The sequence below is a fragment of the Erythrolamprus reginae genome, chromosome 5, assembly GCF_031021105.1.
Source record: "Erythrolamprus reginae isolate rEryReg1 chromosome 5, rEryReg1.hap1, whole genome shotgun sequence".
Classification (NCBI taxonomy): domain Eukaryota; kingdom Metazoa; phylum Chordata; class Lepidosauria; order Squamata; family Dipsadidae; genus Erythrolamprus; species Erythrolamprus reginae.
Window position 1 is genome coordinate 3,670,716 of NC_091954.1, and position 118,462 is coordinate 3,789,177.

The following is a 118,462-nucleotide window of genomic DNA, read 5'->3' on the forward strand; positions in this document are numbered from 1 at the left end:
GTATTTTTTGGAGTACAGTGATCCCTCGATTTTCGCGGGGGTTGCGTTCCCAGACTGCCCGCGAAAGTCGAATTTCCGCGAAATAGAGATGCGGAAGTAAAAACACCATTTTTGGCTATGGACAGCCAAAAACTACCCCCGCGCACCCTTTTCCAAGGCCGCGCAAGGAGCTGGGCTTGAAGTTGGGGGCGGGGAGCGACGAAAGTGCAGAGGCTGGCAAAGTTTGTTTTGAATGTCGGCTGCCCCCGCCCCCCCCAGCGCCTCCGGCCCTCTCGCCACTACCCCCCCGCTCGCTGATCCTCCCCTCTCACCGGCTTTCTTGGGGCATGGGTCCTCCTGCAGCAGCGCTGGCGGCTATGGCTTCTCGTACTCATTTGTCCGCTAGCCGCTCTGAGCGCTTTGAGAATGACCGCCCCGCCCCTCTCGCAGTCCCTTAGCTGAGAGCGCTTTCGTCCCAGCTGTCAGCGAGGGGGCTGCAGGAGAGGCAGAGCAGGCATTCTCACAAAGAGAGCAACAGACAGAGCAAGATAGAAAGGAGAAGGAGAAAGAGAGAGAGAGAGAGAGAGCAAGAGGGGGGAGAGTGGAAGGTAGACAGAGAGAAAAAAATGATAGAGAAAAAAGAGAAATGAGAAAATGATTGAAGCAGAGAATGACAGGAAAGAGAAAGAGAAGTGACTCTTGGTGATGACGTATGATGTCATCGGGTGGGAAAAACCGTGGTATAGGAAAAAAAACGCGGAGTATTTTTTAATTAATATTTTTTGAAAAACCGTGGTGTAGCCATTTTGGGAAGTTTGAACCCACGAAAATCGCGGGATCACTGTATAAGACGCACCTTTTTCCTCCCTAAAAGAGGCTGATAATTTGGATGTGCCTTATACTCTGAATGTAGCTTTTTTTGTCAGTCCTAACTAGCTGCTAACAATCTTCCCAGTTCTTACCTTGCAGGCTCTATCATTGTTTCTCTCTGCAAAGAATATTTTCCAAGCCCTAAGTCTTTGCAGGGTTTTTTTCCATTGGTCTAACTTGCTCCAAATGTTTCTTTCCAGGTACTACAGTGATCCCTCGATTTGCGCGTTCTCGATTAGCGCGAAACGCTGCAACGCGGTTTTTCAAAAAATATTAATTAAAAAATAAGTCCGCGTTTTTTTTTCCTACACCACGGTTTTTCCCGCCCGATGACGTCATACTGATTGCTGATTGGCCAAAATCTCGACCAATCGTTGCAAACGCAAAAAAAAGCTTTGCAACTGTTGGAACTTTGCCGCCAGCGCTGCCCCAAGAAAGCCGGTGAGAGGAAGGAAGGAGGGAAGGAGGGAGGGAGAGAAGGGAAGGAGGGAAGGAGGGTTGCCATTGCCATTGCCGCCAGCGCTGCCCTGTGGGTAGCGGCGAGGAGCCCGGAAAAATCACCATTGCATTGCCAGCCTCCGAACTTGCGTCGCTCCACCTTCTGCGCATGTGCGGCCATGGAACAAAGGGCGCGCATGCGCAGATGGTGTTTTTACTTCCGCATCCAGTATAACGCGGAAATCGGTTAGCGCGGGAGGTCTTGGAACGTAACCCCCGCGCTAACCGAGGGATCACTGTAATGATGTTCCCAACTCTTACTGGCTTGCAAGCTCTTTCATTGTTACTCTGTCCCAATAATTTTTTTTAAAGCCCTAACCAGGGGATAAAATAATGTGCTGAAGCTGACCAGGTTAAGGACGCTAGCCAGATGAATGCCTGGTAAGCAGATTCTTTTCCCTATTTTCCTAGTAGTTTGTAGTTTTAACTCCAGGGTTTTGCTGACCACTCCCAGCAGGTATATAAGCCAGGCCTTCTGGGTAATTCGGGTTGGAGTTTCAACATTGCTTTCATGGACGATGTGGTAGATCTGGGGTTCCAGAAATGTTCCCTGAAATGCTTGATTTCTGCTCTTCAAAACTCAACTCCTAGAAGCTCTCTATCCTACCAGAATTTGGTGAGCTGCTTGTATTAACTATGGCTCACGCCTGGTTTATCTTGCTAGAATGCAATTAGCCCTCCAAGGTCCCTTCCAACTCTGTTATTTTGTTAAGACAAGAAAAGTCTCTGACTTCAAATCTCCACTGATCGATTGAACTTGTTCTAGATAAGGGCCCCCCACATTTTGGGCACCAAGCACCAGTTCTTTGGAGTTTTTTTTCATGGTTCGGGGGGGGGGGGGCATTATTTTATGGGCTGCCTGTATATCCCACAGATGGGCCTTCACTTGTTTTTGTGGCCAGTTTCTGGCACACAACAGACTGGTGTCAGTCCATTGGCCATAGTTTGGGGACCCCTGTTCTAGATAAATGACCGAGACCTTTGAGAGCAAGTGATCATTGCTCTGGAACCGAGTGTCCAATTTACCTTCTCTAAGTCTCTAGAAAGAGTGCAGAGAAGAGGATCAGAGGATTAGGGGACCGGAGGCTAAAACATTTAAATAATGGTTGCAGGAAGTGGGCATGGCTAATCTAGAGAAAAGCAGGACTAAGGATGACATGATAGCAGTCTTCCAATATATTCGGGGCAAGCTATTTTCCAAAGCACCCAAAAGGCCAGAGAAGGAATAATGGATGGAAATTGAACAAGGAGAGATTCAACCTAGAAAACAGGAGACATTTTCTGTTGGTGAGAACAATCAACCCATGGAACAGCTGGCTTTCAGAAGTTATGAGAGCTTCATCCCTGGAAACTTTCAAGAGTGCTTTTATCTTTCACTCGTTTATTTCCTCGGAGTGGGGCGGCATACAAATCTAAATAATAAATAAATAAATAAATTTCCATGGTTTGTGTTATGGTTCGCTCTGGCCCTGCTCCTGCCCCAAGGACTGTGGATGTGGGGGAGACATCCACATGCTGCAGGCCTGTTTTGTCCCCGGTGGAATCTGCTGATGAAGGCTCCTCTGACCCAGAAGACATGAGTGACAGGGAGGAGGAGAGTGGGGCAGACAGCTCAGAAGGAGATCAATTCTCTAGCTCCTCCTTGGATTTGGAACAAGAGTTAATGATACAGCCACGCATGCGGAGAGCGATGCATAGGCAGCAACAACTGAGAGATTATTATCAAAGAAAATGAGGCCACCTGTGGTTGGGTGGGGCTGTGGTCATTAGGGAGGCTGCTATAACTACCGGTAAAACCTGTGGGTTTGGCCATTGTGGAGGATTATCTGATCGTCATGTTTCGTGCCTGCCTTGCTGACTTTGACCTTGGTGTGTTGCTTTTCCCCTGCTTTGAAACTAAACTAGAGCAAAGGGTGTTTCACTTTGTGAAAGAAGAAGGACTGTGAATTGCCTCACAGCTGCAAGCTAAGTATCACAGAACTGATAAGGGGACTTGTACAAATTACCAGTTTGTTTGGAGACCAAAAGAGGGCTTGGTTTAAGTGAATTTTCATGATAAAGAACATTGTTTTGAATTTCAAACGTGTGTGTGTGAAATTTGTATCTGTGAAATGACCTTCTAATCTGTCAACCGGTTTAACTTTCAACGAGTTGAGTTTTCAAGCAACAATATTAGCATAGCTGAAGCATTTCATGTTCACCAGAAACAAGCAAAAACACCCTTTCAGATTGTCCGCAAAAAAAAACCCCATACACCAAGTTCACTTTCTCAAATAAAATATAAAATATATTTATGATTATTTCAGCATGGTACCAAATAAGCATCATCGAAGACCATTTAAACCAGATAGCTCTTTTCTGATACGATCAATTGCCTTTCCAAGTCCAGAAACCAAGCTGGAATATTGTTTAGATCTTTGTTCATTAATCCGGTTTGACCGTCACGTTACAGGAGAGCAGCCTCCAAGGAGCTCTCGGGTTAGGGTTAGGGTTTGATATGAAGGCAGTAACTGCTAAAATCGTGGTCTAGTGGAAGATATGGACTGTGTTTTGACAAGAGTAGAGGGAATTGGAAGAAGAGCCCTTGTTGCTACAAGATAGGGATAATCTGGGACAATCTATTTGAAATTTTGAGGTTTTTCACAGCGGCCATTGCCTAATGCTAAACGCGGTGGAAGGGTTGTACTGGCGGTATCGGAGCTTGGGATTGGAGCTCAGCGTTAGGAAATAGACCATAGACCCTTTCCTCTTAATCATCCAAGAATTAAGCGCCTCAGTCCTTACTGGCAGAAGTTAGACATTGGCAGATAGGTGGGAAACACTCTTGGGCTGTTGAAGGAATCTTTGAAGGCTCCGTTCCTCCTCCAGAGTAGACCCATCTTCCTCAGAGTAGACCCCCCCATTCCTCCTCCAGAGTAGACCCATCCTCCTCCAGAGTAGACCCCCCGTTCCTCCTCCAGAGTAGACCCATCCTCCTCCAGAGTAGACCCCCCGTTCCTCCTCCAGAGTAGACCCATCCTCCTCCAGAGTAGACCCCCCCGTTCCTCCTCCAGAGTAGACCCATCTCGGAGCAATGGCTGCAGCCCCACCACTTCCCCAGAGTGTCATCCTCCAAACCAGAACAGCTTGGGTATCCTGGAGGCACGTGTTTGGAAGGCCGCTTCTCATTTTGGCTTCTGCTTGTTACTCTTTTTCAGCAGAGCCCTTCAGGCTCGACTTCTGCCTCTTCTTCGCCTTCTGTCCGATGATACGGAAAAGTTTCTTCCTGGCTTCCTTCTGCCTCTTCAGCTTCGCTTCCTCCTCTTTCTCTCTCTCCTTCTGGTGCGCTTTGACCTGCTGGCGGTGCTGCACCTTGTTCTTGTGCGCCTTGTGGTTGTGTACGGTGGCCAGAGCGGAGAGGAGAGCTGCGACCTTAAAACACAAGAAGGTACATAAATTTAACTGAGCCCAAGGTGGAAAAAAACCACACAACCCAAAATGAATCCAAGACGCAACATGACCACGGGCTGGGGGTTTAAATTGTAGGAAACATAGAAACATAGAAGACTGACGGTAGAAAAAGACCTCATGGTCCATCTAGTCTGCCCTTATACTATTTCCTTTATTTTATCTTAGGATGGATCTATGTTTATCCCAGGCGTATTTCAACCTAGGAGATATTTCTTATCAATGATGCTTCATGCATGATAGAAACATGGAAGATTGACAGCAGAAAAAGACCTCATGGTCCATCTAGTCTACCCTTACACTATTTCCTGTATATTTTTTAAAATTATTTTTTAAATTAATTTTTAACAAATTTATATACACACACAACATAAAACAGTGCATAGTGAAATGTGCCCACCACCCCGACACACACACATACCCCACCACCAAATCGGGGGTGTTTCTTGTATAGTCCACTTGACCCAAGAGCAATATATCTATTTACATATTGTAGAGTGATTCCAATTTATTTCTCGTAGCTTGGTCTCGGATTCTGCTCATCATATATCGTCTTACCTTGTCCCACCATCCCATCAGCTGTCCCAACTCAGTTTCATTATCCGAATTTATCCTTTTATCCATAATTTCAAATGGAATATGGTCCACCATGTACCTATACCAATTTTGCATTGTCCATTTTGTCGCATCCTTCCAAACTATTACTGCCTGAGTGCTTTCTATTGCTGCTTTTTTTATTTCTCTAAATTCTCCCATCGCATTGCTTTTAACTAGTACTGCCATTTCCTTAGTGATTGTCCATTGTATATTTAGCATTCTGTTGATGTCCTCTTTCACTTTTTGCCAAAATTCCTGCACTATTTCCTGTATTTTTATCTTAGGATGGATCTATGTTTATCCCAGGCATGTTTCAACCTAGGAGATATTTCTTATCAATGATGCTTCATGCGTGATAGAAACATGGAAGATTGACAGCAGAAAAAGACCTCATGGTCCATCTAGTCTGCCCTTATACTACTGCCTGTATTTTATCTTAGGATGGATCTATGTTTATCCCAGGCATGTATACATTCAGTGACTGTGGATTGACCAACCACGTCTGCTGGAAGTTTGTTCCAAGCATCTACTACTCTTTCAGTCAAATAATATTTTCTCACGTTGCTTCTGATCTTCCCCCCCAACTAACTTCAGATTGTGTCCCCTTGTTCTTGTGTTCACTTTCCTATTGAAAACACTTCCCTCCTGGACTTTATTTAACCCTTTAATATATTTAAATGTTTCGATCATGTCCCCTCTTTCCCTTCTGTCCTCCAGTGTTTCCCAACATTGGCAACTTGAAGATATTTGGACTTCAACTCCCAGAATTCCCCAGCCAGCAAATGCTGGCTGGGGAATTCTGGGAATTGAAGTCCAGATATCTTCAAGCTGCCAAGGTTGGGAAACACTGCTCCAGACTCTACAGATGGAGTTCATGAAGTCTTTCCTGATACGTTTTATGCTTAAGACCTTCCACCATTTTTGTAGCCCGTCTTTGGACCCCTTCAATTTTATCAATCTCTTTTTGTAGGTCAGGTCTCCAGAACTGAAGACAGTATTATTCCAAATGGGGTCTCACCAGCGCTCTATACAGCGGGATCACAATCTCCCTCTTCCTGCTTGTTATACCTCTAGCTATGCAGCCAAGCATTCTACTCGCTTTCCCTACAGCCTGACTACACCGTTCACCCATTTTGAGACTGTCAGAAATCACTACCCCTAAATCCTTCCCTTCTGAAGTTTTTACTAACACAGAACTGCCAATGCAACACTCAGATTGAGGAATGATCAACTTCGCGTCCTTAGCGTCTAACCTAAGGAGGAAGCTTTCTACACCTCTTTTAAAGAGCCTTCTCTGTGCCGGCCCCGGCCCTCTGGAACCAACTCCCCTCGGAGATTAGAATTGCCCCCATCCTCCTTGCCTTTCGTAAGCTGCTTAAAACCCACCTCTGCCATCAGGCATGGGGGAATTGAGACCCTCTTTCCCCCTAGGCCTTTACAATTCTATGCATGGTATGTATGTATGTTTGGTTTTTTATATTAATGGGTTTTTAATTGTTTCTAACATCAGACTACTATTGTACACTGCTTTATTGTTGCTGTTAGCCATCCCGAGTCTGTGGAGAGGGGCGGCATACAAATCCAATGAATGAATAAATGAATGAATGAATGAATGAAGAAAGAAGGAAAGAAAGAAAGAAAGAAAGGAAGGAAGGAAGAAAGGAAGAAAGGAAGAAAGGAAGAAAGGAAGAAAGGAAGAAAGGAAGAAAGGAAGAAAGGAAGAAAGAAAGAAAGAAAGAAGGAAAGGAAGAAAGGAAGAAAGGAAGAAAGGAAGAAAGGAAGAAAGGAAGAAAGGAAGAAAGAAAGAAAGGAAGAAAGAAAGAAGGAAGGAAGGAAGGAAGGAAGAAGGAAAGAAAGAAAGGAAGAAAGGAAGAAAGAAAGAAGGAAAGAAAAGAAGGAGGGAAGAAAGGAAGAAAGAAAGAAAGAAAGAAAGAAAGAAAGAAAGAAAGAAAGAAAGAAAGAAAGAAAGGTCTCAGGGAAGCTGGCTTATTTCCTTTTATTGTACCACAATCAACAAGGTAATTGCTATTATTAACTCAGGCTGTTAAAATACTTTTTTCTTTCTCGATCCTTGGATCAGGAAACTATTAAAAGGTAACACGAACAATGCCCGTTGGCGGCTGCTAAATCTGTCTTTAACTGCCTACCATTCTGTCTGATAAAAAGTCATTTCAACCGACATTGGAAAGCTACTCAAAGTAATAAACCTTGTGGCTGTATTTACTACCTGTAAACACTGATAAAGAGTTCATCACCGCTGGCAGGATACCTGGGGCATATTGCACGGATTTTTTTAAAAAGCTTTTAGAGCTAGGGCAGAGTTTACAACCAGAGTAGAACACAACTGGGGAGTTGGTGTAGTTGCTATTTCAAGTGGGGAAGCTGCTTAAGAAGAAAACCTCCCCTGAAGTTTGAAGCATTGCGTAAATACAATAATCCTGGAAGTACGGCCACAATTCAGCCTAAATTTCATGTCGCTAAACGAGACCCTTGTTAAGTGAGTTGTGCGCTATTTTACAACTTTTTCTGACCACAGTGCTTACCGTATTTTTAAGACGATAAGACACACTAAATTGTCTCCCAAGAGGGGATAAAAATGTCCGTGTGTCTTATTCTTATTGCCAAATATTGTCGAAGCCCCACCAACCCACTGGCATTTTTTTTTACTCTACACGCTCCGTTTTTGGGCCTTTTTCCAACCTTTTTCAGGGTTTTTTTTGGGGGGAGGCCTTTATTTAGGGGAAAAGCATTTTGAAATTTCCCCGATATTTCCCCGACATTTCCCTGTAACTTGCGATCTAGTTAGGCGCGGTTGTAGATGACGTCATACCAAATGGCTAAGCTATAGAGAAATATCGGTAGCTCATTTTTGCTTGACTCTGCCAGGCAGCGCGATCTGTTTTGGTCTTTTTAAATAATTTTTTCCTGACTTCTAAACATTTTGGTTGTGACCTATAAAGCCCTTCATGGCACCGGACCAGAATATCTCTGGGACCGCCTTCTGCCGCACGAATCCCAGCGACCAGTTAGGTCCCACAGAGTTGACCTTCTCCGGGTCCCGTTGATTAAACAATGTCGTTTGGCGGGACCCAGGGGAAGAGCCTTCTCTGTGGCGGCCCCAACCCTTTGGAACCAACTCCCCCCAGATATCAGAGTTGCCCCCACCCTCCTAGCCTTTCGTAACCTCCTTAAAACCCACCTCTGTCATCAGGCATGGGGGAATTGAGACTTTCCCTCCCCCTAGGCTTATAAAATTTATGCATGGTATGTCAGTATGTATGATTGGTTTCTAAATTGGGGTTTTAAATTAACTTAAATATTAGATTTCTTCACATTGTATTATTATTGCTGTGAGCCGCCCCGAGCCTGCGGAGAGGGGCGGCATACAAATCTGATTAATAAATAAATAAATAAATAAATTTTAAAACAGGTTTTTCCCCCCTGATTTATTCAGTTTTTTTCACGAATTCCCTGATAATTCCCTGTTTTCCAGATTTTCTGGACCCCCTGATCATTGTATTACAGCATTTTTATTATTGTATTACCGTAACAATAAGTCAGTGAAACTGGAGACTCTTTATCTCATAAAGGAATTCGCAATTAGCTTTGATCTTCGCCTAGCTGCTGGACTGTTCTCTTTTAACTCCTCTCGCTGAGAAGCTGCCAAGATGAAATTGCTTTACAGCCCATCCTGGATGTGAATCAAAATGAAGCTGCGCAGGATCAAATCCCCCTCCAAAAGGAGCCCATAGCTGTTGTGAGTGGTTTTCCACCAATTCTGGTAATGATAGATTCCCAGGAGGATGAGCCAGGCCCATCTTGGTACCATAGAAACATAGAAACATAGAAGACTGACAGCAGAAAAAGACCTCCTGGTCCATCTAGTCTGCCCTTATACTATTTCCTGTATTTTATCTTAGGATGGATATATGTTTATCCCAGGCATGTTTAAATTCAGTTACTGTGGATTGACTAACCACGTCGGCTGGAAGTTTGTTCCAAGCATTTACTACTCTTTCAGTAAAATAATATTTTCTCATGTTGCTTTTGATCTTTCCCCCAACTAACTTCAGATTGTGTCCCCTTGTTCTTGTGTTCACTTTCCTATTAAAAACACTTCCCTCCTGGACCTTATTTAACCCTTTAACATATTTCAATGTTTCGATCATGTCCCCCCCTTTTCCTTCTGTCCTCCAGACTATACAGATTGAGTTCATGAAGTCTTTCCTGATACGTTTTATGCTTAAGACCTTCCACCATTCTTGTAGCCCGTCTTTGGACCCGTTCAATTTTGTCAATATCTTTTTGTAGGCGAGGTCTCCAGAACTGAACACAGTATTATTCCAAATGTGGTCTCACCAGCGCTCTATATAAGGGGATCACAATCTCCCTCTTCCTGCTTGTGATACCTCTAGCTATGCAGCCAACCATCCCACTTGCTTTTCCTACCGCCCGACCACACTGCTCACCCATTTTGAGACTGTCAGAAATCACTACCCCTAAATCCTTCTCTTCTGAACTTTTTGCTAACACAGAACTGCCAATGCAATACTCAGATTGAGGATTCCTTTTCCCCAAGTGCATTATTTTACATTTGGAAAGGGGCCAGGGGTTTTGCCAGCTGATGTAGAGAGCGAGAGTGATTGAGAAATAGACCTGGATGAACCTGATTGGTCAACAGAAGTGGCAGATATGCCATTGACAGTAGGGTCTGACTTAGAGGAGGAGGAAGACCATGAGCCTTTGTTAGATGCCCACTTGTGAAGACTAAGAAAAAGACAAGAATACTTGTATGGGAAAAGTCTGTAGTTTGTTAACTCTAGTTGACCACTCCCCACAGGTATTTAAGGGTGGCCGATGGGAAATTCGGGATGGGGTTTCAACGTTTGATAATGGAGTCGGTTGATGTTTGAGGTTTCAGCCAGGTTACGCTAGCCAACTGTTATTTCCCGGCTAAAATCCTTGGAGTAAAAGTGCCCTGTCTGTGGAGATGATGGGAAGCTATTAATTGTAAGTCAGTGAAACCGAAGAGTCTTTATCTCATAAAGGAATGCGCAAGTAGCTTTGATCCTCAGCAGCAGCCTAGCTGCTAGACCAGGGGGTCCCCAAACTTTTTACACAGGGGGCCAGTTCACTGTCCCTCAGGCTGTTGGAGGGCCGGACTATAAAAAAACCCCTATGAATAAATCCCTATGCACACTGCACATACCTTACCTTAAAGTAAAAAACAAAATGGGAGCGTACTATTTAGAGGGAGGGAAGAAGTCTGAAATTCATATATGTTTATGTTTTGTTTTTAATTTTCTTTTGTTAACACCTGATTGGCTATACAAGGTTTTCTTGGCTTATAGAAAAATGTCTAAAGAAAGAAGGAAGCACTTTGGCATAATGGCTAATAAGTTAGAAATATAATTGGTGTTGTACTTTTTGAAGGAACATTAAGGAGGGGATTTAATTTTAAAAAATGAATGTAACTGGATGACAAAATTAGAAAAAAAAACTTTGCAACTTTTTTGATGATTGATATTAGTTACGAACAAAATACCGCATTTTATTCACGGAAAATTAGATGTTATACTGTATTGTTTGAATGTATGTTAAGAGAAAAATAAAAAAAATTAAACCCCCCTCCAAACAGTCCTTCCTTCCTCTGTCCCTCCATTTCTCCTTCCTTCCTTCCTTCCTTCCTCCCTCCCTCCCTTCTTTCCCTCCTTCATTCCTCTCCACTTCTCTTTCCCTTTTCTTTCTTTCCTTGCTCTCTTTTCCCTGGGCTCCTGTCAATCACCGGCGGGCCGGATAAATGGCCTCAGAGGGCCGCATGCGGCCCACGGGCCGTAGTTTGGGGACCACTGCGCTCGACTGTTATCCTTTAACTCCTCTCACTGAGAAGGTGCCAAGATGAAATCGCACGCATGAACTTGGCTTGTATAAATGACGCTTGCTATATGAAAAGATTGATTTGAAATATCAGTGTGTGGATTCCTCCTTTGTTTTCAAGCTGCCTAGGCCCGGGATAGAACAATGGCAAACAGTTTTAATGGGAAAACATCTTTATAACCTTTATAACCTTTTCTTTATCAAGAAAACATCTTTATAACCTTTTCCCCAAGTGCATTATTTTGCAGTTTAATGTTTCCAAATGTAAAATGATGCACTGGGGGAAAAGGAATCCTCAATCTGAGTATTGTATTGGCAGTTCTGTGTTAGCAAAAACTTCAGAAGAGAAGGATTTAGGGGCGGTGATTTCTGACAGTCTCCAAATGGGTGAACAGTGCGGTCAGGCGGTAGGGAAAGCAAGTAGGATGCTTGGCTGCATAGCTAGAGGTATAACAAGCAGGAAGAGGGAGATTGTGATCCCCTTATATAGAGTGCTGGTGAGACCACATTTGGAATAATACTGTGTTCAGTTCTGGAGACCTCACCTACAAAAAGATATTGACAAAATTGAACGGGTCCAAAGACGGGCTACAAGAATGGTGGAAGGTCTTAAGCATCAAACGTATCAGGCAAGACTTCATGAACTCCATCTGTAGAGTCTGGAGGACAGAAGGAAAAGGGGGGACACGATCGAAACATTTAAATATGTCAAAGGGTTAAATAAGGTCCAGGAGGGAAGTGTTTTTAATAGGAAACTGAACCCAAGAACAAGGGGACACAATCTGAAGTTAGTTGGGGGAAAGATCAGAAGCAACATGAGAAAATATTATTTTACTGAAAGAGTAGTAGATCCTTGGAACAAACTTCCAGCAGACGTGGTAGATAAATCCACAATAACTGAATTTAAACATGCCTGGGATAAACATATATCCATCCTAAGATAAAATACAGGAAATAGTATAAGGGCAGACTAGATGGACCAGGAGGTCTTTTTCTGCCGTCAGTCTTCTATGTTTCTATAACACCCACCGAGATGCTTACAACTATTCTGGGTGAAACTGACGGAGAGGAGGAGAGCTGCTCCGAAGGCCCAAAAAGATCTCACCTTCCTTTCATGAGGTTCCCTGATGACCGCTGGTCTCCACTGATCCTTGGTGACTTTCTGTTTCTTTTCCTGGAACTTGGGCTTATTCTTAAACGGCAAGGATTTCTGGAGGTTTTTGGGAATATGCAGCTTGTTGAAATGTTTCTTCACCCGGATTATCGGCTAAGGAGAAAAAGGGGGTGGGGGGGAGAAAGGAAAGGGTCAATCCTGTTTTTCTGGACCGCGCAAAGCATTTTATTTGGAATTGTTTCGGGCACAATATTTGGCGGACGGTCGTACTTTGAGCCAGCTGCAAATGCTTTCTGGAACGATGCAAATGGAATATTTCATATTTGAAATAATAATAATAATAATAATAATAATAATAATAATAATGAAACAGATGAAACAATTGATCTCATACTCAGCTGCTGCAAAAAGATCGCACAGACTGACTACAAGCATAGACAGAGTCGGCCTTCTCCGGGTCCCGTCAACTAAACAATGTCGGTTGGCGGGCCCCAGGGGAAGAGCCTTCTCTGTGGCAGCCCCGACTCTCTAGAACCAACTCCCCCCAGAGATTAGAACTGCCCCTACCCTCCTTGCCTTTCGTAAGCTCCTTAAAACCCACCTTTGTTGTCAGGCATGGGGGAACTGAAACATCTCCCCCGGGCATGTACAATTTGTGCATGGTATGTTTGTTTAGTAAATGGGGTTTTTTAAATCAAACCGGGTTTTTAAAAAATATCTTAAAATTATATTTGGATTTGTTATAAATTGTTTTTATTCTGTTGTGAGCCGCCCCGAGTCTGCGGAGAGGGGCGGCATACAAATCTAAATAATAAAATAAAATAAATAAATAAATAGACATGATGCTGTGGCACAGATGATCCACTGGAACTTGTGCCAGAACTACCATCTACCAGTGGCAAAGAACTGGTGGGATCATAAGCTTGAAAAAGTGGTGGAAAATGAGCAAGCAAAGCTACTGTGGGACTCCTGACTTCCGACTGACCGAATTCTGAAGCATAACACACCAGACATTGTGATCGTGGAGAAAAAGAAAGTATGGATCATCGACATCGCAATCCCAGGAGACAGCAGAATTGAGGAGAAGCAGCTAGAGAAATTAGTGAAATAGGAAGATCTAAAAATCGAGCTGCAACGACTCTGGCATAAGCCTGTGAAAGTGGTCCCAGTGGTACTTGGCACGCTGGGCGCAGTGCCAAAGGATCTCAGCAGACATTTGAAAACCATCGGAATTGACCAAATCTCCATCTGTCAATTGCAAAAGGCCGCTTTGCTGGGATCGGCAAACATAATTCGCCCCTACATCACATAGTCCTAGATGCTTGGGAAGCGCCCGACTGGGGATGAAATACGAAATCCAGCATAGTGATCTCGTTTGCTGTGTTGTACTGACATAATAATAATAATAATAATAATAATAATAATAATAATAATAATAATAATAATAATAATAATAATAATATTAAAAATATTATTATTATTATTATTATTATTATTATTATTATTATTATTAATTAGATTTGTCGGGGCGGCTCACAACAATAATAAAACAATGTTAAAATGAAACAAATCTAATATTAAAAACAAATAGTGGCACAATTCCACCCACACATGCAAACACACAAAACCCAGTTTAATGCATTCCCATTTTTGTAGTCCACTACTTCTGGTGAACTCACTTCATTTTGCATTGAAAAAATTGACTGCCAATCCCAGTATTAATCCACTGCCCGTCAATCTGCAGCCGACAAGCAGTCTCTAAAATAATTTCTGCGGGCCCCAGTCAATTCAAACCCTTCCACCAAAATTTAAACAAAAAAACCAGAACCGCCATGCAAACCCATCACCCAGACGGCCCTACCTTATAGAGGGAATCCTTGTTTTGCTTCAGCCTGACACCCTTCTCGTGTCTCAACTGGCCCGTAGTTTTCATTCCTATCCAAGAGGATTTCTCCCCCGGTGGCTTCAATAAAGAAGTGACCGGGTTATAGAAGGCAGGGGTGGACACAGGGTACCACGTTCGCATGAATACGATGTCTGAAAAAAGAGAAAACGGGTGTATATATGTATGAAGGTCTTGGCATATTCGATCCTTCCCTTTTTTCTCTCTCTTTCCCCCTTCTTTCCTTCCTTCTCTTGCTTTCTCTCTCTCTCCCTCCCTCCCTTCCCTTCTCTCTCTCTCTTTCTTTCCTTTCTTTCTTTCTCTCTCCTTCCCTTTCTTCTCTCTCTCCCTTCTTTCCTTCCTTCTCTTTTTTCCCCTCCCTCCCTCCCTTCCCTTCTCTTTCTTTCTTTCCTTCTTTCTCTTTCTCTCTCCTACCCTTTCTTCTATCTCTCTATCCTTTCCTTCCTCTCTCCCTCCCTCCCTTCCTTCTCTTCTCTCTCTCCGTTCCTTCCTTCTCTTCTGTTCTTTCTCTCTCCTTCCCTTTCTTCTCTCTCTCCCTTCTTTCCTTCCTTCTCTTTCTTTTCCTCCCTCCCTCCCTTCCCTTCTTTCTCTCTCTCTTTCTTTCCTTCTTTCTCTTTCTCTCCTACCCTTTCTTCTCTCTCTCTCTCCTTTCCTTCCTCTTTCTCTCCCTCCCTCCCTCCCTTCCTTCTCTTTTCTTCTTTCTCTCGCCTTCCCTTTCTTCTCTCTCTCTCTCTTCTTTCCTTCCTCTTTCTCTTTCTCCCTCCCTGCCTTCCCTTCTTTCTCTCTCTCCCTTTCTTTCTTTCCTTCTTTCTCTTTCTCTCTCCTACCCTTTCTTCTCTCTTTCTCTCTTCTTTCCTTCCTTTCTCTTTTGCCCTCCCTGCCTTCCCTTCTTTCCTTCTTTCTCTCTCCTTCCCTTTCTTCTCTCTCTCTCTCTTCTTTCCTTCCTCTTTCTCTTTCTCCCTCCCTGCCTTCCCTTCTTTCTCTCTCCCTTTCTTTCTTTCCTTCTTTCTCTCTCTCTCCTTCCATTTCTTCTCTCTCTCTCTCTTCTTTCCTTCCTCTTCCTCTTTCTCCCTCCCTGCCTTCCCTTCTTTCTCTCTCTCCCTTTCTTTCCTTCTTTCTCTTTCTCTCTCTCTCCTACCCTTTCTTCTCTCTTTCTCTCTTCTTTCCTTCCTTTCTCTTTCTCCCTCCCTTCCTTCTCTTCTTTCCTTCTTTCTCTCTCCTTCCCTTTCTTCTCTCTCTCTCTCCCCCTTCCTTCTTTCCTCCCTCTATTCCCTCCCTCCTTCTCTCTCCAGCCAAAAACTAATTCAGCTCCCCATTTGGAGATCTGGAACCTCAGCTGTGCAGTTCTTGTTTTCTCAGACTGGTGAAGGAGGCCTCGTCACAGCCGCTGACTCTCCATCTTCCCAATTCCTCCATCGCAGATGCCTCCCAACCCCAGAACTCATCTTTCTCCCTGACGCCCATAAGTCAGTTTCAGATATGCAAAAGTGGAAAAGCCACCTTACCGCTCATCAGCAACTTGTCTTCAAAGGTTGCTCGGAAGGCCCCCTCGGGGGTCCTGAGGGCTTTCTTAATCTGTCCTCGGATGCCGCTCACGGTACGGAGGGCTGCTCCCTCGAACCTCGCTACTTCCAGCACGGAGTTAAACATCCCCTGCATGATATGGAAGAACATTTCTACTTATGGTGCATCAGGATTAACAATAGATAGCTGTTAGTACAGGGTACATGGTTGTTAGGGATTGCCATTGTAAACTGCATATTGTACACTTGTACAAAACTTGTACTTAAAGGGTTAATGTGCACTTAAAGAGTTAACTTGTACTTGAAGAGTTAATATTCAAGGCTGTTTCATCACTTCCTCATTGAAGCTATAAAAGCTCATTATTTTGCTCAGTCACTTCCTTTTTACTTTTGCCTGAGAGAAGGGGGAGTTATGTTTACGCTTCGTGCTTGTATAAGCTTCGTGCTTATTATCTATATTGTATTTTAGCTTCGTGCTTATTATCTGTTGTGGTTAGCTCTGGCTCAGCTCCTGCCCCAAGGACTGTGGATGTGGGGGAGACATCCACATGCTGCAGGCCTGTTTTGCCCCCGGTGGAATCTGATGATGAAGGCTCCTCTGACCAAGAAGACAGGAGTGACAGGGGGGAGGAGAGTGGGGCAGACAGCTCAGAAGGAGATCAATTCTCTAGCTCCTCCTTTACTGACTTTGAACTTTTGTGTGCTGATGGATGGATGGATGGATGGATGGATGGATAGATAGATAGATAGATAGATAGATAGATAGATAGATAGATAGATAGATAGATGATTGATAGATATAGACAGACATAAAGACAGACAGACAGACAGACAGACACCTAAAGAACAATTTTCTGAAATAGAGGATCATTGTTTACAAAAAAGGAAATAGGGTCACTATATAGGAAACTCAACAAGAGAGGAATAAAACTAATAGCAACAGCATAAGCACTTAGGACTCGTATAGACAGCCCTCTCTAAGCGGTTTACAGAGTGCGTCTATTGCCCACCACAATCTGGGTCCTCATTTCACCCACCTCGAAAAGATGGAAGGCTGAGCCAAGCTTGAGCCTGATGAGATTCGATCTGCGAAACGGCAGTCAGCAGACGTAGCCTGCAGTACTGCTCTCTAACCACTGCGCCCCCGTGGCGCAACGTCATAGAACGAATGTATCAAACACACTTTCCTCTGTTATTTAGCAACAGCATCTAGATTTATATACTGGTTCATAGTGCTTTTTACAGCCCTCCCTAAGCAAGTTGGCCTTCTCCGGGTCCCGTCAACTAAACAATGTCGTTTGGCGGGACCCAGGGGAAGAGCCTTCTCTGTGGCGGCCCCCGACCCTCTGGAACCAACTCCCCCCAGAGATTAGAATAGCCCCCCACCCTCCTTGCCTTTCGTAAGCTTCTTAAAACCCACCTCTGCCATCAGGCCTGGGAGAACTGAGATATTCTTTCCCCCTAGGCATTACAATTTACGCATGGTATGTCTGTATGTATGTTTGGTTTTATAACAAGGTTTTTTTCAGTTGTTTAGTATTGGATTGTTACATGCTGGGGGGTTTTTTGTCACTGTTGTTAGCCGCCCCGAGTCTGCGGAGAGGGGCGGCATACAAATCCAATAAATAAATAAATAAATAAATTTACAGAATCAGCCTATTGCCCCCAACAATCCGGGTCCTCGTTTGACCCACCTGGGAAGGATGGAAGGCTGAGTCAACCTTGAGCCGGTGGTGAGATTTGAACTCCTGAACTACAGCTAGCAGTTAGCCGAAGGAGCCTGCAGTGCTGCACTCTAACTACCGTGTAACGCCGGCTCTTCTACCGTGTTTCCCCGAAAGTAAGACAGTGTCTTACTTTCTTTTTACCCCCAAAAGCCCCACTACGTCTTACTTTCGGGGTATGTCTTACATTGGAAAAAAATTGAAAGGGTCGCGTTCCCGAAGGCATCTCCCCAGAGTCCAGAAGGGCAGCCGCGGGACAGGAGCCTCGTGAGCCCTTTTCCAAGTTCAACCTCAGGGCTCCAAGCTGCGTGCACGCGTGGAGCCACAGACGCGTGTCGGGGAAGCGTGTGTCTGGAGGGGAGGAGCCGCTCTGCGCAGTTGGGCAGCCCCACCTGCCTGCCGGAAAGGAGGCGGGCGAAGGAGGGCGCAGCTCCGGCCGCTCGCCTCGGAGCTGGTCGGCCTCGCTGGCCGCTTGCAGCCGAGCCTCGGCAGGACTCGGTTGCTGGGACGAGCGCCTTCGCTGCAAGCCGCCGCCCGCTCGGCTCGCTTCGGACCAGCGCCGTCCTTCGCTTTGCCAAGCCGGGGAAGAGGCGGTGGCGCCACGGCGAGGCGAAGGCGAGGGGCGCGCGGGGAGCTTGGAAGCGACATCATCGGGCTCCCCCCCCCGGCAATACCCCCGTGTTTCCCCGAAAGTAAGACATATGTCTTACTTTCGGGGTACGGCTTATATTAGCCGACCCCCCTGAAACCCCCGATACGTCTTACAATCGGGGGTGTCTTACTATTGGGGAAACAGGGTATTTATTAAGTGTACTTGTTTATTTTTTAAATCAACAGAGGTATCTTTGAGAGAGCTCTTTCTGCCACAAATGAAGAAAGGAATCTCTCTAATAAATCACAAAAATTTACTTTGGTCTTTTTAAAATCCTTTGCATTAAACACCCCACCAAGATTAATTTTAACTTCGAACTCATACCCAGAGTCTCCTCAGGTGGGTAGCCGTGATAAATTAGCTCTACTAGATAAATGGTCAAAGCAATGGAAACTGCAGTTTAATGTTTCCAAATGTAAAATAATGCACTTGGGGAAAAGGAATCCTCAATCTGAGTATTGCATTGGCAGTTCTGTGTTAGCAAAAAGTTCAGAAGAGAAGGATTTAGGGGTAGTGATTTCTGACAGTCTCAAAATGGGTGAACAGTGTGGTCGGGCGGTAGGAAAAGCAAGTAGGATGCTTGGCTGCATAGCTAGAGGTATAACAAGCAGGAAGAGGGAGATTATGATTCCGCTATATAGAGCGCTGGTGAGACCACATTTGGAATACTGTGTTCAGTTCTGGAGACCTCACCTACAAAAAGATATTGACAAAATTGAACGGGTCCAAAGACGGGCTACAAGAATGGTGGAAGGTCTTAAGCATAAAACGTATCAGGAAAGACTTCATGAACTCAATCTGTAGAGTCTGGAGGACAGAAGGGAAAGGGAGGACATGATCGAAACATTTAAATATATTAAAGGGTTAAATAAGGTCCAGGAGGGAAGTGTTTTTAATAGGAAAGTGAACCCAAGAACAAGGGGCCACAATCTGAAGTTAGTTGGGGGAAAGATCAAAAGCAACATGAGAAAATATTATTTGACTGAAAGAGTAGTAGATCCTTGGAACAAACTTCCAGCAGACGTGGTTGGTAAATCCACAGTAACTGAATTTAAACATGCCTGGGATAAACATATATCCATCCTAAGATAAAATACAGAAAATAGTATAAGGGCAGACTAGATGGACCATGAGGTCTTTTTCTGCCGTCAGACTTCTATGTTTCTATGTTTCTAAATTTAAATATATAAAGCTGAATAAGACGTGACTTGGAAAGACCAAATAGGCAAAAATGTTCTGCTCAAACTCGTACCTTAACGAAAGCCGTATTCTTGAAAATTTTGAAAGGAAAACCAATCAGCTTTAATTTCTTCACAATCCTTATGGATTTATCCAAGTCCAGCACAACGCCGGTGGCAGCTATCCGAAAATCAGCCTGAAATAAAATAACAAAAGTCCATTTATGATGTATGAAGTTGTTTTTATGAAAAGTAAGGGTTTTTTTAAAAATTTAGTTCTATTTTCCCTGCATCTGGATACCTCCGGGACCGCCTGCTGCCGCACGAATCCCAGGGACCGATTAGGTCCCACAGAGTTTTCCTCCCAAAACTAATGTTTGTCTTACACTCTGTTGCAGCTTATACTCCAAAAAGTATGGTACTTACTGTTGAACCACTCACAGATTGGACTGCCAAACATCCGGTCCCTTGTGGAGTGATGGGTCCTAAAAAAGAAAGTTGAATGGAATCATCGACCAATTATTTAACAGTCTGTCTTTAGCGGTTTGTTTATAATGTTCATGCCTTCCCTTTGTTGTGGTTAGCTCTGGCCCAGCTCCTGCCCCAAGGACTGTGGATGTGGGGGAGACATCCACATGCTGCAGGCCTGTTTTGCCCCCGGTGGAATCTGATGATGAAGGCTCCTCTGACCAAGAAGACATGAGTGACAGGGAGGAGGAGAGTGGGGCAGACAGCTCAGAAGGAGATCAATTATCTAGCTCCTCCTTGGATTCAGAACAAGAGTTAATGATACAGCCACACATGCGGAGAGCGATGCATAGGCAGCAACAACTGAGAGATTATTATCAGCACCCGAGGGAAAAAAGTTTCGCCATCACTGGTACAGGATCTCCTGCTTGAGTAGAGGGTTGGCTAGAAGACCTCTGAGGTCCCCTTCCAGCTCTGTTCCGATTGGAAGTCCTACGCAGCGTCCCCTCCCACATTTGAAAGTTGTGACGTCAGCGCTTACCCCAGAACGTCACTCCGCAGTGCATGTGTTGTGGCGTATACTTTAGCAGCCTGTGACGACCGTTGTGGTCTTCTATGTAATACATGGGGATGGTCTGGAACCGCCTCCAGCCGAGAGACAGAATCAGGGGGTCGCGGGTCTTAAGGATCTTCTTGTACCAGCGATGCTTCTTCAACCGCATCTTTTAAAAAAAGGAATAATTTCATTCCGGAAGCCATTTCAACAACCCTACTTCCCCCAGGCTTATTATATTTCATGTTTGATGTGTATGTGCTGTATGGTTTTTAATTTTAACGGAGTGGCTGTGGGTCTTGCCTCCCAAGGACAATTCTATCTGTCCATCCATCACCCTGGGGGGGGGAATCATTGACCCCCCTCAGAGAGGGTCCCCAACTTGGGCGTCCTCCTTGATCCACAGCTCACATTAGAGAACCATCTTTCAGCTGTGGCGAGGGGGGGCGTTCGCCCAGGTTCGCCTGGTGCACCAGTTGCAGCCCTATTTGGACCGGGAGTCATTGCTCACAGTCACTCATGCCCTCATCACCTCGAGGCTCGACTACTGTAACGCTCTCTACATGGGGCTACCTTTGAAGAGTGTTCGGAAACTTCAGATCGTGCAGAATGCAGCTGCGAGAGCAGTCATGGGCTTCCCTAAATATGCCCATGTTACACCAACACTCTGCAGTCTGTATTGGTTGCCGATCAGTTCCCGGTCACAATTCAAAGTGTTGGTTATGACCTATAAAGCCCTTCACGGCACCGGACCAGAATATCTCCGGGACCGCCTTCTGCCGCATGAATCCCAGCGACCGGTTAGGTCCCACAGAGTCGGCCTTCTTTGGGTCCCGTCGACTAAACAATGTCGTCTGGCGGGACCCAGGGAAAGAGCCTTCTTTGTGGTGGCTCCGACCCTCTGGAACCAGCTCCCCCCTGAGATTAGGATTGCCCCCACCCTCCTTGCCTTTTGGAAAATCCTTAAAACCCACCTCTGCCGTCAGGCATGGGGGAACTGAAACATCTCCCCCTTGCCCATGTTGTTCTGGTGTTTGATTGATTGTGTGCTTGTTTTTATATATTCTAGGGTTGTTTTTATGAATTTTTTAGCTTAAAATTGAAATTGGATTGGTGGGTATTGGATTTGTCACTATGTACTGTTTTGCCATTGTTGTGAGGTGCCCCGAGAGGGGCGGCATACAAATCCAATAAATCTAATCTAATCTAATCTAATTGTTGAGGTTTTTATATATTTTATTATTAGATTTGTTCCATTGTTATACTGTTTTTATTACTGTTGTGAGCTGCCCCGAGTCTTCGGAGAGGGGCGGCATACAAATCTAATAAATTGAATTTATTTATTTATTATTTATTTATTAATCAAATTTGTATGCCGCCCCTCTCCGCAGACTCGGGGCGGCTAACAGCAGCAACAAAACAATATAAACAAATCTAATATTTAAGTTAATTTTAAAAAGAAACCCCATTTTAAGAGACCAATCATACATACAGACATACCATGCATAATTTTTTTTGTAAGCTTAGGGGAAGGGATTGAATTGAATTCTTCCGACAGATAACATAGATGCAGCAGTGTTTCGAAATGGCGCCTGTAAGGGATGTACGTTACAAGCAGCGTGTCGTCATTGAATTTCTCACTGCGGAGAAAGAAACTCTTGGGAACATTCACAAACGTTTGTGTACAGTTTATGGAGAATCTACAATCGACAGAAGTACGGTTAGTCGCAGGGCACAGAGGGGGAGGCCATTAGAGGTGATTCGTACAGGGCACAAATGGCTTCGTGACCAGAACAAGGAGTGGTACCGACAGGGTATACACACCCTTGTGTCTCCTCCTTGCCTATTGTAAGAATTTTAAGACGCACCTGTGCCAAGAGGTTTGGGGACACTAATCATCAGCCCCACCTGTGAATGAATGTATGTTCATACTCCTCAAAACCCACCTTTGCCGTCAGGCATGGGGAAACTAAACATCTTCCCCTGGGCACGTTGAATTTATATATGGTATGCTTGTGTGTGTGTGTATGTTAGTATAGGGGTTTTTCTTAAATTTATAATATTTTAATTAATTGGATTAATGTATTGGATTGTCTTTTCACTTGTTGTGAGCCGCCCCGAGTTTTCGGAGAGGGGCGGCATACAAATCCAAATAATAATAATAATAATAATAATAATAATAATGTTGAATGGGAAGTAGGTTGGTGGATTGAATATGACTGTTTTTAGATTAAACTGGGGTTTTTGACTGCTTGTTTTTAGTTTTAATGGATTTCAGAATTGGTTTTTTTTTTTGTGCATGTTATAAGCCACTGAGTCCTCGGAGAAGGGCGGGATAAAAATCCAATCAATCAATCAATCAATCAATCAATCACATACCTGAACATAGCCCACGTTTCCTTCTGTGTTTCCCAGGCCGCCCAGGACAATTGGATAATGGGGATCAAAATGCAGGACCAGTTCACACGGGACGTTCTCCAGTTCTATCCGAACATACATGCCCGGTCGAAACCCCTCGTACTGAATTCGGGTTTCATCGTCTTGGTCTTCAAACTCAAGTCTGTTAAGCTGCATTGCAAAAGGAAGGAAGAACACAACGTCTTTTGTCACAACGAGATGCGTCAAGACAATATTGTGAGCCGCCCCGAGTCCTCGGACAAAGGGAGCATACAAATCTAATTAATAATAATAATAATAATAATGATAATGATAATGATAATAACAACAATAATAACGATAATAACGATAATGATAATAATGATGATGATGATGATAATAATAATAATAATAATCCCAGAAAAGTGGTCGAAAATGAGCAAGCAAAACTACTGTGGGACTTCCGACTTCAGACTGACCGAATTCTGAAGCATAACACACCAGACATTGTGATTGTGGAGAAAAAGAAAGTGTGGATCATTGACATCGCAATCCCAGGAGACAACAGAATTGAGGAGAAGCAGCTAGAGAAATTAGTGAAATACGAAGATCTAAAAATGGAGCTGCAACGACTCTGGCATAAGCCCGTGAAAGTGGTCCCAGTGGTCCTTGGCACGCTGGGCGCAGGGCCAAAGGATCTCAGTGGACATTTGAAAACCATAGGAATTGACAAAACCTCCATCTGTCAATTGCAAAAGGCCGCTTGACTGGGATCGGCAAACATAATTCGCCGCTACATTATGCAGTCCTAGGTGCTTGGGAAGCGCCCGACTGGTGATGAAATACGAAATCCAGCATAGTGATCTCGTTTGTTGAGTTGTATTGAAATAATAATAATAACAACAACAACAACAACAATAATAATAGTAGTAGTAGTAATTCCACAGCAGAGCCAATTCTGCTGAGCTACGAAAGGAGAAGCTGCGCTTCCACCATAGGCTAAAGTTCTGGTTTGGGGTTCGCCTTGTTAAAAGTTGTGTCCATTTTTACTGTACTGTTTGTCTACCTTGTGAACCAACGCTTCGTGACAATCCAGACGTTAATGACGTACAATTTACACGTTATGCCAATCACATTTTCTTTATCTGATGGCACCGGAAGAATGGACGTGTTAATAGTCCCACCACGTCCTTGCACGTTTCACTGAGGAATTGTGGGGAAGGGAGAGTTTGTCCCTTCCAGGTCAAGAAAGAGAGTCCACAAGAATTATTGGAACTCCACTCATATGTATTAGAATAATTTCCTTTCCTCTTCTCACCCCCCCCCCTCCTTTCCTTCTTTCCTTTCCCTCCCACCCTGTTTTTCCTTCTTTCCTTTCCTTTCCTTTCTTTTTTCCTCCTCTCCTTTTTTCTTTTCCTTTCTTTTTTCCTGTCCTTTCCTTTCTTTCCCCTTCCCCCCACCCTCTTAGCCTTCTTTCCTTTCCTTTCCTTTTTCCTTTCCTTCTTTTCCTTTCCTTTCTTTACCCTTCCCCCTCACTCTCTTTTCCTCCTTTCCTCCTTTCCTTTCCTTTTTTTCCTTTTATCCTTTCCTTTTCTTTCTATTTTTCCTTTCCTTCATTCCTTTCCTCCTTTCCTTTCCTTTTTTCTTTCTTTTTTCCTCCTCTCCTTTTTTCTTTTCCTTTCTTTTTTCCTGTCCTTTCCTTTCTTTCCCATTCCCCCCACCCTCTTATCCTTCTTCCCTTTCCTTTCCTTTTTCCTTTCCTTCTTTTCCTTTCCCCTTCCCCCTCACTCTCTTTTCCTCCTTTCCTCCTTTCCTTTCCTTTTTTTCCTTTTATCCTTTCCTTTTCTTTCCATTTTTCCTTTCCTTCATTCCTTTCCTCCTTTCCTTTCCTTTTTCCTTTCTTTTTTCCTCCTCTCCTTTTTTCTTTTCCTTTCTTTTTTCCTGTCCTTTCCTTTCTTTCCCCTTCCCCCACCTTCCTTTCCTTTCCTTCTTTCCTTTCCCCTGACGCCCCACCCTCTGCAAATAGCAATGAGTGAACTCTGCAAGACCGGAAGGAGAAACATGGCGGGGCCTCAGCCGAGCCGATGGGTCTACCTGAGCCTGCTTCTGAAATTCCTCTTTCAGGTCGTCAAAATAGGTGGCGTTCCCGTCATACTCCGCATCAAACATCTCTTTCAGTTTACGTTTCTTCGCAATTCGCTTCTTCTGTTCCTCCTCTTCCTCCACAGCTGTTTCGGGGGTCTTCCCCTCCATGTCCTCTTCCTCTTCGCTCGCTGCCTAATGGAGAAAATAATAACAACAACCACCACCATTGTCATCAGAGCACTTGGTACCTTCTTACATCTTAGGAAGATACTTGGTTGATACCTAGGAGGCTTCAGTACCAATATGATGTATTCAACAAAGTTTTACTTTTGGGAGTTCAAATCTCCCGAGAGTATTTCCTTGTTTCGGGTTCGCTAATCGGACATTTGACCCCTAGTCCAGTGATTTTCAACCTTTTTTGAGCCGCGGCACATTTTTTACATTTACAAAACCCTGGGGCACATGGAGCGGGGGGGGGGGGGGCTGAAAAAAGTTTGGACAAAAAAATTCTCTCTCCCTCTTCCTCCCCTTCGCTCTATTTCTTTCTCCCTCCCTCTTTCTCTCCCTTCCTTCCTCTTTCTTTCTCTCTCCATCCCTCTTTCTTTCTCTTCCTTCTTTCCTCTCTTTTTTGCTCTCTTTCTCTCCCTCCCTACGTCCCTCTATGTCTTTCTCTCTCTCTCCTTCCCTCCCTCTTTCTCTCTCTTTCTCTCTCTTTCTCTCTCTTGCTTTATTTCTCTTGTTCTCTCTCTTGCTTTCTTTCTCTCTTGTTCTCTTTCTCTCTCACTCTTTCTCTCTTGCTTCCTTTCTCTCTCTCTGTCTTGCTTTCTCTCTCTCTTGCTTTCTTTCTCTCTGAGCTTCGCGGCACACCTGACCATGTCTGGCGGCACACTAGTGTGCCATGGCACACTGGTTGAAAAACACTGCCCTAGTCAACTTTTAGATCTTCCCCCTGACCCCTCAATGCGTTAAGTATGATAGTTGAATGATTGGCCGATAGGTTTTTCATTTAATTGTTTTTAAATGTAGCATTAATTGGATTATATTATGGTTCTGTTTTTACATATGTTGTGAGCCGCCCCGAGTCCTCGGAGAGAGGACTGTATGTGGGTTTGTATATGTATTGAGAATATTGATTGCTGTATTTGTGAATGGCTAGGACTGTTACTGACTACTATACTTGCCTAATGTAAATAATATTTATACAGTTAACGTATGCACGAATCACAGCGACCAGTTAGGTCCCACAGAGTTGGCCTTCTCCAGGTCCTGTCGACTAAACAATGCCGTCTGGCGGGACCCAGGGGAAGAGCCTTTTCTGTGGCGGCCCCGACCCTCTGGAACCACTCCCCCCAGAGATCAGAGCTGCCCCCACCCTCCTTTCGTAAGCTCCTTAAAACCCACCTCTGTCGTCAGGCATGGGGGAATTGAGATATTCCCTTCCCCCTAGGCTTATAAAATTTATGCTTGGTATATATGTATGTATGATTGGTTTTTCTTAAATTAGGGTTTTTAAAATTTAACTTAAACTTAAATATTAGATTTGTTTATATTGTCTTATTATTGTTGTTAGCCGCCCCGAGTCTATGGAGAGGGGAAGCATACAAATCTAATTAATAGATAGATAGATAGATAGATAGATAGATAGATAGATAGATAGATAGATAGATAGATAGATAGATAGATAGGCAGGCAGGCAGGCAGGCAGGCAGGCAGGCAGGCAGGCAGGCAGGCAGGCAGGCAGGCAGGCAGGCAGGCAGGCAGGCAGGCAGGCAAGCAAGCAAATAAATAAACAAATAAGTGAATGAATGAATGAATGAATGAATGAATGAATGAATGAATGAATGTGGTCTGGTTATTTGAAGTACTGTACTGCTCACATCTCTGGAATATTAGCTGGATATCTGCTAATATCTGTGTAACTTAGGGGTATAGCACAGTTTATTCTTTAACACCTAACAATCTCAGAGTCAGACTCCAACAGGGGCAAGACAGCATCTATCACTTAAATCAGACATAGATAATCGGACCATCCCAAACCTTGTCTCCAGGATCAGCTGATTTGCCTTTATACGTGGTCCCTGTCTCGAGGTCTTCGAAATCGCCGTATATTTCTTCTGGAAAGAAATAAAATAAAAAGCAAACATCAGAACCATGGTTCATCTTTCCAGGGTCCATGCAGGTAGTCCTCAATGTACGAACCCCAGATTTCTGCTGCTAAGTGAGACGTTTATTTAAAAGGTATTGATCAAATTGAACGGGTCCAAAGACGGGCTACAAGAATGGTGGAAGGTCTTAAGCATAAAACGTATCAGGAAAGACTTCCTGAACTCAATCTGTAGAGTCTGGAGGACAGAAGGAAAAGGGGGGACATGATCGAAACATTTAAATATGTTAAAGGGTTAAATAAGGTTCAGGAGGGAAGTGTTTTCAATAGGAAAGTGAACACAAGAACAAGGGGACACAATCTGAGGTTAGCAGGGGTAAAGATCAAAATATTATTTTACTGAAAGAGTAGGAGATGCTTGGAACAAACTTCCAGCAGACGTGGTTGGTAAATCCACAGTAACTGAATTTAAACATGCCTGAGATAATCCTGCTGGACAATACTACTGGGTCTCTTGTGTGGATGTTGGATGGTTCAGGTGGGAAATTGTGGCGGGTTGTTCTTTCGGATTGTTATGTACGTTGAGATCAGTCTTTGGTGACATACAAATTTCGTTGGATGGATTATACTGTGTCGTGACAATACAGTATTTATTTGTTTGTAATTGAGCCTGGTCATTATGGTCGTTAAGTCTTTGTGGTTCTAAAGAAGGTCGCCACGTGAGTGGACCTGATCTTGTAATAATAATAGTAATAATTTATTGGATTTGTATGCCGACCCTCACCGTAGACTAGGGGCAGCTAACAACAGTGATAAAAACAGCATGTGACAATCCAATAATAAAACAACTAAAAACCCTTATTATAAAACCAAACATACACACAGACATACCATTTATTTATTTATTATTTATTTATTCAATTTTTATGCCGCCCTTCTCCTTAGACTCAGGGCGGCTTACAACATGTTAGCAATAGCACTTTTTAACAGAGCCAACCTATTGCCCCCACAATCTGGGTCCTCATGCATAACTTGTAATGGCCTAGGGGGAAGGAATATCTCAACTCCCCCATGCCTGGCGGTATAAATGAGTCTTGAGTAGTTTACGAAAGACAGGGAGGGTGGGGGCAATTCTAATCTCCGGGGGGGAGTTGGTTCCAGAGGTCCGGGGCCGTCACAGAGAAGGCTCTTCCCCTGGGGTCCGCCAAACGACATTGTTTAGTCGACGGGACCCGGAGAAGGCCAACTCTGTGGGACCTTATCAGTCGCTGGGATTCATGCGGTAGCAGGCAGTTCCAGAGGTAGTCTGGTCCAAAGCCATGTAGGGCTTTAAAGGTAACCTTTTAAATGCTGGTTTCCAGCAAGCCATCACAAATCGCAGTCACGTTAACTATGAGATATTGGGCCGGTATCAAAGCTGGATTGTAAGGAGATGTTGAGGGAGATGGGGGTCCATCATTACTTCAAACCATTGTTAAGAAACCGGTCGTAAGTCAAGGACTACCTTATATGAAGACGCCATACTTTTTTCCCCCCCAGATGGCTTCCCAAAAAATAATAATAATAATTAAGGAAGACACTCTCTAATTTACCATCTTCCTTCAAGAGTTTTTCTGCATCTTTATCTGCTTCCCACTTTCCGGTCACGAAACAGTCTCGGATACTCTCCATCACCTGCAAAATAGAATAGAATAGAATAGAATGGAATGGAATGGAATGGAAGCGACTGCGAAAGAGACCTCGGAGTCTTGGTGGATAATCAACTAAACATGAGCCAACAATGTGCAGCAGCAGCCAAAAAAGCCAATACAATCCTAAGCTGCATCAACAGGGGAATACACTGCAAGACCAGGGAGGTCTTAATACCACTCTACTACGCCCTGGTCAGACCACACCTGGAGTACTGTGTCCAGTTCTGGTCACCACACTTCAAAAGAGACATTGAAACTCTGGAGAAGGTGCAGAAAAGAGCAACCAAGATGATTAAGGGACTGGAAACCAAGACTTACGAAGAGAGACTGAGGGAACTGGGCATGGATAGCCTAGAGAAAAGGAGGGCCAGAGCGGACATGATAGCAGTCTACAGGTATACGAGGGGTTGCCACAGAGAGGAGGGGATCACTTTATTCTCCAGGGCACCGGAGGGCCAGACGAGGAACAACGGCTGGAAGCTGACCAAGGAGAGATTCAACCTGGAAATAAGGAAGAACTTCCTGACGGTCAGAACGATCAACCAGTGGAACAACCTACCAGCGGACATTGTGAACTCCAATACTCTGGACATTTTTAAGAGGAAATTGGACTGCCATTTGGCTGGGATGCTATAGGGTTCCTGCTTAGGCAGGGGGTTGGACTTGGTGACCCGCATGGTCCCTTCCAACTCTAACAATAAATAAATAAAATAAAAAGAATAGAATAGAATAGAATAGAATAAAGAGAGTTGGAAGGGACCTTGTAGGTCATCTAGTCCAGGGGTAGGCAAAGCCGGCTTTCTATGACATGTGGACTTCAACTCCCAGAATTCCTGAGCTGGCATGATTGGCTCAGGAATTCTGGGAGTTGAAGTCCACACACCTCGTAGAAGAACCAGCTTTGCCTACCCCTGATCTAGCCCAACCCCCTGCCCAAGAAGGAGACCCTGCACCATTTCTGACAGATGGCAGTTCAGTCTCTTCTCGAAAGTCTCCAGTGATCTTCCCCTGCCCCTCCCCCCCCCCCGGAGGCTATCTGGAGGCTGGAAATGGCCTGTTTCCCAACTTATGGTGGGCCCAGTAGGCTTGTGTTTCGCCCTCCCTAGGCTCCAAAGGCTTCCCTGCAGCCTGGGGAGGGTAAAAATGCCTTCCCCCATCCCCCTGGAGGCTCCCTGGAAGCCAAAAACGCCCTCCCAGAGCCTCTGTGCGAGCCAAAAATCATCTGGTCGACACACACATGCACAATGAACCTGCTTCAATTAACTTCGCAGGGTCACTAAATGAACTGTTGTAAGTCGGGAATTACCTATGCTTGAGAAAAAGGGAGAAAGGACCATAGGTATGTTTGGACAGGCAGTGAGGGATGTAGAAACATAGAAGACTGACGGCAGAAAAAGACCTCATTGTCCATCTAGTCTGCCCTTATACTATTTTCTGTATTTTATGTTAGGATGGATATATGTTTATCCCAGGCATGTTTAAATTTAGTTACTGTGGATTTACCAACCACGTCTGCTGGAAGTTTGTTCCAAGGATCTACTACTCTTTCAGTAAAATAATATTTTCTCATGTTGCTTTTGATCTTTCCCCCAACTAACTTCAGATTGTGTCCCCTTGTTCTTGTGTTCACTTTCCTATTAAAAACACTTCCCTCCTGAACCTTATTTAACCCTTTGACATATTTAAATGTTTCGATCATGTCCCCCCTTTTCCTTCTGTCCTCCAGACTCTACAGATTGAGTTCATGAAGTCTTTCCTGATACGTTTTATGCTTAAGACCTTCCACCATTCTTGTAGCCCGTCTTTGGACCCGTTCAATTTTGTCAATATCTTTTTGTAGGTGAGGTCTCCAGAACTGAACACAGTATTATTCCAAATGGGGTCTCACCAGCACTCTATATAGCGGGATCATAATCTCCCTCTTCCTGCTTGTGATACCTCTAGCTATGCAGCCAAGCATCCTACTTGCTTTCCCTACCGCCCGACCACACTGCTCACCCATTTTGAGACTGTCAGAAATCACCGCCCCTAAATCCTTCTCTTCTGAAGTTTTTGCTAACACAGAACTGCCAATGCAATACTCAGATGGAGGATTCCTTTTCCCCAGGATATCTCCAAGTTGCCAAGGTTGGGAAACACGGCTCTAGAGTATCAATTAACCTGTGTGTTTTACAGGTTCACAGCAACCGGCCATCCTTTTCTCAGATTAGTCCATCAGGAGTGAAGGGAAGCTCACTGCAAACATTAACCTTCAGCCTCCAGCTGTTTTGACGTGTTTATGTCAGGAGGAAACTGAAATTAAGATGATTACATTTGCTAAGAGTGCACCGAGCCATCATTGATAAAAGGGTGACAACATAGTTTCAGATTTTCATTATTTTTTGGGGCTCCATTACATCCCTCACTGCCTGTCCAAACATACCTATGGTCCTTTCTCCCTTTTTCTCAAGCATAGGTAATTCCCGACTTACAACAGGTCATTTACCCATCGGTTTCCGGTCACAATTCAAAGGGTTGGTCATGACCTTTAAAGCCCTACATAGCATTGGGCCAGAATACATCCGGAACCGCCTTCTACCGCACGAATCCCAGCGGCCGATAAGGTCCCACAGAGTTGGCCTTCTCCCGGTCCTGTCGACCAAACAACGTCGTTTGGCAGGCCCCAGGGGAAGAGCCTTCTCTGTGGTGGCCCCGTCCCCCCAGAGATCAGAACGGCCCCCACCCTCCTTGTCTTTTGCAAATTACTCAAGACCCACCTTTGTCGCCAGGCATGGGGGAGTTAGGATATTCCTTCCCCTAGGCCATGACAAGTTATGCATGGTATGTTTGTGTGTATGTTTGGTTTTTATAATAAGGGTTTTTAGTTGTTTTATTAAATTGGATTGTTACATGTTGTTTTTACCATTGTTGTTAGCCGCCCCGAGTCTGCGGAGAGGGGCGGCATACAAATCCAATAAATAATAATAATAATAATAATAATAATAATAATAATAATAATAATAATTTAGTGACCCTGTGAAGTTAATTGAAGCAGGTTCTTGCATGACATTTTCAAAGAAGAAAGGGGAAAGAAGAAGAGGAGGAGGAGGAAGAAGAAGAGAGGAGGAGGGGGAGGAGGAAGGGCAAGCTGTACCTCGTCCGAGTCCCAGTCCTGTGGGGCTTCCGTGAGAAATTTGGAGCAATCCAGAGCATCAACCTTTCGTTTCGATTCTTTGTCGGGACGGCTGACACGGAACAACCCACCGAGTTCCACGTCTCCTTCCTCCTCCTCCTCATCCTCGGCCACTAAGGAAGAATCAAGGCAGCACTTGGGCTACAATTAAAGCTTTCACAGATGCATTACAGGCAGTCCTCAGCTTCCAAATTACTCAACTAATAATTATTCAATTAATTAATCAATTATTCAATTTAAAAAGGGAGTTTTTTTCTGCTTTTCTGTTGATAAAGACTTTTGGTTTTCCTTCTATTGTGTGGTGTGTGTCTTTCTGGACTAATTACCCTGTAATTACGGGCGGTTGGGACAGCATTTGCCTAAGGTCCTTCCTTCTCCCTACCTTCCTTCCTCTCTCCCTTCCTTGGCCTTCCTTCTCCTTCCCTTGCTTCCTTGAGCTTCCTCCATCCCTTCCTCCTTCCTTCCTTCCTCCCTCCCTCGACCTTCCTTCATTCCTTTCTCCTTCCCTTCCTTTCCTAAAGTTCCTTCGTTAACCATCCTTCCTTCCTTTCTCCTCCCTCCCTTGACCTTCGTTCTTTAACCTCCCTCCCTCCCTTGGCATTCCTCCCTTCCTTCCATGACCTCCTTCCCTTCTTCTGAGCCTACTTTCCTTCCTCCTTCTGTTCCTACCATCCTCCCTTCCTTCCCTCCTTCCTCTCTAATACAGACAGACACCTCTCCCTGCCTTCTGTAAACATTTAAAGACTCACCTCTGCCCTTAGGCCTGGGGCCATTTTAACCCTTTGCCCCAATGAACGAATGTGTGATGGTTGATGTATGAATCTGTTAACTTTTTAATAATATAATAATAATAATCTGTAAATGTTATTTAGATTTCATACCCTATACAACAACATAGAAACATAGAAACATAGAAGACTGACGGCAGAAAAAGACCTCCTGGTCCATCTAGTCTGCCCTTATACTATTTTCTGTATTTTATCTTAGGATGGATCTATATTTATCCCAGGCATGTTTAAATTCAGTGTCTGTGGATTTACCAACCACGTCTGCTGGAAGTTTGTTCCAAGGATCTACTACTCTTTCAGTAAAATAATATTTTCTCATGTTGCTCTTGATCTTTCCCCCAAATAACTTCAGATTGTGTCCCCTTGTTCTTGTGTCTACTTTCCTATTAAAAACACTTCCCTCCTGGACCTTATTTAACCCTTTAACATATTTAAATGTTTCGATCATGTCCCCCTTTTCCTTCTGTCCTCCAGACTATACAGGTTGAGTTCATTAAGTCTTTCCTGATACGTTTTATGCTTAAGACCTTCCACCATTCTTGTAGCCCATCTTTGGACCCCTTCAATTTTGTCAATATCTTTTTGTAGGTGAGGTCTCCAGAACTGGACACAGTATTGTTCCAAATGGGGTCTCACCAGCACTCTATACAGCGGGATCACAATCTCCCTCTTCCTGCTTGTGATACCTCTAGCTATGCTACCTACATTTCTACATGTTGTGAGTCGCCCCGAGTCTCGGGAGAAGGACAGCGTAGAAACCAAATTAATACATAAATTAATAAATAAATATATATTCTTACCTGCTCCATAAACGAGTTTGCGGAGATTCGGAGCAGCCTGTTGCCGTCTCAAAAAAGTTTCGGCTGCCTTCTGGGCGAGGCCTTCTTTCCATTTCAGAGCCCCTGAAAGGAAGGAGGAGAAATAAGACTGTCCCTTTATCTAAATCAGATTAAACAGCCAAAGATTTTCCCTACTTCTTTTAATGCCACTTACATAAATACGTTGCCCAGGCATAACAACTTAATTGGTGAATGTTTATGCATACAGGTCTTCTTAATTTGAGCTGCAAAGAACATGTGTGTAGTTATTCCCACTGCGTTCACTGGGCTTAACACCAAAGTTACTGTGCACTTTCCTTGCTAGGAAAGCAACCTCTGTTCTGCCTGGCTATTGCAATTAGCCACCCACGAGCCCAGAATTAAGTCAAACACACGACAGGAGAGCAGTTGAATCCAGAAAGTCTCTTTTTATGTACAAAGGCTAAACACCTGCTTGAATGCAAGACACATGCGCATAAGCAAAATATTGCATGGGGGTTGTTGTGGTTAGCTCTGGCCCAGCTCCTGCCCCAAGGACTGTGGATGTGGGGGAGACATCCACATGCTGCAGGCCTGTTTTGGCGCCCGTGGAATCTGCTGATGAAGGCTCCTCTGACCAAGAAGACATGAGTGACAGGGAGGAGGAGAGTGGGGCAGACAGCTCAGAAGGAGATCAATTATCTAGCTCCTCCTTGGATTCGGAACAAGAGTTAATGATACAGCCACGCATGCGGAGAGCGATGCATAGGCAGCAACAACTGAGAGATTATTATCAAAGAAAATGAGGCCACCTGTGGTTGGGTGGGGCTGTGGTCAATAGTGAGGCTGCTATAAAGAGCAGCCTGTGGGTTTGGCCATTGTGGAGGATTATCTGATCGTTGTGTTTCGTGACTGCTTTACTGACTTTGACTTTTTGTGTGCTGATTTTTCCCCACTTTGAAACTAAACCAGAGCCAAGTGTGTTTCACTTTGTGAAAGAAGAAGGACTGTGAATTGCCTCCCAGCTGCAAGCTAAGTATCACATAACTGATAAGGGACTTGTACAAATTACCAGTTTGTTTGGAGACGAGGGCTCTTTGCTATACCAAAAGAGGGCTTAGGTTAAGTGACTTTTCATTATAAAGAACATTGTTTTGAGTTTTCAAACGTGTGTGTGTCTGAAATTTGTACCTGTGAATTTTTGGGAGGATTCTACCAGAGAGCCCGACAGAACAGGGGTGGGCGCACACATGTTGGGTGTGTACGTGGCCAGGCCATGAAAAGGTGCTAACAGATCGCCGATCCCATCCGTACCGGTTGGGGCCCATCACTGGAATAACCGCCATAAAAACATCATGGCCAAAATTTTGTGAGATTCAGAGGTACATACCAATTGTTTCCGAAGAAAAATCGGTCTCTTTATAGTCTTCGTCCTCTTTCAAGAGATCTTCCACATCACCTTCGTTCTTCATCGACCCACAGCCTTGTATCTTGACGTCAGCACTTTGTAGTTGAGCCTCTTCCTGGTCCGACCCTTTGAGGTCATCATCCTCCTCCTCCTCTTCCTCCTCCGAGGGGCCTTCCTCTTCCGAAGAGGAAAGTCCACCTAAATCTTGTATTGATGCTCCTTCAGGAGTCACATTTTCAGTCACTACAATGGGGGCTGTTTTTTTAACTACTTGCTTTCCCCCGTTTCTGAACTTGTGGTCCGTTTCGCACAATAAAGGTTTATGAAGTCGAGTTGGGTTTCTGGCGGTAGATCCGGAAGGGGTTGCCTCCTCTTCCTCTTCACTTCCGTCCGTCTCTTCGAGGTCTTCTTCTTCTTCTTCTTCCTCCCCTGAACTTGCCTCAAGATCATCGTCACTGTCAGCAAAGGCCGGGCACTCTGATGGGGGCACAGGACCCGATTCAGTCCTCCTTCGTTCGGGAGAGCTGGAAACCGGATTCTGGTGTAGGAAATTGCCGTCTTCTCCTTCCTCATTATTGTCACTCTCTCCCATGTCCCCCTCCACGGACATCCCTTCTTCTTCCTCCTCCTCCTCTTCATCACCATCATCATCACTTCGGTCTTCATTTTCGAAGACTGCCTTCCGGCGCGTCCTCCCACTTGGCAGATCCATCTCCTTTTCTTCTTTCGGCATGGCAAAAACGCTGAAAATTTTAAAAATGGGTTAGGCATCTAGCAAAATTTCACAGACCTCTCAAGAATAAAGCCCTTGAGAATACAGGCAGTCCATACCGTACAGTTGGGGGGAAACTATATAATTGGATAGAAAAAATATATAAAAGTATATAATTGGATAGACCAGATTATCTCTGGGACCGCCTTCTGCTGCATGAATCCCAGCGACCGATTAGGTCCCACAGAGTGGGCCTTCTCCGGGTCCCGTCAACTAAACAATGTCGTTTGGCGGGACCCAGGGGAAGAGCCTTCTCTGTGGCGGCCCCAGCCCTTTGGAACCAACTCCCCCCAGAGATTAGAATTGCCCCCACCCTCCTCGCCTTTCGTAAGCTCCTTAAAACCCACCTCTGCGGTCAGGCATGGGGGAACTGAGATGTTCTTTCCCCCTGGGCCTCTACAGTTTATGCACGGTATGTCAGTATGTATGTCTGGTTTTTATAATAAGGGTTTTTAGTTGTTTTATTACTGGATTGCTACATATTGTTTTTATCACTGTTGTTAGCTGCCCCGAGTCCATGGAGAGGGGCGGCATACAAATCCAATCAATCAATCAATCAATCAATCAATAAATATAATAATAAAAAATTGAACTAATATTTAAGGGAAGGAAATGAACGAATAAAAACAGAATTGTAAAGTATTAAACATTAAGCTATTCCATCTGTATATGTAAAAATGTTTATATATCTTGTTTTGTTTGTTTGTATTATAATCAAAATTTTAAAAAAAGATAATACAGGCAGTCCAAATAGTGAATAATATTAGAATTTTCAGTAGAAGGAATTGTGGAAAATATTGGTGAAATACAGGGAGTGGACAAAAAAATGGAAACAGTTGACTTTTTGGCATCATGTTTTGAACATGTTCAAATGAATCAAAACTTGGCATATTTTAATGTTTTTTTAAAAATTCTGTTATTTGATATGTTTTTTTAAACTACCTTTTTTTTTTTACAGAAATTTAAGGAAATTGGTTATAACCTTCTAGACTTTCAAAGAGGCCCAATTGTTGGTGCTCGAATGGCAGGCGCTCGTGTAACAGAAAGTGCCCGAATGTTTGGCGTTTCAAGAGGCCATGTCTCAAAAGTCATGACTGCTTTTGAAAGAGAAGGGAAAACGTCCTCAGCCAAGCACAGGTCTGGTCGAAAGTCGAAGTGGTCTGAGAGAGACCGTCGGACTTCTAAAGTGAATTGTTAGAGCGGATCGCGAGACCACAGCTCCTAAAATCACTGCAGAGCTCAATAGACACATACAGAACCCAGTTTCCACAAAAACTGTTCGAAGGGAGCTTCACAAATCTGGATTCCACGGAAGAGCTGCAGGTGTTTCCATTTTTCTGTCCACCCCCCTGTATATGATAGATTATGAAGTATCAACATATATTGCTCAGGTATAGAAACATAGAAGTCTGACGGCAGAAAAAGACCTCATGATCCAACTAGTCTGCCCTTATACTATTTTCTGTATTTTATCTTAGGATGGACATATGTTTATCCCAGGCATGTTTAAATTCAGTTACTGTGGATTTATCAACCACGTCTGCTGGAAGTTTGTTCCAAACATCTACTACTCTTTCAGTCAAATACTATGTTCTCACGTTGCTTCTGATCTTTCCCCCACCTAACTTCAGATTGTGTCCCCTTGTTCTTGTGTTCACTTTCCTATTAAAAACACTTCCCTCCTGAACCTTATTTAACCCTTTCACATATTTAAATGTTTCGATCATGTCCCCCCTTTTCCTTCTGTCCTCCAGACTATACAGATTGAGTTCATGAAGTCTTTCCTGATACGTTTTATGCTTAAGACCTTCCACCATTCTTGTAGCCCGTCTTTGGACCCGTTCAATTTTGTCAATATCTTTTTGTAGGTGAGGTCTCCAGAACTGAACACAGTATTATTCCAAATGGGGTCTCACCAGTGCTCTATACAGCGGGATCATAATCTCCCTCTTCCTGCTTGTGATACCTCTAGCTATGCAGCCAAGCATCCTAGTTGCTTTTCCTACCGCCTGACTGCACTGTTCACCCATTTTGAGACTGTCAACGTTCCTGCTTGTTATTATTTGAGATAAGTGTCTGTCCAGCCTATTCTTAAAATCCTCCAGTAACTAGAGGTATAACAAGCAGGAAGAGGGAGATTATGATCCCGCTATATAGAATGCTGGTGAGACCACATTTGGAATACTGTGTTCAGTTCTGGAGACCTCACCTACAAAAAGATATTGACAAAATTGAACGGGTCCAAAGACGGGCTACAAGAATGGTGGAAGGTCTTAAGCATAAAACGTATCAGGAAAGACTTCATGGACTCAATCTGTAGAGTCTGGAGGACAGAAGGAAAAGGGGGGACATGATCGAAACATTTAAATATGTTAAAGGGTTAAATAAGGTCCAGGAGGGAAGTGTTTTTAATAGGAAAGTGAACACAAGAACAAGGGGACACAATCTGAAGTTAGTTGGGGGAAAGATCAAAAGCAACATGAGAAAATATTATTTTACTGAAAGAGTAGTAGATCCTTGGAACAAACTTCCAGCAGACGTGGTAGATAAATCCACAGTAACTGAATTTAAACATGCCTGGGATAAACATAGATCCATTGTAAGATAAAATACAGAAAATAGTATAAGGGCAGACTAGATGGACCAGGAGGTCTTTTTCTGCCATCAGACTTCTATGTTTCTATGTTTCTATGATGTGCCCACGACCTCTGAAGAATTGTCCGTGAACCTACTGCTTACCTCTCGTTTTCCATATCCTCTGCGTCTAAAGGCTCGGAATCCATGAAGAGAGAAACTTTGCTGGAAGCCATCTTGGCATCGATGGTGGAATGTGCCGAGATGAGACTCTGGACGAGTTCGTGGTTCGGTCTTTCTTCCTGAGGAGGAATCAACAGCGCCTCAGTGCCCCTTTTCTAAGGTCTGTTTAATTAAGGTATTTATCACAGCGGCCTGCCAACAATCACGGAATATTTCACGGAATATTTGCTCAGAGAGACAAAGTGATGCGTGGTGCGATTGGATTGTATAATTGTGCATTACATAGGGTTTTTAGTCGTACTTTTTAATATGTTAGATTTGTGCTATATGCTTGTTTTGTATCTATTCTGTGAGCCGCCCAGAGTCTTCGGAGAAGGGCGGCATACAAATCTAATTAATAATAATAATAATAATAATAATAATAATAATAATAATAATAACAACAACAACAACAACAACAATAATAATAATAATAAACTGACTACAAGCATAGACATGATGCTGTGGCACAGATGATCCACTGGAACTTGTGCCGGAACTACCATTTACCAGTGGCAAAGAACTGGTGGGATCATAAGCCCGAAAAAGTGGTGGAAAATGAGCAAGCAAAGCTACTGTGGGACTTCCGACTTCAGACTGACCGAATTCTGAAGCATAACACACCAGGCATCCTGATTGTGGAGAAAAAGAAAGTATGGATCATCGACATCGCAATCCCAGGAGACAGCAGAATTGAGGAGAAGCAGCTAGAGAAATTAGTGAAATACGAAGATCTGAAAATTGAGCTGCAACAACTCTGGCATAAGCCAGTGAAAGTGGTCCCAGTGGTCCTTGGCACACTGGGCACAGTGACAAAGGATCTCAGCGGACATTTGAAAACCATCGGAATTGACAAAATCTCCACCTGTCAATTGCAAAAGGCCGCTTTACTGGGATCGGCAAACATAATATGCCGCTACATCACGCAGTCCTAGGTGCTTGGGAAGTGCCCGACTGGTGATGAAATACGAAATCCAGCATAGTGATCTCGTTTGCTGTGTTGTATTGACATAATAATAATAATAATAATAATAATAATAATAATAATAATAATAATAACAACAACAACAACAACAACAACAATAATAATAATAATAATAATAGAAACATAGAAGACTGATAGCAGAAAAAGACCTCATGGTCCATCTAGTCTGCCCTTATACTATTTCGTGTATTTTATCTTAGGATGGATATATGTTTATCCCAGGCATGTTTAAATTCAGTGACTGTGGATTGACCTACCACGTCTGCTGGAAGTTTATTCCAAGGATCTACTACTCTTTCAGTAAAATAATATTTTCTCACGTTGCTTTTTATCTTTCCCCCAATTAACTTCAGATTGTGTCCCCTTGTTCTTGGGTTCACTTTCCTATTAAATAATAATAATAAAACAATAATAAAAATGGCATTCCCACTTTATTTAGCCTTCCATCCCACAGGCCAACCAGACTGTAAAAGAAAAAAAACTTCTTTTCAACCAATTGACAAAGTCCTACATTAGACAAATGCTATGGAGGCTCTTGTGAGTGGTCCTCATCCAATTCTGGTAATGATAAGATTCTGGGGAGGATGAACCAGGCCCATCTTGATACTCTGGACCAGTGGTTTTGCCAGCTGATGGAGAGAGTGAGAGTGAAGGAGGAATAGACATGGATGAATCTGAAAGAACCCCAGAGGTGGCAGATATGCCAATGACAGTAGGGTCTGACATGGAGGAGGAGGAGGAGGAGGAAGAGGAAGAGGAGGAGGAAGAGGAAGAGGAAGAGGAGGAGGAAGAGGAGGAGGAAGACCACGAGCCTTTGTTAGATGCTTGCTTTAGAAGACTAAGACTAAGACAAGAATACTTGTATGGGAAAAGGAAGTAGTCTATAGTTTGTTAACTCTAGGGAATTGTTGACCACTCCCCATAGGTATTTAAGGGTGGGGTGATGAGAAATTCGGGGTGGAGTTTCAACGTTTTGTAATGGAGTTAGTTGGTGTTTGGGGTTCCATCTGTGTTACGCTAGCCAACTGTTATTTCTCTGCTAAAATGCCCAGTGTGGAATGCTAACACAAGGTACTTAGAGGTATTCAGTTCTCATCCTCTTGTGGCTAAGTATTCACTCCAGGCAAAGAAATGCTTTTACAATTATCAGCAATTCATAAGCAGAAAAATTAAGTGTCGAGCCTTAAGTCGTACCTCTCTCTCCCGATGGGAGTGGCTTCCCCCCAGGTCAATATACACAGCGTCTTTGTCATACACCAAGCCCCCAACCCCCGAGAGTGGGGCGTAAATCAGTTTCTCCTTCTCATTTAAGCCTCGTTTCTTTTGATGGTCAGGAAGAGCGCAAGGATCTGGCAGGAAGCTGACATCGCTGACAGCGAAGTCCCCAACACCTAGCGGGGAAGAGATCACACCGGCGTCAAAACAACAAGGACCGAGGTTACATCCACACAATCTTATATGGATTCAAAGATGAGAGGTCACGCGTTAGATTGATGTCTGAAGTGAAGAAAGCTATCGGACCTTTATTGCTGGTCAAAAGGAGTTTAATACTAAGCTTTGGCTTCCTGCTACCAACATTTCTCTATCCTGCCTCGCAATAGAAATAATCAGTTGAGATATAGAAAACACACACACACATACACACGGACTTATAAAACTTGTTGTGGTTGGCTCTGGCCCAGCCCCTGCCCCAAGGACTGTGGATGTGGGGGAGACATCCACATGCTGCAGGCCTGTTTTGCCCCCGGTGGAATCTGCTGATGAAGGCTCCTCTGACCAAGAAGACATGAGTGACAGGGAGGAGGAGAGTGGGGCAGACAGCTCAGAAGGAGATCAATTCTCTAGCTCCTCCTTGGATTCAGAACAAGAGTTAATGATACAGCCACGCATGCGGAGAGCGATGCATAGGCAGCAACAACTGAGAGATTATTATCAAAGACAATGAGGCCACCTGTGCTTGGGTGGGGCTGTTGTCATTAGTGAGGCTGCTATAAAGAGCAGCCTGTGGGTTTGGCCATTGTGGAGGATTATCTGATCATTGTGTTTCGTGACTGCTTTACTGACTTTGACCTTTTGTGTGCTGATTTTTCCCCGCTTTGAAACTAAACCAGAGCAAAGTGTGTTTCACTTTGTGAAAGAAGAAGGACTGTGAATTGCCTCACAGCTGCAAGCTAAGTATCACAGAACTGATAAGGGACTTGTACAAATTACCAGTTTGTTTGGAGACCAGTGCTCTTTGCTATACCAAAAGAGGGCTTGGTTTAATTAAGTGAATTTTCATTATAAAGAACATTCTTTTGAATTTTCAAACATGTGTGTGTCTGAAATTTGTACCTGTGCATTTTGGGGAGGATTCTGCCAGAGACCCTGACAGAACAATACAGTAATACCTCATGATACGAACTTAATTGGTGCAAGGAGAAGGTTCGTAAGACGAAAGGTTTGTAAGACGAAAGATTGTTTCCCATAGGAAACAATGTAAAGTCAAGTAATCCGTGCAACCAAAAAAACGGCTTTCGGCGACTGCTGGGAAGCCACGCGGCTGTTTTAAAAGGTGACAGCCGGCCTGGGGGGCTTCCCAGCACCCCCCCGAACCCGTGTTTGGGGTTCGGGGGGGTGCTGGCAAGCCCCCCAGGCCGGCTGCGACCTTTTAAAACACCCGCGCCGCTTCGCAGCTGTCTCCTGAAGCCGAACGCCAAAGCCGAACTTCCGCGTTCGGCTTCGGGAGACAGCTGCGAAGCGGCGCGGCTGTTTTAAAAGGTCGCAGCCGGCCTGGGGGGCTTCCCAGCAACCTCCCGAACCGAACCCGGGGTTCAGCAAAATTTTGCCTCTTCTTACGAACTTTGTTCGAGTTACGAACCGGCGTTCGGGAGGCTTCTGGGAAGCCCCGCCGCCCGGCTGTCACCTTTTAAAACAGCCGCGCGGCTTCCCAGCAGTCTCCGAACGCCGGTTCGTAACTCAAAAAAAGTTCGTAAGAAGAGGCAAAATTTTTCTGAACCCCAGGTTCGTATCATGAGTTGTTCGTAAGACGAGGGGTTCGTATCTTGAGGTACCACTGTACTAAGCTTTGGCTTCCTGCTACCAACATTTCTCTATCCTGCCTCACAATAGAAATAATCAGTTGAGATATAGAAAACACACACACACACACACACGGACTTATAAAACCGTTACCGTATTCCCCCGAAAATAAGACCCAATCGGAAAATGAGCCCTAATGTTTGTTTTGGAGCAAAAATTAACATGAGAGCCAGTCTTATTTTCAGGGAAACACAAATATTATCGTAATTTGGTTTGCATTTCATACACAAATAACTGACATGGAGATCTAAAAATTGCAAATCAAATTTACTGATTCATGTAAATAATTATCCTGGCCATCCATCTCGTAACGGTGACACTGTTTCATTGGCAAAAACGCTACAAACATAAAACTAAACTGTATACCTAAACAAAATGTAAGCCATCTTGTTACTCCTTTCGTTTAGTAGATATACAAAATAAAATAAAAAAACCTGTAGCCTAGCAATTAACTTTGGACAATTGAAACGACTTCACTGTCATTTGATGACAAAATATAGCAGCGAAGAAAAAAACAAAGCCTTCCCATTCTATCCGACCTGCTATGTGAATTTGGCTTTTGTTTTTCAAGTGAGATCCTCTTAGATAACCGTACAGGGAGACTTTCCGATCGCACTTTGGGTTAACCCGGATCGCCTCCGGGTTTGTCAAATCTTCCATCCTGCAGATTGTAAGAATGTCAGGGTTAGAAGGAGATGGAAAACATTATGTGTACTCTAAACCAGTGATTTTCAACCTTTTTTGAGCCGCGGCACATTTTTTACATTTACGAAACCCTGGGGCACATTGAGTGGGGCGGGGGGGGCTAAAAAAAGTTTGGACAAAATTTTTCTCTTCCTCCCTTTCGCTCTCTATTTCTCTCTCCCTCTTTCTCTCCCTTCCTTCCTCTTTCTTTTTCTCTCTCCATCCCTCTTTCTTTCTCTTCCTTCCTTCCTCTCTTTTTTGCTCTCTTTCTCTCTCCCTCCCTCCCTCCCTCTATGTCTTTCTCTCTCTCTCTCCTTCCCTCCCTCTCTTTCTCTCTCTCTCTTGCTTTCTTTCTCTCTCTCTCTCTTGCTTTCTTTCTCTCTCTGAGCTTCGCGGCACACCTGACCATGTCTCACGGCACACTAGTGTGCCACGGCACACTGGTTGAAAAACACTGCTCTAAACTAGCCCAATAGTAGTCATGTTGGTGGGGAAGGGTCTGGAAGGAGTTGGGCCGCTTATAAATCCAATGAATGAATGAATGAATGAATGAATGAATGAATGAATGAATGAATGAATGAATGAATGAATGAATGAACGAACGAACGAACGAACGAATGAAGGGTGGCATATAAGTAGCAATAGCAATTAGACTTATATGCTGCTTCGTAGTGCTTTTACAGCCCTCTCTAAGCAGTTTTATAGTCATCATATTGCCCCAACAATCTGGGTCCTGGGTAAATAAAAACAACAACAACAACAACAACAATAATAATAATAATAATAATAATAAATAATAATAATAATAATTAATAATAATAATAATAATAATAAATATCATTTCTGATGTTTAGCCTCCCTTTAACTAGATGAAACTTTGAATACTTTGCTATAGAATAATTTAAAGTGAATTTTTCTTCAAGCTCAGCAACGTTTGCCAAACTCCTCCCAAGTTGCTAGACCCTGGGATGGGGTTCATTTTTAATCTATTTTCATGCTATTAGCAAAAGAGGGAAGGAGGGAGGGAGGCCAAAGAAGGAAAACCAAGGAACCAAGGGTGGGACATGAAGAAAGTGAGAGAGTCAGGGAAGGTCAAGGTAGGTCAAGGTCAGTCAAGGGAGGGAGGGAGGGAGGAAGGAAGGAAGGACAAGAAAAGAAAAAAGGAAGGAAGGACAAGAAAAGAAGGAAGGAAGGACAAGAAAAGAAGGAAGGAAGGAAGGAAGGACAAGAAAAGAAGGAAGGAAGGACAAGAAAAGAAAAGAAGGAAGGAAGGACAAGAAAAGAAGGAAGGAAAGAAGGAAGGAAGGAAGGACAAGAAAAGGAAGGAAGGAAAGAAGGAAGGAAGGACAAGAAAAGAAGGAAGGAAAGAAGGAAGGATGGAAGGACAAGAAAAGAAGGAAGGAAGGAAGAAAGGAAAAAGAAAGAAGGAAGGAAGGACAAGAAAAGAAGGAAGGAAGGAAGGAAGGAAGGAAGGAAGGACAAGAAAGGAAGGAAGGAGGGAAGGACAAGAAAGGAAGGAAGGAAGGACAAGGAAGGAAGGAAGGAAAAAGAAAGAAGGAAGGAAGGACAAGAAAAGAAGGAAGGAAGGAAGGAAGGACAAGAAAAGAAGGAAGGTAGGTAGAGGAAAGAAAGTCAAGTGGAATAAAAGAAATTACCTGTCCACCAAGACATAGGGATGAGTTGTTTGCCAAGTGAGTGGACGGAATTTCATCACGGAGATAAAGCGCCCTAGATTGTGGATTTCCTGTTTTTGATAGTCTCCATGGACCATCCCGGAGAGGTAGAACAATTTGGCACCCTAAATGTAATAATTAAATACATTCATAGAACGCACGTATGTTTAAGTTGCAAATTAGGCAATTCACTGCCTTTAACTGTTGTTGTTTTTTTATCTAGAAATGGTATTTCTTTCTCTGAACGCTGAAGTAGTTTAATTACCTGCTAAAAACTTGGTTGGGTTAACAGGAAAATTCGAAACTCAATGCAAACTGAGCGAATGGCACATATGGACACCATGGTATTGCCACAAATAAAGAAAAGTCACATTGTTAGGTCAGAGGCATAAATGATGCTAGTTTCGCAGGACATTTTATCCTATACGAGCGGTCCTTGTTTAGCAACTGACTCGTTTAGTGACTGATCAGGGTTACACCGGTGAGGTTTAAATAACTTTTTGACCGACGTTTCTATTTACAACTTTTGCATGTCCTAATGTCTTTTTTATTTATAATAGAAACATAGAAACATAGAAGTCTGACGGCAGAAAAAGACCTCAGGGTCCATCTAGTCTGCCCTTATACTATTTCCTGTATTTTATCTTAGGATGGATATATGTTTATCCCAGGCATGTTTAAATTCAGTTACTGTGGATTTATCTACCACGTATCCTGGAAGTTTGTTCCAAGGATCTACTCCTCTTTCAGTAAAATAATATTTTCTCATGTTGCTTTTGATCTTTCCCCCAACTAACTTCAGATTGTGTCCCCTTGTTCTTGTGTTCACTTTCCTATTATTTTATTTTATTTATTTATTTATTTATTCGATTTTTATGCCGCCCTTCTCCTCAGAATCAGGGCCGCCCCGAGTCTACGGAGAGGGGCGACATACAAATGTAATAAATAATAATAATAATAATAATAATAATAATAATAACAACAACAACAACATGTTAGCAATAGAAGTTTTTAACAGAGCCAGCATATTGCCCCCACAATCCAGGTCCTTTTTTATCTTTTCTATCTCTACTTTATACTTATATTATGTTAAACATACTACAATACAATACTATATTTGTATGACAAATAAAATAAATAAATAAAAATAAATAGAAGATTGACAGCAGAAGTAGCTATAGAAAGTGCCCAAGCGGTTAATAGTTTTAGGTTGGAAGGATTCAACAAAATGGACAAGACCAAACTGGTATCGGTACATGGAACACATTCAATTTGAAATTATGGAAATTAAAATGAATACGGTCGATGAAAATAAAGTGGAAAAACTGATGGGAAGATGGAACAGGGTCAGATGTTTTATGGCTAGCAGAATTCGAAACCGAGCCATAAATGGGGGGACAGGATCGAAACATTTAAATAGGTTAAAGGGTTAAATAAGGTTCAGGAGGGAAGTGTTTTTAACAGGAAAGTGAACACAAGAACAAGGGGACACAATCTGAAGTTAGTTGGGGGAAAGATCAGAAGCAACGTGAGAAAATATTATTTCACTGAAAGAGTAGTAGATCCTTGGTACAAACTCCCAGCAGACGTGGTTGGTAAATCCACAGTAACTGAATTTAAACATGCCTGGGATAAACACAGATCCACCCTAAGATAAAAATACAGGAAATAGTATAAGGGCAGACTAGATGGACCCTGAGGTCTTTTTCTGCCGTCAGTCTTCTATGTTTCTAAGAACAAATTGGAATCACTCCACACTTTGTAAATACGCTGATGTTCCTGGTTTTAAACAAAATTATAAATTAGTACATCCTCATTTGGTGGAGAGACTGAATGAAGGTTGTTGGGTGTCGGGAACACATTTCACTGTTCTGTGCTGTGTGTATTCTTTTATATTATAAAAAAAGAAAATTGACGGCAGAAAAAGACCTCATGGTCCATCTAGTCTGCTTTCAAACCTGCTCTGCTTAAATCAAACTGAGATGAAAACCAGGGGGGAACGGGATCTGCCAATCAGTGATTTTAAAATGGAATTCTAAAGTTACGACACTCTTGTAATCATAGGTTTTTAAGCACTGGAATTTGGAAATAAAATATTGCTGGAGAGTGATGTTTTAAGCCTAAATTATGTGCTGAATAAAATCTTAATTCTTCCTCTATGGAAAGGCAGCCCAGGCTGAGCAAGCATTCTGCAGAATCCATGACCACAAAGCAATTAAACCTATAGAACTTCCATATAAGGTATGCATTACTGACATTCCTTTGCAATCACACAATCAAGGGAAAAGGCAAGGAATGTAGCTTCTGAGAAGCTTGCCTTATAAGGTACAACAGTAAATAGTTGCTGGAGAATGGTTTAATGTATGTGGCGTTCGCAATTGGTTATTCTGTATCACATGTCAGAACTGTGAAAACACAATACAGTGATCCCTCGATTTTCGCGATCTCGATCTTCGCGAAACACTATATCGCGATTTTTCAAAAAATATTAATTAAAAATATTTTCCCACCCGATGACGTCACTCTCTTCCTTTCTCATCTTTCTTTCTCTCTCTCTTTCTCTATCTTGCTTCTTCCTCTCTCACACTCTCTTCCTCCCTCTCTCATCTCTTTCTTTCCTTCTCTCTCTTTCTCTATCTCTCCCCCTCTTGCTCTCGAGCGGCGGGCGGCGGGCGGGCGGGCGAGCGGCGGGCGGGCAGCAGCGAGGAGCCGAAGATCGGGGTTTCCCCTTTGCGTGGGCGGCGGGGAAGACCCAGGGAAGGTTCCTTCGGCCGCCCAGCAGCTGATCTGCTCCGCAGCGCCGCAGCAGCGAGGAGCCGAAGACCGGGGTTTCCCCTTTGCGTGGGCGGCGGGGAAACCCTGATCTTCGGCTCCTCACTGCTGCGGCGCTGCGGAGCGGAACAGCTGCTGGGCGGCCGAAGGAACCTTCCCTGGGTCTTCCCCGCCGCCCACGCAAACTCCACCATCTGCGCATGCGCGGCCATGGAAAAAAGGGCGCGCATGCGCAGATGGTGTTTTTACTTCCGCACCACTACATCGCGAAAAATCGATTATCGCAAGGGGTCTTGGAACGGAACCCTCGCGATAATCGAGGGATCACTGTAAATAGGAGAGACCTGGATCCATTCAAGGTCGTCCTCCTATCGAGAAAACTTTCTCTCTGTCATTTCATTCTGATGTGACAATCATGGCATGCAGTGCCTTCCTAGAGGGCGACCCACTGAAGGAGTGCTGCATGCTTTCACTACACCTCTTGGGTTTTGGTTTTTTTTTCATTTTTGAGACATTTTCTCAGTTGTTCAAGGCAAGTTGACACATGTCGTACCTGATAGACCTCAGTCCAGAACCGATGCTTTAACCTCTTTTTGGTCTTCTTGAGCTGTTTGTTATTTTTGAAGCTGTCCAGATGGGTGAGGACACCCATGATCTTGGGGAAGCCATGGACCTGGCAAATGTTCAGGAACTCAAACGTTTCCATTTCAAATCCAAAACTGGCGTCGATCAGCATCAAAGCCTGAGAGGGAAATTGAAAAAAATATATATTATACTTTGGTGGGGAGGGAAAAAACAACCACTTGCACTTTTATTTTAATCTAACTCAAAACATGCCAACACTAAGTAAATACAGTGGTACCTCTACTTATGAACTTAATTGTTCCGTGACCAGGTTCTTAAGTAGAAAAGTTTATAAGAAGAAGCAATTTTTCCCATAGGAATCAATGTAAAAGCAAATAATGTGTGAGATTGGGGAAACCACAGGGAGGGGGGAGGCCCTGTTTCCTCCCAGGAGATTCCTAGAGAGGCCCCATGGAGGCTTATCCCTGTCTTTTCCGCTTCTGCTTCTTCCCAGGAGATTCCTAGAGAGGCCCCAGAGAGGCTTCTTTCCACCTTTTCCGGTCCTCTTTCCTCCCAGGAGATTCCTAGAGAGGCCCCACAGAGGCTTCTCTCCACCTTTTCTGGCCCTATTTCCTCCAAGGAGATTCCTAGAGAGACCCCACGGAGGCTTCTCTCTGCCTTTTCTAGCCCTTTTTCCTCCCAGGAGATTCCTAGAGAGGCCCCACGGAGGCTTCTCCCTGCCTTTTCTGGTCGTTTCCTCCCAGGAGATTCCTAGAGAGGCCCCACGGAGGCTTCTCTCTGCCTTTTCTAGCCCTGTTTCCTCCCAGGAGATTCCTAGAGAGGCCCCACGGAGGCTTCTCTCTGCCTTTTCTAGCCCTGTTTCATCCCAAGAAGATCTCCTTTCTCCAAAAGGAAAAGTCACTTAAGATCTGGAGTCTCCAGTCTTGGCAACGTTGCGACTCGTGAACTTCCAATTTCCAGAATTCTTCATCTGCCTGAGGGATTCTGGGAGTTGAAGTCCACAAAAGATTGCAAGGTTGGAGACCATTACCTTAAGTAATGACCTGGCCTTATTCTACTCCTAGTTATTAAACCAAATTGTTGTGTCCTAGCTTCAACATACATCTCATCATTAATGAAATTATGCGACTAAAATAAAACTGGTATTTATTATGGCAAATCAATCGTTCCAACTGCTAGAAGAAGGTGGAAGTAAACAAAGGAGAACATACAATTGGGGTTCACAATTCACTGTTGTGGACTTTAAAAAAAACATATCGGATTTTCCTTCCTAGGAAAAAATGTTAGGATGCAAACCAATTCTTTCTTTCTTTCTTTCTTTCTTTCTTTCTTTCTTTCTTTCTTTCTTTCTTTCTTTCTTTCTTATTGAAGCTTAGATTCTTAGCCTTACAATCATCCTCCTGTGTCCTAAAGTTTGTAATCCTTTTATTCCCTCACACCATGTAGGAAAGATCAACAAAAGTAGACTTGCTTGACTTATTAGCATGACAGAACTGACTCAAGGTCACCCAGCTGGGTTCCATGTCTAAATCAGCATCAAAACTCATTGCCTCCTGATTTCTAATTGGATGCCTTAACTCCTACTAGACCAAATTGGTCTCTGTATTGTCTGCATGCGAATTAGAAGGTTGAACTTAGAGCTTTAATCTTACAGGTAATTATTATGCATGTGAGAATCCAGATTGTTTTCTTAGTTTATTTGAGCAAAATGTAGGTACATCTGTCATGTTATGGTGCCATGATGATCTCAGCATTCTACCCATAGATATTTAAGAGGTATAGCTTATATATATAGTTGTATGAGATGGTGCGAGAGATTCTGGTTCATGCATAAGTACATCCCTGCTGTGTACAGGTAATCCTCAACGTATGACCATAACGGAGCCCAAATTTTCTGTTGTTAGGTGAGACATTTTTTAAGTGAGCTTTGCCCCATTTTATGACTTTCCTTGCCACAGTTGTTAAGTGAGTTTATAAGTTAGTAACCTGATTGTTGTGAATCTGGCTTCTACATTGAGTTTACTTGTCAGGAGTTTCACAAAAGGGGATTACATGACTTTGGGACACAGCAAAGGTCATAAATATGAACCAATTGCAAATTTGGTCAATTTTGATCACATTCATTCATTCATTCATTCATTCATTCATTCATTCATTTATTAGATTTGTATGCCGCCCCTCTCCGTAGACCCGGGGCGGCTAACAACAGCAATAAAACAACATATAACAAATCTAATATTTAAAATAACTAAAAACCCTTATTAAGAACCAAACATAAACACACAAATATACCATGCATAAATTGTATAAGCCTAGGGGGATATATCAATAAAACTTACCAGATCGGCAACTTTGGCAAGATCAATCATCGCATTAATATCACACCCACATTCAATTATGGTGAGACGGCGTTTTTTACCTGGCCGCCAAAGGCAAGAAAGAGAACAAGGAAGATTGTTATAACTTGGTTTAAAAATACAAAGATGTGCGGGTTTTTTAAAAAAAAATGCAATCTAACATTAAAAAAAAAACTGGTTATATGCAAGATGATATACAGTGTTCCCTCGATTTTCGCGAGTTCGAACTTCGCGGAACGTCTATACCACGGTTTTTCAAAAATATTAATTAAAAAATACTTTGCGGATTTTCCCCCTATACCACGTTTTTTCCCGCCCAATGACGTCATATATCATTGCCAAATTTTCGTCTGCCTTTAAAAAACATTTTTTAAAATAAACTTTAATAAATAAACATGGTGAGTAATAATCTAAATGGTTGCTAAGGGAATGAGAAATTGCAATTTAGGGGTTGAAAGTGTTAAGGGAAGGCTTGGGATACTGTTCATAGCCAAAAATATTGTATTTACTTCCGCATCTCTACTTCGCGGAAATTCGACTTTCGCGGGCGGGCTCAGAACGCATCCCCCGCGGAAATCGAGGGAACACTGTATATCCAGATAAAGGGAGCCAGTTAGAGAAATAGTTTGGTTTAACGGTTAAGGTACCAGGCTATAAAGCTGGTAGCCCTGAGTTCAAATCAATCAATCAATCAATCTCTCCCTCCCTCCCTCTCTCCAACCTACCTCTTAGGATTGTTGTTAAAAGATGGATGATAGAAAGAATACAAAATTCAATTCAATTCAATTTCTTAGATTTGTATGCCACCCCTCTCCGAAGACTCAGGGCGGCTCACAACAATAATAAAAACAGTATAACAATGGAACAAATCTAATAAAATTATGTTAAAAACCCCCAACAATTTAAAAACCATACAACACATACATACCAAACATAAAATATAAGAAAGCCTGCGGGAGATGTCTTAATTCCCCCATGCCTGGAGATATAGGTGGGTCTTGAGTAACTTGCGAAAGACAAGGAGGGTGGGGGCCGTTCTAATCTCCGGGGGGAGTTGATTCCAGAGGGCCGGGGCCGCCACAAAGAAGGCTCTTCCCCTGGGGCCCGCCAAACGACATTGTTTGGTCGACGGGACCCGGAGAAGGCCAACTCTGTGTATACAATGTACAAATATATAATGTACTGTATTTATATAAATATGAAGGATGTCGACTTACCTAATATTAAGATGTAAATATTTTTTTAAAAACCAATAAAAAGAATATATTTTTTTTTAAAAAAAGAGAGAGCACCAGTGAGTGTCTCTTTCTTTTTACCTGATACGATGGTCACAGGGCCTTGAATTTCAACCAACTTCTGCCTTGTGAAATTCTTAATGAGGCATCTTATCAAGGTGCTTTTCCCAACCTTTGGGGGGCCCACCACCACTACGACCACGGGAGGAGGTTCCAAGGGAGTGCGATCCACCACCGGAATATGGTGCTTTTTGGTTTTCAAATCCTGGGTCCTGTTTTAAGGATGAAGAGTTGCAGTCGAGTTAAAAACAAAAGCATTTGGACTACGCTCCGGTGTAAACAGAGATAGTCCTCCACTTACAGCTGAGGCTTTTTTAAAAAAAGTCCTTAACCAGGGGATAAAATAATGGGCTAAAGCTGACCAGACTAAGGATGCTAGCCAGATGAATATCTAATGAGAAGATTCTTTCCCCTATTTTGGTGCATCTTATATGTCTGTTTGTGTGTGTGTGTGTATACCATTTGTGGTCAGCTTTTAAGTGCCTAATACACCTTAGCTAATTTATACGACAAATGTAGCAACCTTGTTTATTATTGATAATAGTATCAAGCTGACTATAGACCTCACAGTTTATGGATTGTAATTTTAGTAGTACAGTGGTACCTCTACTTACAAACTTTTCTACTTACGAACTTAATTCGTTCCGTGACCAGGCTCTTAAGTAGAAAAGTTTGTAAGAAGAAGCAATTTTTCCCATAGGAATCAATGTAAAAGCAAAGAATGCATTAGGAAAGGAATAAAAGCTCGGAATTTGGGTGGGAGGAAGAGGAGGAAGAAGAGGAGGAGGACAGTCACTGCCCAGAGCAAAGGGAGCGTTACTTTTTTCTGGACGCTGGCAGAGTTTATTCCCTCTCCAAGCGCCCAGAGAATGGAAAATGCTTCGTTCGCTCTGGATTGCCAAAGCCTCCTTAAGAGCCACCGAAAGGCTCCTCTGGCAGCCCAGAAAAGCCCGAGATGTCCGGGATTAAAGGGGGAATGGCAGGAAACTGGCTGGGCCTTCGTGCTGCCCTGAAATATCTTGGGAAATTTTTCCAGGCTCAGGTTCTTAAGTAGAAAATGGTTCTTGAGAAGAGGCAAAAAAATCTTGAATACCCAGTTCTTATCTATAAAAGTTCTTAAGTAGAAGCGTTCTTAGGTAGAGATACCACTGTATTGACTTTGCGTAATTGATAGACTGGATTTTATTAAGGATTTTATCTGTTATTTATCATTTTATCCTACAACTTTTGGCTGTGTATTTACTAAGTGTTTTTTATTTGTTTTGACTGTAATAATAAATTTGATTTGATTTGAAGGTGCGTCTTATGCTCCGGTGCATCTTATACTCAGAAAAAATACAGTAAATTAAACAAATAAATAAATAAAACCAGAACAACGCCCCCCCCCCCCCCCCCCCGGTTCAATTCTCGAGCCAACCGAACGTCCGGTCCCTCCACCATGGTCTCTCCCAATGTGCCGTCCTTTTTCCTCTACGTGTCCTAACTGAAAGCCCTATCAACTGTGGAGCCGACCGGCGACAGGGAGCTGCAGCAGAGGGATGAAAGACCCACATGCGGCTCCAGAGTCATGGGTTGCCGACCCCTGCCCTAGACATTGATTTACAATCATTCGTATCCTCCTGCCTTTATTTTTTTGCAAACAACCCGAACAGATTTATTTATTTATTTATTTATTTGTTTGTTTATTTGTTTATTATTTGTTTGTTTGTTTGTTTATTATTTATTTCTTTATTTCTTTATTTCTTTATTAGATTTGTATGCCGCCCCTCTTCGTAGACAGATCTTATTGGCTGTTACACAATTTGCCATCCCACCCCCATAGAAGACTCTGGAGCCAATAATGGCAGTAGGCAATGGTGGGCAACAATCGGTGCTAAGTGCGCAGCTCCGATAGTAAAATCCTGGATGCGTGTGCAGCTGTGCGCCCCCGACGCGCCCCCTGAGATTTGGCTTCTGCACATGCACAGCAAACCAAATCTGATGTGAGGACACACGCGAGAACGAGGTTTGGCTATTTTCACCAGTTTTTTGCTTCTGCGCATACGTGGAAGTAAAAGTATTGGCGAAAATAGCCAAAATCTTGCTCTAAGGGACGTCCTTGCACGAGATTTGGCTTGCTGGGCATGCAAAGAAGCCAAATCATGTGCTGATGGGCACACACGCGCCCTCAACGGCCACCAAGGGTAAGAAGAGCGGCCCTTTGCTTGCAGTAGGGTTAGCAGAGCAAATCTAGTCAGAGAGAGAGAGAGAAAGACCTGTGGAAGGATCTGGCCATGCGGACTGCAGACTGGACCGCAAAGGCCTTGGGGTTCCTCTTCCTGGCATCCTCTTCATCTTCGATACCTAGATCTTTCAAATGGCGCTTCTTTTTCTTGCCAGCCTTGGGACCGCTGTGTTTCTTGCGATGTTGTTTCTGGTTGCTCTCCTCCATCTTTCTCCCTTGGGTCCAGCAACCATGTGAGGCAAAAGACTTCCTTTTTCACCAAGGAACTGATGTAAAGTTAGGAAAAGGAAAAAAAAACTATTATACAATTGATACAGGCCATCATGGAATCTCTAGGCATGTCGTTTATACACAACAGCTAATGGAACTCCAAATCTCTTCTTCCTTTGTGGAAAAGATCTTCTCTTGTTCTGTACATTGTATAAATCAACAGATGACCGGTGAGAATTATCTATAGAATCTAGGCATCTAAGGCCTAGATAGATACAAAACACACTCTTATTAGAGTACTGGACTTCCGACCTTTTGGACAGCAGGCCTTGCCAGAAAATGCAAAAGAAAACAAAAACATGCTTACATCCTGTATCAGATATGAAGAAATCCTATTTTTCAGGCCAAGAAACATTCATAAAGGAAAAACAACAACTTGATGGATTAATTTAGAGAGTTCCGAGGAACTATGATGAAATTAGAAGCAAGACAAACCCATATATCTGCTGCACGAATCCCAGTGACCAGTTAGGTCCCACAGAGTGGGTCTTCTCCGGGTCCCATCAACTAAACAATGTCGCTTGGCGGGACCCAGGGGAAGAGCCTTCTCTGTGGCGGCCCAGGCCCTCTGGAACCAACTCCCCCCGGAGATTAGAATAGTCCCCACCCTCCTCGCCTTTCGTGAGCTCATTAAAACCCACCTCTGCCGTCAGGCATGGGGGAACTGAGATATTCTTTCCCCCTAGGCCTTTACAATTTATGCATGGTATGTTTGCTTGTAGGGATGTTTGGTTTTACAATAAGGGTTTTTTAGTTGTTGTAGTATTGGATTTACATGCTGTTTTTATTATTGTTGTTAGCCGCCCCGAGTCTACGGAGAGGGGCAGCATACAAATCCAATCAATCAATCAATAAATAAATATATGGACAAATAATGGACAGGACGAAGGGGTGTAAACAAGACATAAAATCCTATATGATTCTTGTAATTAGGTACTTTACCTTCTGAGGTTTATGGGTATTCTTCCCGTGACTTTTCTAGGTCCCTGTATGATACTGTATGATCATACCAGACATTATGTTATGTTATGTTATGTTTGCTATATGTTTCTATGTTTTATATCATGTTGGTAATAAAGACTTTTAGCTTTTATTCTCTTGGTCTGGGGAATTTTTCTGACATGACCCTACACCAAGATCAACGCAGCAGAGAGTTTTATTCAAACGTTTCCCAAAGCCACTTCCCCAGTCATGCAGTTTTACAAATTCAATATATAACTTGGGAGAGAGAACCTGTGAAAGCTCAGAAAGAAACAAGGAACATAAAGTAGCAACTTACACTACTCCTTTTACAGTATCCTTTCCCAATTCAGTATGTTACACAGTCCCAGTTTGCATGCTGGGGTTGAGGAGGGGGGGGAAACATTTCCTCACTTAGGTGAGGAAAGACATGCAAAGGGTCAGGGTTTTCTACTGTGTATCAAATTACATTCCTATCTGCATACATATAAATACATACATGCATACATACATGCACCCACACACATAGAATGTGCCCCCAAAAGACCAAATTTTTGATGTGTATCTCAGAGAGAGAGAGAGAGAGAGAGAGAGAGACCTATAGCCCAATGCAAGATATTTATTCCCCCCTCCCAATGTTATTTAGGAACATTCAAAGATGGGTTGGGTGGGTGGGTGGGAGTCTAAGGAGTAAGACGATGTTCAGAAGAAAATGGCAACCAACTGGAATATGTCATCTACATTATATAATAAATTCTGTATGGACTTTGACTTTTGATACATATTGGACACAGAAATAAAACTATGCACAAATTATACTGTATAAAATTGTAAACAAAATGATAGATATAGATAGCAGATAGAGATATACAAACAGATAGAGATACAGTAGACAGAAATGGATGGATGGACGGATACAAAACCCAACAGATATAGGAAGATAATAGAGATACAGTAGACAGAGATTAGACAGACAGACAGACAGACAGACAGACAGATAGATAGAAGATAGATAGATAGACATATAGATAGAAAGAAGGTAGATAGATAGATAGATAGATAGATAGATAGATAGATAGATAGATATAGACAGACAGACAGACAGACATATAGATAGAAAGAAGGTAGATAGATAGATAGATAGATAGATAGATAGATAGATAGATAGATAGATGGTAGATAGATGGTAGATGAAAGATAGATACAGAGATAAAGAGAATAGATACAGTATACAGACACAGAATAGAGAGATACACAGAGAGAGATTAGAAATAAATGATAGAGAAATACACTAGACAAAGACAGATTGATGGAGAGAGAAGGGAATGGATAGATGGGTGGATGGATAGGGGGAGAGAGAGAGAGAGAGAGAGAGAGAGAGAGAGATGATGGGTTAGACAGAACAGGGGAGGGAGGGAGAGGCAAAGACTGATATTTAAAGGCTCCACCCTGTCTAGCATGCCCCACCTTGCGTTCCCCACAGCACCTTCTTGTTTGCAGGGCAACCGTCGGGGCCCAGTCCGTCTACCACCCCCCGCCAAGCCAACGGACTTCTCAAAAGGCCCCTGAGTCTGGTCAAACTTACCCCGCATGGAAGCCCGGCCGGAAACTCCTCGTTCGGTCCGTCCCTTGGAAAGCGTCCCATCCAGAAACCAGCGGCTCGCGTTTTTGCGTTCCGCGGCAGGGGGAAGATTATCTCAGTGACACTAGGGGCGGGGAGGGTGAGAGGGGTGGAAACCATAGCAACCGGTAAAGCGCGGACTGAACTTCCCCTTGATCGCTGGCAGCTTACGCTCTGCAGCCCCCTCCTGGTTGGAGTTGGTATTACAGAAAGATCCGTTTAGAATAGGAGAGAAGAGACTATAGAGTAGGTAGAGTAGAGTAGAAAGCAGAGTAGAGTAGAGCAGAAGAGAATTATAATGGAATGTAGAGTAGAGTAGGATAGAGCAGTGTTTCCCAACCTTGGCAGCTTGAAGATATCTGGACTTCAACTCCCAGAATTCCCCAGCCAGCATTCGCTGGCTGGGGAATTCTGGGAGTTGAAGTCCAGATATCTTCAAGTTGCCAAAGTTGGGAAACACTGGGATAGAGTACAGTACAGAAGGGAATAGGGAATAATAGGGAATAGGGAATAGTATAGAATAATATATATATAGAATAGAATTCTTTATTGGCCAAATGTGATGGGACACACAAGGAATTAGTCTTTGGTGCATATACTCTCAGTGTACATAACAGAAAATATACATTTGTCAAGAATCATAAGGTACAACACAATTATTGTCATAGGGGTCAAATAAGCAATGAGGAAAAAATCAATATTAATAAAAATCTTAAAGATATAAACAACAAGTTACAGTCCTACAGTCCTAAGTGGGAAGAAAAGGGTGATGGGAATGATGGGAAAAAACGAGTAGTAATAGTAGTGCAAACTCAGTAAAATGTTTGACAGTGTTGAGGGAATTATTTGTTTAGCAGAGTGATGGCGTTCGGGGGAAAAACTGTTCTTGTGTCTTGTTGTCTTGGTGTGCAGTGCTCTGTAGCGGCGTTTTGAGGGCAGGAGTTGCAACAGTTTGTGTCCAGGATGTGAGGGGTCAGTAAATATTTTCCCGGCCCTCTTTTTGACTCAGTCTACAGGTCCTCAATGGAAGGCAGGTTGGCAGCCATTGTTTTTTTAGCTTATATATGGAATATGGGATATGGGATGTTTATTTATTAGATTAGTATGCCGCCCCTCTCTGGAGACATGGGATATGGAATGGAGGTCTTCTAGCCCAACCCCATACTCAAGCAGGAGAACCTATACTAGTGATGGCGAACCTTGTTTCCCTCGGATGCAAAAAGTGTGCCCACACACATAATGCAATGCCCCTGCTGCACCTCCTGCCCCCTGCACAGGCGCACGGGACCTACCACGCCTACACGTGCAACCCCCCCCCCCCCATTTTGACCTCCCTTCCCAAAACCAGCAATTTTCGCCGCATACGCGGAAGCAAAAATATCCATGAAAATTGCCGAAATCTTGCTCGTGAGGTGCGTCCTCACACGAGATTTTGCTTACCGCGCATGTGCTGATGTCAAATCTCGCGTGCGCCCACTACGGCCTCGGAGGGCACACCGGTAGGGTAGGAGGAAAGACCAGCGGCCCTCCACTGCCTACATGGCATAGGACCAAATTACTTACAGGACCGTCTCCTGCCTCACATATCCCAGCGGCCGGTCAAATCCCACAGAGCCAACCTTCTCTGGGTCCCGTCAGCTAAGCAATGTCGCCTGGCAGGGCCTAGGGGAAGGGCCTTTTCTGTGGTAGCTCCGGATCTTTGGAATTAACTCCCCCCAGAGATTCGCACTTTGCATCGATTTTATCTTGTAAGCCGCCCTGAGTCTGCTGGAGAAGAGGGGCCTAGAAATCCAAATAAATAAATAAATAAATATAAATAAAAGAATTCATGGGGGCAAAAGGGACGCAAATTTTGCAGCTCTGTGGGGCTCTTTTCTTTTCCTCTCTTATTTTTGTATTATTTTCCATTTTTTTGCATTTTATATTTTGATAAATTAATAAAAAAGTTTAAAAAGTCATTTCTATGTTAGTCGATTGCTTCTCCTCCTTTATTGCTCCATGGATCCCAACTCATCCTGCCTTTAGAAAAACTATAAAACACAGTTGTAAGTGTCCATTATATATAATAATAATAATTTTATTGACCTTTTATACCACTCAACTTCCAACAACTCAAGTTGGCTTGTAAAAGGCAGAATGAAAAGGCACAATGAAAACGCTAAAAGATATTTGTGTTTCAATTTGCTGTTTTTTTATTATTTTATTTTAATAATAACATTTATTTATTTTACTATTATAGGGAAAAATGGTACAGAAATGGAAGTAAATTTACTTCCTTTTTCTAAAAAAAATATCTTAGTGAAAGACAAATGACAAAAAAAAGATGTATCCATTCCATACATGGCAAAAAGCACTGTTTAATCTAAATTAAAACATTCTCCTACAGACATTACCATGACTAAAGAAAAACAAGAGGAGAAAAATAAGATCAATAAACATAATATGCTTAAAAGAGTAATTAAAAGATTTAAATTCCTAATGCAATCTAAACGTACAGATAAGTCACATTCTTCTTCTCGTTTGTGATATGTTTATTTTCTGGTTTGCAGAAATGGAAAAATATTTCAGAAATTAAATAGATACCTCAGCATCAGAAGGATAAACGGCTCTCCCTACATAAAATCATTCCCCTAGATAAGTTCCATACTTAGGTTGGCAACATGCTCCATAATATATTAACCATTCTATATTTGAGAAAGATAATTCAATATCTCTTTTACAGCTTTTAAATTCCAATAGGAAAAGAAGGATTTGCCAAGAGAAACTCAATTGCGGTCATACTAGAAACTTTTCACACAGAGAGAAAAAAACACTGGCACATTGTTATATACAAATTAAATATATACAGTGATATCTTGTCTTAGAAACTTAATTGGTTCTGGGATGAGGTTCTTAAGGTGAAAAGTTTGTAAGACAAAACAATGTTTCCCATAGGAATCAATGGAAAAGCGATTAATGCGTGCAAGCCCAAAATTCACCCCTTTTGCCAGCCGAAGCGCCCGTTTTTGCGCTGCTGGGATTACCCTGAGACTCCCCTCCATGGGAAACCCCACCTCTGGACTTCTGTGTTTTTGCGATGCTGCAGGGGAATCCCAGCATCGCAAAAACAAGCTCGCTGGCAACAGAAGTCCAGAGGTGGGGTTTCCCAGCGAAGGGAGCATCAGTGAAATCGCAGCATCGCAAAAACATTGAAGTCCTCGAAACCCCACCTCTGGACCTGTGTTTTTTCAATGCTGGGATTCCCCTGAGGCTCCCCTCGCTGGGAAATCCCACCTCTGGACTTCTGTTGCAGCATCACAAAAACACGGAACACGGAGGTCCGGAGGTGGGGTTTCCCATGGAGGGGAGCCTCAGGGGAATCCCAGCAGCACAAAAATGGGTGCTTCACTGGCAATGGAAGTCTGGAGGCGGGGGCATCCCAGTGGCGGCGGTGGGTTTGTAAGGTAAAAATAGTTTGTAAGAAGAGGCAAAAAAATCTTAAACCCCGAGTTTGTATCTCGAAAAGTTTGTATGACGAGGCGTTTGTAAGACGAGGTATCACTGTAGTTTATATATTTGACTGTTTTGCTTCTTAATCTCAGGGACTGGGCCAAGAAAAAAAACCAGAAATAAAACCAGGGTTGGATTGGGACTTCATTAATTGAACTGTGGGGAGGGGGATACAGAAACAGGGAATAATGCCCTTGCTTATGCTCTAATGATTAAAAGCAATGAATGGTTTTGCCCCTCAGGCGCCCTTCTATTATCTACATTTTGCAAATATGCAGGAGGCAGAGTTAAAACAATAGCTTATCAACATCCATTGTAGGGTTACAGTCCACACCAATTCATGTTTCTTCTGCTATGTTTAATTGTGCTCGCTGGGGAGGGGGCAGGATGTTTAATCTTGCAACATTGATGTAGGATTACTCACCCATTTACCTGACTTATAGCTGAGTTTAAAATGGATTTGCAAACAACCCCGACTGCCCAAAAAAGCATGGTTGTCTAATGATTGCTGTAAGACAGAACACATGATCCATTTTCAAAGTAAATGCAACAAAATAAGAGAGATTTAAAGGGTCCTTTTTTATTTTAAAGGGCAAGCTATGTGTCTTTGTTCAGTGCAGAACTTAGGTAAAATATTCATCTGGTCATATGAACACCAGATGAATATTTTACCTAAATAGTTCTGCACTGAACAAAGTTCTGCATTGAACAAAGACACATGTTCTTTCTGATGAAAGACATACTAGGCAATCTTGTAATAAAGGAAAAAGGAATGAATTAGCCAAAGGAATAGAGTAGAGTATAGAGTAGTGTAGAGCAGTGTTTCCCAACCTTGGCAACTTGAAGATATTTGGACTTCAACTCCCAGAATTCCCCAACCAGCATTCGCTGGCTGGGGAATTCTGGGAGTTGAAGTCCAAAGTATCTTCAAGTTGCCAAGGTTGGGAAACACTGGTGTAGAGTATAGAGTGGAGTGGAATGGAACGGAATGGAATAGAATTCTTTATTGGCCAAGCGTGATTGGACACACAAGAAATTTTTTGTGTGTGCAAGTGCTCTTCAGTGTAGATAAAAAGACAATATACATTTGGCAATCATTTTTATTTTTTTAGAATAGAATTCTTTATTGGCCAAGCGTGATTGGACACACAAATAATTTGTCTTTGGTGCAGATGCTCTCAGTGTACATAAAAGAAAAAGAGACATTAGAATATAATAGAATTAGACAATGGAATGGAATTCTTTATTGGCCAAGTATGATTGGACACACAAGGAATTTATCTTTGGTGCAGATGTTCTCAGTGTACATAAAAGAAAAAGAGACATTAGAATAGAATAGAATTAGACAATGGAATGGAATTCTTTATTGGCCAAGTATGATTGGACACACAAGGAATTTATCTTTGGTGCAGATGTTCTCAGTGTACATAAAAGAAAAGGAGACATTAGAATAGAATAGAATAGAATTAGACAATGGAATGGAATTCTTTATTGGCCAAGTATGATTGGACACACAAGGAATTTATCTTTGGTGCAGATGTTCTCAGTGTACATAAAAGAAAAGGAGACATTAGAATAGAATAGAATTAGACAATGGAATGGAATTCTTTATTGGCCAAGTATGATTGGACACACAAGGAATTTATCTTTGGTGCAGATGCTCTCAGTGTACATAAAAGAAAAAGAGACATTAGAATAGAATAGAATTAGACAATGGAATGGAATTCTTTATTGGCCAAGTATGATTGGACACACAAGGAATTTATCTTTGGTGCAGATGTTCTCAGTGTACATAAAAGAAAAAGAGACATTAGAATAGAATAGAATAGAATTAGACAATGGAATGGAATTCTTTATTGGCCAAGTATGATTGGACACACAAGGAATTTATCTTTGGTGCAGATGCTCTCAGTGTACATAAAAGAAAAAGAGACATTAGAATAGAATAGAATTAGACAATGGAATGGAATTCTTTATTGGCCAAGTATGATTGGACACACAAGGAATTTATCTTTGGTGCAGATGTTCTCAGTGTACATAAAAGAAAAGGAGACATTAGAATAGAATAGAATAGAATTAGACAATGGAATGGAATTCTTTATTGGCCAAGTATGATTGGACACACAAGGAATTTATCTTTGGTGCAGATGTTCTCAGTGTACATAAAAGAAAAAGAGACATTAGAATAGAATAGAATTAGACAATGGAATGGAATTCTTTATTGGCCAAGTATGATTGGACACACAAGGAATTTATCTTTGGTGCAGATGTTCTCAGTGTACATAAAAGAAAAAGAGACATTAGAATAGAATAGAATTAGACAATGGAATGGAATTCTTTATTGGCCAAGTATGATTGGACACACAAGGAATTTATCTTTGGTGCAGATGTTCTCAGTGTACATAAAAGAAAAGGAGACATTAGAATAGAATAGAATAGAATAGAATTAGACAATGGAATGGAATTCTTTATTGGCCAAGTATGATTTGACACACAAGGAATTTATCTTTGGTGCAGATGCTCTCAGTGTACATAAAAGAAAAAGAGACATTAGAATAGAATAGAATTAGACAATGGAATGGAATTCTTTATTGGCCAAGTATGATTGGACACACAAGGAATTTATCTTTGGTGCAGATGTTCTCAGTGTACATAAAAGAAAAGGAGACATTAGAATAGAATAGAATAGAATTAGACAATGGAATGGAATTCTTTATTGGCCAAGTATGATTGGACACACAAGGAATTTATCTTTGGTGCAGATGTTCTCAGTGTACATAAAAGAAAAAGAGACATTAGAATAGAATAGAATTAGACAATGGAATGGAATTCTTTATTGGCCAAGTATGATTGGACACACAAGGAATTTATCTTTGGTGCAGATGTTCTCAGTGTACATAAAAGAAAAGGAGACATTAGAATAGAATAGAATAGAATTAGACAATGGAATGGAATTCTTTATTGGCCAAGTATGATTTGACACACAAGGAATTTATCTTTGGTGCAGATGCTCTCAGTGTACATAAAAGAAAAAGATACGTTTGTGAAGAATCATGAGGGACAACACTTAATGATTGTCATAGGAGTCAAATATATTTTATTTATTTGTTTGTCAAACATGTACAAGATAGCAGGCATAGGTATAAACATAAACATAAGCAAAGTAAGTATAGATAAATGAGGGCAATAGGACAGTAAGACATAATCATAATCATAAGGTACAACATAAAAGTACTGTATAGTAAGGTATCATAATCATAAGGTACAACCCTTAATGATAGTCATAGGTTACAAAGGAGGAGGAGGAGAAATCATGGTGCTAAAACATTGTCTCTATATGACCAAGCCAACATAATGTAGTTATTTATCCTGGCTACTCACTTTTCTGTTCCAATGCACATTTGCTGAGTAGCCAACCCCTCTCCCCAGGTTTTCCCAGGGCCTTTCTTAAATGCCCCATTCTCTTCAACTTGCCCTTCCTGCTTGACCTGAAAATGTGACCTCTCACTTCTTTATGTAGCAGTTATGAGTACATAATGAGTCTTCTTATTATAGTGTGAGGGGAGAGGTTTAGGATAGTTAGTGGGACATCAAAAGGCAGCTGGTGGCACGCTTTCCAATTAACCAATGCTACCACCATAAAAGTATAAATTTTCATCGGCTGCAAACTTGTCTGGTCTTTTGTTCTGGTCAGAAAAGATGCTACCAGACTATTTCTGGGTTGGTTTTTTAAAAAAACTCTTCCTATACTGTTAGCTACTGTGAAAAACCATTCATTTCTTGCAGTGTCATGTTTTTTTACATTGATTTCTGGGGAAGAAAAAGAAGAGGAAGAGGAAAAGGAGGAAGAGGAAGAAGAAGGAGAAGGAGAACAACAACAACAACAACAGGAGGAGGAAGAGGAAGAGGAACAGGAAGAAGAAGAAGAAGAAGAAGAAGAAGAAGAAGAAGAAGAGGAGAAAAGAAGAAGATGATGATGATGAGAAAGAAGAGGAAGAAGAGGAAGAAGAAGATGAGAAAGAAGAAGATGAGAAAGAAGAAGATGAGAAAGAAGAAGAAGAAGAAGAAGAAGAAGAAGAAGAAGAAGAAGAAGGGAAAGAAGTAGAAGAAGAGAAAGAAGAAGAAGAAGAGAAAGAAGAAGAAGAAGAAGAGAAAGAAGAAGAAGAGAAAGAAGAAGAGAAAGAAGAGGAAGAGGAAGAAGAAGAAGAAGAAGAAGAAGAAGAAGAAGAAGGGAAAGAAGTAGAAGAAGAGAAAGAAGAAGAGAAAGAAGAGAAAGAAGAAGAGAAAGAAGAAGAGAAAGAAGAAGAGAAAGAAGAGGAAGAGGAAGAAGAAGAGGAAGAGGAAGAAGAAGAAGAAGAAGGGAAAGAAGTAAAAGAAGAGAAAGAAGAAGAAGAGAAAGAAGAAGAAGAAGAAGAGAAAGAAGAAGAGGAAGAAGAAGAGGAAGAGGAAGAGGAAGAAGAAGAAGAAGAAGAAGAAGAAGAAGAAGAAGAAGAAGAAGAAGAAGAAGAAAGAGGAGACTCAAATGTTCTGCCACATAGAGAAAACAGCCTATGAGTAGAGATGATTTAGGCTAAGAAAATAATAGAGGGTATATGTGTGTGTGAAATTTATTTCTTTATTTGTTTCAATTTGCATGCCGCCCAATTCCCTAGGGTCTCTTTTAACAAAACTTAGCGCTAGAGCAGAAATCTTCAACCTTGGCAACTTTAAGACTTGTGGACTTCAGCAACCAGAATTCCCCAGCAAAGTTGGCTGGGGAGTTGAAGTCCCACATGTCTTAAAGTTGCGAGGTTGGAGGAGCCCCCTGCTCTAGATGATGGGAATAATAATTTAACATGGAGAGAAGGGGGAAAAAACATCTCTAATGCAGATTTTTCAGGTCTTTGTGGAATAGATTTTGGATTATTTTCTTAAAGAAGGAAACGTAGCCTGGCTTTGTTTTATTCAGTGCAAAAAAAATTGCAGGAAGTGTCCATTTTGCACAAAGTTGTCTTGATGGCTTGTGGCTTCCCTTTTCAGCCCCTTCTGCTACAACAACTTCTTTCTAAATGTACACATTCGCTGAATATTTTGCATCAAAGATGCCCTTGTTGGGCCAATCATGGCCATGGTTCGTTTTTGTTAACACAGAACTTTGGAATTAAACTATTTAATCTCAACCTTCGCTTACTCTCTCCATCAACTCTTCCTTTGAAGTTCCCTGGTTTCTTTTTCTCATCACTGGTCATTTTGCAACACTCTGTTCCTAAATCTCAGGTTTTTTTCAAATGAAAGAGATAGAAATCTTCCAACTCCGGCTGGATCTCACTTTTTAGTTCTCCAGATAGCGTTTTTCTTTTTTATTTATTCATTTGTCAAACATGTACAGGATAGTAACAGTTTGTACAAACAGAAGTAAAAAGTAACGATAAAAGGGGACAATGGGACAGTGGGACTTTTGCCCATTATCCTCCAGAAAAAAAAGATATCGAGAGATAAAGCCGCTGAAGATAAGCAAAGTAGCAGCAGTTAATTAACTAACAATACAAATTTGGAGCAAATAACGCACTTTATTAGCAAATCAGAAAGGGGAAAAAAGACCACGATACACTATGAAGAAGATTACAGGAGCCACCCAAAACAATTATATCTAGCTTACAGAAAAGCCAGATTACTTTGTAATGCCACTAAAGATAAGGTAGTTCAACATTACCCAGCATGAGAACTACTGTTTACAGGCAGTCCTCAACTTAAGCCCAAATTTCTGTTGCTAAGCGGGGCAGTTGATCCCTTGATTATAGAGATACTGCAATGGTAGTTGAAAAACAGTCACGATCCATTTTTTCTCTCTCCAGTGTTCTTGTAACTTTATTTATTTTTATTTATTTTAATATTTTTTATTGATTTTTCATAAAATAGACAAACAGACATACAAACATTAAACACAAAGTGGGGATACATTTTCCCCGCTTATCTAGATTCAAATACAGAAAAAGAATAGATAATTAGATATATGTTATATATTGAAAATTTTGCTAAATTTTAAATTGAAGTTTTTCAAATTTACTCTAATACACATATAAAACTAAAATTCTTACCATATTACTTATGTATGGTCTAATGCTACTATAATTCTTAAAGAAAATTAGTTTAACTAATACTAATATAACCCAAGGCAAAAATGAGTACCTTATGCTTACTAAAAATATATCTTATTTTTTCTTATCTATCCATGTATAAACTTTGTTCCATGTTTCATAAAATTTCGTATCTTCTTGATCATTCAAACGTCTTGTCATCATATCCATTTCAGCGCAATCTAATATTTTCACAATAACTTCTTCTTCTTTGGGGACGTCCTCCCCTTTCCAACTCTGCGCATAAATAATTCTAGCCGCAGTTAAAATGTGTATAATTAAATATAGAATTTCTTTCTTATAATTCTGATTAGTAACTCCTAATAGATAAAATTCCGGGGTAATTTCTAAACTTTAAAAAGGAAACCAGATAGCAGGATGTCAACAAAACATTATAAAGGTCCGAAAGAGCCATTATAAAAACAGCTGGAAAGGGAAGGGCCATTTCAAGAGAAACTATATCAAGAGGTCAACTTGAAGTCAAGCCAATATCAATTTCAAGTCAAGTTGTCTTACAGAGTGGAGAGGAGTGGAGTGGAGAGGAGAGGAGAGGAGTGGAGAGGAGTAGAGTAGAGTAGAGTAGAGTAGAGTAGAGTAGAGTAGAGTAGAGTAGAGTAGAGTAGAGTAGAGTAAATTCTTTATTGGTGAAGAGTGATTGGACACACAAGAAATTTGTCTTTGGTACATACACAGAGTTGGAAGGGACCTTGGAGGTCTTCTATCTAGTCCAACCCCCCTGCTTAGGCAGGAAACCCTACACTACTTCAGACAGCTTCTGCTTAAAAACTTCCAGTGTTGGGGCATTTACAACTTCTGGAGGCAAGCTGTTTGTTCCACTGATCGACCATTCGGACTGTCAAGAAATTTCTCCTTAGTTCTAAATCATTTCTCTCCTTGTTTGCTTCTTGTTCTAACCTCAGGTGCTTTGGAGAATAGGTTGACTCCTTCTTTTTTGTGGCAACCCCTGAGATATTGGAACACTGCTATCATGTCTCCCCTGGTCCCTCTTTTCATTAAACTAGCCATGCCCAGTTCCTGCAAGGGTTCTTCATATGTTTTTGACTCCAGTCAGTCCCCTAATCCTCTTTGTCACTCTTCTCTGCACTTTTTCTAGAGTCTCAACATCCTTTTTGCATCGTGATCAAAGCTGAATGCCTATTCCAAGTGTGGCCTTACCAAGGCCTTATAAAGTGGTATTAACACTTCAGCTGATCTTGATTCTATCCCTCTGTTAATATGCTCTCCATGAATACAAAAGAAAAGATACGTTTGTCAATAATCATAAGGTGCAACACTTAAGGATAGTCTGGGTACAAATGAGCAATCAAATCATATTAGGAACTGGTCGATATAAATTGTAAGGATACAAGCAACCAAGTTACATAGTCATTAGTGGGAGGAGATGGTTGATGGGACCGATGAGAAGGTTAAATAGTAGTTCAGACTTAGTAAATCGTTTGACAAGTGTTGAGGGAATAATTTGTTTGCACGGAGCGATGGAGCACGATTTGATGGCTTATTAGTAACCTAAGACTATCACTAAGTATCGTATCTTAGGATTCTTGATGAATGTATTTTATTTTTCATTATGAACGCTGAGAGCATTTGCACCAAAGACAAATTCCTTCTATGTCCAATCACACTTGGCCAATAAAGGATTCTATTCCTTATTTTGGAATTGTTTGACTCTGTTTTCGGGTTAATTAACCATCAACCCAGCTGCAAAAAATTGAAAAAGCTCCAACTCACTCTTCAGTTCAAGACCAATACTTAGAACAGTGTTCTAGATGTTACAAAGAGACCCAACTTATCAATTCATCAACTTCAGGGAAAGGTGCCATAAGAATAGACACTGCTCAAAAAAATAAAGGGAACACTCAAAGAACACATCTTAAAACTGAATGAAGAAAATATTCTCATTGAATACGGTACTTTGTTCTGTACAAAGTTGAATGTGCTGACAACATGTGAAATTCATTGTTAATCAGTGTTGCTTCCTAAGTGGATGGTTTGATTTCACAGAAGTTTGATTGACTTGGAGTTATATTGTGTTGTTTTAAGTGTTCCTTTTATTGTTTTGAGCAGTATATTTTTATCTGTAAGCCCATATCAGGAAAATAAATGATGATTTGAGTTTTGCAAAAGTCTTTTACCATGCCAGTTAAAGTAAACTACTGTCCCAGAGGAGAATGAGAAGTGAAATTAAGAGCTCCTGGGATAGATGGAATTATTTTTTATTATTTATTTTGTTTATTAGATTTGTATGCCGCCCCTCTCCGTAGACTCGGGGCGGCTCACAACAATAACAAGAACAATGTAAGAACAAATCTAATAATTTAAAAAACTAAAAACCCCATTATTAAAAGCAAACAAACACACAAACATACCATGTATAAACTGTATAGGCCCGGGGGAGATGTCTCAGTTCCCCCATGCCTGATGGCAGAGATGGGTCTTAAGAACTTTACGAAAGGCAAGGAGGGTGGGGGCAGTTATAATCTCCGGGGGGGGGGAGCTGGTTCCAGAGGGCTGGGGCCGCCGCAGAGAAGGCTCTTCTCCTGGGTCCTGCCAAACGACATTGTTTAGTCGAGGGGACCCGGAGAAGGCCGACTCTGCGGGACCTAACCAGTCGCTGGGATTATCCAAGTGAGTTGTTTTAATTTTAACACATTTGAAAGAAATGCCTTGGTTGATTGATTGATCCTTATTTGCACTTAGCCGCCTTCCTAGGTTGGGCCTTAATTCAAGGGCCTTCTCTCTCGCCATGAAGACAGCTTATCTTCTGATATGGAAGAAACAAATCTCTTTGACATATACTTGGCTTCCAATGACTCAGCCATCGACACTCAAACATCCTCTCTAACCTCAGTCGAAAATCACGATAGAAACAATCAAGCACCAGGCAACTGATTTTGGGGGTCAACGTTTATTGAAAACCATCCCCACCAAAAAAGCAGTTCCAGGTACTCATTCACTTCTTTTATTTAAACCACGTCCCCCTTTAACAACATTAAGAGCTCAGGTACCAGTTTAATTAGTCATGGTGAATTTCGGCTGTGGCAAGGAGGGCGTTTGTCCAGGTTTGCCTGGTGCACCAGTTGCGGCCCTACTTGGACAGGGAGTCATTGCTCACAGTCGCTCATGCCCTCATCACCTCGAGGTTCGATTACTGCAACGCTCTCTACATGGGGCTGCCTTTGAAAAGTGTTCGGAAACTTCAGATCGTGCAGAATGCGGCCGCAAGAGTTATCGTGGGGCTTCCTAGATTCGCCCACGTTTCTACAACACTCCATGGCCTGCATTGGCTGCATTGATTGCTTTCCGGTCACAATTCAAAGTGTTGGTAATGACCTTTAAAGCCCTTCATGGCATTGGACCAGAATATCTCCGGAACCGTTTTCTACCGCACGAATCACAGCGGCCGATAAGGTCCCACAGAGTTGGCCCCGGCCCTCTGGAATCAACTTCCCCCCCCCCCCCGAGATTAGAACTTTATCTTAGCACCCATGCCAACAAATACCTTTAACATTCTGCTGAAAATATGCGAGTTGAACTGGTGTGTAATATCACTTATGTAATATTTTCCTTCCCATTTCCCTAACTCTTGTATTCTTAATTTTCCTTATATTCTCTACTGTATTTTTCATCTCTTGCGCCTCTACTTGTATCTCATTTTGCCACCATTTAGTCAATCCTTGGATCACATCCCTGTCTGACTGCACTATCTATCTATCTATCTATCTATCTATCTATCTATCTATCTATCTATCTATCAATCATCTATCTATCTATCTATCTATCTATCTATCTATCTATCTATCTATCTATCTATTTATTGGATTTGTATGCCGCCCCTCTCCGGAGACTCCTTATTATATCTTATCCATTTGTCTTTACCAAAAGCCCTCCAAAACAGTACTCATTTGTAGAGTTTTCCTAAACCACCATTATAGTTCTCATATTCATCTTCATTATTTTACTGACCGTTATTTAAGTATTTTAGTATATTTTACTTATGAGATTTGTATGCCACCCTTCTCCGCAGACTCGGGGCAGCTCACTGGAAGGCCCCTGGGTTCAAACTCTTTCCCTCCCCATCCCCACCAGCCAATCGGAGGAGAGGGGGTCAGGACATTTGCGTTTTAAAATAACCTTTGCTGTTGGTCCCTGTACTTAGGGTATTTTCACAATGGAAATATCTGTGGGGACGCGCGCGGGGCCATCCCGAACTTATGTGAATCCGCGCCTCCGGGATGCCAAGCTGGCGCGCCAAGCTCTGACGGGGCCTGGTAGCCTGGATACGGGTGCGCCTGGAAACCCTCGGGGAGCCTCGCCACTTGACCCTTCGAGTAAATGGTCCTCTTCCTTCTCTCACCCCTGGCACTCCCGAATTTGGGTCTCGGGAAGAGCGTAAGGTGAAGCGCCATTTGGAGAGGGTGCGCGCCTCCCGCTAGGGCTCGTGTGAACGCGGTCCAAGACTTGCTGCTTGGAATAAATGGTCCTCGTCCTTCTCTCACCCCTGGCAGTCCCAATTTGGGGCCATTTTCCTGAAAAGAAGAGCGTAAGTTGAAGCGCAATTTGGAGAGGACCCGCGCGGTCAAGACTTGCTCCTTCGAATAAACGGTCCTCTTCCTTCTCTCCCCCCTCGCAGTCCGTATTTTGGCCCATTTTCTTGAAGGGAAGGGAGAAGAGGAGGGTGGGGACCCTAAGAGCGTTGTAAAGTTGCAAACGATACAAAGAAATACAAAAGCCAGAAGAAGAAAAGAGGGCTCTTTAAAATGTTTCAGTCCGCTCTTTTATAATGAACTGTTATCTCCCCTCCTACTTCTCATGCGCAGTGTTACAAGATGAAGTAACTTATAATAAGCGGGTGTAAGGACAAAGCTTTAGAGTTTATAGAAAGCATTGACAGCACATAAGAAACTATGGTACCATTGGTTAAAAAAAAGAAATTACTTAAAAATTATACATCAAGAAAAATGTCCAACTAAAACAGCATGTAAAACCAGTAAATAACGACACGAATCATAATACTAAATGGAAACGATAAAATGTAAACATCGATCGACACAAATTTTGAACCACAAAGAAACTGAATGAATAAATGTATAAATCGCTGATAAATGATGACACTAGCAACTACGTCAAATACATATGGATAAAACTTCAGGAAAACATATACCACCTATATGCTTAAACTACAGGCCGCAAAACAGAAGCTCCAGCTCTAACGCTGCCCCCCCCCCAGTCTTCTTACTACTCTTTTTTTTTTACTTTATTTTTCTATTCGTCCTCCTCTTGTACTTCTTTCCTTCTTTCTAAATCCCTTTTCCTTTCTTTCCCTCTCCTTCCCCAATCACGCATGCTATATAACAGTGTTTTTCAACCAGTGTGCCTCGAGACATGGTCAGGTGTGCCGCGAAGCTCAGGAAGAGAGAGAAAGAGAAAGAGAGAGAAAGAAAGCAAGAGAGAGAGAGAAAGAAAGCAAGAGAGAGAAAGTGAGAGAGAAAGAAAGCAAGAGAGAGAGAAAGATAGGCAGGGAAGGAGGGAGAGATAGAAAGAGCAAAAAAGAGGAAGGAAGAGAGAGAGAAAGAAAGGGATGGAGAGAGAGAGGAAGGAAGGAAGAGAGAGAAAGAGGGAGAGAAATAGAGCGAAAGGGAGGAAGAGAGAGAGAGATTTTTTTTGTCCAAACTTTTTTTAGGCCCCCCCCCACTCAATGTGCCCCATGATTTTGTATATGTAAAAAATGTGCCACAGCTCAAAAAAGGTTGAAAATCACTGCTATATAAGTAAACTATAATTGCTAGAGTGTACACTATATATATTCCCTTTACTTTTCTGTACCCTGTTTTTAATGTAATAAAAATTTATTTAAAAAAAAAGAAAAAGAAACTATGTTTGAATGCTACAGCTAGAACAGATGGTGTCAATCAGCGCCTCCTCCTTAGAGCAATTTGCCCCAAGGTTGAAGTTTCCAAGGTCTACTCAAAACTCCCTGACAGCAAAGCTGAAACAAACAAAAAAATTGCTAAATCCTGCTAACTGTTTGAAATGAGCTGAGTATTCATGTGTAGGCCTTGGGTCACACCTGTTGGTGCCCATCCATGCCACCTCTGAGCCACCCAAAGAATACTACAGAGCCTAAGCGCAATTTGGAGAGGATTTGCGCATCTCGATAGGGCTTTGTGTGAACGCGGTCAGGGCGCTGGGGTTGGGAATCGGCCCCGGGTTCACCCCTCGGGAAAACAAACACCCACCCTCATCCCCCAATCGAGTAAATGGTCCTCTTCCTTCTCTCGCCCCTGGCCGTCCCGATTTTGAGCCATTTTCCTGGAGGTAAGAGCGTAAAGTGAAGGGCAAACCCAGCAGTTAATAAATTCGTTCTTGTCTCTGGTTTTTTTATTTTCCATTTCTGAAAATGATATTATTTTTTTCCATAGCATATTATTTTTTCCTGGGTATTGTTTCGTTTTTCCAATACTGTAATCGTGACTTAATGCCCGTAACCTCCCTCCCTGACAAGTTGTTTATTATTATTATTATTATTATTATTATTATTATTATTATTATTATTATTATTAATTAGATTTGTATGCTGCCCCTCTCCAGAGACTCGGAGCGGCTTATAACAATAATACATAGTACAAATCTAATGGTTAAAAAAGAACAGTTTAAATCCCTTATTATAAAAAGTCATGCATCCCAAACAAACCATACATTAAATGAAACGGCGGGGGGGGGGGGGATCAATTTAACCATGCCTGATGGCAGAGATGGGTTTTTAGGAGTTTGCGAAAGGCAAGGAGGGTGGGGGCAGTTCTGATTTCCGGAGGGAGTTGGTTCCAGAGGGTCGGGGCCGCCACAGAGAAGGCTCTTTCCCTGGGTCTTGCCAGACGACATTATTTCGTCGATGGGACCCGGAGAAAGCCAATTCTGTGGTGGCCCCAACCCTCTGGAACCAACTCCCTCCGGAGATCAGAACTGCCCCCACCCTCCTTGCCTTTCGCAAACTCCTAAAAACCCATCTCGTGAGGCAGAAGGCGGTCTCGGAGATATTCTGGTCCGATGCCATGAAGGGCTTTATAGGTCACAACCAACACTTTGAATTGTGATTGGAAACTGATCGGCAACCAGTGCAGACTGCATTATTTATTTATTTATTGGATTTATAAAAATTGTTAATGTTTTCAACTTGGCCTCGTGGTTGGAATTAAGAAAGCAAATGCGGATCGCCAGAATCGAACAAGTACTTTATTACATAAATAATAAAAATATAAATTTAATAAATAATGCATTGCAGACAGTCCGTTCCTGAGCAGCGTCTTCCGACGCGCGTTCTTCTCAAGTCCTTTTCAGAGACGCGTCTCCCCAGCGAACCGCTCCGAGGAATAAACGAAACGGACGCTTTGACGGGCCTGGGAATGCGCAAACGGAGAGATCGGGAGACCGGCTACCTCCAGTTCTCCCAGTTCACCGCTTCGTTCCCGTAAAACGGAGGCTGGGGCGCCTCTCCGTGGGGAGCCGACCCCTGCGCCAAGCCCAAACCGAAGGGCCCTAGCAGGTCCGCGGCTCCGTGGACACCCAAGGCTGGGTCGGGAGAGGAGGACGAACAGGGCTGGCTGGGGTAGAAAGGATCCCCCGCCAGCTGCGGGTGGTAGGCGGGATAAGAGAAGGCGCCTTGGGGAGATTGCAGGAGGGGGTGCTGTTGCGGAGGTGAAGGAAGAGTGGGGACGAGTTCGGATCCCGAAGGCGCCCTGGCATCCCAGAAGCCCTGCAGGGCCGAGAAAGCGGGCTCGACGGGGGCGCAATATTGCGCCGTCGGAGGAGCTACTTCCTGGCTCACTTCCATGGGTTGGAAGGCTTGAGACTGTCCCAGGAAGGTCCAGTTTCCTCCCTGGGGCCACGGGTCAGCCCAAGTAAGTCCATCTGTGAAGGACAAACAGTCAACATCGTCGGGTGAGAGCCTGGACTCCGATGGGTCACTACTTGGCCGGCTGCTTTCTTTGGCGTGCTGGGGTGAAGGCCGGGCCCTTTTGTTTTGGAACCAGACCTGGGGGAAAAAGAAGGCAGGGGTTTAGTTTGGGGGGGGGAGAGAGAGAGCGAGGGAAAGAGAAGGGAGGAAGAGGAGCGAGGGAGGGAAAGAGAAGGGAGGAAGAGGAGAGAGGGAGGGAAAGAGAAGGGAGGAAGAGGAGAGAGGGAGGGAAAGAGAAGGGAGGAAGAGGAGAGAGGGAGGGAAAGGGGGAGGGGGAAGAGGAGAGAGGGAGGGAAAGAGAAGGGAGAAAGAGGAGAGAGGGAGAGAAAGAGAAGGGGGAAGGGGAAGAGGAGAGAGGGAGAGAAAGAGAAGGGGGAAGGGGAAGGGGAGAGAGGGAGGGAAAGAGAAGGGAGGAAGAGGAAGAGGAGAAAGGGAGGGAAAGAGAAGGGAGGAAGAGGAAGAGGGAGGGAAAGTAAGAAAGAGGGAGAGGAGGAGAAAGAGAAACAATAATAATAATTTATTAGATTTGTATGCCGCCCCTCTCCGAGGACTCGGAGCTGCTCACAACAGTAATACAACATGTAGAAATCTAATGATAAAAAGCAATTTAAAACCCATTATTATAAAAAAGAAAACAATCACACAACCTAACAAACCATCCATAAAACCGCGGTAGCTGGGGGTATATTAATTTCCTCTGCCTGGCGACATAGGTGGGTCTTCAGAGGCTTTTGAAAGGCAAGGAGGGTGGGGGCAGTCCTAATCTCTGGGGGGAGTTGATTCCAGAGGGCCAGAGCCGCCACAGAGAAGGCTCTTCCCCTGGGTCCTGCCAGACGTCAATAGGACCGGAGAAGGCCAACTCTATGGGACTTAATCTGTCACTGGGATTCGTGCTGCAGAAGGCAGTCCCGGAGGTATTCTGGTCCGATGCCATGTAGGGCTTTATAGGTCATAACCAATAGGCTGGCTCTGTTTTAAAAAGTGCTATTGCTAACATGTTGTAAGCCACCCTGAGTCTAAGGAGAAGGGCGGCATAAAAATTGAATGAATGAATGAATGAATAAAATAAATAAATAAATAGAAGGGGGAGGGAAAGAGAGAGAGGAAGAGGAAGAGTGGGAAAGAGAGGGAGTGGGAAAGAAGGGAGGAAGAAGAAGAGGAGAGAGGGAGGGAAATAGCAAGGGAAAGAGAAGAGAGGGAGTGGGAAAGAGAGGGAGTGTGAGAGAGAAGGGAGGGAGGGAAGGAGAAGGGAGGAAGAGGCAGTGAAAGAGGAGAGAGGGAGGGAAAGAGGGAGACAGGAAGAGGAAGAGAAAGAAAGGAGGGAGGGAAAGAGAAGGGAGAGGAAAAGAGAGGAAGAGAAAGTCAAAGAGCAGAGGGGGAGGGAAAGAGGCAGAGGAGGGAGGGAGGAAAAGAAAGGGAGAGATGGACAAGACAGACAGACAAAATACTTCTTTAAAAAAATTCCCAAACGGGAGAAACCACATCTAGGTTGCAGAGGACACTTTAGGTCTCTCTCTCTTAGCACAAAGCCAAGATCTTTTATTTCATTTCAACCGTTCGGGGTCTTCCAGTCACCCCCTTTTACTCCGGGAACTGTGGGACGCGCGCGGGGGGAGTGGGGGGCATCCCGAACTAACCTGGACCCGCGCCTCCGGGATCCTGAGCTCTTGCGCCAAGCTCTCGCGCTCCTCGTAGCCCGGATAGGGGTTGATCTTGTAAGCCTCGTTGAGCCTGGCCACTTGCTCCTTGGTGAAAATGGTCCTTTTCCTTCTCTCCCCCCTGGCAGCGCGGATTTTGGGCCATTTTCCTGCAGGGAAGAAGAGCGCAAGGTGAAGCGCAATTTAAGAGAGGATGCGCGCGTTTCGATAGGGCCTTTCGGTCAAGGCGCTCGGGTTGGGAATCGACCCCGCGTTCATGTCTCCAAACCTGCACAAATAGAGAACACACACACAAATACACAAACACACCAATGGAGCAACACGCATCCCGAGTCGGAGGTTTCAAACGAGCCGGTGAGCCCGGTTGTATTAACTTTTAGGGTTTGGCACAAGCCGGCCTGAGTTCCGTTCACACGACGCCGCCTTTAACAGTGTCCAGGACGCACGCAAGCCTCCCTTTTCGCGTCGCCTCCACAAAAGTTTAAACCCGGGTTTAAGCTTAGGATACCGCGCAGTTCGTGCGCCTTCCGCGGCCGCGTTTGAATTGGCGAGGATTTCTCGGGAGTCGCCCCAAACCCAAAGAAATGACCCCTCCTCGCGTTTTCTCCCCTGTCAAACCGGGCCTGGAACGAATTCGAGGCTTTTCTCCCTCCGCCCGACTTTGGCTCTCTCCGAACCGCTCAAAAGGGGTTCGATTCCCGGCTGCAAGCGATCTAGAAACCGGGTTTTGTCTCGGCTAGCCGACATCCCCTCCTCCCGCTTTGCCATGTAAAGGGAGGGGAAAATCGGGGAGAAATAACCCACCCCCAAAAAAAGGTGATTTCTTACTTGAATTTCTGCGGTTCATTGTGGATGGTGAAGGAAAAAAAATCCCGTTGCAGACGAAACCCCACGGGATTCGATCACCAGGCGCGGCGGCTAGTGTAGTAGGATGGGGCTTTTATAATGCTCGCTCCTGGGTTCAATCTCTGACCCTTCCCCCAGCTGGATCTCTTTATTGGCCAATTGGCCGGAATAGGGTAGGGGCGGAGGAGGCCAGGGTACTTGCTTTTTGAAATGACCCTTACTCTTGGCCCCTGTTCTTGTTTACACAACGGAAGGAGGAAAAGTTGCGTAAGGGGGCAGGATCGGACCCCCACGAATGGAGGTTTGGGGCCTTCAGAACCTCCAATGGCCTTTCCACGGTCTCTGCTCTTAATTGGGTTGCAAAAGGTCCATTTCATCTGGTTTCTGGTGTTTGAGAGAAGTTGGGGTCTGAAGGCTTCGGAGGTAGCCTTCTGAGATGAGCAATTGGAAGACCCCAAAGTCTACCCATGTAGGCTTCTGGGTTAAGAGTCGTAGGAGACCAGCTGTTGAAGATTCCAAGACTTTTGTTGAAGGTCCGTTGGGTTCTTTAAGTGTAATGGCCATGCCGGCTGGGGAAGATGGGTTTGGAAGTTAGCACTGTCCTATCACCCGCTCCAGAAAATAGATAAACCTGAGCCTTGAATTGCAATAGGTTCATTGAATTAATTAAGTAGCTGTGTTTAACCGCAGTATGGTTTTCTTTAATGTTCTCATACCCTTAAAGGAAAAGTGGTCAACGTTACGTTTTAGCAGAATGGTTTAAATCAGGGAATCCCAAACCTCTTTTCAGCCCAACCCAAGAGGCAGCTCAGGCATAAACCCAGAACATGGTCAGGGCAACCAAAGAGGGCAATAAAATCTCTCTCTCTTTATTGAAGGTCCCTTTGGTTCCTTAATTGTAATGGCCATGCTGGCTGGGGAAGATGGGTTCTGCAGTTAGCACTGCCCTAACACCCAGTTCCAGAAAGTAGATAAATCTGAGCCTTGAATTGCAATAGGTTCATTGAATTAATTAAGTAGCTTGCTAAACTGTGTTTAACCGCGTTACGCGTTACGTTTTAGCAGAATGGTTTAAATCAGGGAATCCCAAACCTCTTTTCAGCCCAACCCAAGAGGCAATTCAGGCATAAACCCAGAACATGGTCAGGGCAACCAAAGAGGGCAATAAAATATCTCTCTCCCCATACCCATATGTGCCTCGACTTGCAGGACGTTCTTTGTCAAACGGTGTTTAATCGAAGTATGTTTTCCTTTAACAGTTAAAGGAAACCACTCCATTCTTGGGGTCCAAACCTGCTTCCTTAAAGTTGCCAAGCTTTGCAAAAAAAAAAAAGCAAAGCTGGCTGGAGAATTCTGGGAGTTGAGGTCCACAAGCCTTAAAGTTGCCAAGTTTGAAGACCTCTGCTCCAAAGGCTTCCCTGGAGCCAGGGGAGGGTAAAAATGCCCCCTCCTATCCCTCTGGAGGGTCTCTGGAAGCCAAAAACGCCCTTCCAGAGCCTCTGTGTGAGCCAAAAATCAGCTGGCCGGCACACACATGCATGTTGGAGCTGAGCTAGGGCAATGGTTCGTGTGCCAGCAGATATGGCTCTGCGTGCCACCTATGCCACGTGTACCATAGCTTCGACATCACTTGTTTGTTTGTTTGTTTGTTTGTTTATTGTTAGAGTTGAAAGGGACCATGAAGGCCATCGGGTTCAACCCCCTGCCCAAGCAGGAACTATAGTACACCAGTCAAGTGGCAGTTCAATCTTCTCTTAAAAATGTCCAGAGTGTTGGAGTTCACAACGTCCGCTGGTAGGTTGTTCCATTGGTTGATCGCTCTGACCGTCAGGAAGTTTCTCCTTATCTCCATGTTGAATCTCTCCTTGGTCAGCTTCCAGCCGTTGTTCCTCGTCCAGCCCTCTGGTGCCCTGAAGAATAAAGTGATCCCCTCCTCTCTGTGACATCCCCTCCTATACTTGTAGCCTGCTATCATGTCTGCTCTGGCCCTCCTTTTCTCTAGGCTATCCATGCCCAGTTCCCTCAGTCTCTCTTCGTAAGTCTTGGATTCCAGTCCCTTAATCATCTTGGTTGCTCTTTTTTGCACCTTCTCCAGAGTTTCAATGTCTCTTTTGAAGTGTGGCGACCAGAACTGAATACAGTACTCCAGGTGTGGTCGGACCAGGGCGTAGTAGAGTGGTATTAAGACTTCCCTGGTCTTGGAGTGTATTCCCCTGTTGATGCAGCTTAGGATTGTGTTGGCTTTTTTAGCTGCTGCTGCACATTGGTGGCTCATGTTTAGTTGATTGTCCACCAAGACTCCGAGGTCTCTTTCGCAGTCGCTACTACTAAGAGGGGTTTTTAAGATAGAGTCCCCTGCTTGAGTAAGGGGTTGGTCTAGACCAGGGGTCTCCAACCTTGGGAACTTTAAGCCTAGAGGACTTCAACTCCCAAAATTCTCCAGCCAGCTTTTCTGGGAGTTGAAGCCCTCCAGGCTTAAAGTTCCCAAGTTTGGAGACCCCTGGTCTAGACCACCTCCAAAGTCCCTTTCATTCTGTGGCCATTTCCCCTTTGGCCCAGCGCTGACCTCAATTTCTCCCTGCCTTAAACCTGATTTTTATAACACCCCTTCCACCACCACCCAAAACCCCAACCATTGAGTTTTCTGACTTTATTAATTGGCATTCCTGGTTCAGCAAATTTATTTATTTGTTTTTGCTCTTACTAAAAGGAAAGGAACTAGCTTGATAGATTAGCAATAAATAAAGCCAAACAGTTGCTCTTAATACAATTTGGATGTTGGGGTTACACCTCGAAGTGGTAATTTCTTAAGTAGCCAAATTTGCTGGGATTGCAGTCAAGCCTGAAATAAATGGCATTTGTTTTGTGAGCAAACATGACTAACTCCACACAGCCTTCCTGACAACTTCTCCTTTTTTTCTTAAAAGTGAAATCACAGTTTATCTAAGCACGACCTTGCCTTCTCAGAGGCGAGGTTCACTTTTATTTGCAAAAGTAGACTTCCCTTTTGCAAATAAATTCAAACCCTTGAGTTGGATACTCTGCACTCCATCAAAGCCTGCCCTTTGATTGTGCTTTCCTAAGGGGACACAAATTTTGGGTTAGGAGGACCGTAAAAGGTTTGGCTCAAACACAACATGGTACATGGATTAACGATATGCATGCCATCCAAAAAAATATTGGGAAAAAAGTAAACAATTGGTTGTGTCAAATAACAAACATAAAAATAGAATATAAACCAGAGTTTTTTCTACTGGGTATTATGAGAGGGTCTTACTCTAAAAATGTAAAATACTTAATCTTGCATATAACAACAGCTGCAAGGATTGTATTCACGCAGACTTGGAAAAACCCACAAATACCTGAAGACAAGGAGATCATCAAGAAAATATACGACTGCGCAGAGATGGACAGATTGACAATGGAATTAAATAATCAAAAAGATTCGGATTACTATGAAATCAGGACAAAATGGTATCAATGGACAAAAAAAGAAACTCAAACTAAATACAGAAATAAAATATCAAGAAGTTCAAAAACAATTAAAAGACAATGTTGATAAAAATGTGTATATGATGTTGATTCACCTGTAAATATGATTATGTATTGTTTTTAAAATGGGGAAAAATTAATAAATATATTGTTTAAAAAACAATATGCATGTCATCAACCATATATGTTGTTGTATATGTTGTTAATGACATGCATATTAATTTTGCAAAATGTTAGGAAAATTTAAAAAAGTAAAATTACTTCTTCCAGATTCTGCACGATTCCCTATTTACAGATTAGAAGACAGGTCAACAATCTTGGCAACTTTTAAGACTTTTTTTAAAATTAGTCTTAAAAGTTGCCAAGATTGTATACCTCTCTTCTAATCTGTAAATAGGAAATCGTGCAGAATCTGGAAGAAGTAATTTTCCCTTTTTTATTTTATTTAAATTACAAAATGTTTTATTTCTACACATATGTACGTAACACGCAAAACAAAAGACATTTAAAATATTGTGTAGCAAATCTGTGTTACATTTCTTTTTTTAATTTTTTAAAATTATTTTTCAAAAGAAAAACAAAACATCACAAACCTAAAACCCAAACAAAGCACATAACATAAAAAAGGAGCTACAATCTCAAAATAGAAGTCTTCATAATACAGAAAGGAAAAACTGTTGTTAATTAGATCAATTCAGAGGAATAAAAAATTATCTATTACATTTCTCTATTTGAAAACATTTTAGAATAGTAAATTCAACTATTTTTATAATTCATTAAGCATTTTTTTGTTCAACCATGTATAAACCCTTTCCCAAATTTTATAAAATTCTGATTCTTCTTGATTTTTCATTTGATTGTTACAGTTCTTATTGTGCTCACAACCTATTACATAATAATAATAATAATAATAATTTATTATATTGTATGCCACCCCTCTTTAGCATATTGTTATAAACAAATCAACATTGATCTTTCTTCTGTGTCTAATCCTATAGCTGTTTTCCCTTAACTCATTTGTCACTAAGAAATATCATTTTTAAAAAACTTTTCATTCTAGTTAATAATGTTATTACTATGTATACATTTATTACTTTTTCCTTTTCTCCAGCCAGCCCTAGAACTTGCCCCAACTTTCATAATATTCTGAATCTTCCTTATTTTTAAATTCCAATGTTCATTTATTCATCTCCGCACATGCTATGATTTTTTTCTATTATATCTTCCTCTGTCGGTACATTTTCATTTTTCCAATATTGGTGCAAATATTATTCTTGCCGTGGTTGTTATGTGAAAAATTAAATATATCTGGCATTTTTCCAAATTTTACACGCATTATTCCCAATAAAAAGAGCTCCGGGTTTTTTTCTATTTTTCTTCCTAAAATTGCTTCTAACCAATTTCTATTTTCTTCCCTGTAGCCATAGTTCCCTCTAAGCTGAGCAGTGAGCAATCGCTCACTTAAAAATCATCATCAACTCAGAGTTTTCCAAACCTGCCCAGAAGCCGAGAGGGAAAGAGTGAGAGGGAAGGAGAGAGAGAGGAAGAGAGGAAGAGAGAGAAACAGATAGAAAACAGAGAGGAAGGAAAAGAGAAAGAAAAAGAATGGGAGTAAGTAAGAGAGAAAGAAAATCAAAATCTAGTTTGAAACTAGATCAACTATTTAAGTGGCATTTTGATATTGATAGAGTTGCCCTATTATGAGCTCAGTTATAGACACACAGTACAGTATTTTATTTTGAAATTCTCTGAGGTAAAACAGGGTGGGTTTTTTGTTTGCTTGTTTGTTTATTTAATATTTCTGTGCCACCCAGTCCCGAAGGGACTGCCGCTCAGACACTATACTTTTCCGCCCACCCCCCAAAAATATTAGAGAGAACACTGCCTGTAGCTCTTTGTTTTTTCACATGGCCACCATAAGTGATAATAAGCACCAAATTCTGTTTTATCCTTCCAACATCTGGATGTAAACTTTTTGTCTATTTTGGCTAAATCTCTGGAATTCTGGGAGTTGAAGTCCACAAGTCTTAAAAGTTGCCAAGTTTGGGGAGCCCTGGGTTAGGAGACAGGAAGGTACAGGAAAACCCACTTCCAGTTCTGTATTAGGCCCCAAAAAATTCTGTCGAACAATAAATGTGTAAATTGTTACATGCACACATGCAAACGCACACATGAAAGATGTTATAAAGCTCATTAGATGGACCATGCCTCAGAATTCCAGATAACTAAAAACTGCCAGTGTATTCAAAACAATTGGTGGCTGAATGCTGTTTGCTTGCTTCTCTCCTTTTTGTAATGATAATTTCCATTATAACAGAGCAATCCTTTTCCATCCCTTAATTTGCAAGGGAGGGAAGGGAGGCATTGGCAGGAAATGATAAGGGGCATAGATTCCTTACTTCCCTATTCAGAGGGAAGGGGAGAAAAATATGTCTTAATACATCAAGGTGAGCCCCAAAGCTTCCTTTTGCAAGAAAGTTAAGTTGCTTTTTGGAAAAGCACTTTTGGGACAACTTGATGGCATGGGTGATGAAAGGAACAAGCTATTTAAAGCAAATAGCCTCTGGCTGGCAACTCTGATTTTATAAAAGGAATTTTTTTTTGAATATATCATATATAGCTGGAATATGTGACCCAGTTTTAAATACTTCCAAGAATGTTTATCTTACTGATTGTGTGTTTTGTTGCCTAATTTCTGTTTTTTTGCAATTTGCTTGTGGAAATCTTTGTGTAAAATAGAAGACAGGGGCATGGTATATTTGTGTGTATGTTTGGTTTTTAATAAGGGTTTCTTAATTATTTTAATATTAGATTTGTCATATACTATTTTATTATTGTTGTTAGCCGCCCCTAGTCTACGGAGAGGGGCGGCATACAAATCGAATGAATGAATGAATGAATGAATGGATGGATGGATGGTTGAGAACCTCAATCTTTCCATCTTTCATTCCTTCTTTTTTCTTTTTTGCTTCCTTCCTTCTCTTTCTTTCTCTCTCTCTTTCTCTCCCTCCTTCTTTTTATTTCCTCTCTCCTTCACTCTCCCCCTTCCTTCCTTCCCATTTCCTTCCTCTCCATTTCCTTCCTCCGTCTCCTTTCTTCCTCCTTTCTCTTTCTTCTTCCTTCCTTCCTTTTCATTTCCTTCCTCCCTCCCTCCCTCATCCCTATTTTCCTCCCATCCTTTCATTTCCTTACTCCTTCTCACTCCCCTCCCTTTCTTCTCATGCTCACTGCAGAAGAAGAAGGAGAAGGAGGAGGAGGAGGAGGAGGAGGAGGAGGAGGAGGAGGAAGGAAGGAAGGAAGGAAAGACAGACAGACAGAAAGAAAGAAAGAAAGAAAGAAAGAAAGAAAATAATGATCGAAACATTTAAATATGTTAAATGGTTAAATAAGGTTCAGGAGGGAAGTGTTTTTAATAGGAAAGTGAACACAAAACAAGGGGACACAATCTGAAGTTAGTTGGGGGAAAGATCAAAAGCAACGTGAGAAAATATTATTTTAGTGAAAGAGTAGTAGATCCTTGGAACAAACTTCCAGCAGACGTGGTTGGTAAATCCACAGTAACTGAATTGAAACATGCCTGGGATAAACATATATACAGTACATCCTAAGTTAAAATACAGGAAATAGTATAAGGGCAGACTAGATGGACCAACAACAACAACAGAGTTGGAAGGGACCTTGGGGGTCTTCTAGTCCAACCCCCTGCTTAGGCAGGAAGCCCTACACTACTTCAGACAGATGGTTATCCAACATCTTCTTAAAAACTTCCAGTGTTGGAGCATTCACAACTTTTGGAGGCAGGCTGTTCCACTGATTAATTGTTCTGACTGTCAGGAAATTCCTCCTTAGTTCTAAGTTGCTTCTCTCCTTGTTTCGTTTCCACCCATTGCTTCTTGTTCTACCCTCAGGTGCTTTGGAGAAATTCTTTTCTCTATCACACAATACGCAGAGGGTCCTTGGTTTATGGAATTCACTTCCAGAAGAGATCGTGACAGCTGTCAGCCTTGATAGCTTCAAGGCAGGATTAGAGAGATTCATGGATGCCAAGTGTGTCATAGGTGGTTATTGAAACGGATGTCCAAGTGCCGCCTCTATGTTGGTTGAGGCAGGCAGGGTTCCCTTGAGTACCACTTGTTGAGGGTCAAGGGAAAGGGAGGGTCATGCCTTCTCTTTCTGCTCAAGATCCCCATGGACAATTGGTGGGCCACTGTGTGAATAATAATAATAATAATAATAATAATAATAATAATAATAATTATTATTATTATTATTATTATTATTATTATTATTATTATTATTATTATTATTTATTGGATTTGTATGCCGCCCCTCTCCACAGACTCGGGGCGGCTAACAACAATGATAAAAACAGCATGTAAAAATCCAATAATAAAACAACTAAAAACCCTTATTATAAACCCAAACATACACAGAATGCTGGAGTCAAGGGCCTTTGGCCTGATTCAGCAGGGCTCTTCTTATGTTCTTATAGTGGGAAAGGACCTTATTCTACCCCAGCACCCAGCCCCAAATAATTACGCAATAAGTTGTCTTGGGTGACATCTGTGAAAAAAAATTAGGCGCTCAGGCATGATTTTTTTTTAAAATTTATTATTTTATTTTATTTTATTATTATTTTATTATTATTATTATTTTATTTTAGTTATTTTATTTTTTATTTTTTTATTTATTATATTATTTTATTATTATTTTCATTTTATTTCATTTTATTTTATTTATTATTTTATTTATTTATTTATTTTTATTTATTTATTTTATTTTATTTATTATTTTATCTTATTTTAGTTATTTTATTTTATTATTTTATTATTATTTCTTAATTTTAGTTATTTTATTTTATTTTAGTTATTTATTTTATCTTATCTTATCTTATCTTATCATTTTATTTTAGTTATTATTTTATTTTATTATTTTATTATTATTATTTTATTTTATTTTTATTTTATTTATTTTATTATATTATCTTATTTTATTATTATTTTTATTTTATTTTATTTTATTTTATTTATTATTTTATTTTATTTTATTTATTTTATTATTTTATTTATTTTATTTATTATTTTATTTTATTTTAGTATTTTATTTTATCTTATTTTAATATTTTATTTTAGTATTTTATTTTATTTTATTTTATTTTAGTTAGTTAGTTAGTTAGACTTCTATATGTCACCCAGTCCGGAAGGGACTGCCACTCAGACACTATACTTTTCCGCCCACACTGAAAAAAAACTAGAGGGAACATTGTAGCCCACCCGTTTCTTACCTTTTATAGGCAGGCAATGGGATCTTATTGAAGCTTAGATTCTTAGCCTTACAATCATCCTCCTGTGTCCTAAAGTTTGTAATCCTTTTATTCCCTCACACCAGGTAGGAAAGATCAACAAAAGTAGACTTGCTTGACTTATTAGCATGACAGAACTGACTCAAGGTCACCCAGCTGGGTTCCATGTCTAAATCAGCATCAAAACTCATTGCCTCCTGATTTCTAATTGGATGCCTTAACTCCTACTAGACCAAATTGGTCTCTGTATTGTCTTGCATGTGAATTAGAAGGTTGAACTTAGAGCTTTAATCTTACAGGTAATTATTATGCATGTGAGAATCCAGATTGTTTTCTTAGTTTATTTGAGCAAAATGTAGGTACATCTGTCATGTTATGGTGCCATGATGATCTCAGCATTCTACCCATAGATATTTAAGAGGTATAGCTTTTTTATGTATTTATGTATTTATGTATTTACTTACTTACTTACTTACTTACTTACTTACTTACTTACTTACTTACTTACTTACTTACTTACTTAACTTACTTACTTACTTATTTGATTTGTATGCCGCCCCTCTCCGAAGACTCGGGGCAGCTAACAACAATAAAGAAGACAATGTAAACAAATCTAATATTAAAAATAATCTAAAAAACCCCAATTTAAGAAACCAATCATAAAAACAAGCATACCATGTATAAATTCTATAAGCCTAGGGGGAAGGGAAAAAATTTCAATTCCCCCATGCCTGACGACAGAGGTGGGTTTTAAGGAGCTTGCGAAAGGCAAGGAGGGTGGGGGCAACTCTGATATCTGGGGGGAGCTGGTTCCAGAGGGTCGGGGCCGCCACAGAGAAGGCTCTTCTCCTGGGTCCCGTCAAATGACATTGCTTAGTCGACGGGACCCAGAGAAGGCCAACTCTGTGGGACGTAACCGGTCGCTGGGATTCGTGCAGCAGAAGGCGGTCCCGGAGATATTCTGGTTCGATGCCATGAAGGGCTTTATAGGTCATAACCAACACTTTGAATTGTGACCGGAAATTGATCGGCAGCCAATGCAGACTGCAGAGTGTTGATGTATAAAAAGTACAGTGCGAGAAACCACTTTAAACAATGTCTAGGGTTTAATGAGAGGCCATGAGAAAAATGAATGAACACTATATTTTGCTCACTGAACTAGCATTGAGCCATTTTAGAATAGAATAGAATTGTTTATTGGCCAAGTGGGATTGGACACACAAGGAATTTGTCTTTGGTGCAGATGCTCTCCGTAGTACATAAAAGAAAGGATGCATTTGTCAAGAATCACTAGGTACAACACTTAATGAGTTCGCGGAGAGGGGCGGCATACAAATCTAAATAATAAATAATAAATAAATAAATAATGATTGTCATACCATGGAATTTAATGGCTTTACTCTCTGCCTACAATTGCTACTTAATTGTAGTGCTTAAGGCAGCGGTCCCCAAACTACAGCCCGCGGGCCAGATGCGGCCCGCTGAGGTCTTTTAACCGGCCCGCGGCAGCACACGAGATTTTACCGATCGATATAATAAGAGAGAGAAAGAGGGAGAAATAGAGAGGGAGAGAGAAATGAAGAGGAGAGATAGAAAGGGAGAGAGAGAAAGGGAGAAATAGAGAGAGGGGGAGAGAGAGAAAGTGTGAGAGATACAAAGAGGGAGAGTTAGAGAGTGAGAGAAAGAGAATAGAGAGAGAGAGAAAGAGAGGGAGAGAGAAAAAAGAAAGAGAAAGAGGGAGAGAAAGAAGGAGAGAGAAAGGAAGAGGGAGAGATGGAAAGAGAGAGAGAGAGAAATGAGAAAGTGATGGAGGGAAAGAACGAGGGAGAGGAAAATGAAACAAATGAGAGGAAAGGAAGAGGGAAGAGAGAAGTGGAGAGGGAAGAGGGAAGGAAGGAAGGAAAAATTGAGTTTGTTGATTTAAGTTTAAATTTACTTGTTAATAAAGAAGTATAAGTTACTTTATTACTTAATTATTAATTACTTAATTAGTTATTACTTCTTTATTTTAAATATTGTATTTGTTCCCATTTTGTTTTTTACTTTAAATAAGGTATGTGCAGTGTGCACAGGGATTTGTTCATAGGTTTTTTTTTATAGTCCAGCCCTTCAACAGTCAGAGGGACAGTGAACTGGCCCCTTGTGTAAAAAGTTTGGGGACCCTTGGCTTAAGGCATCAGGGTAGAAACTAGGTGGCTGTGAGTTCTAGCCCCATTTTAAGTTCAAAACGACTGCTTTCTTTCACTCTTTCTCAGCCTTAGGAAGGAGTCAACGTCAAACCACATCTGAAAATCTTTGCCAATAAACCTGTAAGGATTTGTCTTACAGAATTGACAATGGACCCTAATAATATGGACATTCTCTAACTAACCATCTGCATGGAGAACTAACGGATTGCAGTCTCTAATTATTCTTTTTTAAAAAAATCAAAGAAAAGCAACAAAGGAGACAATTTTTAGGAAAAGGGAAAAACAATTAAGATTCTAATTTCCAAAGACAAAACAAGAAACAGACTTTAAAACTTCTAACATAGTTGGCCGTACGTGGCCCCTGCCGGCTACATTTTTACCATTTTGGAAATATTTATCTATGAGGATTTTAATATTTTAATGCTGTAGGCTGCCCAGAATCCTTTCGCTATGAAATGGGTGGCAAATATACTGCTCAAAAAAAAAAAAGAGAACCCTGGAATAACACATCCTAGATCTGAATGAATGAAATATTCTCATTTTTTCCAAACGCCATCACTCTACTAAAGAAATAATTCCCTCAACACTGTCAGACTTTCTACTAAATCTGCACTTCTATTCTACTAGTTTTTCTCATCATTCCTTTCACCCATTTCCTCCCATGTTGACTGTATGACTGTAACCTGTTGCTTATATCCTAAGATTTTTATTAATATTGCTTCTTCATTGCTTATTTGACCCCTGTGACAATCATTAAGTGTCGTACCACATGATTCTTGACAAATGTATACTGTATTTTATTTTATGTACGCTGAGAGCATATGCACCAAGACAAATTCCTTGTGTGTCCAATCACACTTGGCCAATAAAATTCTATTCTATTCTATTCTATTGAATACGTTGTTGTACAAAGTTGAATGTGCACAACAGCATGTGAAATTGATTGTCAATCAGTTTTGCTCCTTAAGTGGACAGTTTGATTTCACAGAAGTTTTGATTTACTTGGAGTTATATTGTGTTGTTTAAGTGTTCCCTTTATTATTTTTTTAGCAGTGTACATTGAATAAATTGATTCCAAACCTCGAGCAAAGTTATTTCAGAAACAATATTGCGTTAATATCTTTATTTCTTCCATGGGTTCAGTACAGTATTAAGCTAACCTTCCTTAACAAGGTAAAGACCTTTGATTTTTTTAAATATCAGTATCCTGAGGGCAAGTGGCATAACTTGTCAGTTGCTGAAAAGTAAAAGTAACTTAGAATGGTTGGTTTTAGAGAACCAAACAGCAGCAATTTAAAGCATCCTTTTATCTTTTGAAAACAACTTAATGGCACTTTAGGATTTAATTGTGGGTCATTTAGCTGTAAAGTACTTTTGGGAAGATGTTATTTTAAAGTTAGAAGGAAGAGCTTGGAGGGATGCCCAAGGTCTACTCACTTGGGGTTTCTAAACAAAATAAACTTTTTTTAAAAAAAAAAGCTATTGCATGTTTGCAATTTCCAGTGTGAGAAATATTTTATAGCTCCTGGTAAATATTTAACAATTTATGAACTTACAGTAGGATTGGCAGAAAATAAACCAGAGAAACTCTGGTGCCTTTGACAATTGGCGAGTATTTCTAATTTTTACCTTTTAGCCCAGAATTCAACTGGTCTTCATGTCATATTGTTTACAGTTTAAATAGTATCAAATTAATCTTATTTACTTTTAAGCAAGACAGCTGGTATCAAAAATGTAAAAAAAGCAGGAAGTGACAAAATTCACATATCCTGATAACATTCCCCCTTCCTTATAGATGAAAGGATATTGTTTTTTTTAATGGAGATACGGCAGATATCAAAAATAATTATCATGCTACTCTACTGTCTACATGTTTAAAGAGGCTGTTCAGGGGAATTGCCTCCTGAGTTAGCGCATTAGCATTTAGGGGCTTTTGATTGATTGATTTTTAATTGATATATCAAACTTCTTAATCATCCATCACCCTCCCACTTTAGTTCAGTCTTTTGCAAGCTGAAGCCCTCCAAGTAAATAATAATAATAATAATTAATAATAATTTATTGGATTTGTATGCCGCCCCTCTCCGTAGACTCAGGGCAGCATACAAATAACAGTAAGAAGAAAAAGGAATTTTAAAAAAACAAACTTTGAAATGTAAAATCTTTAGGCAAGTGGCTGAACTAAAGATTTTCCATCACTGTTTTTCTTCCCTAAGCAATATTTGGGGAAAAAAAAATTAAAAGTCTGGAAGTTGTTTTGTTGCCTGATTTAAGCTGGATTTTATCTCAAAAAGCCACATAGCCTGATTATTAAAAGTCTTCATTTTTGGTTAAGCAGGAGGTAAGGAAGAATTAAAGTTTATTTATTTATTTATTTATTTATTGGATTTGTATGCCGCCCCTCTCCGCAGACTCGGGGCGGCTAACAACAGTAATAAAACATTATACTGTATAACAAAATCCAATACTAAAAACAGTTTAAAACCCATTATATAAAAACCAATCATACATACAGACATACCATGCATAAATTGTAAAGGCCTAGGGGGAAGTCTATCTCAGTTCCCCTATGCCTGGCAGCAGAGGTGGGTTTTAAGCAGCTTTCGAAAGGCAAGGAGGGTGGGGGCAATTCTAATATCTGGGGGGAGTTGGTTCCAGAGGGCTGGGGCCACCACAGAGAAGGCTCTTCCTCTGGGTCCCGCCAAGCGACATTGTTTGGTTGACGGGACCCGGAGAAGACCCACTCTGTGGGACCTAACTGGTCGCTGGGATTCATGCGGCAGAAGGCGGTCCCTAAGGTAATCTGGTCTGGTGCCATGAAGGGCTTTATAGGTCATAACCAACACTTTGAATTGTGACCGGAAATTGATCGGCAATCAATGCAGACTGCGGAGTGTTGGTGTAACATGGGCATATTTGGGAAAGCCCATGATTGCTCTCGCAGCTGCATTCTGCACGAAGTTTCCGAACACTTTTCAAAGGTAGCCCCATATAGAGAGCGTTACAGTAGTCGAGCCTCGAGGTGATGAGGCCAGGAGTGACTGTGAGCAGTGACTCCCGGTCCAAATAGGGCCGCAACTGGTGCACCAGGCGAACCTGGGGGAACGCCCCCCTCGCCACAGCTGAAAGGTGTTTCTCTAATGTGAGCTGTGGATCAAGGAGGATGCCCAAGTTGCGGACCCTCTCTGAGGGGGTCAATGATTCCCCCCCCAGGGTGATGGACGGACAGATGGAATTGTCCTTGGGAGGCAAGACCCACAGCCACTCCGTCTTGTCTGGGTTTAGTTTGAGTTTGTTGACACCCATCCAGGCCCCCACAGCCTCCAGGCACCGGCACTTCACTTCCACTGCTCCGTTGACTGGACATGGGGTGGAGATGTATAACTGTATAAGTTGTCTAATTTAATATGTCAGGGGAAAATAAAAAGGCTACCACACTCCTGATTTTTTAAAAAATCCCCATAGACGAACATGCTCCCACCCCAAGATTTTATCTCAGTGACGGTGATGATTAATCTATTAATTTAATTTATATAGCCACCCAACGCGCGTAGAGGCAGCTTAAAACAAAGATGACGAATCTATTTACATGGTATTATCATGGAATCTGTTTTTGACAGTGGCCCCACTCTTCAGGAACCATAGTGGTGGCTGATGAAGAAACGTTTTTAGCATAAATAAGCAACATAAAGGAGTTCTTAATCTTCTTTCTCGCAAGGGCTGGGAAAGAATGATATCAGCAGTTCCCAGGAGACCCAGCTCCTAGCACGGGACCCGATCTCATAATCTCTCAACGCTGAATTTATCAAGGCCAGCGAGCAAGCTCACCCGTCTCCTTGCCTATTGCTTAACAGAGTTGGAAGGAACCTTGGAGGTCATCTACTCCAACCCCGACCCCACCCCCATCCAAGTAGGAGACCCTACACCGGGGGTGCAATTCAGTAGGTTCTGACAGGTTCTGGAGAACCGGTGGCGGAAATTTTGAGAATTGGCAAATACAGAGAAACATAGAAGATTGATGGCAGAAAAAGACCTCATGGTCAATCTAGTCTGCCCTTATATTATTTCCTGTATTTGGTAAATCCACAGTCACTGAATTTAAACATGCCTGGGATAAACCTAGATCCATTGTAAGATAAAATACAGGAAATAGTATAAGGGCAGACTAGATGGACCATGAGGTCTTTTTCTGCCGTCAGTCTTCTATGTTTCTATGAATGAAGAAGGAAGGAAATAAAGGGAAGGAAGGGAAGGAAGGGAAGGAAGGAAAGAAAGGGAAGGAAGGAAGGAAGGAAGGAAGGAAGGAAGGAAGGAAGGAAGGAAGAATCTGCAGTCACTGAATTTAAACATGCCTGGGATAAACCTAGATCCATTGTAAGATAAAACACAGGAAATAGTATAAGGGCAGACTAGATGGACCATGAGGTCTTTTTCTGCCATCAGACTTCTATGTTTCTATGTTTCTATTTATGACGTCAGAGTGTCCTGGATGCTTTGATTCCCCCTTTTGTGACAAATAAGTCAATTTAACTAACTAATTTAATAACGGTAGTGACTCACTTAACAACTGAGGCAGCCAAGGTGGTCATAAAATGGGGACAGAATTCGCTGAACCAACGTTTCTCTTAACAACAGAAATGTTGGCCTCAGTTGCAGCGGTAAGGTTTTGCTGTGGTTTTCACATATTTTAATATCAACCTGGAAAATGAATATCTTAATCACTGTATGATTCAAGGGGCCAAAAGAAATTGGTTATAATAGTGGAACGAGGGATTGAAATCCATATTTCGCTTGAAGCAACCATTGAGCCTACTGAGATCGAATCAGATTGTTGGGAGCAATATGCTGACTCCTTCTACATATAAAAATAGAAAGAAAAGAAGAACAATTTAAACAAACAGAACATAGAAAGAAAGGAAGGAAGGAAGGAAGGAAGGAAGGAAGGAAGGAAGGAAAAAAATGGACAGACAAATGAGCATATAAACTTAAACAACATATAAAACATGTTCAGTGGTGTTCTATATATTCACATAGTTATTTGCTTATATCAATTAATATTTTCTTCCACTACATCCATATATTTATTTGTTATATAGAAGACATAATTTGTCAACCTTATTGTTGACTATCGCTGTCAAACGACCTAATATTATTTATATCTAGTGTGTGGAATTGTGTGTCTGTTTTCCTTAGTTCTGTATATTATATTGTATTCATTTTGGATATTTCTGAAGAAGATACAGATTCGTTTTTAGGGGTTTTATGTTCCATCAATTTATGGGGCAGTGTTTCTATATTTTCATTTTATTTGGGTATGGAAGGAGTGTCGAATTTTGCTTTCCCTTTAAATTTTTAAAGATTCTGTACATTTATTGTTCTCCACTCTTTATGCTCTTTTTACAAGTTCCCTCTTGTTTTATTTATTTATTTGTTTGTTTTGTCAAGTACGTATTGGTGGTATACAAATATATATATACACAAGTATTTGTTTTTGTAGATTTTCACGGGTATATGTATGTAGATCATCAGGCTGAAGTTGTTAGCTTCGTGTTGCTTTAAATATATTCATAATAAATATAATATTAATATTAATAATAAATATTCATAATAAATAAATAAATATTCATATAAACTATATTCAAAGCAGCACAAAGCTAACAACTTCAGCCTGATGATGGTGAATGTGATTTCACTGAAACGTCGCATAGACACTCAAAATATTATATGGGGTAAAACCCAAACTCAGAACAATCTACATATACTGTACACATACATACATTTTACCCTGCTGAATGAATTGAAATATTCTCATTGAATACTTTGTTCAGTACAAAGTTGATTGTGCACAACAGCCTGTGAAATTGATTGTCAATCAGAGTTGCTTCTTAAGTGGACAGTTTGATTTCACAGAAGTTTGATCTACTTGGAGTTATATTGTGTTGTTTAAGTGTTCCCTTAATTTTTTTCCAGGTGTATTTATATATGTGATAGTAGTAAAAGAGAAACATTAGGACAGGGGATGGAAGGCACTCTGGCAAGGCTTCTTCATTTTTTGAATCTTTATTCACCTCTTTAATCCAAGTTGCATTCGTAGCCTCTACCATTATCATTCCTAGCGCCAAGGTTTAGAGTTGAATTATAAATTTCCATTTAGACACACAGAGAGGAGTGCACAGACTGCCTAAACACACAAACCCTCCCCAATAAAACACAAGTCTCACTGATAAGGGATCAATAGAGATAATAGTCATTGAAGTGGAGGGCGGAGAGGATGAAAGATCATTTTCACACCTTTTAATTTGATTGTTCTAAGTGTCTGCAGACCTGACTGGTCATCTTACCTTGCTATCAGCTTTTCAAAGGGTCTCTCAGCAACTTTGAAAGGGGAAGTGGGGTGGGGGGATGGGTGGGGGGATAGGTTCTTTGGAAAGAAATCACTTTTTTTTTTGGTTTAGTTGGAAAGCTTTTTCTAACACTTTAATATCAGGAATATAATAATAATAATAATAATAATAATAATAATAATAATTATTATTATTATTATTATTTATTAGATTTGTATGCTGCCCCTCTCCGAAGAGTCGGGGCGGAAACACAGAAGATTGACAGCAGAAAAAGACCTCCTGGTCCATCTATTCTGCCCTTATACTATTTTCTGTATCTTATTTTAGGATGGATATATATTTTATCCCAGGCATGTTTAAATTCAGTGACTGTGGATTTACCCACCAGATCTGCTGGACCTTTGTTCCAAGCTTCTACTACTCTTTCGGTTAAATAATATTTTCTCACATTGCTTCTGGTCTTTCCAACAACTAACCTCAGATTGTGCTCCCTTGTTCTTGTGTTCACTTTCCTATTAAAAACACTTCCCTCCTGGACCTTATTTAACCCTTTAACATATTTAAATGTTTCGATCATGTCCCCCCTTTTCCTTCTGTCCTCCAGACTAGACAGATGGAGTTCATGAAGTCTTTCCTGATAAGTTTTGTGCTTAAGACCTTCCACCATTCTTGTAGCCCGTCTTTGGACCCGTTCAATTTGATCCATCTCTTTTTGTAGGTGAGGTCTCCCCATTCTTCTCTGTTGAAAGCTGTTCACTGAAAACAACAACAGCACCATCGCACCCCTTTTCCTTTGGAAATGCATACGCCCTGGAGAAAAGGCTGCAGATAGTCCTTACATATGACTGCCATGGCACCCAAAATAGATGTTGTTAAGTGAGAAGGTGGTTATGTGGGTTTCTGCTCCAATGTCAGCGTTCCAAAGAGCATGTGAGAATCACGCTCTTACTGTGTGGAAGGATGGAAGGAAGGATGGAAGGAAAGAAGGAAGGAAGAAAAGAAGGAAAGAAGGAAGGAAAGACGGAAGGGAGGGAGGGAGGGAAGGGAAGGAAGGATGGAAGGAAGGGAAGGAAGGATGGAAGGAAAGAAGGAAGGAAGGAAGGATGGATCAGATTAATAATGGCCCTAGCCCTCTGGAATCAGCCCCCCCCTCCCGAGATTCGCACTGTCCCTACTCTCCTTGCCTTCCGCAAGAGTCTGTATGCTGTCAGGCTTGGGGCCATTAGATCTCAGCCCCCCCCCCCCCCTTCCCTGGCCGACTAAATATTTGTATGGTTGTTGTTTGAATGGGTACTACTGATTTTTAACACAACTGGGGATTTTAGATTGTTTCTATACTTTTAATTTAATTGGATTTGCTCTTGCATTTGTTGAGGGGGTGGCATATTAATCCGATAGTTGGATGGATGGATGGATAAAAGATAGATAGACAGACAGACAGATAGATGATGGTAGATAGGTAGATAGGTAAATAGATAGATGATGGTAGATAGATAGATAGATAGATAGATAGATAGATAGAAGATAGGTAGGAAGGTAGGTAGGTAGGTACGGTAAATAGATAGAAGAAAGATAGATAGATAGATATGGATAGATGGATGGATGGATAGATAGAGATGGATAGATAGATAGATAGATAGATAGATAGATGGATGATAGGTACTGTAGGTAGGCAGACAGACAGACAGACAGACAGACAGACAGTGGGTTTTTATAATGTAGTTTTATTAGATTTCTAAACATGTTGTAAGTTTCTCTGAGTCTCAGGAGAAGAGAGGCATAGAAATTGAATGAATGAATGAACCTTCTTCTTTCTTGAACCCCCTCAAGTATTGTAAGACTACTATCACATCATAGATTGGTCACCCCTTAGTCCTTCTTGATTTGACCTACTCGGGTCCTTCTCAAAGATTGAAAGAAGACCTTGGTTGCCCTTTACAAACCGCATCAGGTTTACAGGCGGTGGGATTGCTCCATCCGAAGCCAGATTAATCTTCCATTTGCCTTTAAAGACAATGGGGCTCAAAGGGGATTTTATTTCATTTCAGGCCCTGGGAAAGTGCTAAACAGGAATAATTCAGCAAACAAGAGATTATCAGCCGATAGAGGGTGACAATCATAGCGCTCACGATCAGAGGGCCCAGTTGCCGGATTCCTCTCCTTTGGGGAGGGAAATAATCAAATAAAAACCTTGAGATCGAGACTGTCTCCTCTGCGGCGGCTCAGGTCACCTGGTATGAGACAAAGACACAAAAAGCAGATAAATTAAATTTCCTCAGGTCATTTCCTTCCAGGATTCCTCAGCAGTTATGCTACTGTAGAGCAGTGTTTCCCAACCTTGGCAACTTGAAGATATTTGGACTTCAACTCCCAGAATTCCCCAGCCAGCAAATGCTCTAGAGCATCGTTTCCATAAAAGAGAATTCTTTATCATAGAATAGAATAGAATAGAATAGAATTTTTTATTGGCCAAGTGTGATTGGACACACAAAGAATTTGTCTTGGTGCAGATGCTCTCAGCGTACATAAAATAAAATATACATTTGTCAAAAGTCATGTGGTACAACACTTAATGATTGTCATAGGGGTCAAATAAGCAATGAAGAAGCAATATTAATAAAAATCTTAGGATATAAGCAACAAGTTACAGTCATACAGTCAACATGGGAGGAAATGGGTGATAGGAATGATGAGAAAAACTAGTAGAATAGAAGTGCAGATTTAGTAGAAAGTCTGACAGTGTTGAGGGAATTATTTGTTTAGCAGAGTGATGGCGTTCGGAAAAAAACTGTTCTTGTGTCTAGTTGTCTTGGTGTGCAGTGCTCTGTAGCGACGTTTTGAGGGTAGGAGTTGAAACAATTTGTGTCCAGGATGTGAGGGGTCAGTAAATATTTTCCCCGCCCTCTTTTTGATTCATGCAGTATACAGGTCCTCAATGGAAGGCAGGTTGGCAGCAATTGCTTTTTCTGCAGCTCTGATTCTCCTCTGAAGTCTGTGTCGGTCCTGTTGGGTTGCAGCACCAAACCGGACAGTTATAGAGGTGCAGATGACAGACTCAGTGATTCCTCTGTAGAACTGGATCAGCAGCTCCTTGGGCAGTTTGAGCTTCCTGAGCTGGCGCAGAAAGAACATTCTTTGTTGTGCTTTTTTGATGATGTTTTTGATGTTAGGTGACCATTTTATGTCTTGAGATATGATAGAAGCTAGAAATTTGAAGGTCTCTACTGTTGATACTGTGTTGTCTAGTATTGTCCAAGTGTGATTGGACACACCAGGAATTTGTCTTTGGTGCAAATGCTCTCAGCGTACATAAAAGAAAAAGACACATTTGTCAAGACTCATGCGGTACAACACTTAATGATTGTCATAGGGGTCAAATAAGCAATGAAGAAACCATCAATATTAATAAAAATCTTACACTGCTTAATGCAAATTATCCTGAGGTGGAATTCAGGGGGTGAGTGACAAAAGCATGGGGGAAAAAAAGAGTCAACCCAAACAATGTTTAGAAAAGAGAGCTAAATTTATTCTCACTTTTAACCCTCTCAGATGTTTTCTGGAGTTATTTCTCAATGATTTTGTGAGTTGGGGTCAGTGATGGGCTCCTACCGGTACGGTCAGGTACGCAGAACTGGTAGAAAAAGTTTGGTCAGGTTCTCAGAACTGGTAGAAAAAAAAATGATTTTTTTTTCTTTTTTTCCCTTCTGGGTATGTTTTTCCTACTGCAGTAAATGAGGTGGAATGTGTATAATTTTAGAAGAGCTGTGCGTGTGTGTACATACACATACAGTTTATATAGTAGATAATGTACATTTTTGCGTGCCTGTAATATGTATGTACACATGTGGCATATATACATAGAATTAAAGAGTCATATATACATAGAATTAAAGAGTCATATATACATAGAATTAAAGAGTATATTTTGGATGCTCAGTGATAGTAAATAGATAAAGGAATTGTAGCTGTTTGGGGCGAGGAGAGGCCAGGCACCTTAACCCAAACCCTTAACATGAATGATGTCAGTTTGGTCATCTATAAGCCAGACGGCTTGACCTTTAAGCCACCCCCGGTCACATGATTGTCAAGCCACTCCCACCTGGTCACATGGCGGGCAAGCCACACCCAGAAAATAAGCCACACCCACAGTATGGTAGTAAAAAAATGTACAGCCCTACAAGGTCTCTAATTTATTTATTTATTTATTTATTGGATTTGTATGCCACCCCTCTCTGCAGACTCGGGGCGGCTAACAACAGTAACAAAACAGTATAATCCAATACTAAAAACAGTTAAAACCCATTATATAAAAACCAATCATACATACAGACATACCATGCATAAAATTTTAAAGGCCTAGGGGGAAAGTGTATCTCAGTTCCCCCATGCCTGGCAGCAGAGGTGGGTTTTAAGTAGCTTACGAAAGGCAAGGAGGGTGGGGGCAATTCTAATCTCTGGGGGGAGTTGGTTCCAGAGGCCCAGGGCCGCCACAGAGAAGGCTCTTCCCCTGGGTCTCGCCAAGTGACATTGTTTGGTTGACGGGACCCGGAGAAGACCCACTCTGCGGGACCTAACTGGTCGCTGGGATTCGTGCAGCAGAAGGCGGTCCCTGAGGTAATCTGGTCTAAGGTGACAAAAATGGCGTAAGTATAGTTTACTTTTCTCACTACTCCTCTTATCTACCACGATCCAGGTGCCCCACCTCAAACCCGATAGATGCCTTTTGCAATCTTTCAAGAAATAAAAAAAAAATGACGCGTTTTTCCAGCCTAGGAATTTATCCCAAAAGGCGTTGACCAAGATGGGTTTATATCCTGACCTGCATTAATAATATGCTCTGTTGGATGGTTATAATTAAATGAAAGATGTGAGTTTGTGAGTTGGGGCGGGTGCACTTTGTGGACTTGAGGACACAATACAAGGCCTCCAATTTTGGTAGATCCAGGTGATAAAAATTGGAGGTAAGGAGGCAGCATTAGATACGGTAATTGTAGGTATGCCTAGAAGAATATATTATATATTTAAAACTGGATAAAGGGAAGCTGTAAATTTAAGAATAGCACCAACGGTGGAATAAATTTAGGGTTCTGGAAAGCTCATCTGTCAACCGCATAACAGATTTAGATTGGAAGTACTTAAGGAAGAATAAGGAGGAATAAAAGGAAGTAGGAAGGAAGGGTATTAACTTGTTATTAAGTGGTTTCTTTGAAATGTATATAAATTTAATAATTATTTTTTAAAAGCAAAATATAGAAGGAAAAGAGACGGGAGATAGAAGTATAAAAAGGGACAAATGGCATTTTGAATAAATGTATAAGTATATAATGTTTTTCCTATTGTGGCATATGTAGAGATGTTAAAGTTTATGGAATTATTTTTTTTTTAAAAAAAGGCCTCCAATTTAAAACTCAGTTATTGATGGCTTTATAAATTTTTTTATTCTATTTATATGCCGCTCAATCCAAAGTGGACTCAATGATGGTTTAATCTTAGAAGCCTGGTGCACCAGTTGCGGCCCTATTTGGACAGGGAGTCACTGCTCACAGTCGCTCATGCTCTCATCACCTCGAGGTTCGATTACTGCAACGCTCTCTACATGGGGCTGCCTTTGAAAAGTGTTCGGAAACTTCAGATCGTGCAGAACGCGGCCGCGAGAGACATCGTGGGGCTTCCTAGATTCGCCCATGTCTCTGCAACACTCCGTGGCCTGCATTGGCTGCCGATCAATTTCCGGTCACAATTCAAAGTGTTGGTTATAACCTTTAAAGCCCTGCATGGCATTGGACGAGAGTACCTCCGGAACCGCCTGCTACCGCACGAATCCCAGCGACCGATAAGGTCCCAGAGTTGGCCTTCTCCGGGTCCGGTCGACCAAACAATATTGTTTGGCGGGCCCCAGGGGAAGAGCCTTCTCTGTGGCAGCCCCGGCCCTCTGGAATCAACTCCCCCCGGAGATTAGAACGGCCCCCACCCTTCTTGTCTTTCGTAAATTATTCAAGACCCATCTATACCGCCAGGCATGGGGGAGTTGAGACACCTTTCCCCCCAGGCTTTTTTATATTTATGTTTGGGTATGTATATGTTGTTTGCTTTTTAAAATATGATAGGGTTTTATGTGCTTTTTAATATTAGATTTGTTTTCGCTGGAATATTTTTTTTATTATTGTTGTGAGCCGCCCCGAGTCTTCGGAGAGGGGCGGCATACAAATCTAATAAATTGAATTGAATTGAATTGAATTAAACCTTCAGGATTCTGGTTAACTTCTGGGCAACCCTCTGGGTGAGAGCTCAATTAAGAGCTAGTCATTGTATCCTTAGGTGTTGTTTTTTTCCCCGACCAGGATTATGGAAAATTTTCACCATGTGTTCCGGCTTAAACCTAAAGAAGAACAGCTGCCTAATTTGCAACTCTTTCTGCAAGAGCACAACTTTGAGAACTTAAAGATGTTTTACAAAAGATTCTACTTTAGTTATGACTCACCTTGTAAAATTGATAAGCATCTATTTAAGGAACACCCCGATTGACAGGCAGAACAAACAAAACAAAATTTCAGAAAAAAATTGAAGAAAAAAGTACAATGGAAATAAATGAAACATTTATGTCATGATGAAGAAACAAAATTAATAATTAAAACAAAAACTTTAATAACAAAAACGATAAAACTTTACTAAATCTATAATTAAATTATTTTACACTTGATATTGATAAAATTGAAGGGGTCCAAAGACGGGCTACAAAAATAGTGGAAGGTCTTAAGCATCAAACTGATCAGGAAAGACTTCATGAACTCAATCTGTAGAGTCTGGAGCAGTGTTTCCCAACCTTGGCAACTTGAAGATATTTGGACTGCAACTCCCAGAATTCCCCAGCCAGCGAATGCAGCTGGTGAATTCTGGGAGTTGAAGTCCAGATATCTTCAAGTTGCCAAGGTTGGGAAACACTGGTCTGGAAGACAGAAAGGAAAGGGGGGATATGATCGAAATATTTAAATATCTTAAAGGGTTAAATAAGGTTCAGGAGGGGAGTGTTTTTAATAGGAAAGTGAACACAAGAACAAGGGGCCAAGTCTGAGGTTAGTTGGGGAAAAGATCAGAAGCAACAGGAGAAAATATTATTTGACTGAAAGAGTAGATGCTTGGAGCAAACTACCAGCAGACATGGTTGGTAAATCCACAGGAACTGAATTTAAACATGCCTGGGATAAACATATATCCATCGTAAGATAAAATACAGGAAATACTATAAGGGCAGACTAGATGGACCAGGAGGTCTTTTTCTGCAGTCAATCGTCTATGTTTTTATGTTTCTAAAACAGGGTTAAATTAATGAATTAATAAAACATGAATTGTACTTACATGAGTATAATATTCACTGAGAAAGAAATAATTTCAATACGAGACACATGAAGTTCTCCAGTGCCCAGCGCATGCGTTTTCAGTAACCAAGTAGTTGAAGCCTGGAATTCACTTCCTGACTCTGTAGGATCATCACTTAACCCCCAAAACTTTATCCTTAGACTGTCCACTATTGACCTCTCCCAATTCCTAAGAGGTCAGGAAGGGGCGTGCATAAGTGCACCAGGGTGCCTTCCGTCCCCTGTCCTAATGTTTCTCTCTTACTAGTACAGTGATACCTTGTCTTACAAACTTAATTGGTTCCGGGATGAGGTTCTTAAGGTGAAAAGTTTGTAAGACCAAACAATGTTTTCCATAGGAATCAATGGAAAAGCGATTAATGCGTGCAAACCCAAAATTCACCCCTTTTGCCAGCCGAAGGGGAATCCAAGCATCGCAAAAATGGGCGCTTCGCTGGCAACGGAAGTCCGGAGGTGGGGTTTCCCAGCGAAGGGAGCATCAGTGAAATCGCAGCATCGCAAAAACACCGAAGTCCTCAAAACCCCACCTACAGACCTCTGTGTTTTTGCAATGCTGCGATTTCACTGAGGCTCCCTTCGCTGGGAAACCCCACCTCCAGACTTCCTGCTGGGATTCCCCTGCAGCATCACAAAAACACGGAAGTCCAGAGGTGGGGTTTCCCATGGAGGGGAGCCTCAGGGGAATCCCAGCAGCACAAAAACAGACGCTTCGCTGGCAATGGAAGTCCAGAGGTGGGGCATCTCAGCAGCGGCGGTGGGTTTGTAAGGTGAAAATAGTTTGTAAGAAGAGGCAAAAAAATCTTAAACCCCGGGTTTGTATCTCGAAAAGTTTGTATGACGAGGTGTTTGTAAGACGAGGTATCGCTGTATCATGTACAGTATTTAAATATTTTATATCTTTGTAAACTACCAATACATAGTTGACAAAACAAATAAAATAAAAAGTATAGGCCATTTACTTTTCTCATTACTCATGTTACCTACCACAACCCGGGTGCTCCACCTCAAACCTGATAGATGCCTTTTGCAATCTTTCAAGAAATCACAAACTACCTGTTTTTCCAGCCTGGGAATTTATCCCAAAAGGCGTTGTCTAAGATGGGTCTGTATCATGACCTACATTAATAATATACTCTGTAGGATGTTATCATCAAATCAAAGATGGGAATGTGATGCTGCATCATCCAGATAAGAGGGAACAGGAGGAGTGTTCAAATCTGGACATTTATCTCATGAGCAGAAAGGCCTCCAACAAGGAGAGGCTATATTCTCTAGTGGTTGAGGTTGGAAACCAGGCGATTCCGAGTTCAAGTCCCACCATAGGTTTGAAAATCAGTTGGGCCAGTCATCTTCTCTTTTGGCCCAACTCACCTCGCAGAGTTGGGTTGCTGCGGGGAAAATAGAAGGGAGAAGGACACACTGTTCAAAAAAATAAAAAATAAAGGGAACACTTAAATAACACAATAGAACTCCAAGTCAATCAAACTTCTGTGAAATCAAACTGTCTACTTGGGAAGCAACACCGATTGACAATCAATTTCACCTGCTGTTGTGCACTTTCAACTTTGTACATAACACAGTATTCAATGAGAATATTTCATTCATTCAGATCTAGGATGTGTTCTTTGAGTGTTCCCTTTATTTTTTTTGAACAGTATATATTAGATATCTTCACCACTTTGTTGTTTATAAAAATAGTACTGGTGGGATGCAAATAGAGAAGTTTAATCAAAATAGCTTGAGAATCCCTGTTTCTTATCCTCCATTGAAGACTTTATTTCAATTTTTTTCTTTCATTTTTTAAATATATTTCATCTGTCCAAGGTTAAAGCCCTTCATGGCACCGGGCCAGTTTATCTCAGGGACCGCCTTCTGCCGCACGAATCCCAGCGACCAGTTAGGTCCCACAGAGTTGGCCTTCTCCGGATACCGTCAACTAAACAATGTCGGTTGGCGGGGCCCAGGGGAAGAGCCTTCTCTGTGGCAGCCCCGACCCTCTGGAACCAACTCCCCCCAGAGATTAGAATAGCCCCCACCCTCCTTGCCTTCCGTAAGCTCCTCAAAACCCACCTCTGCCGTCAGGCATGGGGGAATTAAGATAATCTTTCCCCCTAGGCTTCTACAATTTATGCATGGTATGTTTGTATGTATGATTGGTTTTATAACTGTTGTAGTATTGGATTTTTACATTCTGTTTTTTGTCACTGTTGTTAGCCGCCCCGAAGTCTACGGAGAGGGGCGGCATACAAATCCAATAAATAAATAAAAAGGAAGCACAAATAGGGGAGGAAACATTTTCCCAATAGACCAGAAGTGTTCATTTTCACACTTTTAAAATGTTTTTTTTTTAATGGAAACACTGCTCCCTGGCGGTGCCTTGTTTGGAAAGAGGCAGCCCCTCACCCTGCAGCTTTCAATCAGAAATTCAAAATGTTCTGAAACTGCAGATTTAAGGCATTAAAACATATCTCATCAGTTCCAAATTTTCAAGACTGCAACCTCACAAACAAAATAAGCAAAAATAATGGTTTTATTTGGAACAGGAAATACAGGAGGCTGAAGTCAAAAATCCTGATTTACTGACCATTATTATTTTGGGAGATTTAAACAAGGCAAATTTAAGGAAAGCGCTACCAAAATACACTGCTCAAAAAATAAATAAATAAAGAGAACACTTAAACAACATGCAAATTGGGTGGCTTTGGGGTGGAGCTCCATTTTCGCTACTCCACAGTGGATTTACCAACCACGTCTGCTGGAAGTTTGTTCCAAGCATCTACTACTCTTTCAGTCAAATAATATTTTCTGATCTTTCCCCCAGCTCACCTGAGATTGTGCCCTCTGGTTCTTGGGTTCACTTTCCTATGAAAAACACTCCCCTCCTGGAACTTATTTAACATGTTTAAATGTTTTGATGGCGTCCCCCCTCTTTCCCTTCTGTCCTCCAATACGTACCTGAGACAAAATAAATAAGTAAATAAATAAATATAAACATTGTTATATCTTTGTATACTACCCATACGTACTTGACTAAATAAATAGATAGATAAATAAATAAATAAATAAATATAAACATTGTTATATCTTTGAATACTACCCACATGTACTTGACTAACTAACTAACTAACTAACTAACTAAATAAATAAATAAATAAATAAATAGATAAATAAATAAATAAAAACATTATTATATCTTTGTATACTACCCATACGTACTTGACTAAATAAATAGATAAATAAATAAATAAATAAATATAAACATTGTTATATCTTTGAATACTACCCACATGTACTTGACTAAATAAATAAATAAATAAATAATAAATAAATATAAACATTATTATATCTTTGTATACTACCCATACGTACTTGACTAAATAAATAAATAAATAGATAAATAAATGTAAACATTGTTATATCTTTGCATACTACCCATACGTATGTAACTAAATAGATAAATAAATAAATAAATAGATAAATCAATAAACAGATAGATAGATAGATAGATAGATAGATAAATAAATAGATAAATTAATAAATGTAAACATTGTTATATCTTTGTATACTACCCATACGTATGTAACTAAATAAATAGATAAATAAATAAATAGATAGATAAATAAATAAATAAATAAATGTAAACATTGTTATATCTTTGTATACTTACTTGACTAAACAACCCCTCCCTCTCCGGCGTCGCCTTTTGTGCCGGGCTGAGCGAGAGGCGGCGGCGGCCTGGTGAGGGAGCCGTTCCCTCGCCCGACCCAGCGGGGCCCTTCGGCGGAGGCGTCTCGGGGAGGCAGGCTGGGCGGCGCGGCTCCTCCCCGGGGGCGGCGCGGGCCACGGTTCTTCTTGGGTGGCGCGGGCGGGCGGGGTCCCAGAGCCAAGCCGGAGGAGAATGGCGTCCCGGTCGGATTCCGCCGCTCGTTCCCAGCACCCGGCCACCTACTTCCGAGGGACCCGGCCGTTTATCGCGGCTCTGGCCGTGGGCGGCATGATCTACTGCGGCGTAAGGAGCGAGCGGGTTGGCGGAGAGAGCCGGGAGAGCGGAGATAGAGAGACCGGTTTGATGGACGGGTAGAGGCAGAGAGCTGAAGGAGGGAGGGACGGAGAGAAAGGGAAAGAGAGAGAGAGAGGAAGAAAGAAAGAAGAAAAAAGAATTTAAGAAGGAGCAAGAAATTGAAAATAAGAAAAGCAATAGAGGAAAAGAAAGGGAAAGGAATGAAAAGAGAGAGGGAGAGAAAGAAAGAAAAGGAAGAAAGAAAGAAAGAAAGAGGAGAAAAAGAATTTAAGAAAAGAGCGAGAAATTGAAAATAAGAAAAGCAATAGAGAAAAAGAAAGGGAAAGGAAGAAAGAGAGGGAGAGAAAGAAAGAAAGAAAGAAAAAGGAAGAAAGAAAGAAAGAAAGAAAGAAAGAGGAGAAAAAGAATTTAAGAAAAGAGCGAGAAATTGAAAATAAGAAAAGCAATAGAGAAAAAGAAAGAAATAGATAAAGAGAAATGGAGAGAAAGAAAGAAAGAAAGAAAGAATGAATCAAGGCTGCCTGGCAGAGAGGTGGGCTGTGAAAGGTCCAGCCACCTGCTATTTGCCTGGGGAGGGGGGGGGGGAAGTGGGAGGGAGGGGGGATGCAAAGATATAGAGCTGATGTAGAGAGGGAGAGAGAGAGAAAAAGAAAGGAAACAAAGAGAAAGAAAGAGAAAGAAAGAAAAAAGAGGAGAAAAAGAATTTAAGGAAAGCAAAAAATTGAAAATAAGAAAAGCAATAGAGAAAAAGAAAGGAAAAGGAAGAAAGAGAGAGGGAGAGAAAGAAAGGAAGGAAGGGGAGAAAGAAAAAGGAGGAGGGGAGAGAGAAAGAAAGAGAGGGAGGGAGGGAGAGAGGAAGGAAGGAAGGAAGGAAAGAAGGAAGGAAGGAAGGAAGGAACCCCAGAGTCAGATAATGCGTTCCAGGCATTGATCACTATTGCTGAAGTCGTATTTTCTGCAATCTAGATTGGAGCAGTTTACATTAAGTTTATATCTATTATGTATTCGTGTGTTGTTGTGGTTGAAGGTGAAGTAGTCACTAACAGGGAGGACATTTTGGTATATGATTATATGAACTACAGTTAGATCAGATCGGCAGCGACATAGTTGTAAATTGTCTAATTGCAGGATTCCAAGTCTGGTGGTGTAAGGTTTGTTTGTTGTGAGTAGAGGCTTCTTCTTTGTGAAATATTTCTGGACTCTCTCGATTGTATTTATTGTCTGATAAGCAATGCAGGTTCCATACAGGTGAGCTGTATTCTAGAATTGGTCTGACAAAAGTTTTGTAAGCTCTGGTTAGCAGTTCAATGCTTTTGGAGAAGAAGCTGCCTTAGATTAGATTAGAGTCTTCGGAGAGGGGCGGCATACAAATCTAATAAATTATTATTAATTATTATTATTAATGTGGTTCCAGTGGGCTCTACCATGTCATTGTTTTGGTTGGCTTGTACAATTTTGTGCAGGATATGGAAAGTATAACAACAGGACCTCTTTTCTTGTTACCCTGTAACTTCGGTTGTGAAGGTGACAACGGGGTTGAAAAGGGAACCGGTGTGCAAGTCGGAACAATTTTATTTATTTATTTATTTTATTTATTTATTCATTTGTCCAATACACAAATACATAGGAAGAAAAATAGACATGTGACAATGTAAAAGAGGGTGAAAGTGAACTTAGAGGAGAGGATATATGAAAGGAAGAGAATATATATGATAGATGAAAGAAAGGAAAGACAATTGGACAGGGGACGATAGGCACACCAGTGCACTTATGTACGCCCCTTACTGGCCTCTTAGGAACCTGGAGAGGTCAATCGTGGAGAGTCTAAGGGAGAAATGTTGGGGGTTAGGGGTTGACACAATTGAGTCCAGTAATGAGTTCTATGCTTCGATGACTCGGTTGTTGAAATCATATTTTTTACAGTCAAGTTTGGCGCGGTTCGTATTAAGTTTGAATCTGTTGCGTGCTCTTGTGTTATTGCGGTTGAAGCTGAAGTAGTCATTGACCGGTAGGACATTGCAGCATATGATCTTGTGGGCAATACACAAATCATGTTTTAAGTTTGAGTGACGCTGATAAAAATGGGTTTTTTTCCCCCCTGTTCAGTTTGCTGTCTTGGCCCCTTCAAGAATCCCCTATGATGGTTTGGGTCCGTTAGGAAAACTCACAATATATTTGCAGGAGAATCACAAAACTGTTTTCCATTGGGGGTAAGTTGACTTCAGCATTTGGGGAAATACGTTCCTTAGTGGCCCAGTGGTTAGAGTGCAGGACTACAAACTTCTTCTGTAATCTGTAGATCAGCAGTTCAAATCTCGCCATGTTCAAGGTTGACTCAGCCTTCCATCCTTCCGAGGTGGGTAAAATGGGGACCCAGATTGTTGACTTTGTAAACCACTTAGAGCAGGGGTCAGAGACCAATAAGAGCACACAGAGTTGGCCTCCTCCAGTTGGCGGGACCACGCGGGGAGGGCCTTCTCTGTGGCTGCCCTGACTCTATGGAACCAATCCCAGATGTCCATACTGCTCCCACCCACTGTAAGACCACAAAGACCTGACCGGGGGGGGGGATGAATTGACAAGGCAAAAGTGTATGAATGGTATTATGTTTTATAATCAACCGGGTTCTTTTTTTAATACGGGGTTTTATAGTTTTAGATATTACAGTGATCCCTCGATTTTCGCGATCTCGTTCTTCGCGAAACGCTATATTGCGATTTTTCCACCCGATGACGTCACTCTCTTCCTTCCTTTCTCATCTTTCTCTCTCTCTCTCTTTCTCTATCTTGCTTCTTCCTCTCTCACACTCTCTTCCTCCCTCTCTCATCTCTTTCTTTCCTTCTCTCTCTTTCTCTATCTCTCACCCTCTTGCTGGCGGGTGGCGGGCGAGCGGGGGCATCAGCGAGGAAGACCCAGGGAAGGTTCCTTCGGCCGCCCAGCAGCTGATCTGCTTGGCAGTGCGGCAGCAGCGAGGAGCCGAATCGGGGTTTCCCCGCCGCCCACGCAAAGGGGAAACCCCGATCTTCGTCTGCTCGCTGCTGCTGCGCTGCCGAGCAGATCAGCTGCTGGGCGGCCGAAGGAACCTTCCCTGGGTCTTCCCCGCCGCCCACGCAAACTCCACCATCTGCGCATGCGCGGCCATGAAAAAGGGCGCGCATGCGCAGATGGTGTTTTTACTTCCGCAACCCTACATCGCGAAAAATCGATTATCGCGAGGGGTCTTGGAACAGAACCCTCGCGATAATCGAGGGATCACTGTATATTCAACCGATTAGGTCCCACAGAGTTGGCTTTCTCTGGGTCCCGTCGACTAAACAATGTCGTCTGGCGGGACCCAGGGGAAGAGCCTTCTCTGTGGCGGCCCTGGCCCTCTGGAATCAACTCCCTCCAGAGATCAGAACTGCCCTCACCCTCCTTGTCTTTCGTAAATTGCTTAAGACCCCCAGGTTGAGACATCTCCCCCAGGCTTATATAGTATTATGTATGGTATGCTTGTGTTGTATGTTTTTTTTTTTTAAATGATGGGGTTTTAGATGCTTACTTTTAAATATTACATTTGTTACATTATCACATTATTACATTATTATTATTACATTATACATTATTATTATTGTTGTGAGCTGCCCCGAGTCTGCGGAGAGGGGCGACATACAAATCCAAATAATAATAATAATAATAATAATAATAATAATAATAATAATAATAATAATAATGTGGGCACTCACGCATAGCGTGCGTGCACGCTCTTTCGGCACTCAAGGAAAAAAAGGTTCGCCATCACTGGTTTATGGAGTTAGCCTTATAGTCCAAAACATACCGCAACTCACAACACATCTCGATCTATTAGCACGACAACAATCTGAATTTAGAGGGAAGATTAAGAGGTAGGAAGACACTGGCGCTTCACGCCGCCTTAAAACGAGATTGTCTTTCCTTATGCTGGACAAGTTCATGAAAAGTTGTGACTTGTTTTTGAAGGCAGTGTTCTCTCTAAATTTTTTTTGGGGTGGGCGGAAAAGTATAGTGTCTGAGCGGCAGTCCCTTCGGGACTGGGCGACACAGAAATAATAATAAAATTTCCCTCTCGGCTTCTGGGCAGATTTGGAAAACTCTGAGTTGATGATGATTTTTAAGTGAGCGATTGCTCACCTGCTCAGCTTAGAGGGAACTATGTTTGAAGGTATTGCATATTGGAAAACCCTCTGTAATCCTTTTTTTTAAAAAACAAAAAAACCAACAACACAATTTTAAATCACAACCTTATGAATTAATTATTGAGACACGAAGGTGAGTTTTGCTTTTTACCTTTTTTCTGAACTGATGTCTAATTTGTTCTTGACTTAACTTGTTTTTGACTTAATTTGTTTTTGACTTAATTTGTTCTTGACTTAATTTGTTCTGGTGCGGTTTTTCTTCATTTTACAGATATGCGGTGTCTTGCTTTCTTCATGTGGGTGAAGCGTTTTTGAGTCTCTGGTTATGCAAGTAAGTTCTCCTAACTTCTTCACGAGTTGGAAGTGGCACACTTTGAGTTGGGTTGGCACGGCAGTAGTTTTCTACATTTATTTATTTATTTATTCATTTATTCATTCATTCATTCAATTTTTATGCTGCCCTTCTCCTTAGACTCAGGGCGGCTTACAACATGTTAGCAATAGCACTTTCTAACAGAGCCAGCCTATGGCCCCCACAATCTGGGTCTTAGAAATACTCTTTGTGAATCTCTCTCTCTCTATATATGCAGTGGTACCTCTACTTACAAACTTAATTCGTTCCGTGACCAGGTTCTTAGAAACATAGAAGTCTGACGGCAGAAAAAGACCTCCTGGTCCATCTAGTCTGCCCTTATACTATTTCCTGTATTTTATCTTACAATGGATATATGTTTATCCCAGGCATGTTTAAATTCAGTGACTGTGGATTTACCAACCACGTCTGCTGGAAGTTTGTCCCAAGGATCTACTACTCTTTCAGTAAAATAATATTTGCTCATGTTGCTTTTGATCTTTCCCCTAACTAACTTCAGATTGTGTCCCCTTGTTCTTGTGTTCACTTTCCGATTAAAAATACTTCCCTCCTGAACCTTATTTAATTCTTTAACATATTTAAATGTTTTGATCATGTCCCCCCTTTTCCTTCTGTCCTCCAGACTATACAGATTGAGCATAAAACGTATCAGGAAAGACTTCATGAACTCAATCTGTATAGTCTGCAGGACAGAAGGAAAAGGGGGGGGGCACGATCGAAACATTTAAATATGTTAAAGGGTTAAATAAGGTTCAGGAGGAAAGTGTTTTTAATAGGAAAGTGAACACAAGAACAAGGGGACACAATCTGAAGTTAGTTGGGGGAAAGATCAAAAGCAACATGAGAAAATATTATTTGACTGAAAGGGGAGTAGATGCTTGGAACAAACTTCCAGAAGATGTTATTGGTCAATCCATACTCACTGAATTTAAACATTGGGATAAACATATATCCATCGTAAGATAAAATGCAGGAAGTAGTATAAGGGCAGACTAGATGGACCATGAGGTCTTTTTCTGCTGTCAATCTTCTAGGTTTCTATGTTTTTTCAGACATTCACTAAACGAACTGTTGTAAGTCAAGACTGCTGTAAGTCAAGAATGACCTCTACTTTTCATTGCAATTTTGGAGATGTAAACAAAATAGGGTGAGACAAGGTCTAAAATTGGTCAGTATTTCATGGAGATTTACCAGTTAGGAAAAAAACAGCGAATGCTGGCTGGGGAATTCTGGGAGTTGAAGTCCAGATATCTTCAAGTGGCCAAGGTTGGGAAACACTGCTCTAAGAGGAGACCTCTTACTCAACAAAGGGTGGAGTGTGCTAATTGCAGAAGACACCTTTGTGTGGTTTCACAACCCTCCTTTGCCACGTTGTAATCCTCTTGTGATTCATTTTTCCCCACCCGTTATCTGAGCCGATAGAAGCAATTACTCGCCCAGTCTCGCTCGTGTGTTCTGGTTGCATAAGAAAACTTATATGACTCAGTTGATTCTCTGCGGGTTGCTAACCTGTAATTAATGTATTCCCACTCCAAGGAATTGATCCGAAAGTATAGGCAGAGTGATGTATATCTGGTACTTTGCTCAACAGTAGCAACGGTGAGAGGGATCTTGGAGTCCTGGTGGACAACCATTTAAATAGGAGCCAGCCCTGTGCAGCAGCTGCCCAAAAAGCCAACACAGTTCTAGGCTGCGTTGGATAGAATCAAGATCACGTGATGTGAAGTGTGAATACCACTTTACAAGGCCTTGTAAAGTGGTATTACAGCATTCAGTTTTAATAATAATAATAATTAATAATAATTTATTGGATTTGTATGCTGCCCCTCTCCGTAGACTCGGGGCGGCTAACAACAATGATAAAAACAGGGGCATACAAATCCAATTAATAATAAAAATAATAATAATAATAATAATAATAATAATAATAATAATAATAATAATAGGGCGGCTCACAACAACAGTAAAACAATATACAACAAATCTAATAATTTAAAAGTCACTAAAAACCCCTTATTAAAAAGCAAAAACATACACACAAACTTACCATGCATAAACTGTATAGGCCCGGGGGAAATGTCTCAATTCCCCCATGCCTGACGGCAGAGGTGGGTTTTAAGGAGTTTACGAAAGGCAAGGAGGGTGGGGGCAATTCTAATCTCCAGGGGGAGCTGGTTCCAGAGGGTCGGGGCTGCCACAGAGAAGGCTCTTCCCCTGGGTCCTGCCAAACAACATTGTTTAGTTGACGGGACCCAGAGAAGGCCAATAAATAAAATAAAATAAAATAAAATAAAATAAAATAAAATAAAATAAAATAAAATAAAATAAAATAAAATAAAATAAAATAAAATAAAATAAAATAAAATAAAATAAATAAAACAAAACAAAACAAAACAAAACAATAAAATAAATAAAATAAAATAAAATAATAAATAAATAAAATAATAATAATAAATAAAATAAAATAAATAAAATAATAAAATAAAATAAAATAATAAAATAAAATAAAACAAACAAACAAACAAACAAACATCAAGACGGGTGTGAGCAGCTTTGTTTTCCAGATGGTAGGATATGCGCCAAAGATCACGCCGTTTTTATTTTAAACTTGAACCATTTTCCTCCCTAAATAAATGTCGGTGTCATTTGCTTCTCTTTTCCTCACAGTAAGAAAGGCATCATGGACAAGACGACGCAGCTGAAGTGGTTCGTTCAAACGTTGTTTTGTGGCTTCTTTTCGCTGTACCATCTTCTGGCTTACAAACCACCCAAGAAAACCCATTGAAGAATTGGACGTGGAAATGGAAGCCGAAAGGGCAAGAGGTTGCTCCCAACACCGAAGGATCTCTCCACATTTTGGAATTCGATTGAAAACACCTTTCGCTGTTACTTAGAAAGACTCAAAGAACAAAACCCCCTAACAAAAAAAAAACACCTTTGGTTTTGGGCCACTCTGGTGATAAACGTATGAGTTGATTAAAGCAGAAATCACACTTTAAATAGGGAATCAAAAGTTCTCACCTTCTTACAGAAGGCCTGCTGTCCAAGGATAGAAGTATCTTGCATTTTTAAAATTCTGTTAAAAGACCTTGGTATAGGGTAAGAGTTGCTACACTTTTAATTTGGGGCAATAATCCTGTTTACAGTTTATTAAAGTTTGTTGCAGAAAACTCAATTTCTAGAAGCACACACAGATGAATGATTCAGCTGGATTCATTAACTTCTTAATGAAGTTAAGGGGGACACGATCAAAACATTTAAATATGTTAAAGGGTTAAATAAGGTCCAGGAGGGAAGTGTTTTTGTTGTAATCATAGATTTTAAGCACTGAAATTTGGGAATAAAATATTGCTGGAGAGTGATATTTTAAGCCTAAATTATGTGCTGAATAAGATCTTTATTTTTCCTCTATGGAAAGGCAGGAAGAAAAGTCCAGGCTGAGCAAGCATCCTGCAGAATCATGATAAGGAAATATATGCCTTACACATTCCTTTGTTACTCACCAGTAAACACACATTCCAGGAAAGGAGCAAAGATTGTAGCTTCCGTTAATTATCTATAGGGAAGCCACAAGAGAAGTTTGCTTTATATGGTGCTGGCTTAATGTATGTGACGTTCGCGAATTGGTTATTCTGTACCACATGTCAGAACTGTGAAAACACAATAAATAGGAGAGACCTTGATTTATTTGAGGTCGTCCTCCCATCGAGAAAACTTTCTCTCTGTCATTTCATTCTGATGTGGCAATCATGGCATGCTGTGCCTCCCTAGAGGGCGACCCACCGGGAGAGGGCAGAATGCTTTCATGTTTTTTAATAGGAAAGTGAACACAAGAACAAGGGGACACAATCTGAAGTTAGTTGGGGGAAAGATCAAAAGCAACATGAGGAAATATTATTTTACTGAAAGAGTTGTAGATCCTTGGAACAAACTTCCAGCAGACATGGTAGATAAATCCACAGTCACTGAATTTAAACATGCCTGGGATAAACATATATCCATCCTAAGATAAAATACAGAAAATAGTATAAGGGCAGAGTAGATGGACCATGAGGTCTTTTTCTGCCGTCAGACTTCTATGTTTCTATGTTTCTTAAAATATGAGAATATAGAGGGTCGCCCAGAAAGTAATGCACCACATTTTTTCCCTTCAACAATTATTTATTGAACACAATGAAATTAAAACACAAGAAAGATGTTTCTTTTACACTCTGTTTTTCCACGTTATCTCCGTCCCGTTCTATGGCTTTCCTCCATATTTCTGTCTACTGCAGATTCTCCATAAATTGTACACAAACGTTTGTGAATGTTCCCAACAGTTTCTTTCTCCGCAGTGAGAAATTCTTTTTTTTTGTATACTTTTTTTATTTTTTTCCCTCTAGCATAAAATAAGTTTTAGCATAGTTTCCAACACAAAATCAAGCTTGTTATCAAACATGTACATTTTTTTTTCTTTTTACTTTATAATCATTTAGTGGAGGCTCTTATATCTTTCACCAAAGGACTCTAAACATATACAGTAATATATATTCATAAATCTCTTAAAATATAGCTTCTATGGCCTTCCTCCAGCGAGACTTGAGGGCGTGTATGCCCTCTGGTCATGAAACCTTGGAGCTCAGTTGAACTGTCTTCTAATGTCCTCACCCTCTCTGCTCAGCGACTAACCGTACTTCTGTCGATTGCAGATTCTCCATAAACTGCACACAAACGTTTGTGAATGTTCCCAATAGTTTCTTTCTTTGCAGTGAGAAATTCAATGACGACACGCTGCTTGTAACCTACATCATTTACAGATGCCATTTCGAAACACAGCTGCAGCTACGCTATCTGTCTGAAGAAACACAACATTTACACACACATTCCCGACAATTCAAATAGCACATATCTAAAGCTCGTTACTGTAGGCTGAGAAAAAAAAAGTGGTGCATTACTTTCTGGCCGACCGTCGTGGAAGAAGTTGTAAACTTTAGAAAGGGTGTTCTGTTTCAACAGAAATTTTAACAAAGGAGGTTTGCTAAGCCATGTGTCCTCCTTGCTTGTAAGGTTGAAGTCACTTTGCTCGATTGTTCCTCATAGCCCTCCTCATCCTTGCGGCTCCAGCAACACCAAATGGAAAAATGCTTGCCCAGCAAAAAGGAGTTCCTCTGCTAGAGAGGGTTGTGAAGATCACTGCTTGTGGTGTTGCTTTGCTGCAATCAAAACACTCGTGTTCTATTGAAGCTCCTTTCTCTCACCTCTTGTGATACAAGAGTTTCCCCACTGCAAAGTGTTAAAGATACAGTGATACCTTGTCTTACAAACCCCTCGTCATACAAACTTTTCGAGATACAAACCCGGGGTTTAAGATTTTTTTGCCTCTTCTTACAAACTATTTTCACCTTACAAACCCACCGCTGCTGCTGGGATGCCCCGTCTCCGGACTTCCGTTGCCAGCGAAGCGCCCGTTTTTATGCTGCTGGGATTCCCCTGAGGCTCCCCTCCATGAGAAACCCCACCTCTGGACTTCCGTGTTTTTGTAATACTGCAGGGGAATCCCAGCAGCGCAAAAACGGGCACTTCGCTGGCAATGGAAGTCCGGAGGTGGGGTTTCCCAGCGAGGAGAGCCTCAGTGAAATTGCAGCATCGCAAAAACACAGAGGTCTGGAGGTGGGGTTTCGAGGACTTCGGTGTTTTTGCGATGCTGCGATTTCACTGATGCTCCCTTCGCTGGGAAACCCCACATCCGGACTTCTGTTGCCAGCGAAGCACTTGTTTTTTGCGATGCTGGGATTCCCCTGCAGCATCGCAAAAACGCGGAAGTCCGGAGGTGGGGTTTCCCTTGGAGGGGAGCCTCAGGGGAATCCCAGCAGCACAGAAACGGGCGCTTCGGCTGGCGAAAGGGGTGAATTTTAGGCTTGCACGCATTAATCGCTTTTCCATTGATTCCTATGGGAAACATTATTTCGTCTTACAAACTTTTCACCTTAAGAACCTCATCCAGGAACCAATTAAGTTTGTAAGACAAGGTATCACTGTACTTCAATGTTGTCTCACAGAGGCCTAATAAAGAACGTTCATTTCTGCCTAACTATTAATTCTTCTTTAATTTTGCCGAAACAATGGAAATATTTCCTGTACGTTGTGTGCATGTTTAATCTAGGAATATACTTGGGTTTATTGTCAAGCCATGCTAAAGAATGTTTTCATGTTTTGCTAGCATTGTTTTGTCACTCCCGAAAATGTTATGGTGACCTTGAGTTTCTTACCTTCATCTTTCAATTCTTGGGGTGTCCAGAGTTGCTATTTCCCAAAAGGGTCGAGATTTTGGAGTGTTGAATATCTACATAGCATGTGATAAAAATGTCGGTTCACTTCTGTGTTTTGGATGCCTTCTAGTATCAATAAAAATCAATGCATTTCCAAAATAAAACTAGTGCTACAATGTTCTAGCTATCAATGACTACTGTAGTTTTCAGAGCTTTTTTCCTTCCTAAAAGAGGCTGAAAATTTGGGTGGGTCTTACTCGGAGTGTAGCTTTCCCCCCCCCAACATAGCTAGAGGTATAACAAGCAGGAAGAGGGAGATTGTGATCCCCTTATATAGAGCGCTGGTGAGACCACATTTGGAATACTGTGTTCAGTTCTGGAGACCTCACCTACAAAAAGATATTGACAAAATTGAAGGGGTCCAAAGACGGGCTACAAGAATGTTGGAAGGTCTTAAGCATAAAACCTATCAGGAAAGACTCAATGAACTCAATCTGTACAGTCTGGAGGACAGAAGGAAAAGGGGGGACGTGATCGAAACATTTAAATATGTTAAAGGGTTAAATAAGATCCAGGAGGGAAGTGTTTTTAATAGGAAAGTGAACACAAGAACAAGGGGACACAATCTGAAGTTAGTTGGGGGAAAGATCAAAAGCAACGTGAGAAAATATTATTTAACTGAAAGAGTAGTGGATGCTTGGAACAAACTACCAGCAGACATGGTTGGTAAATCCACAGTAACTGAATTTAAACATGGCTGGGATAAACATAGATCCATTGTAAGATAAATACAGGAAATAGTATAAGGGCAGACGAGATGGACCATGAGGTCTTTTCTGCCGTCAGTCTTCTATGTTTCTAGGTGCCAACGATCTTCCCAGCTGTTACTTTGCAGGTTCTTTCTTTGTTACTCTCTGCGAAGAATGTTTTCCAAGCCCTACGTCTTTGCAGGGTTTTTTCATTGCTCTAACTTGCTCTGAATAAGTTTCTTTCCAGCCCTAACCAGGTGCTAATGATTTTTCCCAGCTCTTACCTGTTTGCAAGCTCATTCATTGTTACTCTCTGCAAAGAATATTTTCTAAATCCTGTCTTTGCATATTTTGTTTCATTGCTCTACTTGCTCCAAATGTTTCTTTCCAGCCCTAAGCAGGTGCTAATGATGTTCACAGCTCTTAGTCTTACAAACTCTTTCATTGTTACTCTCTCAGAATAATTTTTTTAAGCCCTTAACCAGGGGATAAAATAATGTGCTGAAGCTGACCAGACTAAGGTGCGTCTTATATTCCGGTGCATCTTATACTCGAAAAATACAGTATCTTTTTTTTAAAAAAACATATTAGTGGTCTATGGGATTTTAAATTATGAATTTAGTGGTCCCTGAGGTCCGAAAGGTTGATGACCCCTGGTTTAGACCATTGAAGAGAGACTTGCAAAATTGCCTAGGGAAGACTCAATTTTTCAATCTCGGTTGCCCCTCTACAAATTGGAAACGGTGACAAGTTCAGCAATATAGCAAGTGATTGACTTAACTGTGCAGAAAGCGGTGACTCTGTGCAATTAACGTTGTGTCTTTGTAATGAGCATACATTAAAAATATATAAAACAACAAGTATTGCAATTGACTCAACCTGTTGGCAACATCAGATGTTTGCTACCACCGACTAAGTATTTATTTATTTATTTTGTCCAATACACAATGAGGGTTTTAGTGGGTATATATCTATATACACATAGTAAAATATATGATGAAGGTTATAGAGGAGATACTCATAGTAAAATATATCTAAGAAATAATAGAAAAGAAGATATAGTAATAGAACATATCAATGAAAGAGTAGAAGAAGAGATATAGGAATAGAGGAAAGGTATAGGAGATATAGGAGAGCAATAGGACAGGGGACGGAAGGCACTCTAGTGCACTTGTACTCGCCCCTTACTGACCTCTTAGGAATCTGGAGAGGTCAACCGTAGATAATCTAAGGGTAAAATGTTGGGGGTTTGGG

The 118,462-nt window shown here is 41.7% G+C and overlaps 3 protein-coding genes and 1 long non-coding RNA gene across 7 annotated transcripts; 1 reads left to right on the forward strand and 3 right to left on the reverse strand.

Annotated features, from left to right (window-relative positions):
* Window positions 1-3,607: 3,607 nt before the first annotated feature.
* Window positions 3,608-56,922, reverse strand: BMS1 (BMS1 ribosome biogenesis factor). 3 transcript variants are annotated; one of them, XM_070751988.1, is made up of 23 exons: window positions 56,844-56,922; window positions 54,060-54,294; window positions 51,826-52,016; window positions 50,492-50,571; window positions 48,121-48,309; window positions 44,778-44,920; window positions 42,978-43,099; window positions 40,552-40,748; window positions 38,316-38,452; window positions 34,787-35,547; window positions 33,400-33,501; window positions 31,773-31,924; window positions 28,541-28,622; window positions 26,882-26,958; window positions 24,854-25,036; window positions 22,763-22,951; window positions 20,372-20,552; window positions 19,789-19,847; window positions 19,437-19,559; window positions 15,791-15,938; window positions 14,244-14,419; window positions 12,374-12,535; window positions 3,608-4,758 (listed from the first exon to the last, which is right to left on the reverse strand). In XM_070751988.1, exons 2-23 carry the CDS (start codon window positions 54,233-54,235, stop codon window positions 4,531-4,533), a joined length of 3,858 nt encoding a protein of 1,285 aa, XP_070608089.1. In that variant the 5' UTR covers window positions 54,236-54,294; window positions 56,844-56,922; the 3' UTR covers window positions 3,608-4,530. The 3 variants fall into 3 exon arrangements, with proteins under 3 accessions (XP_070608089.1, XP_070608090.1, XP_070608091.1); XM_070751989.1 differs by lacking the exon at window positions 56,844-56,922 and adding an exon at window positions 56,726-56,771; XM_070751990.1 differs by lacking the exon at window positions 56,844-56,922 and adding an exon at window positions 56,745-56,763.
* Window positions 56,923-73,715: 16,793 nt separating this feature from the next.
* On the reverse strand, window positions 73,716-77,457 carry LOC139168347 (double homeobox protein 4C-like). The gene is made up of 3 exons (XM_070753922.1): window positions 76,943-77,457; window positions 76,094-76,263; window positions 73,716-74,534 (listed from the first exon to the last, which is right to left on the reverse strand). Exons 1-3 carry the CDS (start codon window positions 76,959-76,961, stop codon window positions 73,935-73,937), a joined length of 789 nt encoding a protein of 262 aa, XP_070610023.1. The 5' UTR covers window positions 76,962-77,457; the 3' UTR covers window positions 73,716-73,934.
* Window positions 77,458-96,026: 18,569 nt separating this feature from the next.
* On the reverse strand, window positions 96,027-105,690 carry LOC139167502 (uncharacterized). The gene is made up of 3 exons (XR_011559153.1): window positions 105,331-105,690; window positions 104,490-104,618; window positions 96,027-96,518 (listed from the first exon to the last, which is right to left on the reverse strand). It is a non-coding gene; the product is annotated as an uncharacterized lncRNA (long non-coding RNA).
* On the forward strand, window positions 105,470-113,925 carry TMEM254 (transmembrane protein 254). Of its 2 annotated transcripts, XM_070751991.1 has the most exons (5): window positions 105,522-105,672; window positions 107,791-107,894; window positions 107,984-108,040; window positions 110,110-110,169; window positions 112,879-113,925. In XM_070751991.1, exons 1-5 carry the CDS (start codon window positions 105,562-105,564, stop codon window positions 112,994-112,996), a joined length of 450 nt encoding a protein of 149 aa, XP_070608092.1. In that variant the 5' UTR covers window positions 105,522-105,561; the 3' UTR covers window positions 112,997-113,925. The 2 variants fall into 2 exon arrangements, with proteins under 2 accessions (XP_070608093.1, XP_070608092.1); XM_070751992.1 differs by lacking the exon at window positions 107,984-108,040 and having other exon boundaries at window positions 105,470-105,672.
* Window positions 113,926-118,462: the final 4,537 nt, after the last annotated feature.

What these genes read in the sequence shown, in the direction of transcription:
- BMS1 (XM_070751988.1), bottom strand. Translation starts at nt 54,235, where the DNA reads ATGGAGGAGAGCAACCAGAAACAACATCGCAAGAAACACAGCGGTCCC. An exon ending in ATGGCCAGATCCTTCCACAG is followed by an intron (nt 52,017 to 54,059) that starts GTCTTTCTCTCT and finishes TCCTTAAAACAG; the next exon opens with GACCCAGGATTTGAAAACCA. An exon ending in AAGCCAAATTCACATAGCAG is followed by an intron (nt 40,749 to 42,977) that starts GTCGGATAGAAT and finishes CTTCCCCGCTAG; the next exon opens with GTGTTGGGGACTTCGCTGTC.
- LOC139168347 (XM_070753922.1), bottom strand. An exon ending in TCCCGGAGGCGCGGGTCCAG is followed by an intron (nt 74,535 to 76,093) that starts GTTAGTTCGGGA and finishes TTTTTCCCCCAG; the next exon opens with GTCTGGTTCCAAAACAAAAG.
- TMEM254 (XM_070751991.1), top strand. Translation starts at nt 105,562, where the DNA reads ATGGCGTCCCGGTCGGATTCCGCCGCTCGTTCCCAGCACCCGGCCACC. An exon ending in GCGGCATGATCTACTGCGGC is followed by an intron (nt 105,673 to 107,790) that starts GTAAGGAGCGAG and finishes CCCCCTGTTCAG; the next exon opens with TTTGCTGTCTTGGCCCCTTC. An exon ending in TTGAGTCTCTGGTTATGCAA is followed by an intron (nt 110,170 to 112,878) that starts GTAAGTTCTCCT and finishes TTTTCCTCACAG; the next exon opens with TAAGAAAGGCATCATGGACA.